This window comes from Sciurus vulgaris (genome assembly GCF_902686455.1).
Source record: "Sciurus vulgaris genome assembly, chromosome: 2".
NCBI lineage: Eukaryota > Metazoa > Chordata > Mammalia > Rodentia > Sciuridae > Sciurus > Sciurus vulgaris.
Genome location: NC_136462.1, coordinates 189,486,346 through 189,628,981, shown reverse-complemented (window position 1 = coordinate 189,628,981; position 142,636 = coordinate 189,486,346). Strand labels below are relative to the sequence as shown.

Below are 142,636 nucleotides of genomic sequence, written 5' to 3'. Positions count from 1 at the left end.
TGTTATCCGTTATAGGTACCTGTTGCCCGCAAGCTTCTATGGTTCAATGTTGGTAAGCCGAGCTGCTGTGTGTCAGCGTGCAAAACCACAACCTGTCAGTTCTTACACTGCTGACGTTCCCATTTTGCTCTACCACGTCCTGAATGGGATCAGTGCCCTTGAGGGCCTTCAGAGAGCAGGGGCTGTAAGAGTCACCTTGACCTTCCACCACGTGAGGACACAGTCAAAGGTGCCATCTATGTACCAGGAAGCAGGCCTTCACCAGACACAGTATCTGCAGGCACCCTGATCTATGACTTTCCAGTCTCCAGAACCGTAAGAAATGAAGTTCTGTTGTTTATAAGCCACGCTGCTTATGGTGTTTTGTTACAGCAGCCGAACACACTAAGACAAACAGCTGGGCACTCTCGACCACCCGCTGCAACATTTACTGACACTTCTTTGCTTCCTCCATCTCCAACGATTTAGTATTTACACACTTATTTGTCATTTTCTTGTTTCCTTCTCATAAATTCAGTAAATGTAAGCTCTGATTTCTTATTCTATTGCATGGGCAATGTCTACTGACCTGCCATTTTCTAAGATGTGGGCATGCACAGTATTACTTTTCTCTACATCATTTCCATCTGCTTCTATTCTCCAACTTTCATCAGTCTCATTATATATATTTTTAATTGTCATTTTTTAAAAATGTGGTGGAGATTTCAAAGCTTCCTTCCTAATTCTCCCTCCTTTTGGAAGAATGGAGGATTGTGCTTCCCCACCTTTTACAATTGAGTGTAGCCAGTGTCTAATTCTGGCCCAGGGGTTGGAGGGGAAGGGATCTTTGTGACCTCTGGGCTGTAGCATCTAATGGCTGGTGTGAGCCCCGCACACTCATGCAGTCCTGTACCTGTGAGCATCACGTATGGAGGCGCCTCTGTCAGCCTGGGTCCTGGAAGAGCAGAGCCCCCACCAATGTACATCAACATGCAGTAAGTGGGAGACATACATCTTTGTTGTCTGAAGACTCAGAGTTCGAGTTACTTATTACTGCAGCCGATTGCATCCTGATGGAGGAATTGCCCATTATAAGCCGTCTTACAACTACAACTAAGACTTTCATGTGTTGTCCTTACTTTAAATAAAATCAATAGATTATTTAAAAAGACACTATTCCTCTGTCCTGGGAACTCTGCAAATATCTTTATTTTACCCTCACCGTTCCTTTTTGTCTGGAAATAGAATTCTAGTTAAAAATCTCTTTCAGAGCTTTGTAAATAGTGCACTAATGGTGTCTGACTTTTGATGTTTTTTTTTTTTTAAGTTTATTTTTAGATGTTGATGGACCTTTATTTTATTCATTTATTTATATGCAGTGCTGAGAATCGCACCCAGTGCCTCACACGAGCTAGGTAAGTGCTCTATCACTGAGTCACAACCCCAGCCCTGACTTCTGATTTTTGATGAGAAACCTGATTCCTTTTTCTTCGTAAATAAATCTTTTTTAAATCTGTGGAAAAATGTGTTGCCTGATATCAAAGTCTCTTATTTTCTTTCTTATATTTTATCTGTTTTTTTTTTTCCCATGTTCTTTTGTTCTGTATTGGAAGGACTGTTTTGTTTTGTTTTTTTAAACTTTTCAACCATTTCTTCAAGTTTGCATTTTAACAGTATCATATGAATTTTAATGTCTATTCTATGTAAGAATAGCAGAGAGAGATGCATGAATCACAAGCGTACAAATGGGTGAATTATCACAAATGAACACACACAGATCACCACCCTGCAAGTGGAGAAGTCCACTCTTATCAGCAGCCGGTTACCCTGTGTTCCCTTCTGGTCACTTCCCTTCTCCCTGAGGTTACTCATCATTCTGTTTGGACACTGTCAATTAGTTCCACCTGCCTTCAAAACTTGGAATAAATGGAATCCTAGAGCCAGTCATGCCCTTAAGGTCCCAGTTTCTTCAGCTGACAATTGGGACTAAAAATGTAACGGAGCGTTCATGGCAGATTGTAGGTGCTCAGTACGTGTTTGTTAAATCTGTTCAGCTCCTAGGACCTTCAAATCACATTCATGTTTTTCTTACCTCAGGAGGATTTATGGCATAAAAATGGGCTCTATGATACTAAACCAGAGAACCTATAATTGTAGGAACTGATGTGGGGCAGACTGGAAGGTGGAGTCATGAAGTAGGAGAGGAACAAGCTCGTTGTCTTTGTTCAAGTGGCAGGAACAAAATTTCATAGTTTATGTGTCTTAAACCCTTTCTCCCAGTTCTGAAGGCTTGAAGCCTAAGATCAGGGGGCCAGGATGGTTGGGTTCCTGCTACCTTTTTCCTGTATCCTCACATAGTGAGGAGAGAAAGAGAATCTGTCTTATGTCTCTTCCTACAAGGGCACGGCCCCACCACGAGGGCTTCCCTCTCATAATTTAATTACTTCCAAGGGCCCCATCTCCTTTGACCATCACATTGGGACTTAGGGCTTCAGGTTGTGAATTTAGAGGGAGGCATACTTCAACCCCAGCACTGGACATTGGAAATTTTCTGTTGTTGGGTGCTGCATTTTGTATTCTTTTTTTTTTTTTTTTTTCCTGATATCTCAGTGTCTGATATTTATTTGTTTTTTTAAATTTATTTTTATGGTAAACAAATGGGATACATGTTGTTTCTGTTTGTACATGGAGTAAAGGCATACCATTTGCGTAATCATATATTTACATAGGGTAAAGTTGTTTGATTCCTTCTGTTATTTTTTTCCCTCCCCCGCACCCCTCCCACCTCTCTTTTCCCTCTATACAGTCCCTCCTTCCTCTATTCTTGTCCCCTCCCCCCCATTATGTGTCATCATTCGCTTATCAGCGAGTTCATTCGTCCTTTGGTTTTTTGAGATTGGCTTATCTCACTTAGCATGATTTTCTCCAGTTTCATCCATTTGCCTGCAAATGCCATAATTTTATTATTCTTTATGGCTGAGTAATATTCCATTGTATAAATATACCACAGTTTCTTTTGGATTTTGTATTCTTTTAAATAGTGTGGACTTGACTTGAGTACATGGTTGAGTTATTCGGGTCATTTGGACTTTCTTCAGGATTCCTCTTAAGTTTTTTAAAGGCAGGTTCAGAATAGCCTTTAATCTAGGTCTAATTAAACTTCGTTACTAAGGCCAGACCCCTTATGAGGACTCTCCTTGATGTCTACTCTATAAAGAAGGGTTTCTATTTTGACTTGCTGAAATCATAAACTTTTCTTGACCCTAAATGAGCTCTAGAAATTCTTTAGCCTATTCTTCTTTAGAAGTCTCCCTGCTGGCCTTGAGTAGTTAGTTTTCTCACATTGTGCAGATCATTACTCAGCCAAAGACTAAACAGGACCCCTTGGAGGTCTTTGAAGTTAAGAACTCTCAACTTCTCCAGGACTCCTCCCTCCTAGGCCTCCTAGGGCTCTGTTCAGGTTTCTCTTTCTTGAGCTACATCCTGATCATTGTCTCCATGTGGTAAGGGGTCATCTGAAGGCTTATATCGTTGTTTCCTTTCTCTTGAGGATCATGTGAGGCTTAATGACAGGGATAGGTTCTGAGAAGGGCATTATTTAGCATTTTTGTTGTGACAACATCATAGAATGAACTTACAAACTAAGATGGCTCCTATGTCACTAGGTGATATAATCTCATGGGACCACTGTTGTATAAATGGCCCAAATGGTTGTATAAATTGTCAACCGACATATTATACAGCATACGACTGCACATGAAAATCCTTATTTTGTATGATTTTACCTATTTTCCTAACTATCTAAAGAAGGTTAAATCCAGCCTCTATTACTCTCTCTCACGACTGGAAGAAAAAGTCTTTGCCCAACACTTTGGGAAACAAATTGTACATCTGGAAATTCCGAAAACCTGGAAACCACCATTATAGATGTAGCTTTCTTTAGAACAGCACCCAAAACAATTTCTAATGTGTGATCTGACCAGTTCAGATCAAAACTCTACATTTTATCCTCAAAACTGGAGTAAAGATGGGGCGGGGCAGGGAGGAGAGAGACAGAGGAGAAAGGAGACAGGAGGGATTTCACTCTTGCTGTGGTTAGAGTGGATGTGTCCCCTCAAAGTTCATGTTGGGACCTAGGACCTGACATGGCAGAATTAAGAGGCAGGCCCTTTACGAGGTGGATAGGCCCAGGTCACCTGAATGGGATTAATACTTTGAAAAAAGGGCCTGTGGAAACTAGCTGGGTCCTTTCTGCCCTTTCATTTCTTATGCTAAATGGGGACACAGCATTTACCCCTTTTTGCCACCTCACCATGAAAGGACTCAGCAAGAAGGTGCCATCTTAGAAGCAAAGAGCAGCCCTCACCAGACAACGTATCTGCCAGCACCTTGGACTCTCTACCTCTAGAAATGTGAGAAGATAAATTTCTATTCTTTATAAATTACCTGGTCTTAGGCATTTTGTTATAGCAGCAAAAATGAACTAAGACATTCCCCAACAAGAAATGCATCTGCCCTGACTTGGAGGTGGCATGCTATTGAAGGCACAGTTTCAGCAGCTGACTGCCTGGGTTTGAGTCCCACTGCCAATTACAAGCGCGCCTTGAACTGGCTACTTAACTACTCTGTACCTCGGTTTTCTCATTTTCAGACTGGGTTGGTGACCATATTCTCATCTACCTTGTAAGGTTGATTGTTAATGAAGGTAAAATAAATTAATGTTTGTAAAATACTAAGAATAATCAATGGTACATAGCAAGCACCATGTAAGTGTTTGCACGCATTTTTCTCATTAGAGAAGTAATGCACATTTACTGTAGATAGAGAAGTTCTCCAGGGTAGGGGGTGTGGTCTGCTAAGGCTGCCTGCTTGTTTTCCAAAACACCTTTCAGAATGGACTTCCTCAGTACAGTGTATTGACTCAAGCCCTGCTCAGTGTCCCGCAGGTGTGGGAGAAACAAAACTTGCAGATATGTTTGGGTCAGATCTACCAAAGACAACTTACATCTTGAGAATACCAACGCTGTGATGTCCCAGCATGACTGTGTTCAGAAATGCTCTCAGCCCAGCGAATAATTTGCACATTATTGGACCAAAAAAGAAAAAAAAAAATTTTTCTTTAACAAGCATATCTTGTAACTTAGTATAACTTAGTTAAACGGTTATGTCTTATACTTTAAACATGATATATAGATATATGTACACACAAAACCATGTAGTCTTGTAGTTATATCTCTCAGAAAGTCAAATGCCTTCTCATTACATGTTATTAAACACAGGGAAGGCATCAAAACTATAATAATCAGGAAAAAATTACACAATTTTTGTTTCTTATTTTTGAAAAGTTATGGTCAAATACACATAGATTTTACCATCTTTGCTGATTTTTTTTTTTTTTTTTTTTTTTTAGATTATTTATTTAGGTACTGGGGATTGAACCCAGGGATGCTTAATCACTGAGCCACATCCCCAGCCCTTTCTTACATTTTATTTAGAGACAGGTCTTGCTGAGTTGCCTAGGGCCTCACTAAGTTGCTGAGGCTGGCTTTGAACTCACGGTCCCCCTGCCTCAGCCTCCTGAGTTGCTGGGATTCCAGGCGTGTGCCACAGCACCTGGTGATCGTGCCTGTTTTTAAGTGCAAATTTCTAAGGTATTAAGTACATTCCAACCATCACCACCATCTGCTCAAGGACCTCTTTTCTTGCAAAACCGAAATTCTCTTCATATTAAATAATATCTGCCCCTGCCCCTCTTCCCCTTTGGCTATTCTGTGTACCTCACATACAGGGAACCATGAGGGCTTTGTCTGCCTGCGACTGGCTTAGTCCCCTTAGCCTGGTGTCCTCAAGGGTCGTTTCTGCTCCAGCACTGTTAGCGTTTCCTCCCTGTTCAGGGCTGCGTGGAGTCACCCCGTGTGTAGAGTTCCTTTGTTCATTCATTCATCCCTCCTTGGACACCTGGGTCGCTTCCACTCTGGGCTGTTGTGAATAATGCTGCTGGGAACCTGAGTACACAAATCTCTCTTCAAAACTGTTTTTAATTCCTTTGAGAAATAGACCCAGAAGTGGAATGGCTGGTTATCTGGTAATTCTATTTTTAATTTTTTGAGAAGTTGCCATTCTGTTTTCCACGGTGGCTGCATCATTTTACGTTTCCAACAATAGTGCCCAAGGGCTCCAACTTCTCCAGATTCTCTACCACACGTGTTATTTATTTATTTAGGTTTTTGTACTAGTCATCCTGATAAGTGTGAGCTGATATCTCATTGTGGTTTTGATTTGCATTTTCTTAATAACTGATCTCCTTTCCTAAATTAAAGAAATAGCTTACACATGGTAAAGTGCCATATCTTGTAAGGACAGATGAATGAAACTGTACATATGTGGGTCCCTGTGAAACTATTGCCAGATCAAGCTAAGGAATATTCCCAGTACCCCAAGAAACTTGCTCATGTCTCGTCCAAGTCAGTGACCCCCACAGGTAACCACTCTTCAGGGCCTATGTACTTTTAATCTCATCTGTGTCTTTTGCCCCATCAGACCAGTTCTCAAGAATACTCCTGTCGTATTGTCCTTTGACAGTCATGTCAGTGTTAACATTCTGCATAACCTTCTCTCCCTTATCTTGCTGAAGGTAATTTCAACACAGCATTCAAAATTCTCCAAGTACTGATGTCTTCCACATCACTGCCCCTCTCTGTGAGACTGCTTATCAAATTCAGTTGTGACTTACACTTCCGTAACCAAGATTTGTTTGATTCTACACAGGCTTAGAAGCTGATGTCTTCTCTCAGAGGTGGGATTACATTTACCAAGCTCCTGGGATGAAGGTGGAAAATCAGAATGTCAATGTATTCGATGATAACAAGAAATGTAATTGTTAAGTAGAGTGGAACAGTCTCATCAGCATGCCCGCACATGCTTTCCTGAAAGCACATCTGCGTGAGAAGTCAATTCTACCCCCAACGAGACTTGGTGAGTACTTGCTCATCCAACACTCTCAGCTAAGAGCCTATGAGTTGTCAAGCATTGTGCTGGATGCTCTGTGGAGAAGGGTGAATAGGAGAGATGGGACTCTACGCTTACACATCCTAAAGTACAGGGGGAAAATAGGCCTTGGACAGATAATCAGACTTCCAGGTTACAGAAAAAAAAAATCTAAACTGCACATCCTAGCCTCTGCTTTCTTTTTGCACTTACTAAAACAACATACAGGGATTCTTCAAAATGGCAGTTCACCAAGATGGGGGTCAGCAAACTATGGCCTACAGACTTGATTCAGTCCACTGCCCATTAACCTGCAGCTGATAAGCTAAGGATAGTCTTACATTCTTAACTGGTTGTAAAACAAATCAAAAGGAGAATATTTATGATATGAAAATTTCAATGCACATAAATAAAGTTTTATTGGAACACAGTCACATGTTCCAACTCATGTTCCTGAATTTTATGCTACAGTGACAGAATGCAGTGCAGATCATATAGCATGAAAAGTCCCCCAAAATTGACTCTGCCCCTTCTTGGAAAAAAAGTTGCCAATTCCTGCTCTAGAAAGTTCAACAGAACTTTCTGCAAAGATGGAAATACAGCAGGCAGCCTCTGTTGACGTGTGATCCTTGAGCACTAGAAATGTGTCTAGTGCAACTGAGGAGCCCAAAGCTTATTCTACCTAAATTTCAGTAGCCGCATGTGGCTAGAGGCTGCCATATTGATAGCACAGAAGTAGCAAGTGAGAGAAAGGGTGTCTGGATGGAGAGCCCCCCCCAAAAACAAAAGACAAGGCAGCACATGCCGTGGAGGGAGGAGGGAAGGCTTACAGGTGGAGGCTGAGAGGTCCTGCCAGCCTCTTGCTCTCAGGCGTCTTTCCCAGCCTTCATTCCAGAATGCTGGCCCTGGACAGTTCTTGAACAGATACTGAGACTTCTGGGGAGGGAGGGAGACTTCCCAGGGAGGATTGTCCTCGCCTAAAGAGTCCAGAGAATCTTTGGGAGAATTTGACCAGTTCAGAAGGAAGACCTAAAGATCCTGATACTGGGACTTCCTAATGCATAGGCATACCAACTCTTATGATCAATAAACCTTCCCCATATGCTCACAGCTTCCAAGAAGCATTAGTCTATATCCCATCCTTCAATATGAACAGATAAATAAGAATCATCATACATTTGGGGAAATCCTGGAGTAAGTGAGAGAAAACCCAAACAGATAAACAGACTTAGGCAAAGACCCATGGAAACACATATATACTAAGAAGTTCATGAAGCTGGGTGGGAAATACAGTTTTTATTTTCACAAAATTTATCTGAAATGTAGCATTTTCTTTGATCATGAACATAAGCAGCAGACCATATAGTAATTAAATATCTGCAATTTCATCACCAATAAAAATTCTTTGCTTTTGTGGAAGTTATTTAAAAATATCACATTTCTTTTGTGGAAGTTATTTCAAAATATCATTTATGCTCATCAGGACTTTGAAATTATGGTTCTTAACAAACATGCCGCTAAATTTTGTAATGTAGAAGCATATATGTTACCTTATGACAGATTTGTTTCTTAAATATTTTGACAAATGCATTTCAGTATATACAGGTTCCTCAACTTACAATGGGGTTCTATGCAATTGTAAGTTGAAATTATCATAAGTCAAAAATGCATTTGATGCAATAGCATATTGAACATCATAGCTTAGCAATGCAGTACACTATGGAAGGTCATATGGTTCCCCTTCTGATTGCCTGATTGCTTGGGAGCTGCAGCTTGCTGCTCTTGCCCAGCATAGAGAGAGAATATCATGTCACACAACAGTAACCTGGGAAAAGATTAAAATTCAAAGTATGGTTTTACCGAATGCTTATTGTTTTCACACCATCATAAACTAAAAAACCATATTTATGTAACTCGGGGAACATCTATGAATTTTTTTATAGCCCCATGGATAGAATTTTATTCATTTAAAAATATGACAGCCAGGCATGGTGCTGCATACCTACCATCCCAGTGACTTGGGAGGCGGAAGCAGGAGGAACACAAGTTTGAGGCCAGCCTCAGCAATTGAGCAAGACCCTAAATGACTCAGTAAGACTGTTTCAAAATAAAAAGGACTGGACATTAAGCTCAGTGGTAAAGTGCCTCTGGGTTCAATCCCTAGGACCAACTAATCAATCAATCAATAAAAAATATGCTAAGAGCTGGGGTGTGGCTCGGTGGTAGAGCACTTACTTAGCATGCACAAGCCCTGGGTTAGTCCCCAGCACCACATACACACAAAAGAAGTGCTCAAAAAGGAGTCCTTAGGCTCCACAAGACTGCAAAAGGGTCCATGACTCAAGAAAGGTCAAAAACATCCGTAATAGGGCTGGGGTTGTGGTTCAGTGATAGAGCGTTTGCCTAGCATGTGTGAGGCACTGGGTTCAATTTTCAGCACCACCTATAAATAAATGAATAAAATAAAAGTCTATCAACATCTAAAAAATTTTAAAAAGTCTGCAATAAAATTCTTTTTGGAGTTATAAATGGGTGGGGCATTCAGATAATAATAATAATCAAACACTATGTGCCAGATTTCAAACCTCCTAATTCTGAGAAGTAGCTATTATTTTGATAACTTTAATTAGGTTTTTGAAATGCTCGTTTTGTCATGTCAGTAGGATATTTGGAGAGAGAAAAGATAAACAGATGTACCTGATCAGCCCTCTTGACCTGAAAGTCCAACTTTCTTTTGCAGAAATGGTACATGCACATCAGAAACCAGCTAGAAAGAAGCAAAAAGAACAACAAAAATCACCCTCAAACCCATTACCTCTCTGGTTAACATCATTCTAGGCAGCACTCTCTCCGCCTACCTACATAAATAAACGTACACACATAAACTGAGATATGGATAAATAGATGTATAGGGGTATATAGATAATTTAAAAAGAAAACAGGATCAAATTACACTTTGTTATGATTTTTAAAACTTTGTCATTAAACAATACATTTTGTTTATCTTCTGTATCAAGAATAGAAATCAAGGGCAGTTGTTATTCTCACTGTACAAGTGAGGAAATGAAGAATCAGGTATTTAAAGCCTGTCTATGAACATACATGGTGAGAGAAGAAGAAATCTCTTGGTCATTCCAGAACTACTTACTCTTCAAGTTCATGGTCTCTGTGAGGGGCAACCCTGGAGTTTAGTTGAACCAGGCATCCTTCCTCCTCTCAGCGCTGCCTGCAAGCTTGTAGTCTTGAAGGCTTGGAGACTTCAGGGGATTCTAGCTCAAGTGCAGGCAGTCCTTATGTCTGGTTCCAGCAGAGATTTACAGCTAAAAAACCTTCCACTGAACTGTTACACTCAAAAGCAGGAACCTGGTACCTCCTGGATTCCTTGCTTTATTTCTGTTCTGATTCCTTTTTAAAGCAAATGGGAGCAACACGTTTATTCCTCCGATGAAGCTCAAATATAACAATTCCACACCTGTAATCCCAGTGACTCGAGAGACTGAGGCAGGAGGATCACAAGTTCAAAGCCAGTCTTAGCAATTTAGCAAGACCCTAAGTCACTTAGTGAGATCCTTTCTCAAAAAAAAAAAAAAAAGGGGGCGGGGCTGGGGATATATGTCTTGGTGGTAAGCACCCCAGGTTCAATCCTTGGACTCCAAACAAAAACAAACAAGTCACCACTAGGTGTCTCCATAGAACCCATCACAGAGATGGAGACCACTCACAGGAAGGTTGAACTTCATGGAGTTCAGCTCCCAGAAACTGGAGAAAGATGAGAGGATTCAAATGTAAGTCCAAGGAAGATGAACTCAGCGTGGTCAGAACCAAAGATCAATCAATCTGCTGTCTCCCAAAATCTGATTGGCTACAGCGGAATCACTTGAGGCTCTTGTTGAAAGCAGTAATGCCAAGGTTTCACTCCCAGAGAAGTGGGTGTCAACCTTTGCTGCACATGAAAGTCCCAGGGAAGGTTTTAAAAGTTCAATGACCCCAGTAACAAAATGGCAAGTAGACTTTTCAGGCTCCTCCTCCACAGGGAACATTGAAAAAACACGTAAAAACTGTCAGAACTCTGTAAAACCATCAAAGGTTTAGAGCAACCGAGTAGATGCTGAATCAAGAAAAAGCAACTTAAAAACAGCTCTGTGAAAGTGAAGGCTAAGGTAGAGTTGTAAGCAGCCTGGCCTAGTGTTGAAGGAGGACCCCAGCACAGTCAATCTGCAAAGACTGAGGGAGGTGTGTTTGATTTTCTCATTTTTCATGTTTTCAAGGAAATTTCTGTAAAAACACTAATTGAACATAAACTAAAGGAACAGAGGTTCAGTAACCACATTTGACAAGGAATACAGTCTTTCCAAAATAGTTTATAAGAGTCATTAATTAACAGAGGACTAGCTGGATATGGTGGTGCACACCTGTAATCCCAGTGGCTTGGAAGGCTGAGGCAGGAGGATCACAGGTTTGAAATCAACCTTAGCAATTTAGCTAGGCTATAAGTAACCTAGTGAGACCTTGTCTCAAACTAAAAAAATAAAAAGGACTGGGGATATGACTCAGTAGTTAAGCACCCCTGGGATCAATTCCTGGTACCAAAAAAAAAAAAAAAAAAAAAAAAAAAAAAAAAAAAATATATATATATATATATATATATATATATATATATATAAGTGCATTTCAGTCAAGGAACAAAATACATTGACAGAACCTGTCTCAGGGCTGGGGATATAGCTCAGTCGGTAGAGTGCTTGCCTGGCGCGTACAAGGCCCTGGGTTCGATCCCCAGCACCGCAAAAACAACAACAACAACAACAACAACAACCTGTCCCAGAGGAAACCCAGACATCGGATTTACTGGCCAAAGACTTTTGATCAATGATCTTAAATATGTTCAAAGAGCTAAAAGAAACCATGGACAGAGATCTAAAGGTAATGAGAAAAACAACATGTGGAAAACATAGAAATTCCAAAGCTGAGAGTTATAATAACTGAAATAAAAAATCTAATGTCGTGGGACTGGGGTTGTAGCTCAGTGGTAGAGTGCTTATCTAGCATATGTGAGGCACTGGGTTCAATTCTCAGCACTGTATATAAATAAATAAATACTTTTTTAAAAAAAATCTAACATCCAGTCTTTGTCCAAGTCTAATTACATTAAAATGTCTGGAGCAGGGATACCAGCATTGGTTTCTCCAAACTCTGTCAACATTGAAAACCTCTGTCCCAGAAGTTCTGTTTTAGTCTCCCAAAGCTGTGAGTCTACAAAAGTGGCACATTTTCATTATGTGAAGAACTCTAAAAATATGAACTTCTGGATTAGTCCCCAAGTCATTGAAATAAGAATCTTTAAGGGACTGTGCCTGCCCGCCCCCCACCACAGACAAAGTATTCCAAGGGGCCTGTTGGCCCACTGCAGACAGACCTCATGCGCCCATCCACCTCCCCTCTCCCCCACCGAGCTGACTTGGCATGCCCTCACTGGAGCTCCCCAGCTTCTGTGAAGGCTGGTGAAGGCATTTTGAATTATCCTGAGGGTGTGGCCACCATCATTGGAAAGGCAGCTCCCTTCCTGAGACACCTACAGGAGACTGGAGGCCCTTTGACAGGTAACTCTATTTACTCACTTACATCCTACACCCTTCCCCATCCTCTTCATAATACTATAAATACTATAAATAATACTATAAATAATAATCAACCTCATCCTGTTTATTACAATAATGTTAAAGTCTTTATAGGGGCTCTCTGGTTCAGGGCTGCATTTTCTTTGTATTAGGTGCTGCTAATATTGATCTCCCCTTCAAAGGAGAGGTACTGGAAAACTGCAAGGTCACAATAAGCCTGCAGGGGGAAAACTTCGGTACCTTGGATCTTCACTGCTAGAGGGGCATATACAGAAACAATATGAAAAAACAGGGGAAGAAAGTGTCCCTAACAAACCAAGATGCTATTTTGATAGAATCCAATGACAGCATGGCAGTAGAAATGACAGAAAAAGAGTTTAGAATCTGCATAATTAAGATGATCTGTGAAGCAGAAGATGAGATAAGAGAGCAAATGCAGGCAATGAATGATCATGCCAATAAATGAGCAAATACAGGAAGCAAAAGAACACTTCAATAAAGAGATAGAGGTTCTGAAAAAAACAGAAATACTTGAAAGAAACAATAAACCAAATTAATAACTCAATAGAAAGCATCACCAACAGAATAGATCTCATGGAAGACAGAATCTCAGATAATGAAGATAAAATATTTAATCTTGAAAATAAAGTAGAACAAACTGAGAAAATATTAAGAAATCATGAATGGAACCTCCAAGAATTGTGGGATATCATGAAAAGACCAAATTTAAGAATTATTGGGATTGAGGAAGGCACAGAGATACAAACCAAAGGAATGAACAAACTGTTCAATGAAATAATATCAGAAAATTTCCCAAACCTGAAAAATGAAATGGAAAATCAAATACAAGAGGCTTACAGAACACCAGGAGCACAAAATTACAACAGATCCACACCAAGGCACATTATAATGAAAATACCTCACATATAAAATAAAGATAGGATTTTAAAGGCTGCTAGAGAAAAGCATCAGATTACTTATAAGGGGAAACCAATACAGATATCAACAGATTTCTTAGTACAGGCTCTAAAAACCAGAAGGACCTGGAACAATATATTTCAAGCTCTGAAAGAACATGGATGCCAACCAGGAATCCTATACCCAGCAAAACTAACCTTCATATTGGATGATGAAATAAAATATTTCAATAATAAACAAAAGTTAAAAGAATCTACAAATAGAAAGCCTGCACTACAGAACATTCTCAGCAAAATATTTCATGAAGAGGAAGTGAAAAACAACAATACAAGTCAGGAAAGGGAGGAACTACCCTAAAGGAAAAGCCAATCAAAGGAGAAACCAAGTCAAGTTAAAAACCAAAAATAAGCCAAAATGACCAGAAATACAAATCATATCACAATAACAACCCTGAATGTTTAATGGTCTAAACTCAATAATTAAAAGACATAGACTGACAGATTGGATTTAAAAGGAAGACCTAACAATATGCTGTCTTTAAGAGATTCATCTCGTAGAAAAAGACATCCACAGACTAAAGGTGAATGGATGGGGAAAAACATACCATGCACATGGACTCAGTAAAAAAGCAGGGGTCTCCATACTCATATAAGTAAAATGGACTAAGTTAGTCAGAAGGGATAAAGAAGGACATTTCATACTGCTTAAGGGAAGTATAAATCACAAAGACATAATGATTTTAAATATTTATGTCCCCCAAAATGGAGCATCTATGCACATCAAACAAACCCTTCTCAATTCTAAGAATCAAATAGACCAAAACACAATAATAGTGGGGGACTTTAACACACCACTCTTACCACTGGATAGGTCCTCCAAACAAAAACTGAACAAAGAAACTATAGAACTAAATAATACAATCAATGATATAGCTTTAATGGACATTTACAGAGTATTTCATTCATCATCAAGTGAATATACTTTTTTCTCAGCAGCTCATGGATCCTTCTCCAAAATAGATCATATGCTATGCCACAAAGAAGCCATTAATAAACACAAAAAAATAGACATACTACCTTGTATCCTATCAGACCATAATGGAATGCAATTAAGAATCAATGATAAAATAACAAATGAAAACTACTCTTATACCTGGAGACTAAATAATATGCTATTGAATGATGCAATAATAACAGAAGACATCAGGGAAGAAATAAAAAAAATTCTTAAAGGTGAATGAGAACAACAACACAACATATCAAAATCTCTGGGACACTCTGAAAGCAGTACTAAAAGGAAAGTTCACTGCAGTGAGCACATACTTTAAAAAAATAAAAAGTCAACAACTAAATGACCTAACATTACATCTCAAAGCCCTAGAAAAAGAACAGGTCAACACCAAAAATAGTAGAAGATAGGAAATAATTGAAATCAGAGATGAAATAAATGAAATTGAAACAAGAGAAACAATTCAAAAAATTGACAAAACAAAAAGTTGGTTCTTTGAAAAAGTAAACAAAATTGATAAACCCTTAGCCACACTAACAAAGAGAAGGAGAGAGAAAACTCAAATTACTAGAATTCGTGATGAAAAAGGAAAGATCACGACAGACACCATTGAAATACATAACATAATTAGAAGCTACTTTGAAAATCTATACTCCAACAAAATAGAAAATATCAGACATTGACAAATTTTTAGAGACATATGATCCTCTCAAACTGAATCAGGAAGACGTACACAATTTAAACCGATCAATTTCAAGCACCAAAATAGAAGAAGCCATCAAAAGCATACCAACCAAGAAAAGTCCAGGACCAGATGGATTCTCAGCCAAATTCTACAAGACCTTTAAAGAAGAACTAATACCAATATTCCTCAAAGTATTCCAGGAAATAAAAAAGAAGGGAACCCTTCCAAACTCATTCTATGAGGCTAGTATCACTCTGATATCAAAACTAGACAAAGACTCATCAAGGAAAGTAAACTTTAGACCAATATCCCTGATGAACATAGATGCAAAGATCCTTAACAAAATACTGGCAAATCACATACAAAAATATATTAAAAAGATAGTGCACCATGATTAAGCCAGGTTTATCCCAGAGATGCAAGGTTGGTTCAACATCCAGAAATCAATAAATGTAATTCACACATCAATAGACTTAAAGTTTAAAATCATATGATTATTTCAATAGATGCTGAGAAAACATTTGATAAAATACAGCACCCCTTCATGCTTAAAATACTAGAAAAAGTAGGAATAGTTGGAACATACCTCAGCATTGTAAAGGCTATTTATGCTAAGCCCATGGCCAACATCATTCTTAATGGAGAAAAACTGAAAGCATTCCCTTTAAAAACTGGAACAAGGCAGGGATGTCCTCTTTCACCACTTCTATTCAACACTGTCCTTGAAACTCTAGCCAGAGCAATTAGGCAGACTAAAGAAATTAAAGGGATACGAATAGGAAAAGAGGAACTTAAGCTGTCACTATTTGCTGATGACATGATTCTATATTTAGAGGATCCAAAAAACTCCTCCAGAAAACTTCTAGACCTCATCAATGAATTCAGCAAAGTAGCAGGATATAAAATCAATATGCATAAATCTAATGCATTTCTATTCATAACTGATGAATTCTCTGAAAGAGAAATTAAGAAAACCACTCCATTCACAATAGCCTCAAAAAAATAAAATACTTGGGAATCAATCTAACAAAAGAGGTGAAAGACCTCTACAATGAAAACTACAGAACACTAAAGAAAGAAATTAAAGAAAACCTTAGAAGATGGAAAGATCTCCCATGTTCTTGGATAGGCAGAATTAACATTGTCAAAATGGCCATTCTGCCAAAGGTGCTGTACAGATTCAATGCAATTCCAATTAAAATCCCAGTGACATTCCTCATAGAAATAGAGAACTCAATCATGAACTTCATCTGGAAGAATAAGATACCCGGAATAGCCAAAACAATCCTGAGCAGGAAAAGTGAAGCAGGAGGTATCACAATACCAGACCTTAAACTATACAACAGAGCAATAGTAACAAAAATGGCATGGTATTGGCACCAAAATAGACAGGCAGATCAATGGTACAGAATAGAAGAAACAGAGACAAAACCACATAAATACAGTCACCTCATACTAGACTAAGGAGTCAAACACACAATGGAGAAAAGATAGCCTCTTCAACAAATGGTGCTGGGAAAACTGGAAATCCATATGCAGTAAAATGAAATTAAACCTCTATCTCTTGCCCTGCACAAAACTCAATTCAAAATGAATCAAGGATTTAGGAATTAGACCAGAGACCCTGCACCAAATAGAAGACAAAGTAGGCCCAAATCCTCATCATGCTGGCTTAGGATCAGACTTCCTTAACAAGACTCCCAAAGCACAAGAAATTAAAGCAAGAATCAATAAATGGGATGAACTCAAACTAAAAAGCTTTTTCTCAGCAAAGGATACAATCAATAATGTGAAAAGAGAGCCTACAGAGTGGGAGAAAATCTTTCCACATGTACTTCAGATAGAGTACTCATCTCCAAAATTTATAAAGAACTTACAAAACTTTACACCAAAAATACAAAGAACCCAATCTATAAATGGGCCAAGGAACTGGACAGACACTTTACAGAAGAAGACATACAGGCAATTAATAAATATATGAAAAATTTTTTAACATCTCTAGTAATTAGAGAAATGCAAAGTAAAACAACTCTAAGATTTCATCTTACTCCAATTAGAATGGCTATTATTGAGAATACAAATGATAATCGATGTTGGCGTGGATGTGGGGAAAAAGGCACACTCATACATTGCTGGTGGAGTTGCAAATTGGTGCAGCCACTCTGGAAAGCAGTGTGGAGATTCCTCAGAAAACTTGGAATGGACCCACCTTTTGACCAAGTTATAAGTCCTTTGGGTTTATACCCAAAGGACTTAAAATCAGCATACTACAGTAACACAGCCACATCAATGTTTATAGCAGCTCAATTCACAATACCTAGATTGAGGAACCAACCCAGATGCCCTTCAACAGATGAATGGATAAAGAAACTAGTATATATATATACAATGGAATATTATTCAGCCAAAAATAAGAATAATATTATGCCATTTGCAAATAAATGGATGGAATTGGAGAGTATCATGCTAAGTGAAATAAGCCAAACCCAAAAAAACCAAAGGTCAAATGTTTTCCGTGATAAGTGGACGATGATATATAATGAGGGTGGGGGGTGTGGGGAGTGAGAGAAGAATGGAGGAACTTTAGATTATGTAGAAGGAAATGGGGGGGGTATAAAAAATCGTGGAATGAGACAGACATCATTGTACTTGTATGATTACACAAATGGTATGAATCTACATTGTGTACAACCATAGAAATGAAATGATGTAACCCGTTTGTGTACAATGAACCAAAATGCAGTCTGCAAAAAATAAAAAAAATAATTAAAAAAAAGAATCTTTCAGGGTAAACACTGGGTATTGGCCTTTTGAACACATTTTCTTTATAATTCTGATAACTAGACAATTCCATGAACTCCAGAGAATTCCATATTGTCCAACTTCTCTGTCCGAAAGCCTTTTCTTCAATGAAGATATCAAGAGCCCCACTATCTAAAGCACACGTGTTAATAGCATTTGCTCTGAAGTCCCTTGATGAGGCTTAATTCACTGGATAATTCACTGACTCATTTCAGACTAACATTATTTATTGAGGGCCCTGGATACAGCAGTACCTGGAACAGACACAATCCCTGCCCTCAGGAAGCATTCCTTCTAGCACAGGAGCCGTTATATAATCACGACTGTTGGTAAGGAAATTAAAGTGAGGTAAGGGGCTGGAGAGGGAGGAGAGTGGGCAGGGGTGTCACCAGAGAGCTGCCATTTAAGAAGAGACAAGTGAGGGGTGAGCTTAGTGTTGAGGGATATATCTAGGAAGAGAGCTGTTGACTGAACAAAAATACCTGAAATCTTGGCTTACAGAAGGTAGTCTTACTCGTGCACCTTCCAGTTTCTTCCTTTTGCTTTGGATTTAACTCTCATCTGGGGCCAAATGACCTGGCTCCAGGGCTCTCGACCATCTGTGTGAATTTTGGGCTGGCCACATCATCCCTAAGAGTCATAGTGTCTTCACTGTCAATTGCACTTAATAGTCACCAGAATTGCTACCTGAAAGTAGGGTTGCCAACGGGGCACCTGGGATAGGGAAGTATAGTGCAGGGGTTAATGTCACCATTCAAAGTCTGTCTCTGCCATTTTCTTACCATAAAACTAAGCAAATTACTTAGCCTCTCTGGGCCTTTGGCTTATGTATTAGACACAAAAATGTCCACGTCCTACACCTGAACCTAGGACTGTGTTAGGTTACATGACCAAAGGGAATCAAGGTTGCAGAAGGGATTAAGACTGCTAGTCATGGGGCTGGGGTTGTGGCTCAGTGGTAGTGCACTTGCCTAGCATGTGTGAGGCACTGGGTTCGATTCTTAGCACCACATAAAAATGAATAAATAAAATAAAGGTAGTGTGTCCATCTACAACTTAAAAAAAAAAAAAAAAGACTGCTAGTCAGCTGACTTTAAAACAGGGAGATGATCCTGTGCTATCTAGCTGGGGTCCTTAATCATGGATCAGGGGGCAGAAGAGGAGGTTCAGAGGGAAATTTGGCTACAGAAGAATGGTCACAGTGACATGATGTGATGTCAGAAGAACAGGACCCATTGTTGCTGGGTTTGAAGGTGAAGGAGACTCTAGTCAAGGAATGCAAGTGGCCCGTGGAAAAGAACTTTGGCCCAAGGAGGCTGCATAGGACTTGTAACCTACAGAACTGTAAGATGGCAAATTTGTATAACATAAGCCATGATGTTGGTGGTAATTTGTTATTGCAGCAATAGGAAACTAGTACAATTTATCATCTGAAAATGAACAAAATGATAGTATCCGCCTCACTGGCTATTTGGGAGGGTTCTCTGAGTCCTCCTCAGAGTCAGGTCCACAATAAGTGCTATGGCAGATAAAATAATGGCCCAACAGAGACGTCCATACTGTAATCCCCAGAACCTGGGAGTAGGGAGTCCTTACTTGCCAAAAAGGACTTTGCAGATGTCGTTAAATTAAACATTTTTAGACAAATTATCCTGGTGGCTTGGATGTCATCAGAGGGTCCTTACAAGCAAGACCGGCAAGTAGGAGGCTAGAATCTGAGAAGGAGATGTGACAACAGAAGCCCAAGGAGAGGGGAGTTGAGGAAGGGAGGGGAAAGGGAGGGAGGCAGGCAGGGCTGGGGAGCGAGAGGTTCCTAACGGCTTCTTTTTCTTTTTCTGAGCTGGGAATAGAACCCAGGGCCTTGCAGAAGCTAGACAAATGCTCTTCCACCGAGCCGCGCTCCCAGCTGGACACACCGAGAGATTTGAAGATGCCACACTGCTGGTTTTGAAGAGAGAGGAAATGAACACCGTGCTCAATAAAAGTTAACTATTGCCATTCGGTGCAGCCTCCAGCATTGTCAGGACAGAGTGCTCAGGAAGTACTGAAGGCAGTAGCAGTAACGATGCCTGGAATTCGCCACAAGAGGCACACTATGATGCCATCTCTACTCTTTCGGCTTGCTTTTTGGCATCCCAAGCATCTAAAAGCATTTCGGTTACAATTTTTTTGTTTGTTTTTCTAAAATAAAATTCTAACCCAAGTGCTTCCTCCCACCATTCAGGTCTATGTCATACATTAGTGACAGCTGATAATTTTGTCATAGGAAGAAGCCATGGTGATAGGTAGTACACCCCAGAGTAGAAATCAGAAAGCCCAGACCCTGTCCTGGCACTGCCTCTGCTTGGCTGTGTGACTTGCATCACCTGCTTTCCTCCTCTGAACTTCATTTTCACCAACTCGAAAACAAAGGGATTAAACCATTAATAACTCCCATTCGTTGGACACCTTTGATGGGTGTTTGGATCTGGAATGCCCCCAGAGCTTCAAGTGTTAAAAATGCAGTTCCCAAAGCAGCAGTGTTCAGAGGTGGGGCTTTGGGGAAGGGATCGATCATGAGAACTCTGGTCTCTTCGGTGGATTAATCCACCCATTGGTTTGTGATGGAATGGGCTTTGGGAAAGTGGTGGGAACTGTAGAAGGCGGGGCTTAGTTGGAAGAAGTAGGTCACTGGGAGTGTGCCTCAGAAGGGTATGTCTTGTCCCTGGCCCCTCTTCTCTCTCTGCTTCCCGGTCACTTTGAGGAAGGTGGCTTTGTTCCACCGTGACAATCAACCTCACCTCAGGCCCAAGGTGATGGGGCCTAGAAATGGACTGAACCTTCAAAAATTGGGAACCAAAATAAATCTTTCATCTTTTGTTTTCCTCAGGTATTTTGTCACAGTCATGGAAGCTAATACAATGTACAAGGTATGCTTACGGTCTTGTTCAAGCCCTATGAAATCAACCCAAGGAATCGTTCTCATTTTCTAATTGAGAACACTGAGAGGCCCACAAGGGTTAAGTGACTTACTCAAGGCCACAGAGTTGGCAGAGCTGGGATTTAAAGCCAGGACCACTTGACTCCTTTATGATGTGCCCCTCCACCTTTACGACATTTCTCTGAGGACAATGACATGTTTAAAGGACATAGTTACACTTTTCTGGTGTTATTGTTTGAACATGAGGTGACCCCCGCAAAGCTCCTGTTTTAAAGCAGGAATATTCTGAGGTCGAATGATTCAATTACGACAGCAGTGACCCAATGGACACAATGGTTTGAATGGACTAACTGGGTGTAACTGTAGGCTGGTGTAACTGGGTGTAACTGGGGTGTGGCTGGAGGAGAGGGTCACTGGGAACCTGCCCTGGAAGGATTCACCTTCCCTGTGACCCTTACCTTTCTCCTCTTTCTCTCTGCTTCCTGGCAAGTGTGAACAGAGCAGCTTTCCTCCACCACGCCCTTCCGCCATGAGGCTCTGCCTCACCTTGGGCCCAGGGCAATGGAGTTGGCCCATGTGGACTAAATCTCTTAAACTGTGAGCCCAAATGAACTTTTCCTTCTCTAAGTTGTTCTTTTTTTAAAAAAAACTTTTTGGGCCTGGGGAGATAGCTCAGTCGGTAGAGTACTTGCTTTGTAAGCACAAGGCCCTGGGTTCGATCCCCAGCACCCCCAAAAAAACAAAACAAAAAAAAAACTTTTTTTAGTTGTAGGTGGACACAATACCTTTATTTTATTTATTCATTTTATGTGGTGCTGAGGATCGAACCCAGTTCCTCACATATGTGGGGCAAGCGCTCCACCCCTAAGCCACAACTCCAGCCCTCTAAATTGTTCTTGCCATGTGTTTTGGTCACAGATGAGAAGCTGACTGACTCATCCGGTTTTCTCTGGAGTTTACAGTAGGACACTGGAGGAGCTATGAATGGTCCTACAGCTACTGTCCACCCTCTAACTTACACATGAGCATTCTGGAAATGGTTCTTCCCTGAATTTTCCTAAGAAACTCTGACCCAGCTCCTCCTTCATTGAGGCTTTCCTCAATGAAGACCCATCCCCTTCACCTGTTGTGACAGACACCACAGTTGCTAAACCAATGTATACCTGCCTTCTTACTTAGTAATAGAATTCCAATTTTCTTTGAATGACAATGAACCCAGGTCAAAATACTCCTTGCACTCCCTTGTAGCTAGTGTGATCCTCTGACCCAGTTTTTTAAATTTTTTAATTTTTTAAATTTCTTTATTTTTTATTTTTATTTTTTTAATTTTAATTAAAAATCATAAATTTACATAGGGCAATGTTGTTTGATTTATTGTTATTTTTTCCCTTCCCCCCCTCCCCTCCCACCCCTCTTTTCTCTCTATACAGTCCTTTCTTCCTCCATTCTTACCACCCTCCTTATCCCTAACCCCAAACCTAACCCTAACCCTAACGCTAACCTTTCCTACCCTGTTGATTGCTTGTACATCTTCTGTGAAGTGTCTGTTCATTTCCTTAGCCCATTTGTTGATTGGATTATTTGTATTCTTGGTGTAGAGTTTTTTGAGTTCTTTATAGATTCGGGATATTAGCGCTCTATCTGAAGTATGAGTGGCAAAGATATTCTCCCACTCTGTAGGCTCTCTCTTCACATTACTGATAGTTTCCTTTGCTGAGAGAAAGCTTTTTAGTTTGAATCTATCCCAGTTGTTGATTCTTGCTTTTATTTCTTGTGCTATGGGAGTCCTGTTAAGGAAGTCTGATCCTGGGTCGACATGTTGAAGATTTGGACCTACTTTTTCTTCTATAAGATATAGGTTCTCTGGTCTGATTCCGAGGTCCTTGATCCATTGTGAGTTGAGTTTTGTGCAGGGTGAGAGACAGGGGTTTAATTTCATTCTGTTGCATATGGTTTTCCAGTTTTGCCAGCACCATTTGTTGAAGAGGCTATCTTTTCTCCATTGCATATTTTTGGCCCCTTTGTCTAGTATGAGAAAATTGTATTTATTTGGGTTTGTGTCCGTGTCCTCTATTCTGTACCATTGATCTACCTGTCTCTTTTGGTGCCAATACCATGCCGTTTTTGTTACTATTGCTTTGTAATAGAGTTGAAGATCTGGTATTGCGATACCCTCTGCTTCGCTCTTTCTACTGAGGATTGCTTTAGCTATTCTGAGTTTCTTATTCTTCCAGATGAATTTCATAATTGCTTGCTCTATTTCTGTAAGGTACATCATTGGGATTTTAATTGGAATTGCATTGAATCTATATAGCACTTTTGGTAGTATGGCCATTTTGACGATATTAATTCTTCCTATCCATGAACATGGGAGATCTTTCCATCTTCTAAGATTTTCTTTAATTTCTTTCTTTAGTGTTCTGTAGTTCTCATTGTAGAGGTCTTTCACCTCTTTTGTGAGATTGATTCCCAAGTATTTTATTTATTTATTTTTTTGATGCTATTGTGAATGGGGTAGTTTTCCTAATTTCTCTTTCTGAAGATTCATCACTTACGTATAAAAATGCATTGGATTTATGAGCATTGATCTTGTAACCTGCTACTTTACTGAATTCACTTATGAGTTCTAAGAGTTTTCTGGTGGAATTTCCAGGTTCCTCTAAATATATAATCATGTCATCAGCGAACAGGGATAGTTTGAGTTCCTCTTTTCCAATTCGTATCCCTTTAATTTCTTTGGTTTGTCTAATTGCTCTGGCTAGGGTCTCAAGAACAATGTTGAATAGAAGTGGTGAAAGAGGGCATCCCTGCCTTGTTCCAGTTTTTAGGGGGAATGCTTTCAGTTTTTCACCATTTAGAATGATATTGGCCATGGGCTTAGCGTAGATGGCCTTCACAATGTTAAGGAATGATCCTACGACCCCAATTTTTTCTAGTGTTTTGAGCATGAAGGGATGCTATATTTTATCAAATGCTTTTTCTGCATCTATTGAAATAATCATGTGATTCTTAACTTTTAGTCTGTTGATATGATGAATGACATTTATTGATTTCTGGATGTTGAACCAACCTTGCATCCCTGGGATAAAACCCACTTGATTGTGGTGCACTATCTTTTTAATATATTTTTGTATGCAATTTGCTAAAATTTTGTTGAGAATTTTTGCGTCGATGTTCATTAAGGATATTGGTCTGAAATTTTCTTTCCTTGATGTATCTCTGTCTGCTTTAGGTATCAGGGTGATATTGGCTTCATAGAATGAGTTTGGGAGGGTTCCCTCCTCTTCTATTTTATGGAATACTTTGAGAAGTATTGGAATGAGCTCTTCTTTAAAGGTTTTGTAGAACTTGGCTGAGAACCCATCTGGTCCCGGACTTTTCTTTGTTGGTAGGCTTTTGATGACCTCTTCTATTTCATTGCTTGAAATTGATTTATTTAAGTTGTGTATGCCCTCCTCGTTAAGTTTAGGTAATTCATATGTCTCTAGAAACTTGTTGATGTCTTCGAGGTTTTCTGTTTTGTTGGAGTATAGATTTTCAAAATAGCTTCTAATTATGTTTTGTATTTCACTCGTGTCTGTTGTAATATTTCCTTGTTCATTCCGAATTTTAGTAAATTGAGTTTTCTCCCTCTTTCTCTTTGTTAGCGTGGCTAAGGGTTTATCAATTTTGTTTATTTTTTCAAAGAACCAACTATTTATTTTGTCAATTTTTTGTATTGTTTCTTTTGTTTCAATTTCGTTGATTTCGGCTCTGATTTTAACTATTTCCTGTCTTCTACTACTTTTGGTGTTGGTCTGCTCTTCTTTTTCTAGGGCTTTGAGCTGTAATGTTAAGTCGTTTATTTGTTGATTTCTACTTCTTTTGTTGAATGTGCCCCATGAAATAAATCTTCCTCTAAGTACTGCTTTCATAGTGTCCCAGAGATTTTGATATGATGTGTCTTTGTTCTCATTTACTTCTGAGAATTTTTTAATTTCCCTCCTGATGTCTTCCGTTATCGTATAATAGTGTATTATTTAATCTCCAAGTATTGGAGAAGTTTCTGTTTTTTATTCTGTCATTTATTTCTAATTTCAGTCCATTATGATCTGATAGAGTACAAGGTAGTATCTCTATCTTCTTGTATTTGCTAACAGTAGCTTTGTGGCATAAAACATGGTCTATTTTAGAGAAGGATCCATGTGCTGCTGAGAAGAAAATGTATTCGTTCTTTGTTGGATGGTATATTCTATATAAGTCGGTTAAGTCTAAATTGTTGATTGTGTTATTGAGATCTATGGTTTCTTTATTCAATTTTTGTTTAGACAATCTATCCAGCGGTGAGAGAGGTGTGTTAAAATCACCTAGTATTATTGTGTTGTGGTCTATTTTATTTCTGGAATTGAGAAGGATTTGTTTGACGTACATGGATGAGCCACTGTTTGGGGCATAGATATTTATGATTGTTATGTCTTGGTGATTTATGCTTCCCTTAAGCAGTATGTAATGTCCTTCTTTATCCCTTCTGACTAGTTTTGGCTTGAAGTCCACATTATCTGAAATGAGGATGGATACTCCAGCTTTTTGCTGTGTCTGTGTGCATGGTATGTTTTTTCCCATCCTTTCACCTTTAGTCTATGGGTATCTCTTTCTATGAGATGGGTCTCTTGCAGGCAGCATATTGTTGGATTTTTCTTTTTAATCCAATCTGCCAGTCTATGTCTTTTGATTGATGAGTTCAGGCCATTAACATTCACGGTTATTATTGTGATATGATTTGTATTCTTAGTCATTGGACTCATTTTTGTTTTTTGACATGATTTGGTTTCTCCTTTATTTGACTATTCCTTTAGGCTAGTTCCTCCCGTTGCTGATTTACATCGTTGTTTTTCATCTCTTCCTCATGGAATATTTTGCTGAGAATGTTCTGTAATGCTGGCTTTCTTTTTGTAAATTCCTTTAGCTTTTGTTTATCATGGAAGGATCTTATCTCATCGTCAAATCTGAAAGTAAATTTTGCTGGGTATAAAATTCTTGGTTGGCATCCATTTTCTTTCAGGGCTTGGTAAATGTTGTTCCAGGCCCTTCTAGCTTTTAGGGTCTGGATTGAAAAATCTGCTGATATTCTTATTGGTTTCCCCCTGAATGTAATCTGATTCTTTTCTCTCGTGGTCTTTAAAATTCTGTCTTTATTTTGAATGTTAGGTATTTTCATAATAATGTGCCTTGGTGTAGGTCTGTTGTAATTTTGCATATTTGGAGTCCTATATGCCTCTTGTACTTGGTTTTCCATTTCATTCTTCAGGTTTGAGAAATTTTCTGATATTATTTCATTGAATAGATTGTTCATTCCTTTGGTTTGTTTCTCTAAGCCTTCCTCAATCCCAATAATTCTTAAATTTGGCCTCTTCATGATATCCCATAATTCTTGTAGATTCTGTTCATGATTTCTTACCATCTTTTCTGTTTGGTCAACCTTTTTTTCAAGATTAAATATTTTGTCCTCAATATCTGAGGTTCTGTCTTCCAGGTGATCTATCGTATTGGTTATGCTTTCTATGGAGTTTTTAACTTGGTTTATTGTTTCCTTCATTTCAAGGATTTCTGTTTGGTTTTTTTTCAGTATCTCTAATTCTTTATTGAAATGTTCTTTTGCTTCCCTTATTTGCTCTTTTAACTGTTGATTGGTGCGTTCATTTAATGCCTGCATTTGTTCTTTCATCTCCTCATTTGCTTCCCTGATTGTTTTAATTATGTACATTCTGAACTCCCTTTCGGACATTTCAAATTCTGCTGTGCTGTCTTTGGGTTTTATTGATATAGTATCTAGGTTTATTTCGGACATTTTCTTCCCTTGTTTTCTCATATTGGTCAGATGTCAGTGAGACTCTGTGATAGTGTAGATTTCCTCTATTGGCTTATAGTGTCCCTGTAGATTTCCAGTGTATCACCTACCAGCCTTCAGTAGCCTGAAGTCTTGGATTAACTTGATAATGTAGTGCTTCCGAAAAACGCTGCCCCTAGCCCGCTACTGGTTCCAGGGAGAGAGACCTGGAGAGGTCTCTTGCTGCCCAGCCCTGGTCCCAGAGGCTGATTGCAGGTCGGAGGTCTCCACTGGCTTGGAGACTTGTGGCTGGCTCTGTGTAGACAGGCTTTCACTGGGCAGTTTGCCCCGAGATGCTAGCCTAGAGAGGCGCTTCCCGCCAGAGGGGCTGGGCTGCTTGGGGAAGTCCCTGGCGCCCTGTGCTGGTCACTGAAGCAACCTGGGGGCAGGCTGGAGCTGGCCGGGGCAAGCCAGAGCTGGCCGCGCTGCTTCTGTGCAGAAAGGCTCTCACTGGGGGGTCTGCTCCGCGAGGCTGGAGATTCTGTCCCTGTGGGAGTAGCTCACCGCCAGAGTGCACAGAGCTGCCTGGGGGAGACACTATCTGCCCTGTCCTACTCTAATAAGCCGCTCGAATCCGGGCCTGCCGCCCAGCTGAGCTTCACTGGGTGGGGGAGACTCACCCTGTGGTTCTATTTTAGTCCAAGTCTCTCAATGCCTCCCCTTCTTGAATCCTGGGTTCTGGAGCGACTGGAGATGCAGTCACCCTCTAGTCCGCCATCTTGGATCGCCCCATGGAAAAAGCCTGCAGCTGGAGGGGGACAAAGCTGCCTGGAGAGGTCTCTGGCTGCCCAGCCCTGGTCCCAGAAGCTGCTTGCGTGTCAGAGGTCTCCGCTGGCTTGGGGACTTGTGGCTGGCTCTGCATCGAGAGGCTCTCACTGGGCGGTCTGCCCCGAGAAGCTAGCCTAGAGAGGCGCTTCCTGCCGGAGGGGGCTGGGCTGCTTGGGGAAGTCCCTGGTGCCCTGTGTTGGTCTCTGAAGCAACCTGCGGGCAGGCCGGAGCTGGCAGCAGGGCGGGCTGGAGCTGGCTGCGCTGTTTCTGTGCAGAAAGGCTCTCACTGGGGGGCCTGCTCTGCGAGGCTGGAGGATCTGTCCCTGTGGGAGGAGCCCACCGCCAGAGTGTACAGAGCTGCCTGGGGGAGACTCTATCTGCCCTGTCCTACTCTAATAAGCCACTCAAATCCGGGCCTGCCACCCAGCTGAGCTTCACTGGGTGGGGGAGACTCACCCCGTGGTTCTATTTTAGTCGAGTCTCTCAATGCCTCCCCTTCTTGAATCCTGGGTTCTGGAGCAACTGGAGATGCAGTCACCCTCTAGTCCGCCATCTTGGATCGCCCCCCCTGACCCAGTTTTGATCAATGAGATATAAGTAGAAATTTGGATGGGGGCTCCCTGGGAATCTCTTGTCTTCTTCATACAAAAGAGCAGGGGAACTCAAAAGACACATGGCTTTTTCACTTTGCCTTTGCCATCATTCCTCCCTGGAATGTGAGATTTCTGGAAGTAGGGCAGCCATCTTCTGACTATGAGGAAAGAACCCTTTGCTAAAGATAGCAGAGTGGGAACATGCAAGGAGCTTCTGTCCTTAGGGAATTCTTTGAGTCTCTTTACTAACCTGGACTGCCTACCTCTGAGCATCTTCCAGAGGTGATAAAAACAAAACTTTATGAAGTCAGAATTCCGTTTCATACAACTAAGTATAATCTGAACTGATAAGTTCTCCAAGAAAGGTCTATTTCCTGTCCTATAGCCCTGATATGCTGCATTAATAAGCACATGCCATGAACTGAAAATAGACCTCGGGGGAGGAGACATTGGCTGTGGTGATGATATTGAACTTTCTGAGCCATCACCTGTCCTGTCTGTTCTCTGGACAAAAGTGTGGTTAATTACCAACGTCTTCAGTCAGAGCACAATGGCCTAATGCACATATTCTCAGGAAAGCACAAACACAGCTCAGACTCCGCCACTGCTTTTGCTGAGAGAGCAGCATCTGCATGTCTGGCAGAAGTGGGGATTGTCTCTAGGAAGGCCGGGGTCTGAGAAGGGGCTAGAAACCAGCGATGTTGGCAAAGCCCAGCTCACGTAGACAAGATCTCCTTCCCCTGGTTTCCCGTGACATGGGTTAGCAGATGACAAAATTTGCTTGGAGTTCAAGTTGGGGCTCAGAGAGTGTCAGCCCAGCTCCTTGGTTGGACTCTGCAGAACTGGAAGGAAAAAATTCTTTGCTGGAAGAATACAGGGTAGCTCACAGAATCATAGGAACGTTTGAAAAAACCGACATGGAGCTTTAGTTGCAGGAGGTCTGGGTAGCAGACACCAGCCCTGGAACCACCAAGCGTGGTCATGAGCTCGGTCCTCAGCTGAAGGAAGGCAGGGGTGCCTGGAAAGAGTCCTTCCACATGGGACTGCGAAGAGATTTGCTGGAAGCAACCAAGGACCTTAGTGCCAAAAAAAAAAAAGGCAAGATGATGTTGTATAGTAAAAGCAAAAGGGAGAAAGACACCACGTAGTATAGAACTACCCAGGGCTTGTGTTTGGGGTCAGGCTGACCTCAGTTACTGTCTTAGCTCTGTCCCCTGCTATCTGCCTTTGATCAAGTTGGTGAACTTCATTAGGCCTCAGTGTCCTCAACTGTGTATGATGAGAACGAGCCATGAACGTAAACTCTAGGAGGGCAGGGATTTGGTCTTTTCCCTCCATTCGTATGTCCCCAGCACCTCGATTAGTGCATGGAAGTCACCGATGCTCAGTATCTACTGAATGAATGAATGCGTGCACCTCATGTGAGTCCCAGAGAGCCTGGGGTGGTGGTGAGCATGCTCCGGCCTGAGCCTCAGCCTGGGGAGGGAGGAGGAGGAGACCTGGGTAGACACCAAGGGAGAGAAGCAGCTGCTCATGCTACTGGCCTGACGCACCCTCTGACGGGCTCACCCGCGTGCACAAGCCACCAGACCCTCACTCTTAGGAGCAGGCCCTGTAGCTGGGAGCAGCAACCCCATGTGGTGTGTGGGATGGAGCCACTCCAGCCACCCCCAGGACTTCCTGGCACAACGCCGGTGTATTAAACTCTGCTCACAGGTGTGACGTGTGAAGTCTGAAGTCACCACACCCCTCCACTTCACAGAGAACCATGACATATAGTGGAGAATAAAGTACAGCCCCTGGGGAATGTGTGCATTGTTTTAAAAAGAAATACACACAGCGTGACATCACTGCGGAATGAGTGTACTTCGACTCAGTCATGTTTTCATCCACTGTTCTTGACAAGAGGAAATTCTAAATCATTTCAATCCCCAAGGCCATTGTAGAAATACAAAGCATAACAGAAAGAGACAATCCTTGACAAAGTGAGGATTTGGGTATTCGTGATCTTTATTGGATTCATCATCACCCTTATTGGCACCGCCCCCACCATGCCACCCATTGCCTGCACTGCCACCTCCGCCTGCCCAACTGAGCTTCCGGTGGCCAGCAGCAGTACCTTCACCATGTCTAGCATCTCCGTTCCTATCACCGTCACCACTCAAGTGATCTCTAGTACGTTGACACCAGAGAACAAATCATGCTGAGTCCCAGCCAGGTGCCCTTTCCCAGGCTGGACCCTCATGCCCCAGCCGTTGATGGCTCACAGATCACAGCTACTCCCTTCAACCAACAGGAAATGCCTGAGAAGTTACCCCTGCACTCTAAGCGGAGTGTACAAATGCCCAGTCTCCTCGCTCATGCTGGCGTAACTCTGGGGTGGTAGTATTCATGCTCCAGCACCCTCTGTGGGATTGCGACTGAGGCTCAACTTTAACTGAACCCATGTTTTTTCCCAATATTTTTAGTTGTAGATGGACACAATACCTTCATTTTACTTATTTATTTTTATGTAGTGCAGAGGATAGAACCCAGTGCCTCTCATGTGCACTGAGCCACAACTGCAGCCCCTGAACCCATATTTTGATTTCTCTCCAGTCCTATTCTGCTTCCCTCACCCCCTAACAGGTTTCCCCTGAGAAGTCTCTCAATAAATTGCTGTAAGAATCCTACCTCAGTCTCTACTTCCAGAGGACCCAACTCAGACATGCCCCACCACTCATCCCTGTGCTAGTGGGCTGCTGTGGAATGCTTCCCTGCCCTTCTCCCCTTCTAGGAGGAATTTTGCCTGGATAAATGGCGTGATGTAGTTGGCCAGTTCTAGCTCATGAGAGTCAATTGAGCATGTTTTTCCCCCAACTCGGGTTTCAGTGCCTTCACACCGATTGCTTGAGATCAGCCGTGCTGGGAGCATGTACACCGTGGAAACTGGCAAAACAAAACAAAACAAAAAGAGTCTTGTTTATATATTTTATTCTGGGGATCTGGTTGTTAAATATTTACCAGCATGCCACAGGGCACAAGCCATACCATTCTAATCCTTTGATTGCCACTAAAGTGACTGACACAGACTCCTTCCTTTGTAGAGACTTATCCAGGGATTGCTAGTGGCATATGAATTATTTGGCCTGGTGAGAACAAAGAATGGTTCAGGTCTGTAGCTGTCTCATGAAATTGAGAAGTCAATAAATTTTGTAGCCATTTGGCCAGGAAAGTTGAATAATAATAATCAGAGCTATCATATATTGAATGCTAAGCTAAATTCATGCCTTGCTAAGCACTTTGCATACATTATCTTGTCCTAATTCTTATGATACCTTTTGCAGTAATATTATCATCCCCCTTTATCAGATTGAACAACCGCAAGAGAGAAAGTCCTTGCCACACAGCTTGTTGGTGCAGAAAATGGGATTCAAACCCTGGTCTTTCTGACTCCTGAACTTATGTTCAGAACCCTTCATGAAAGAGGCCAAGGAGTCTAGACGGGCACAACCCACAGGTATGGTGACTTTATGGGGGAACTAGGATAAGTGCAAAGTATACAGGATACATTGGTTTTAAGTTATGGGAACCAACTTGAACTAGCTTCAATAGAAAAGCCTTTTTTGGCTCATACCCATCTCTAAGGGGCAAAACAGGAGCCAGGCTTAGGGCTGACTGGAAGAAGGAATCCCCAACCAAGCAGTTGTCTCTCTTTCCCCATTCTTTTGCCCTCTTCCCACTCTTTTATTTTTCCCCCCTTTATTTCTCCCTGCATACCAGCATCCTCCCAAGACAGGGCCAGGGAAAGTTATCCTAGCTACCTGCACTCTTGGCCCATTTCGTTGGAGAAGGTAGTGGCTTAAGTCATCCAGAGGATAGTGGGGTCCTGACCTTGGGATTCATGCCAGGTGACTCTCTGAACCACAAGGAGACAGAGAAACTATAAAGGACATTTAAAAAGTTGTTGCTAGAGGACAGATGCCCACACTCATGATCTCTGCCCAGGATTGGGATTCCTGCCCCTGCTCACAGTCCTCCAAGCACAAGGTTGAAGTGGAAGGGAAACAGCGTAGGTTTAACCCAGAACTCTAGAGTCACACAGTTCCCTTCCTGAGCCTACTCAGTACATGACCCGGGAGACGTCTGATGAGCAGCAGGCCCTTGGCTTCGGGTACATAACTTCACGTCTCTGAGTCTCAGTTTCCCCATACAATGGAGAGATGATCATCTCAGCTGGCCAGCAGAACTGTGAAGAGCGAGTAAACAGATGAAGCACCTAGAATATGGAGGGTCCTTCATCCATGATCGTTCCAATCCCACTTGCTTTCCCAGCAGAACCGGTTCTTCTTGGTTACACTATTTCTGACTAGGCTGGTGGGGGAGCCTCCACTCTAACCCAGGGCTACAGGATAAAAGGAAATATATTGTATTAAAAATATCTGATGAGGCCCTAATTCTTTGCTCTGCAAGCGGTTACATAAATCTCAAAGTCATCTCCATCTTTCTCTGCCACCCTGGCTAGCCTCCAGACCAATTAAACATTGATATTGCCGCTATACTTATCTTCTCATCCCCTTTCCAGCCAAGCCCTGGACATTAATTCTCTCTTTCAAATAAAAAATTTAGCTCTCACATTTGTGGACTTCTTTAGTTTATGAAACGCGTCCAGATCCACTCTTCTCAGACACTCATTATGAGGAATTAAGCCACATGGAAAAGTACAAAACCAAAGGGATCAAGGTCAGGATCACCAGTGAGATGTCAAGTAGGTGTCATTTGCCCTCCAATATAACGGGACAAGATATGCCCGTCACCTCTGTGGTAGGATTCTCCCCCCCAAACATATAACCTCGGTTAAATCATGGGAAAATCATCAGACATGTCCAACTTACAGACATCCTACAAAATGACCACTACTCTTCGAAAGGATCAAAGCTGAGAAAGACAAGATCAGACTGAGAAGCTGTCACCAGTCAGAGGAGACTAAGGAGACATGACATCTATATGCAAAGAGATATCCTGGTGTGGAAACCAGAGCAGGAAAAGAACATGGGCAGAAAGACTGGAAAATCTGCACGAAATCTGTAGCATGGTTAGTAATATTACACCAATTACCAAGTTCATCTAAAACTTCTTACAAATGTGCCATGATTATGTAAGATGTTATCATGAGAGGAAGGTAGATAGAGGGTAAGTGGAAACTTCTGGTCCTATCTTGGCGAATTTTTAAAAATCTATAATCATTTCTAAATGCAAATCTTAAAAGCAAAACAAAAAAACCTCAACATCATTCTGAACATCTTTCAATGCATGTATATAGATAGGTCATTAGAAAGAATTTTATTTTAAAATGTTTCATATGAGGATATTCTTTTTTTTCCCCAAGAATTTTTAAATTTGTTCTTTTTAGTTATACATGACAGTAGAATGTATTTTGGCATATTATATACACATGGTCATAGTAGGATATTCTTCTTAAGTTTTGAAGGATATTTTTAGGGGGATCTGATGACATGAAAGCAAGGAAAGAATGTGTGAACTTTATGTACATTGCTATTTCTCCATTGAAAGAGATGTTAACTCCTTAAAGATCCCTCTGGAAAACATTAAAAGAGTACAGTCGCCATTATTTTAACCAATTATTTCAATTTGAGATGGTACCTACCTGCAATGAAACCCTGGTGCTCTTACACGTCTGTCATTTCTTCTGCGCAAACTTTCATTTTTATATTGGTTCCATTATTATTTTTGCACTGTTGGGTGAACCAGTGAACGATTGCTTTGAGCCATGAGTTATAGAAAACCTGAACAGCCACTGATTTAAATAAACAATTAATGAAGAGGTAGGCAGTCACTACCACTGCTACAGTGTCTCAGGAAATCAGGGTTAGGATCTCTGCTGTTCTCTGGTTGGGGGGCGTTGTTCTCATGATTTCAAAGCAGCTGCAGCAGCTCTGGTCATCACATTCTTGTTCCTTTCAGAAAGAAGAAAATGATTACATCAGAAAGGGAGTTTTTCACAAATTCCTTGTCGGTATTTCACTGGCCACAACTGTTATGTGTTACTTCAGCTGCAGCAGAGGCTAAGAAATCTGGGATTTTTATTGTTCCTATTAGACATAGTTGATGGCTTCAATAAAATTGTTATGCTTAATAAGAAGATGGAAAGAACTGCTAATTCTCAGTTATTTTTGCCTATTTTATATTTAAATGTAGTTTATATTTACCAGAAACCTCATGCACCAAAGTTTTTTCCTTAATACTGAAATTTTTTATTTCTATCTACCTCTTAGTCAGCAAAACTTTAGTGTCATGAGTAAGTTGAGGCTAGGATCCAAGGAATCACCCCCAGTAATTTGCCTTTTACCTCCCTTATTCCTCCACTGTCCTAGATCACGCCCTAAATGGACAGAAAGTGTCAAAGTGGCCCAAGCCCAGCTGTCTTACCCAAGCAGAAACTGTCCCTTTAAAAGGGAGAGGAGGCAGAGATGGCACACCGCCTTGAAAAGGCTCTTGATTGACAGCCAACATGCTCCCTGGAGGCCTGATGTCATCACCAGTGAGCAACAAGGCATCCAACTGGCAGCTGAACAATGAGTTGTCACTGTGACCAGAACATTTCTGTGCATCACTTGCCCAGCAGGATTTTAAAGTCGGAGGAATCTGTCTGAAGGGCATCGTTTCTAGTCCATCGAAGACTCCTTAGGGCCTGGCACTCAGCTTTGCCTTCCAAGGGGTGCTGGGCCTGGGCGAGTTCTCTCCTCTGTTCTATCCTTGGACCAAGGAGTCCTGCCTGCAGAAGCAAGCTCAGGTGGGCACCCGGTGCTGGAGACTGAACGGGTCTGCCCAGCTCCAGGGCTCGGGCACTGTACTTTTAACCTGGTTCTCATGTGCACATCCCCCTCCCCCATGCACTTGGCACTATTTTTTCTAATTATACAGGTGATACAAGCTCTTTGTTAAAAAAAAAAAAAGGAAACTACAGAAAAGGGTAAAAAAATGAGAATCATACAGTACTTAGCAACACTCGCTGCTGACATTTTCGTTCTTTTCCTCCAGGATTTTTCTATGCATCTATTCAATTCTTTCAGTGACATATAAATTATATAAACCTGTATAAAGCACACACATTTTAACTATACAACTGGATCAATTTTTACGTGTGAATACATCCACATGACAATAAGCCAGCTCAAGATTCAGGGCTTTGCAAGCACCTGGCGGGCTTCCCGATGGACAGACCCTCCTCCCCCAACATTGGCCACCAGACTGGCATCCCTGTTTTGGCACTTGATGAAAATGGCATTTATGCACTTTTAAAATTAAAATGGGACATAAGTGTTTCACATGGCTTTTTCACTGAATATGTCATGAATATTTCCCCAAGTCCTTATTCTTTCAAAACTCTGTGTGTGTGCAAATCAAAACTACACTAAGATTTCATTTCTCTTCAGTTAGAATGGCAGTGATCAAGACACAAACAACAATAAATACTGATGAGGTTGTGGGGAGAAAGGAACACTTGTCTGTTGTTGATAGGACTGTAGACTAGTGCAACCACTCTGGAGAGAGGTATGGAGATTCCTCGAAAAACTAGGGACGGAACCACCACATGACCCAGCTATCCCACTCCTTGGTATTTTCTCAAAAGATTTAAAATCAGCATACTATAGTGATACCTCAATGTTTGTAGTAGTACAATTCACAATAGCTAAATTAGGGAATCAGCCAAGATGCCCATCAATAGATGAATGGATTAAGAAATTGTGGCATATGTACACAACAGAGTCCTACTCAACCATGAAAAACGATGATATTATGGCATTTGTGGGTAAATGAATGGAAATGGAGACTATCATGTTAAGTGATAGAAACTCAAAGGTAGAATGTTTTTTCATATGTAAGCTAGAGTAAAATAAAGGAAAGGGGAGGAAAGGGTAGGAAGACATACAGATAAAGGGAAAGTCGGTAGTGGTAGACAGAGGAGATCAAGAGGCAGAGTGGAGGGATGGGTGAGGGGAGGCAGTGCAGAATGGGTTCTTAAAAGATCGTGTTCTGTGCATGCATAAATATACCTCAGGGACTTCACCCTTATGCATAGGTAGAAAGAACCAATTGAATGCAAATAAATAGATGAGCGAAAGTAAGTCTAGTAGAGTAGAGGCAGGAGAACGGGAGTTGGGGGACTGGAGGGAAAAGGGGGATGGAAGAGGGGGCACCATGAAGTCAAATTGAATTCCATGCATGTAGGAGTTTGTCGGGATGAGCCCAACTACTATGCACGACTATAAAGCTCTAAAACAACAACAACAAAACTCTATGTGTGCGTGTGTGCACATGCGCATGGGCTAGGGCCTCACACATGCTAGGCAAGCTCCCTATCATTTAACATATTTCTGAAGTTTTGTTACGTTAAACAATAACATGTAGACTCTGCTCCCCACCACACCAGGGTGGGGATCAAACCCAGGGCCTCATGCACAACCGGCAAATGCTACCACTAAGCCACATCCCCAGCCCCTAACTGGGGATAACAAGCTGGTTCCTTGCATGCAGATTTCAGTTAGAGTTTTGAAGTTAAGGAGACCAGAGTTTGGGCCCCAGCCTGTCACTTACCAACTTGGACTTAGCAACTTACAACACCTCCTTGAGTCTCCATTTCCCCACCTAGAAAAGAAGCCGATAACTGTCATCCCTTGGTAGCTGAGTTTAGGGCAAAACGTGTTAACAGCAAAGTGCTCAGAGTACCGCCTGGCACGGAATGAACACCCAGTAAATGTTAAGCTGCTATTATTCATCTTTGTGTTCACTTCTAATTATTTCCTTAGGAAAAATTCCTAGATGTAGGATTGCTGGATGGGAAAGAGTGCTTGTCCTCGGGGTTTTTTAAAATTTTATTTTCAATAAAATCTGCCAAATTGCCCTCCAGAGAATCTGTGCCAATTCACAGAACTACCAGCTGCTCTTGGAAGTGTCCTTTTACCTCTCCCTCAACAGTGAGCATCCAAAAGAGAAGAAAGGAGGGAGGGAGGAAGGAAGGAAGGAGGGAAGTCGGGAAAAGGAAAGGGAGGGATGGAGAAAAAGGAGACGAGAGGAGAGGAGAAGGCACAGCAATGTTGCCCATCAGACGGGTGGGGGAGTCTTACTGCCGTTCTGCTTTCTGGTGAGGTTGGACATTTTCTTTTTTCATGTTGTCCGTTTGTTTTTCTTCTTGTGGAAATCTGTCTGGTCAGGACTTCTCCGTGTTTTCCTGTTGGGTCATGGGCTGGTGTTTCAATAACTGGACTATTATCTAGTTCAATAAACCCGTTTCATCCTGCAAGGGTCACATTTCCTGTCACAGGGCTTTGATGCTGGCCCCTATTCCCAAATTCCGACCTTGGTGGTGCGCTGAGATCCGGTAGCTCTAGGTTTGAGCTTCTGCTTCATTCTTTTTTTTTTTTTTTTTTTTTCAGTTGTAGATGGACACAATACCTTTATTTATTTTTATGTGGTGCTGAGTATCAAACCCAGTGCTTCACAGTGCTAGGCAAGCGCTCTACCACTAAGCTACAACCCCAGCCCGGCTTCTGCTTCACGCTTGCCAGCCCGATCTGACTATCCCTTTTCCCCATACCTTGCCTGCCTGAGGTGTATGTAGGAGCCCAGTACAACTAATAAATTTGTGTCTTTCTTTTCTATGGGTGGTGGTACTTGGGATTGAACCCAGGGTGCTCTACCACTGAGCTACATCCCAGTTCTTTTTTATTTTGAGGTAGGGTCTTGTTAAGTTGCTGAGGCTGGCCTCGAATTTGTGATCCTTCTGCTTCAGCCTCCAGGGTTTCTGGAATTTCAGGCCTGCACCACCTTGCCTGGCATGAATGTCTTCTTTTGTCTTTAAATAAATGTTTGTTCAAGAGTTGTTTAGAAGAAGGGCTGGGTGATGCTTGAAGGAACAAATGAGAAGGAAGATCTCTTGCAACACCTATCAAAAGCAATTCAGCTCCAGCTCCAAACTTGCAAAATTGCCTAAATGAAACCAAAGTCCTATAGTTAAATGCACCAGTCTTCTTAGAAGGCAGTTTAACATCATCTCCCATTCTCTCAACGAATGCATACAGTGACATACTTAAGAAGATATTCTTAAGAAGAATTCAGGGCAACATGACTTTCTGCATCTCATTTTATTCCAGAAGTTGTTGTAGGGTCCCAGAGATGCTTTGGCATGTGCTGTAGATTGACACTCTTGGCAACTGCCCACGTGACCGCTGCCTTCCTGGGTCTTCCTTGCTTGTAAAGGGAGGGGCCCTCTTTTATGGAAGAGGTGATCCAGAGGGTCACCAGAGGATTGTGAGAGGAATTATATCAAAAACTTTGCTGTCCTGCAGGAGGATACCATTCCTTCCAACTGGAGAATGAAAGGTTTGGGTAAAGGAAAAAAATATAATATGTTCATAGATGGTATGGCATTGTGATGGCGTCAACTCATAAATTCTCACCCAGTATTAGGGCATGATGAATTGGATAAGTTGGTTCTAAATTTTGCCCTGAAGAATAAAGTTCTAAGACAGCAGTTCTGAAAAATAAGAGCAAAGGTGAGGATATCACGACTACACATTAGGATGTAATTTTTCCAAAGTATGCTATTAGTGGAATGGAAGAGATGAGCCCAGAAGCAGAACATGGCTATTTGGTATGTGATAGACGTGGTAACAGGAACCAGAAGGGAAAATGGATGATTTTAACAGCGTTGGGGAAAGTGACTTACTATGTGGAAAAATGGTTTAAGAAGATATAAAAGTTTAAAGGCAAATATTTGTGATATGGGATTAGGAAAATCCCTAATAAGATGCAAAAGTCCGAACCATAAGGAAAATGACTGATGGTTTTCTGTTCAACAAATGACACCACAAAGTCAATAAATAGTTAACAGAGTGGGGAAAGATTCACAGTATCTTTTTAACAATCACAGGATTAAGATCTAAATTATATAAGAAACTTGGCAATAAAATATCAAGAAAAAAGTCTGACCACTCAATAATGAAAGAGGCAAAGTTAGTCTCTGAAAAACTCAAATAATAAATAAACATATGAAGAAAAATTCAACTTATTGGTAATCAAAAAAGAAAAATTAAAGCAACAATGGCATCGTGCTTATTACTCAAACTGGGAAAAGAAAAAAAGATGAAATCAAGTGCCAGTCAGGACTTAGGGAAATGAGAACATAATGTCAGAAATGAGTGTATTCACTCTGAAAAGTGATTTCAAAGTACTGAGTGAAACTAGATATATTTTAATCCATAGTTTTTCCAATTATGGAACATGGTTTATTAATGCATTGTAAAATCAATTTAGTGATTTGTGATTAACATTTGAAAAATGAAGTTGAATTAAATGGAATAAAAACACATCTTCGTGTAATAAGAATATGGGTTATTTCATGAACATTTTGTTTTATGTATGTGTGCAAAGGGAGCCTTACCAGATAGTCTAAAATGTATTTCTTTTCTTTTCCTTCCTTTCTTTCTTTCTTTCTTTCTTTCTTTCTTTCTTTCTTTCTTTCTTTCTTTCTTTCTTTCTTTCTTTCTTTCTTTCTTTCCCTCATACTAGGGATTAAACAAAGGGGCTTTTAACCACTGAACCACATCTCCAGCCCTTTTTATTTTTTAGGGCCTCACTAAGTTGCTTAGGTCCTCACTAAGTTGCTAAGACTGGCCTTGAACTTAAAATCCTCCTGCCACAGCCTTCCAAGCTGTTGGGACTACAGGCATGTGCCTGTGTAAAATGTATTTCTTAATGTAGGTCACAGTAAAAAAGAAATTGAAAACTGCTGCTGACCTTACTACCTAGCAATCCCACTTCTGCAAGGAAACTCTAGCAAAGTTAAAGATAAAGATATGAAGATGTTCATCAAGGCATTTTTTAAAAAATATTTTTTAGATGTCAAGGGACCTTTATTTTATTCATTTATTTATATGTGGTGCTGAAAATCGTACTAGGCAAGTGCTCTACCACTGAACCTCAACACCAGTCCCATTAGCAGAGCATTTTTTTTTTTTTTTTTTCACAGTGCTGGGGATTGAACTCAGGGCCTTGTGCTTGCAAGGCAAGCACTATACCAACTGAGCTATCTCCTCAGCCCAGCAGAGCATTTTTATAGTAGCAAAATGACAACATTAAATTACATCAGTCTGAAAATGAACTTTGAAAATGGAGACAAAAATTAAATTGTAGTTAAAATGAATAGAGTTACATAAATTAAAACAGTTCTCAAAAACAGTATTGATTGAATAATAAGGGACAACAGAATAAAATATATAGCATGATAGCAGTTTACATTTTTTTTTTTCCAGTACTGAGAGTTGAACCCAGGGTTGCTCCACTACTGAGCCAAATCCCCAGTCCTATTTCTTATTTTGAGACAGGGTCTCACTGAATTGCTCAGACTGGCCTTGAACTTGTGATCCTCCTGCCTCAGACTCCTGAGTTGCTGGGATTACGTGTATGCACCACTGAGCCCATCTTACATGGACTTTTTAAAATGTCCAACACACAAAAAATCATATTATTGTTTGTGGATACCCACATATATAAGTAGAGGTTTTCAGGGTAGATTGTCTAAGTTCACAGATTTGATAGATCGGAGTGGATGTCTGTTGGTGGTGGGGAACAGGAGATGGGAAATTCTGAGATTACCAATAGCAAAGAAAAAAAAATCACAAAGAAAATAGCTGGCTTTAGAGAATGGGGCTGAGGTGTAATGACATTTGCTCCTGGAGAGTGACAGCTGGTTCACGTTGTTAGGGGAAGTTTATTGTCCCTTATTAAGAGCCTTGAAAACAGGCATCCTTTGACACCACAGTTGCTCTGCTAGCGAAGCCATCGTGGATACATTCAGCAATCTAGTTGTTAAGGGAATATTTCTTTAAATGTTAAAAATGTGAGAGCCAAAAACTGGAAATAATCTCTATGTCCAGTAACAGAGATTAGTTAAATAATACAGAATCTTATTCAATAATTTAAAATGGTTACAAGGAGTTATATTCACTGCTGTGGGAAAATGTTTATGATGGACAGCTAAGTGGAAAGAAAATACCCGCACAGGTCCTGAAACCACTCATAGCATAAAACCATTAAAAAAGCACTTATATGATATATGGTCAAAGAGGACAAAAAAAAAAAAAAAAAAAGAGAGAGAACACAATCAAGTTAAAAAGTGACTTTCCGGAGGGGGGGAGGGGGTGATGCAATCCGTTCTTTGTTTTCTTCAGCATGGCCACTGCTTCATCAAAGCATGCAAGGTGAGAAGACCATTGAGCATGTTGGAATGTGGACGTCACCATCTCACGCAGAATTGAATCATAGATGTGATAGTCTAATTTGCCATATTTTTTGGTTGGGAGCAAGTGGTGGGTGCTGCCCACACTTAGGTGGAGGGGATTCCACAAGGGTGCAGACACGGAGAGGTAGGGATCATCTGAGTGGGCAACCCAGGGATCAGCAAGCCAGGAGCCCAGCGGTCTTAGGCTACAGTGTGGGACGGGGACTGCTGGGGGAAGGATGACCAGCTGACCCAGTTCGTCCAGGACTGTCCCAATTATGTCATTGAAAATATATCCTGGGAAACCCTGGGAAACAAGAACAGTAAGTTATGCTGCCTTGTGGGATGCAAGATGACTTTGGTAATAAGACACTAAATAGCATGATGGGGAAAGTCTTCATTTGGTGCAAGTAGGTCTGGTCGCTTCGCTAAGGCTATCAGTCAGATGCAAGCCTGCTGGCCTCTGTGTTACTCTGCATTGACTTATTGTTTCGTGGTGCTCATTTAGGTGGTTATCTTCTGTTCGTGCCAAGTGATGTTGCTATTTATTTATGATAGTGATGTAAAATGTTCATTTCAAATGTATCTAAACAAGAGCAAGCCAATTTAGGGAAGAGTAACGAAACAGTAACCCTTATGGCATATGGAATTGTGGGAGTCAAGGACTGGACCACGACCTCCCTACTTTCCTCCATCCCCTCCCTGATGTCATGTATTGCCGCCTCCCTCGTCCCTCTCTGCCCGCTGAACTGGCCTCCTTTCCATTTTCCCAGCACACCAGGCTGGCTCCCCTCTTGGAGCCCTAGCGCCTGCCACTCCGTCTGCCTGGAACACTCTTTCTCCAGGTGTCTGCATGAATCATCCCTTTCAGGTCTTCACTTAAATGTCACCTCCTCATGGTGCCTTCCCTGGCCATACTGTGTAACATTATGATCCCCTCTGCAGATCCTCCCCTCCTCCCCATCTGCATTACGTAATTTCTCAACGGCACTGACCCTATCTAAAATGCCGTTGTTTTTACATATTTCTCTATTATCTAGAATGTCAGTTTCCTGAGGGCAGAGATTTCTGTCTGTTTGCGCATTGTTTTCTGCAGTCACCAGGTGCTCAATAAAAACTTCCTACTCTCCAGGTGAGGGGGTGTCCTGAGAGTCACCCTGTTAGAGGCACGTGGTGGGGGAGGTGCTACCACTGCTCACTCCCCCTGCGCCAGCTTCCCCACCGCTGGTCCAGGGCCTGCATTATGCTTCTTCTTCCTGTCTGTCCCTGAATCAGAAACAAAGACACCTGCCATTGAAACTTATACTTGGTGGTGACTTGGAGAAGCTCTGGCTGAGTTGGGAGTTATTTGGTTTTAAGCAACAAAATAAGGAGATGGATTTATTGTAGGGATGCAAGAGAATGTCAAAGAAGTCATCGGCAGGAAATGTAGTCATATGGATATTTCCTTTAGGATGCTTTGATGACCCCTAAACATAAAGCAAAAAACCCAAAATCACAAGGTATCAAACAGTAATGAAATCATAAGCTAACAAAGGCACTAAGCCTCTAAGTAGGGCACAACCAAGGTTGGTTAATGCAGTGGCTTAGTGACATCACATAAGGATTCTGGTTCTCTTTTGACTTGCCCTGCCAACCAGTGCTTTGACTGTGTCATTCAGCTGCCCTCTTTATTGCCATGGAAAAGGAAATGTTTCTCTGTGTCAATGGTGAGGGAACCTTTCCAAGTTACCCCTTGTCCCCATACACTTTACTCACACGACATCAGCCAAACCGAGTCACATGCATAAAACAAATGCTGCCCAAGGGATTGATGTCTAATGCAGGGTGAATGAAAACCAAGGGCAGGAAGACAGACTTGGGCAAGAAACCCACCACCTGTACTTCTGATGACCTTGTGAAGGACAGAACTGGGATCTGAAATCTCACGCACCATGGTTGCCTCCTTCCACGTTTCCAGCTTCCTGTTCCCTGTTGCTCTCTGTCTAGTTGTTCATGCTCCTGCTTTTCCTGGCCATTGGGTGAGACAAAGCTCCTTTAGCCCTCGCATAATTCCTCCTCCAGTTCAAGTACCCAGTAGTGAACATACCAGCCGGGGTAGGCTTACTGCTGTGAAGACCATGGCTCTCAATCACAACTGAAGACAATAAAGTTTCACTTCCTGCTTATATCACGGTTTAATTTGTGCGTGTGTGTGTGCGTGTGTGCATGCATGTGGACACACAGGTTCTGCTCTGTGTAGTCATTTTAAGCTTCACAATCAACTTCTATTTTGTGGTTCTGGTGTCCTCAAGGTCTTGGGGTCTTCTCCATGCAGCTGAGAGGTGGTAAAAAAGGTCCTTATGTGAGCACATGAATATGGATCTCAAGGGGAACAGTCACAGAAGTGGCAGAAGCAACCAAATCAAATGACACTCCATAAGCTCTATAAGCTGTCAGAGCTGGGGTGCCTTCAGCAATCATCCTTCCCCACCCCCTTTTACATGTGGGGAAGCTGAGGAAGAGAATAGCTTCCCCAGGGTCATGCCACAAGCTCAGGGGCTTCCCTGGGCTTCTTGACCCCAATCATTCTTTCTTTTGACTTGCCCTGCCAACCAGTGCTTTGACTGTGTCATTCAGCTGCCCTCTTTATTGCCATGGAAAAGGAAATGTTTCTCCCCATGTCTTTCTTTTCGTTTGGGTGCCCTAAGGGCCAGGTTTAGAAGTCAGAGTCACCTTGTGGGATGAGGGATGCAGTAGGAAAAAGTTCTGGCTGCTGAAAAGAACGGTCCAGCTTCACCCAGTTAGGAGGGGAACTGCTGGCCTGGGCAATGGCAGGTGGACATCTTTGGCTGCCGAGCCTGCTTGTACATTTCCAGGAGATGGGACAGCAAAGTGGGTTCTCTTCCTGAGGGTGGGCCCCGGGGTGGGTGTCTGCTGCACCCGCATCAGTCTGTCACCAACTCTTATGACTCTGAACTTAATCCGTGCTGCTGAGGTCACAGATCACAAGAACTTAGGGTGTACCCTGGCCCAAGTACTGCATTTTATTTACCAATCATTAATGCTGACCTCTCTTTATATAAAGAATGTGCTTAAGATTATTTAATTCAAAACAGCACATGCTCATGATTAAAATTAAAAAATCCTAGAGAAGGGCATGAAGCCAAACATAGACTCCCACCCAAAAGTTTTCAGTCTTATTTCCATGAGGAAATCACCATTAATAGCTGCTATGTGTCACTTCTGAAATTTGTGTGCCTATTCAAAGATATGTATTTAAATACATATATAAATATCTTTTGGGGACACGAATGGGATCATACTATACACGCTATTCAACATTGCTTTTTATTTAGTCATCTATCTTGGACATCAACATATCTGGATCTACTTTTAATCTTTCTAATGACTATAGAATTTCCCAGGGTGGATACATTACAGTTTGTTTGATGGACATTTAGCTTGTTTACAATCTCTTTCTATTATAATTTTATAAAAAAAAATCCTTGTATATACTATCTTTGTGCATGTGTGCAAATATATCTTAGAATGTAGAACAAATTCCTGGAAGTGGAATTGTGTTAACTACTGAATTGTTGAGTTACATGGTTTGTGGGTTTGAATATTTTGAAAGATACTAACAAATTAATCTCCAAAGTTTCCATCGATAAGTCTATAATTCCCACAGCAATGTGTGACTCTATGTCCCCACTCCCTTCTCCCATACAGTTGGTTTTCAAGCAGTTTCTTCTTAGACTAACAGGTTGAAAAGAATGCCCCACTTTTGTTTTAGCTGACATTCCATTAATTGTGAGAAGTGCTACAAGGCTTTTTACTACTTATAAGTCACTTGTACTTCTTTTTCCTTTGAATTGCCTATTAATGTCCTTTCTCATTTTCTATAGTAATTGGGCCTTTTATATTGTTTTGTAAGAACTTTTTATATATTAAAGAATTTATCTATTTTAACCTTTGAAAAACCTTACTGTAGAATGTTGTAGAATGTTTTACTATCTGATGGGGTCATTGTCTCTCATTGTTCTTCCATAGTTTCTCCAACCCCACATTTTCCTGACCATTTTATGCTTATTTTTTCCTTATGAGTCATAAAATCAGCTCACTGAGTACAAAAGTTTCTTTCCCAAATTTTCCCATTATTCCTAAAACTCTTTTGTATCCATTATCCCATTTAACCTTAAAACCACTGAATGAGGTCTGGGGGCTTATTGTCCAAACAGGGAAACTGATCCGAAGGCAATGTGGCTTAAGCATGGCCTAAGGTGAGGCAGGAGGTTCCTGGCCTTTTCCTCCACTCGGTGAGTGTGTGTGGATGAGCGTGTGTGTGCATGTGAGTGTGTGCACTTGCGTGTATGAGTGTGAGTGTGCGTGTGTGCATGTTGGTGGAGGATGACCTGAGAGGAGTGACAATTCTTGTCCCAGGGCTGCTGCAGGTGGAGTCATGCTCCAGGGCAGACAAAACCAGGTCTGTAGGATAGCTTGCTTCCTTCCCTCTGCCTTCCTGCCTGCTCCTTTTAGCTTCTGCTTCTTTTGTCTCTTTGTAGGTCTCTATTATGGTGTCCCAAGTCTCTTCTCTAATCTCTGTCTCTACTCATTGTCTCCTCTTTTCTCTTTTTCTTTTTCATTTTAGATTAACCATAAACCCCTTCACCAAATAGTGATATACCCCTTTTGGAGATGTGAAGAGGGTGTACCCTGCCCTGGGCTCCCCAGTGGGTGCTTTCCAGGTGGAGAACAGAGCCTGGAAACGATGGGAGGGGGTAGCAGGAGGCAGAGGACTGAGTCCTGCAGTGCTAACAGGTCTGCTTTGCCTGAGCCTCTAAGTGACCCAGCATAGGTCCTTGCCATTGAGAGTGTTTGGAGTGTCCCCTGGCCCACTACATAACTGTGAATGACTCTGCAGGTTCATCTAGACTCTCCATAGGAAGTAGGGAAAGGGCGTTTTACCCACTTGCTATGTTCAGAGATGGCATACTTATCCAAGGTCATGTAAAAGGCAGTGGCAAAGGCACTTACCAGCCTCACCAGCTTCTAGCTCAGGGGTGGAGCTTAGAGAATTGCTGAGAATTTGCTGAAATAGACTGAACACCATGATAGTCAGACATCATGATGGTTAAGACAGGGAGTGCTTACTATGTGCTATGCAACCTATGCAACTTGTTGTTTAATTTGCATTATGTCACTCATATGCCCACCCACATCTCCAGCCTATCATGCTGCTACCTTTAATATCCCTATTTTATAGAGGAGAAAACTGAGACAGAGAAATTTGGTAATTTGCCTAAGAGAAAAATCTACATTGCAACTAAATGTCAGTGTGATTGAGATGAATGGGTGGATGGATGAAAGAATAAGTGAATGGTTAGGCAAGTAGTTAGGGGATTTATTTATTTTTCCTAGTAATGGGGATTGCCCCTGGGAGGTTCTCTACCACGGAGCTACATCCCCATCCCTGTTTATTTTTTGAGACAGGGTCTCATTAATTCGCTCAGACTGGCCTTGAACTTGTGATCCTCCTGCCTCAGCCTCCTGAGTTGCTGAGATTACAGGTGTGTGCCACCGCCCCTGGCTGGTACTTTTAGTTTATAAAAGATCTTAATATCTCTATCCTTATTATCTCTAAGTTATGTATTAGCCATTTGAAAGCATAAATTAATCTAAGAAAACACAAGAGTTCCCCTTTCAGCTCCCAGTCTGCAAGGCAAGATCACACATAGCAACATTCATGCCCAACAAAGGATTCACTCATCTCAACCAGACACACAAACACACAAATGTGGACAAGAACAGAAATCTTACACTATACACAAGCACAGTCCACACAACCCAGTTAAACCCACACGGACACCAATACCCTTTTGGAGACAAGGCAGGTGTAGAGAAGGACATGCCGTCAGTAGAAGACATAAGCACAGATATGCTCAAGCAGATGCAGAACCACACTAAGATCAGGACACGTGGGCCCAGTGCACAGACACTATTCTGTCTCGTCTGCCTGTCTTTCTCTCTCCTACATCCCAGTGCATTCAGATATCAGGATGCGTGTTGCATTTAAAGCCAGATGGGACATGCTTAACACAACACACACCTTGAAAGACATGTTCAGAGACAAGGTCATTGCCATGCAGCAAGAACAAAGATAAGTAGAAATGCCCCCCTATTCAGAGACATGCACGTGTAAGTAGAGATGTCACACACACTCACAGGAAAGCCACCCCTGGGTCTTGCTAATTATGCAAATGCTAGGGGCCACTTCCCTCAGGTTCCAGCTGTGAGGAGAGGTGCATGAAGAGGAGGGTTCCATCCACCTGTGCTGTTTTCTCTGGATGCTCAGAAATTCAGTTGTTTTTGTCCCTCATCCTGTTTGGTCGGCTCCTATTCCTGCTCCAGTGATCTCTGCAACTTCCTCATGCTAAGCCATCCCCTCAGTCCTGGGCTTTTGTTTCCTCCCACCCACATCTTGACCACAGCCTTCATGCTGCCTCAGAGTCTGTGGTCCCCCAACCTCCTCCACGTCACCTTCCCTTCAGGGCATTCTTTCCCAGTCATCTTTCTCTGCTGAGGAAGCAGAACAACAGTCAATGGCTTTTTGGTTCAAATCAGAACTTAACTGAAGAGAAGCAGGGGAGGGTCACCTTCTGAATTCATTTAACCCATTCCCCTCTCCCCAGAGCAGCCCCAGGATAATTTCAAAATGCAAATGTGAAGGCAGTGACTTTATTTTCCTTACTGATATATCTTCAGGGCCAGAACAGGACCAGACAGTACTAGGCTCAAAGCAGGGAACATTTCCATCTTAAGCATCCCGACCCCGGGGAGCCCTCCTGATCTCCAAGGCTGAGTGAGAGTCCCCGCCCACTCGCAGGCACATACAGGCACTATAAAGAACATAAGATACTCTGGATATCTTTTAAGGCATTTATTACAATTGTAACTAAAATCATTATAGTGAAAGTACTAGATAATGTCATTAAGTAATTATTGGTATAATTATTTGTTTAATGTTGCCAAACTGTAAACTATGAAGGCAGAAGCCAGGTCTGTTCTCTCATCCCTGTATTCCGAGGGTTGGGTACAGACTGCTTGCAGTGGGCGCTTGGAACTTTTACTCAATGAATGTACCTAGTAAGTATCTACTAGATGCCAGGTACTCTCCATACATTTAATCATCACCATGACTTTCTAAAGTGAGTGTTCATTATCCTTATTTTTTGACGAGAACCCTGAAGAGACTTACTTAAGGTCACACAGCCTAAGTAAGAACAGGCACTTAAATTCATCAGGCAGTACTTCTTCAGCTCCAGGCGACCTCTCTGACCCTTTGTCATCCTCCATCTCATGGGATTATAAAGCTCAAACCGGGGATTTGTCTCTGGTTTCTCATCTCTTCCTTCTCCTGGATCCACATTTGCCATTTCCCCCATCTGCAATCTGAAGCAGCCCCCACTGCCAAGCTTGTTCTGAGAACGAATTATTCACAGCAGGTGCAAATGCTGACCACTTAAACTTCCCATGGGAAACTACATATTTATAAGGCATCAAAGACTTATGCTTCCAGGCCCAAACTCCCGGTGGAATTTTAGACATGCACTAACCAAGAGAGAAGAAATCACACCAGGCAGTCTGCTGCCGAGACTGTTGGCCCAAGGCCTGCTTAGCTTTCTCAGGCTGGCTTTCCTCCTTTGCACAGCTAACCTCATGCAGTCACTCTTGCCAGGTGAGTAGGTGACTTGGAACGTAGTAGGAAGAGCATGGGCCCAGGTAAGGAGACCTGTGTTCTGGCAACAGCTCTCCCTGTGTACTCTATGGCTCAAGACAGTCCCTTGCACTTGGGGATCTCAGTTTCCCTCTCTCCGGGTTGAGGGGGCTGGATGATATTTCAGATTCCTTCTAGCTCTGAGAGGTGAGCTATGGGGTCCTTTCGTAGTAATGGCTCCCACCTGCAGAGCACTTCCTGTGTTGGGCACTGTTCTAAGAGCTTCACATTTATGGACTTCTTGATGGTGACACCCACAGTGTAAGACTTTGTCCCTGTTGTACAATTGAAGAAACCAAGGCCCAGAGAGATTAATTCACTTGCTCAAAGCCACTATTCTATTGTAGTGTAAGATGTGAGCCCCAAACTTCGCAGCGTTACATGACAACCATTTATTCCGTGGTCAGTAGTTTGGGGAGGGCTCTGCTGGGCAGTTCTAACTCTGTGGATCTCATGTGTTGCCAGCAGGTGTCAGCAGGGGCTACATCAAGGTTTGCCTGGCTGGGCACCCAGGATGGCTTTCTTTCATGCCTGCTCCTTGAGAATCTCACTGCTGGCTTTCTGGACAGTCCTCTTGGGTCCCTGAGTCTCCTGGCTTCTTCCTTGGCCTTCCCATTGCCCTTACGTCTCCTCCCACATGCTGCTCTCCCTCTGCTCTGGTCTTAGGAGGCCAAGCAGAGTTGCAGAAAGGACACACTTTGGAATTAGGCTCCAATCTCCTGTCCGCTCCCTGTGATATTGAGTAAGTGAATTTCCCTCTGTGAGCCTCAACTCTTCGTCTGTAAAGTGTGGGAGAGGGGTGTAAGGATACCTCCTTCAAAGCCAGTGTGAGTTTCTTCATCTAATCCACAGCTAGTTATAGAGCACCACCTTTTAACCAGGCCTTCTCCTATGTTCTGGGCCTGGGGAGAGAAAGAGAGATAATAACAAACAAGAAAAATATGTATATATACACACATACAAATGTGTATGTGGGCATGTGTGCACATACATCCCCTCCCCTCCCCATACATGGGATGTGTCCCATGGGGAGAGAGTGAAGCAAGGAATGGAGGATTTGGCATTTCAGGGAGGGGTGTCTGCTACTTTACAAAGGGTGACAAGCAAAGACTTTACCAGGAAAGTGGCGTTTGAACATTAGAGTGAGCCCTATGGTTTTCTGCAAGGGAGAGTGTTTGAGGCAGAGGGAACAGAGGTCTGGAGCCCAGTGAGCCAGAGGACATGTTGGAGATGAGAATGGAGAGGTAGCGGAGGCAATGAAGTTAGGACTGGGGAGAACGTGGAACTTGGACTTTGACCTCGAGTGAGAGGGAAGCCGTGGGAAGGTTTTTGGTAGACAAGTGGTCAGTTTCTGGATACACTTTGGGTGTAGAATTGTCAGGAACTGTCGATGGTTGTTGTGTGCTATATGAGGGAAGTTGAGGATTTATGGTCTGAATAACTGGAAAAAAGAGTTCTGCAGAGCACTCTTAACCAACGCACACTGCTGCTTGCTCTCAAGGCCTAAGTCTGGTCCTTGAGAAGGGTCAAGGGCTCAGGACACCCCTTGTGCCAAGCACCGAGCTAGGCACTTTACAGAATGTGTGGCAGAATTGTTAAGAATGATCCAGTGATCCTTGCCCTTATATAATCCCCTCCTGTTTAAGCGTGGGTAGAAACTGTGACTGGGATAAGATATCACTACGACGATTATGTTTCATGATACATCAAAGGCGATTATCCAGATAGACCTAATCTAATCACACAGCCCTTTACGAGCAAGCATGTTGTCAGGCTAGAGAACAGATGGAAGCTAGAAGAGATTCAAAGGATGTGAAGAGTTTGATACCTATGGTAGCCTTGAAGATGGTTGGGATCATGTACAAGGGCCAGAGATCCACTTCCAGGAGCTGAGATCGACTCCTGGCCAACACCCCACAGGGATCAGGGACCTCAGTCCTGTAACCACAAGGAATCAAATCCTGCCAACATCCTGAATGATCTTGGAAGCAGATTTTTCTCCAGAGCTTGCAGATAAGAGCCCAGCCTGACCAATATCTTGTAGGAACCTAAATGGAGAAGCAGCTGAAGCTGCCCAGGCTTCTAGAGGTCTACAGAATTGAGAGCGAATAAATGGCTGTTGTTTTTCAAGATGGGAGGGGGCAGTTGGGCAGGTGAGCCTATGGGGCCTGGCTGAGTGGGTGGGGAGCAGAGGGTCCTGGGTCAGGCCAGGGAGTGCAGTGTGGGGTTCCCACTGTGCTTTGCTCCGTCCTGGGGCTCTAAGTGTCTGAGCTGTGGGTGTGAGTGTGAGGACTGTACTCACTGCGGGTGCATACGTGGGAGAGTGTGTGAGTGTGAGCCTGCTCAGAGTCCTGGGAGTCTGAGGGTGTCTGAGCATCAGAATGTATCTGTTACTGGGAGTGACTGAGACTGTGTGGTTGTCTCCGTGTGTGCATGTGCCAATCCTCGGGTGTCTGTCCAAGTGTTTGACAGCGGTGAGGTGGTCAAAGGGGGAGGGGCAACGAGTGTGTGCAGGAGTCTGGCGCTGTGTGTTCGTCCAACTGTAATATGTCTGTGTGCTTGAATTCTAGGGTGTTGTGAGGCAGTGTGGGTGGACAAGAGTGTGTATGCCTGGCCCACCTTTCACGGTTTTTGTGGGATCTGAGACTCTCCCTTGTGTGGGATGCTGGGTGCCAGGGTGTCCTGCCTGTCGCTCCTAGTGTGTCTGCAGGTCCTTGCGTGCCAGTCTGAGGGTGCCTGTGTGGGTCTCTGTGCAAGTCTGTGTGTGTCCATAGATTTGTCTGTCCAGACGTCTATGAATGAGTCTGGGTGTGTCTGTCCAGACATCTGCCCCTGAGTCTCAAGGCATCTGTGCTGCCTTCTTGCAGAATCAATGTGTCGCTGTGGGTGTGCGAGTGCTTCTGAGGGTCTCCGTGCGAAAGTCCGAGTGCCGGGGGCCTGTGCCGGTCTCTGAGTGTGGTCCTTCCGAAGGCGTGTCTGTCACTGGGTGAAGGCCTGTCTGGGTCAGTGACTGGACACCTGAATCTGGGCGGCTCTGAGGGCCGAGAGTGGGGGTTGGGGCGGGCAGGAGGTTCGCCACAGGACCCAGGCGCAGCCTGTCTCACCGCGCGCCTGGCTCCCGGCGCGCACACCTGCGCTGGCTGCGGGGCAGGAGCCGGGCGCAGCCCTCACCCTCCGGCTCCCACGCCCCGCCGGCGGCGCCCCCTCCCCCGGGCGGCGCCGATTGGCTGCGGCGCGCCGCTCCGAGCCCGCCCCGCGCGGCCGGCGGGGGGCGCCGCGGGCCAGAGCGCGCTGCGCCGCCACCGCCGCCGCCACCGCCACCGCCGCCGCCACCGCCACCGCCGCCAGGAGCACAGCGCGCCTCCGGCTCCGCGCGCCGCCAGCGCCCGGCCCGCCTGTCGCCCGCCTGCCCGCCGGCCCCGCCGCGCCCGCCAGCCCCGCCGCGGAGCCCCGGGCCGGCCCCGGGCCGCCGCCACCACGCCGCGCGCCGTACTCCGCGTCAAGAATGGGGCGGCCAAGCTGCCCAAGCCGCCCGCCGCCGCCGCCGCCGCCGCGGCCGAGGCGCCCGGCGCCGGCGCGGGCATGGAGCGCTCGCAGAGCCGCCTCAGCCTGTCCGCCTCCTTCGAGGCGCTCGCCATCTACTTCCCGTGCATGAACTCCTTCGACGACGAAGACGCGGGTAAGCGCGCGGCCCGCCCCCGACACCCGGGTGTCCCGGGATCCAGATCCAGAGGCCCCCTCCTGGATCCGGTGCCCCCTTAGAGGTGGCCTCCGTCTTTTCTCCTCCCCAGCCCCTCTCGGGGAGGCGTCCCCAGGGTCTCCTTCCCTTTCCGCGGGACTACAGGGCTCTGGGATGGCCTCTCTTCTAGACTCCCCCCAGGGGCTCCTAGATCATCACCTCTCTCGCAGGTGGGCCCTCGGGTCGCCTGGACCCAATTCTCCCTACTCACCTGCGCCTACCAGATGCCCCCTGTCTTGTTTCTGGATCTGACCTGCCACCATCCCTGTCTCTAGAATGTGCCCACTCTTCAAACCCGGGGGCTTCGGCCGCTTCACCTTTGGAGCTCCGGCGCGCCCCCCGCCATTGGAGGTGGCGCACAGACCGTGCCTCTCCATCTTTGTCTTGGCTGCACCCAAAGGCTCCCAGCCCAAGACCCCGGCCTGGCGCCCAAGGCCTAGAGCGCCCCCATTTGCCTCTTCTCCCCTTCCCCCACAGTCTGGGACTGGGGACTCCTGATTCTTATCTGACTGGGGCAGGTGCCGGAAACCTGCCAGGTGATGGCCTTTCCTCCTCTTTCTTCCGCGTCTTCCCCGAGGGAGGTGTAAGGCGGCGCCAACTCTACACTTGCGCTCCCGCTAGTGTGTGCCCCTGACCTCACGTGCTCTTGTCCCTGGAGTGGCCCTTTTGGGTGGGATGAACCAGGCCACCATCCTAAGGCCTGGAACCTCCTGCTCCTAGGCCTGTGCGCACCCTTTGCCAAAGCCCCAGGGGCGGGAGGCTCCCGGAAACCCGCTTTTGGGGGCCCGGAGACCAGGGAGAGGGAACCTGAGAGCTCCAGATTTGGTTTTGGGGTGAGGAAGTGAATCCAACAACAGGTGGGGTAGCTAGAAGGCTTGGGCGAGAGTTCCCCAAAGAGTGCTAGCCTGAAAGTCAGAATCAGGTTTCAGTCTTTATTCTTATGAGCCATGACCTTGGGCAAGACATGACCCGACCCCCACTCCAGCCTCCGTTTTTCTCATTTGTGAAAATGGGGTTGACAAGGCCTCAGACACAGGTTTTGTATGGTGTGAGGGTGGAGTTAAAAGTATTTTGTGAGCTGAAAATCTGAGAGTATTTGAATTCAGCGAGGGGACAAAAGGAGAGGAGAGTATGTGTTGGGGAGGAGCCAGAAGGTTTCATTTAGACTTTTGAGACTGATGAAAATATGGACTCTCTCTCCCCAAAATGCATATGTGCACCATCTACAAAATTTCGCCTAGTTCTAGGGAGTTCAGGGGTCCAGGTTTCTACTCCCTACCTGCTGGGACCCCTGTCTGGTGAACCCTTCTGTCTGGGTTCTGCCAAGGAATGGAGTGGTGGGTGATGGGTACTCACCTCTAGGAAGCAGGTGGGGAAAAGGAAAGTTCTCCAAAATGCGTGGGCTGGTGATGCATGGGGCAGACCCCTGATAGACCTGTTTTGCTGTTGACCTTTAGGTGGGAGTTGGGGTAAGATTGCTACTGCAGAGCCATTTTATGGGATCCCCATTTTACAGAGCAAATAATTGTGGCCCAGAGGTTTAACTGTCCCCTTGAAATAGCTGAGGGGTCTTCCTAATGCAGTGGTCTCCAGTAGAGCAAAATTGGAGTGAGGAGATCAGGTTAGCTGGGGGGTATGGAGAAGGTGACAATTGCAGAGAAAAAGCTGGGACAGGAACCCCCTCTAGCCCAGGTGAGCTGGCTCCCAACTCTTGGCTGATGGCCAGACACTCCTGAAGTTCAGCAGGCCACTTAGGTCTCAGGAACCCGGTTGGGCAGGAGCCTGGATTTGCGGGAGCTCTGGAGGCAGGCACAGTTTGTTTTTCTCCAGAGTCATACTCCATGTCATGGGTCAGACACCCTGGCTGCAGGTGGTTTGCTCTAGGTTTCACTTCATGTAATATTAGTGATATTTTTAAAGGTTCACCTTATATTGTTTTCAAGTGGGTTTCTCTAAGTTCTTAAGTGTTGCACTTGGAAGCGATGTAGAAATCATCTTGTCCACTCCCTTCTATACTCCAGGTGGGCGGGTGTGGGTGTGTATTTGTGTACATGTGAGTGTGTATGTGCATGCTTTTGTGTGTGGGGGTGTGTGTATGTGTGTGTGTGTATAAAACCCTGGTGTGTGTGTGTGTGTGTATGCTTTTGTGTGTTTATAACCCAAGGTCAACCAATGTAGCAGGTACAAATCTGAGACTAAAATCACTTCTCTGTTCTCGTTTCAGAAGACTAATAATCCTTTTTTTGAAAGAGGATGGTTTTAAAAAGCTAGATCTCACTGTGTAGAAGATGGTGCCCAGGTGAGGAGGCCTCAGGGAGTAGCTGTTGGCTGTGAGTTCATTGTAGGCATTTTGAGCTCACTGTCTGCTCATCTTGAGGTTTGCCTGGCGTTTGGGAGGGGGAGGGAGAAAGTCAACTTTTATTTCCGGAAGAATAATGAGTGTCTGGTAAAAGTCGGAAGTAGGGAATGTTGTCTTGGTGCTTAATTTTTCTTGCTGTTCTCAGTCATTAATTTCCTTCTAAAAGAAGCCTTTTGGATACATCCTTTAGAACAGTACTAGGCTGAACTAATTTCTAACAGCAGTTGGGAGTCTCTGGGCTCCTGGACGGAGCTGGCTTGGGCAGAAGGCTGTCAGGTGCAGGCTTGGCTTCACCTGTCTCTGCCCCCTCCTGCTGCCCTCTTACTGCCTGGTCTGTCTCTGATGGCTGTGTCTCAGGAGTGTGTCCCTGACAGGCCTCTGCTCATCTGGGAGACTTCCCTTTGTTGCTCCTTCCGACTCATATCGAATGCTCCTTTCCCATCCTCCAAATCAAGTCATAGCATCTTTGGGGCTCATATGCCTCTCTTCCGCTAGTTTCATGAGGAATGGCTAAGAAGGAGACTTTTCCCCCCTCCTTTCCATTAGCCTTAAATGGGGCAGAGCATATTCCTGCGTTGGACACTGGGGTGGGCAAAAGAAGCTGCCCACTTTTTCCCCCACTTTTCTAGCTACCATGTGGCCCAGGACACTGGTCACTGCAGGTTCCTAGATTCCTGTCAATGGGCATCTTCTGTGTTCTGAGTGCTTTTCTTAGAATGTTTTCTTTGCCCCTTTTCCCAAGGATGCTGGGGCTTTAGAGAGGCAGGCACCAGGGCATTTTTGTGCCTGTGTATTTGTTGCTCAGCCTTGTTGACACTGAGTTTGTGATTGGACAAGTTTGGAATGGGGAGGAGTTGGACATGAGACCCAGTTTTGTCATCTGTATGAGGACATAAATAATAGCAGGAACCCTCATAGGGTCTGTGTTTCTCATAGTACTCCCATAAAATTTAATATCCTATTAACATTCCCATTTTCAGATGAGAAAACTGAGGCACAGACTTAGTAACTCATTCAAGGTCACTCAGCCAGGAAATGAGGGAGTTACTATTTGAACTTGGGCACTTTGACTCAAGCATCTGTGCTTTTAATTAACATACTGCTTGCTGTTCAAAGAACAGAACCTGGCACTAGGTAGATTGCAATACATGTTCCCTTTGCTCTATCTTAATGCCAGGTGAGAATTGTTTCTGAGCATGACTATAAAGAAGAATTTGTGGGTTTGGGCAGGTAAAATTTTGATCCTCAAAATGTTAGTATTAATAATATTACTAGGCAAATTTTATTGCCTTTATTATTATTAAGGTAGAGCTAGACCCTCCTTCTTGGAAGCAGTTTAAAAATGGAGACTTGGGGGTCTTGTGTGTCAAACAAGAGGGTAGGAAGGATTCTGGCTGCCCATTTCCGAGCGTTCTCTGACCACTTCATTTGCACCACATCTACAGGTCGGGCCCTGCCACTCTGTCCTGGGGCATAGCTGGGAGCAGGGTTGGATCTCTTTTCTAGGAGATGCCAAGGAAGTTGTAGCACTGGGGTCTGAAATTGGCCATGGTGTTCCTGAGCCTGACCAAGTGGTTGCAGCGTCTGGTTCTCCCCCGCCCGCCCAGGAGAAGGGCGGAGAAGTTGGAGCAGCCAGCTCTGATTTGCCCAGAGGATGGATGCTTCGATCCAGTGCAGGGAGGAAGTTGCCATGGCAACACCAGCCGGCTACCAGTCCCTCTCCTAACGGTTTGGGCCACATCTCTGGGCTGAAAACCCTTCATGGCACCTCCCTCTTCCGTTCAGACCAAATCTGATGCAGTGGGGGGGGGGGGGCATGGTGGGTGGGACCCACAAATTAGTACCACAGCCTCCCTCCCCCCTGTTTGGACAGAGGAGAAATGGAGGAGGTTGTCTGAGTTACTTCTGGGTTGTGGAGCGGAGGTACTCATATCCTGCCAGACAGATCCTGGCAGGGGCAATCAGAGTTGTCCCTGTCCCCACCCCCAGGCACCTGGAGTGAACACTCTGGACCACCCCCACCCCCATTCACACTGTTTTGTAGAGTTTGCTTTCTCAGACCAAGTGCTAACTTTTGTCCTTGAAATTTGACCTGTGCTTTTTCTGGGAAGCAAAATGTCCTGTTGTCCCTCCCCTTCCTCTGAAGATGTGGGAACAGAGGGAGCCCTTCAGCTCTGTAGGGGGGCTGGGCCGGGTGGGTGAGGGGGTCCTTCGTGATGAGGGCCACCTGAAGGCTTGAGGTTGAGGCTTTAAAGCCTCCACTCCTACCCTTTCCTTGGGGCAGGCCACTTCTGCTCCACCCCCACCAATGCCCCCCTCCCATTTGCCACCTGGTGTGCAGTCTCCTTTATGTTTTGGGAGCTGGGCGGAACTCTTCTAGATTTGGATAACTGAAGCATGGTAGAGAATCAAGTCTGAGGGTGGGGTGACAGTGTGGACCCATACCACTTTACTTTAATCAAATTTTCTGACAGAAGTATCTCAGGAAAATTAGGGGCGTGAGGATTCACCCCTCTGCATGGCACCGATCCTTGGATCCTTGGCCTGTGGTCTGCTCTGCGCCTTTGGTGCTCTTCCCTGCAGTCCCCTCCCTTGGGCGCTCCCCCTTCCCTGTCCTGGAGCTCCTAGACTCCTGGCTCCAGCTTCCTGGGCTTGCAGTTGCCAGGGGCCCACCTGGCTGGGTTTGGTGGGAAGCTGGGAGGAAGGCCCCTCCTCCTTGTCTCCCTTTGGGGAAGAGGCTCTGCCTCTGGGCCTGGGGGTGGGTGGAGAAGGAGGCAGAGCCAGTTCCAACTGCAGGCTGAGTGGGGGGCGGGCGAAGTGCGGAGGAGAGGCGGAATGGAAGGAAGCCTCGCCCTGAGCTGCCCTTCTCCCATGTCTTGGGGCCTTTCTTCTACCCTAACAGCCCTCACTTCCGGGTGTCTTTTGGAAACTGTTGGAAAGGTGCCACTTCTGGAGAGTGTGCTGAGAATAGTGTGCCATCTCCCAGAGTGACCCGTGCCCCCAGGTCCCCCGGTCAGCCTGTGTTTCTGTAGTGGAATGACAGCTGAGCTTGAATCTGACTCCACACCTGCCCTGTGACCTCAAGCAAATCTCAACCTTCCCAGCGCTCTTGGTCCGAGCATCTCAGGGTGGTAGAAATAAAATGACCGAGGGCCTTGCTCAGCCGTGCTCTGTGCTTTGCATGACCTCAGTTAATCTGATAGCAACCCAAAAGGTAGCTACTGCTGCAAATGTGCCCATTTTGCAGATGAGGAAAGTCAAGCAGCTGGAGCAGTGTGCACAGCCCAGCTGTGTTTGGCTGGCGGCCACTTTCTGCCTATGCTGGGCAAGGGCTCTGCGGTCGTCAGGGGCTCTACTGTCACAATAACAAGTGACAAAGGCCAGGGTGCAGGGTCCTGTTCAGGTTCACATGTGTCCTGCAGGGTCCACTGCCTCACACTGTAGTTCTCTCCAGCCCCTTGGAGTGCCTTCCTGGCTCCCGGATGATCCCATCACAGTCGGCCAGCAGCTGCTGCGACGGCCTGGCTTCTTGAAGGATCATCCAGTTGTCTGCCCTGGCCCTGGGGGCCCAGCTATCACCTGCCTCTCCAGACCGATGTAGGCCAGTGCTGGATTATATTTAACGCTGTGCTATTTCCACTTGACAGCTCCGGAGCGCTATCCCCCCTTCTTCTTCCTCCCCCCTCCCCTTCTGATTCACTCGGAAACTGACGAGGCTGATGTCAGCGCCTTATTCTTAGCCCCCGTAATTGTAACTGCATTTAGCAGTGCGCACTTCATTAACAGTTTCTGCGGTGGGGGAGTGAAGGGACTGCGTGGCTGGGCAGGGACACGGGTGGAGGTGGGAAGAGGGCACCTGCTGCCGGACCCTGGCCAGCTGCCTGCTTTGGATAGGCCAACTGGGTAGGTTCCAGGTCTAGCTTTCCAAGACTCGCAGTCCTGGAAGGACCCTTGGAGAGCATCTTGTCCGTTCTCTTTAGTAGGCAAGGAGGGAAACTGATGCTCCAAGAGGCAGAGTGGCTAGCAAAGGTCACATGTCAAGGGTCCAGGGTTCTGACCTCTGAGTCCAGATTTTCTTGTCTGGTATTTATTCATTCAACCAATATTTAATTAACTGCTCAGTGCCAAACAATCTGCTGGGCACTGGAGATTTATCAGGGAACAATGCAGATGTGGTTTCTGCTCTCATGGAATTATGGGATGAGGGAGACAGACGATAATCAGGCGATTAATTAAAAATAAATAATTTTAGATTGCGTTAAGTGGAATGAAAATAAAACAGTGATAGGGGAGGAGAGAGCATTAAGTAAGGTAGTCAGGAAAGGCAACCTTTGAGTTGAAGCATAAATGATAGAGCCAGCAACGGGAATAGGAGGGGAAGAGTGTTCCAGGCAGAGGGAGCAGTTGTGCAAAGGCCCTGAGGTCAGTGTGAATGTGAACTTTAAGAAACAGCAAACTTTTTTGGTTAGAGGGAGTAGGTGAGGGGAGGGGAGGTCAGGGACATGAGCACGGTGGGCATGGGGGGGGTGGAGATCATCACAGCCTGTAGACAATGGTGAGGAAACTGAGGTTCAGAGATGGGAAAGGAAAGGACTTCAACTGGGTAAAGTCAGAGAGAGGCCAAGAACTTCTGCCCCCCGAGTCCCTGACTCTGCTGTTCCTCAGGCACAGATGGCTGTGCCTTTAAATGCACAGTGTGGCTTCCTTTTGCCTTGTGGCTGGAAGGTGCTGTGGAGTCAGGGCAGGGCCCTTTCTCTCCCCACTGCCTGTTGCCTCCACTCTTCGAATCTCACCTGACCCAGCTGTGCAGCTTCCTGGGCTGGTGCTGCTGAGGGGGACTCTGGGGGCTCCCATGGTGAGGCAGGAAGAACTGGCTTTGGACTCCTAGAGGCCTGATTTTCCTGCTACTTCTGCCACTTCTGACTTGCGTGATGCCGGGCGAGTTGCTTTCCCTCCCTGGGGTTCAGTGTCCTCTGCAAACTGGGCCATAATAATAGTAGACACTTCAAAAGGTGATCGTGAGGACCAAACGACAAGATGCACAGACATACCCCACCCAGAGCTGGACTTGAGGGCTTGGGTGTCCTAGGGGCTGGGGGCCAGCGAGGCAGTGTGTTCAGTGCCTGGCATGCAGGGGCCTTTGGTCAGCAGTGGCTGCGTTTGTCATCGCTGTGGTCAGTTTGAATAGGGCAGAGCTGGGCTACTCAGTCTCTAGTGAGTCCCAGAATCCCCAAGAGGGCTTGTTTGCACAGTCTGCTGGACCCCAGCCTAGAGTTTCGGTCTGGGGTGGACTCGTTTCTGACAGGTTCCCAGGTCATGCTATCCTGAGGCTGCTGGTCCAGGGGTCCCACCTTAACGACCAGTGGGTTAGCGGGAATGCCTGGAGAAAAACGAGGTTCACTTCAGTGCTCCTTCCGGTGTCTGGGATGCTGGGCTCCAAGTTCAGTCCCCAGTGGAGTCTTCATGTCCTTCTGATCCTTTATGGTCTCTGATCCAGATGAGCCTCAGCTGCTACCTGCCTTATATGGGCCTTACCCGGAGGACCCTGTGAATCCTTCGGGACGCTGTTTGAACCAGTAATAATGAGCCAATGCGAATAACCGTCAGGCCGTGCTGCTGGGCTCAGGCAGCCCCGGGACTATGCAGGATCCAGGCTAGCACCTTTTACCAGAAGGAGAGGGTGTGGCCCCTCTCCTGCACTGGGAAAGGTAGGCAGCCTGGTGCGCTAAAACCAGGAGGTTCGTTTCAGGACAAGCCTTTCCTGGGAAGAAGTAAGTCAAAGGAATGATGGAGGTAGAGGGCACAGTGCTGGGAGATGCCACCAAGGGAGTTTACCCAGCCAGTGTGTTAAAACTGTTTCTAAGGAAGGTTGCTGGTCACTTTCTAGGGAAGGTCGGGATTTAGCAGGGAGTTGGCCCTGTGGTGTGATGGATTTCTCACCCAGCCAAGTACAGTTCTGGATCAGAAGACAAAGACAAGTAACATAGTTTCCAGGTGGGACCTCGACTAAACTGATGTTCTCTGAGAGGGGTGGCTTGGGATAAAAAGCATGGATTCTGGGGACATGAAGACCCAAGTTTGTGTCTCTGCCGCTTGCTGGCTGTGTCTCCTGGCTATGTATGGGACTGATCTGGGCCTCAGCCATGTCCTTTGCCAAATGCAGCAAGAGTTCTGAGCCACTTGTGAGGATCTGAGAATATGCCTGTGCAGCACCCAGAAGGCACCCCAGAAGCGGAAGCTGCTGCCTTTCCTGTTATTGCAGACTTCCTGAGAGAGGTGGTGCATACACCTGCCTGGAGGCAGGGCGGGAGAGTGGGACAGTGTGTCTGCTGTGCGCCCTTGGAGCCTGCGCGGCTGCATTTAGGGTCAAGAAAGGAGATTTATGTTCAGCTGCTCGATCTTAGTGTCTCTTCTGACTGCTTTTGCATCTCTGACCTCAGTAACCCTCTCTGCAGAGTGAGAGTCCAGTGGGCTTGGTTTAGATACAACCAGAGTCTCCCAGAGAGGAAGGATGCTTGTCCAAACCCACCTTCATCTCCTTTCATCCATAGGATCATTTTTCATCCCCAAGGGCCTTTTCTGCCAGAATTTCTCTCTAGATGATCTTTGGTGACTAGTCAATGAATAATTTCTACAATAAGCATTTTGGGAATTCAGTACAGCATTTTGCAGGCAGGTGCTGGGGTTGAACGCTGAGGTGCTTTACCACTGAGCTACATCCCTGGCTTTCTTTACCCTTTTTTTTTTTTTTTTTTTTAAGACAGGGTCTCACTCAGTTGCTTAGGACCTTGCTAAGTTGCTGAGGCTGCCCTCAAATTTGCAGTCCTCCTGCCTCAGCCTCCCAAGCCACTAGAATTATCAGAGAGGGCTCTCCATTTGCCCACCACCTCAGAGCAGGCCTTTGGCAAAGCCAGAAACAGCACTAATGTTTCTGGACTCCAGGCTCAGAGCCTTCCCCAAGCCCAGATGCCCCAGGTAGCCACGATGGACTCTGCTGGTACTTGAGGTATCAAGGGTGCTCCTTACATCTCCAGCACTTGGTGTCCCTGGTAGATGCCACTGGAGTTGTCCTGGGAGTGGTGGGAGGATATTTCACTATTTGGGGCCTGTAATGGAAATTAATTAGTTCCTTAGCAAATGTCTTGGGAAACATCTTTCATCTGCCTGGGCTCAATACCAAGCCTGGACCAGGTGCCTCTGGAGCCCACTCCAGCCGGGGCCCAGCCACCCCCCAACCATATGGCCTCAGGAAGCTGCCACTTCTGCCCAGCTTCCGTTGGTCATGTTGAGTTGGGGCAGAGGGACCCGGAACTGGGCAGCCTGGTCTGGAGGGGACTTGGTGGGTGCCTCTAACAAGGCGGAATGTGACACAGCTAATTCTCTGAACTTATTCTCTGGACTCCTGGCAGTCATTTTAGACTGAAAGGAATACAGAGGATGGGACACTCTCCTCTCCTACCTCTACCGTCTTGACCTGAGCCATGGGGTTTTGTGCAATGATAGACTGTGGAGCCGGTCACAATGATGCATGTGTGTAATCCCAGCAACTCAGGAGGCTGAGGCAGGAGGATTGCAAGTTTGAGACCAGCCTTAGCAACTTAGCAAGATCCTGTCTAAAATAAAATGGGCTGGGTTATGTTTTGGTGTTAGAGTGTTTGCCTAACATGCATGAGGCCCTGGGTTTGATACCCACTCCAAAATACAGATTGATGGTGGAAATGCTCTTAGGTTAGACCTGTGAGTGGCAGGGACACAGGATGGGAAAGGGGAAGTAGCAGCCACATGGACATTCTGTTATAGTCCAGCCCCAGCCTGCTCGCTGGGCTGCTTTCAGGGAGGGTGGCATCTCAGCATTGACCAGCCTTCTGTGCTCCACTTGGGAGTCTGTGTTCAGCACTGGGAGTCTGAGGCAGGAGGATCTCAAGTTCAAAGTCACCCTCAGCAATTTAGTGAGACTCTAAGCTTAGCTAGACCCTGTCTCAAAATAAAACAAAGAGGGCTGGGGATGTGGCTCAGTGTTTAAGTGCCCCTGGGTTCAAGACCTGGTACAAAAAAAAAGGGGGGGGGTGTCTGTCCTGACTTCTGCTTCACCCTAGCAAATGTGGAGCCCTCTGTCTGACAGGCATTTTTAGCTATGATCTCATTGATCCTCATGGAACACTGGCTGTATCTGGAGAGGTGGGCAGGAGTTCCACTGGCTGCCCGAGGCTGTGTGACAGCTTGAGGATAGTTGATGTGTCATGCCATGAGCCCTGGATTTGTCATAAGAAAACCTGGATTTGAGATTCCATTTCTGCCAGTTATCTGGTTGGGTAACCCTGGGCAAGTCATTGTCCTCTTTGGACCTTGATTTCCTCATTGAATGAATAAGTGCTGTCATAAGGGACGAGGAACTTGCAGAGGTGTTGAAGATTCTGTGTACAGCAAGACCGTGGCAAGCCTTAGCTTAGGGGGTGGGTGGGGGAGGCCTTTGCTGAGGAGGCAGATGACTGTACAAGGCATAGGGACACTTACCCTGCTGTCCTTATTTGAGTTCCCCCAGAAGCAGACCCTGGAACAAGGATTCAGGTAAAAGTATTAGGTCTAACCACTAGAAGCTGCCATTTTTATAAGTGAAAGCAGTTGAGTAGAAATTTTATATGGTTTTTAGTCTACAAGGTGATCAATGAAACCCCGGAAAGAGAGTGGACACGCCAGGCAGGGGAAGAGGCCAGAATCAGCATTATCCTGCAGGTTCCCTCCGAGTGAGGACAGCTGGAGATGATGCTTCAGGAGACTGTAGAACAGGGCTCTACGCACTTCTGTGAAGGGCCAGACCGCAGATATTTCTGTCTCTGCAGACCATACGGTCCCCGTTGCAACTGCTCAATCTCATAGTCCTAGTGAGAAAGCAGCTACAGACAGTATGTAAATGAAAGGGTGAGGCCATGTCCTAATAAAACTTTATTTACAAGAGCAGGCAGCAAGATGGATTTGGCATGCGGGCCATAGTTTGCGGACACCTGCCATGAACTCGGCTGTCCCACCCAGGATGGAGGGCACTGGGGACTTTATACACCAGCTTCCATCTGATTGGTGGAGGGCTGCTGGGGTGGAATCGCAGGGTGGCTGTTGCCCTTCCAGCCTGAATAGGGGCAACCTAAGAGTGTTGGCAAGAGGAGGCTGGGCCAGGAGGCGGGATAAGGAAGGGGAACCACAGCATGACTCTCTTCAGCTCAGAAGCGTGGCTTGTTTGGCTCAGGAGAGTATTGGTGGGAAGCGGGCAGGACGAACAGGGAAACCAAGGCCTGGACAGGGCCGGATGATTTAACGTCACATTTCCAGGCTTTACAAGTATTTGTTACTTCCAGGAAAAGCCCAGCTTCTCCATCGTTAATGGTCTTATTTGAGTGTTCTACCTTTGTGTCTCTGCTTGGTCCATTCCCTCCCCTGCCAGGGGCCCAGGCCACCTCCTCCAGGAAGCACACCATTCTTCTCTCGGGCATTCCCATAGTGCTTTGCTGTTCCTTTTCTCCAGCATCTGCACAATGTGGCTTCTGTCACTTTTCTCTTGCCACACTGTGAGCCCCCCAGGTGAGGGATGGTGGGATCTTGTCCTCATCCCACCGAGGGGCCAAGCTGGATTCCTGATGTCTGCCTCTCTTCCTTCCTGCTCTGTCTCTTCCTTTCTTCCTCCAGCAGGTGCTGATAACCAGGTCCTGTCCTGGGGACCTAAGGCAAGCCCTGTCTTTGCCTTCATGGAATTCGCAGCCTCCATAGGAGCAACAATGTTATTCCATCACTCCTATGACAGGTGCAGGAACTGGCCGAGGCCTCAGCAGGAGAACTGACCTGTGGCGGGGGGTCTTGACAGCAGAGTGGGATTCCAGATGGGGGAGACTGTGGCTGGGGGCCATGCTGCTACCAGCACAGATTGGGAGTCTGGGGGGCGAGGCCGAAGTCAGGATTCTCCCAGACCGTGTGGCTCTCTTCCCCCAGCCTCTGTCTACATCTCTCACACGTACGGATCGACATGTTAACTATAATTGCTTCTGTGTATAAGAATCATCAGTAACTCTTTGCTTTCTAGTTTATTTTCTGTGTTTTCTGCAGTGAGACCATCATGGTAAGAGTGGAGGCCTCAGTGGGACCACACTCCTGCTGGTGGTGGGTAACTATGTTTTTTGCCGCTCAGGGTGATTCTGTTTCTCTCTGTAAAGGAGGGATAATGGTAATTAGCCCTATTCACACGGTACTATTCTCCCATGTTCTGATGCTTCGCCTCTGTTAACTCATTCGAGCCCCACAACTCTCCCAGGTAGATACTATCACTATTCCTATTTTATAGATGGGGAAAACTAAGACACAGAGAGGCTAAGTAAGTTGCCTGAAATCACACAGTAGGGGTCAGAGCCAATATTCCAATCTGCCTGTTTGGCTCTGGAGTCTGAGCTTAATCACGGGTCCCTGCTGCCCACCTCACAGGGTTCGGATGAGAGGACATCTCTGCAGCCCTTAGCCTGATGCCTGGCACATAGTGCTCAATAAATATTAGCTCTTGTTATTGTCAGCAGCTGTGCCAAGGCCCTGAGGTGGGAAAGGGACATGGCCTTTTGAAAAAATCCAGGGAAAGGAGCATATGATTAAAGTCAAGGATCTTGCACTGGAGCAGGATAATCGGAGACCCTGTTAGGTTTTTAGCAGGGAAGAGAAAGACTCAGATTTGGGATTTGCAAGTCTTTAAAGACCTCTGTGTTTGTAGCAGGGAAGGAAAGAGCCCAGAAGCCCAGGACAGCTCCTCTTGGACACAGCAGCTCTTCTCAGATCTGATGGTAGCAGCCTGGGGTCCTCAGATCAGGGTGTGGATGGTCTGGCTTCCAGGCTGGCTGAATGGGCCAGAGCACCAGAGACAAGTCAGGACTGTGTCACCAGGCTGGTCTGGTGATGGGAGGCTGGGAAGTGCCGGCTGGAAGGCAGGAACAAATTACTCTCCTGGAGATGAGGCCGGGCCAGTTCCTGCCGTGTTACATTATTAAATTTGTAATCTTCATTCTAATACTTTCCAGCAGTGAATAAGAACCAAATTTAAAATGCCGGCTTTACATTTCTGGAATGGAGCTCTTTGTCAAGAACTCCTGAAACCCATAATTTCTCTCCAGAGGTGAATGTCTCAGTCTTAAAAAAAAAAAAAAAAAAAAAAAAAATTAAAATAAAAAAATAAAGGAAAGCCACTCTTCAGTTAAGGTTCGGGGTTGGAGGGTTTGACCCTGACTGTATGACTCTAGCCCTGGCAGAGGCTTAGCGTGGCCCCTGTGCTGCAGATGCCCAGGGCTGCCCCGGAAGAAAGCGTGAGAAGCTTCATGGCTACCTCACCCTCAAGCAGTAGGTAAATCTGTAGAAATTGGGCCACATGGTCTGAAAGAATTGACTTGTGTCAGGCTCTTATGAACTTTCTCATGGCCTGGCTGGTGGATGGTGGAGCTGGCTGTTGGCAGAACCCTGTGCCACCTTGGTCCTGCCTCTCCACCGGGGCAGGAGGGGCCTGATTCAGGTCACTAGCATCCCCAGGCTGCTCTCTGGCCCTCCAGCCAGATCCCTTCTTGCATGGTGGGGCAGGAGACAGTGAGGACCCTGAGTGGGGAAGGGACATGCTTCCCCTGCTAGGCCATGGTCCAGGTATGGTGGCCCTGGCATTCCCTGCCCAGATGGCTTTGAGCCAGCTTCCGGGGTCTGTTCAGACCTTCTCTGAACCCCATCGACTGCTGGTGTCGTGGTGGATGATCTGAGGGTGGAGGTGAGAATAGCACATAAGTGCAGAGCAGCCCCCTTGATGTGGGGTCAGGGGCGAGGAGGAGGAGGGTGGGCAGTGCCTGAGAGCTGCTCTCTCCCCACTCCATGTTCAGCTACGGACTCTGATGATTCTAAGTAGGAGCCAGTCCTGGCCTTCAAGGTCATTATGAAGGCATATTTCTCAGAATAGAATAGAACATATTTTATTCAATAGCCCTGATTTGTAACTTTTAAATATTTAGAATAAGCGTGAGAAGCTCATTTAAACTCTTGCCTGGGGCCCCAGCATATGAAGGGAGGGCCTTTGCATCACCCTTTGAACAGAGAGCCAGCGAACCCAGGGATGGCCTTTCCCCTCACGACCTATGACCTGGTCCCAGATAGAAGTCGCCTTCATGCACGTCAGAGGAAGGTACCTCTTCCCCTCCCTGAGCTTGAAGAGCATCACCATGTGTGGGACGATGAGCTGGGACTCTCCGCCTTCCCAGAGGCAGCAGGGTGACAGCTTGGCCAGGGGAAGGCTGTGTTTCTGCCTGGTTCCCACCCTTAACTGGGCACCTTTGTTTGGGGTGCACCCTGCCTGCGAGTTCACAGCACCCCTCAGACCTGAACCAGCAGGAGCCATGGTGAGACCCGAAGGGACGGTGCCGACTCTGGACTCTTGAGCTGATCATGACGCATTTGGCCTGTTTAATACTCATCCTCATTGTGCTAGAGATGTCTGTTGTGTTTCATTTGTGCCAAGTGCTCTGAGCTCCTCACAGGGTTAAGCAGTTGTGATGTCAGACTCGGGGGAGCACACCGTCGTACCCATTGTACAGGTGAAGAAACAGGACAGGTTTGTCTCCGGCCTGGGGCCGCACATAGTGTGGCACTTGAGTCTGTAAGCCCAGCCACGGCTCTGCACTGCCCCTCGTCAATTTTAGACGCATCCTTTATGCAGTCAGCAGGTGTTTTCCGGCCTTCTCCAGTGTGTTGGGTCCTGAAGGTGTGGGGCCCAGTAGGACCAGGCCCCCCTCAGCCCAGGAGCAAAGCCAAACAGAGCAAGTAACTGGGGGACCCATTCAGGAGGAAGTGACAAGTACCACCAAGGTGCTCAGGGCACTGGGGGTTCCCATGAGGTCAAGGGGAGCTTATTTATGTCTTCTGGGGGCAAAGTAGGTGCATGAGGAAGTGGGGCCCGGAAAGGGGTGGGCGGGCCGGGGAAGCCCCAGTGCTGTTCAGGACCGGCTCCTTCTTGAAGACCAGAGTTACATCATCATCTTTAGGCCCGTAGGCCTCTGCCAAGAGGAGTGGGACCTAATATCCACCCTCATCATGTCTTCAAAGTCAGAAAACTGAGGTGCGAGGGGAAGAGCAGGGCGTTCACGCATTTTCAGGCCGGTTCATTTGGACTGGGCCTCTGGGCCTCCAGCCCGTGAGCCTGCCACTTCCTGTGGCCTTTACACGCAGGAGTGGCAGAGTCGCCATTTATCATTTTAACTTTTGAAAACAATATTGCGCTTCTGCCAGTTACAAGCGCTTGTTCTGTTCCACCAGCTGCACACGTACGTGCGTGCTCGGGATGCTGAGGCAGCCTGCGAGTTACCTCGCGTGGTCCTCAGGGCAGACATCTGGGAAGGGTCCTGTTGCTCATTCCATTGTCCAGGTGAGGAAATGCGATAACTCCCCAGGCGACCCAGCCAGCAAATGGCAGTGCTGGTTTCCTGGGGTCTCACACCCTGAGTCTGTGCTACGTGTAGCCATGGCGGAAATTTGGGAAGACTACGGAGAAAGCACACGAAAGCAAACAACTCCAATTCTGGAGTCCAAAAGCGAAATGTTAACCACTGGGCTGCTTCTCCCCAGGAGTGTGCGTGCGCACGTGAGCGCATAGGAACACATGTTTAAACCAAACCAGGGCCGCACTGTGATGCTATTTTGTAAACTGACGCTACCATTAAAAATCACCTTAAAAAGACCTTCACAGGCTGGTCTCCACAGGGACACTGAGATTTCGAGGATCAGGTCTGGAACTGCATGTGATCCATCCGTGGTCCATAGACTTGGCCAGGCAGACCCAGGGACAGCACGAGGCCACTGCTCCTCATGGCCTTGGTTCATTTTGTCCCTGTTTTTCCACCCCTCTTCTTGTGAAATAAATAAATAAATGAGTGAATAAAATTTAAAACTGACAGACCTCCCCAGGATTTTATTCCGTGCCTGGCCCTGCATTTCAATGCAAGAAGCAGAAGGCTTGTGAGCTATAAATAGCCCGAGCCTCTTCTGCACGGTGGCGGAGCGTTTGTAGGTTCTGTCTCCTCCCAACCTGGTGACCTGGATTACTTCCTTTCTGCAGTGGCTGCTTTCCTCACGGCCTCCTCTGTCCATCCTAAACAGAGTAAAGCAGGTAGTTACTGAGCACCTACCCTGGGCCAGGCCCCATCTCGCAGAGTACCATGGTGGGGGCGGGTGGACATGGACATGGGTGTCCACAGGTGAGGATCTTTCCTGGTGTGGAAGCACACGGAGGGGTTCCCAGCTCTGCAGATGGGCAAGACTTCTGGGAGGAGCTCTGAGGAAGGGAAGGAGGAGGAAGGAGCCCAGGGAGGAGGTGGCCTGGGAGGTGTCATGCTTACACAGGGCCTGACTGGAGCCAGCCTTGCTGCTGTTAAGCAGATGGCATGTTACCTGAGTGCATGTCCAGGGTTCCGTCGGTGGCTCCCGAGACTTCTGGGATCCAGCGTCTCTGGCGAGGAGGTGATTCTCCACCTGCTCTCTACAGGCTTTTCTCTTTTTTTTTTTGGTTGTTGATGGGCCTTTATTTTACTCATTTATTTATGTGGTGCTGAGGATGGAACCCAGGGCCTCACACATGCTAGGCAAGCGCTCCACCCTGAGCCACAACCCCAGCCCTGCGCAGGCTTTTCTGACTCGAACTCAGATCCTGAGCCCTTCCCAGATCACTTCATTAAAAATCTCCAGTGGAGCCTGGAAATCTGTTTCTTCACATGCTCCCAGCTGATGCTGATGAGCAGCCACACTTGGGATTCAGTGTGCCGATCCAGTCTCCATCCGGGGACCACACCTTAGTCCCCATTCCTGTCTCCCTCCTGAATGGGAGCTGTCTCCCTTGGATAGAGGAGGAGACTCACAGCCTCTTGAAAGTGGGGGTCATTCTTCCATCATCAGGCAGCGGGGCTGCAGAAAGTCCCTTCCCCTGTGCCAGAGTCACCTTCAGTGTTAGTCCTAGCACAGTGATGATGTCAGTGACCAATATTCGTACTCATCCCTGTTGGCCACAGAGTATTTAATCTGGGAGGCAAAAAATACACATTTTAAATTCAGACAGAACCTGAGTTTAAGCCTCTACTCTCCCTCCCTCTGTCTCTGTCTTTTTATCCCACCCTATTTGTTCTTAAACAAATGGCCTAACCTCTCTGTGTCGCATGCTGTCGATGGAGATGGTGATGGTACTTAACCTCTGAGGTCGTTGGAAGGATTCAGTGACACGTGAGAGGGGCCCAGTGCAGGAGGAAGGCACTCATTTCTCAGTGATTTATGGCTGTTCATCCTCTTGCTCTTCTGTGAGACGTCTGCCTGGTAAATTCAACATTCAAGAGGTTTTTATTGAGAACTGAATACACGCCCAGCCTCACTCCAGATGATGGGCCTGAGGTGATGACAAAGTCCTCACTTAGTGACAGTGTCGTCAGGGTTTTTAGGATTCTTTGATCTTTACAATGCTGACAGGGAAGGTAGTGAAATTTCGCTGGTAAGAAGATAAAGGTCAGGAAATCGGGGGGGTTCTGATGCTCACTAAACTGGCAGATGGGAAGGGGATTTAGTGCTTCCACCCGGCACTCTTCCTTGCTTCCATCTTTAGCAGACTTGCAACAATGTGTGTGAGGGAGGAGGTGGGAAGGGCGGGAGGAGCAGACCCTTTTGCCTGGAGATGGGGCTCCCTCAGCCTCAGCCTCCATGGTTCCCTCTAAACTGCCAGGCAGTTCAGTGACAACCGTCTGGGCCACCAGAGAAATCTAGTCATGAAGCCTTGGGACAGAAAGGTGTCACCAGGGAGCACGGGTGACCTGGTGCTTCAGCCGGCTCTCCAGGGCTGGGTTGCAGACCTAGTGCAGTCTGAGCCTCATGTCTGCCCTGCCAGCTGCAGATGCAGCCAAAACCTAGTCCACTGTCCGCATCCCCACTCCACCCGAGTCATGGCCTGTGCCCAGGTCGAGGCCCACTGGAATGGCGGGGTCCAAGGCTGGCCCTGGCTAACTGCGAATGCCCCCTGCTTGTGGCCTCCTTTCCAGCTAAGGAAACCGAGGGATTTTGGACCACTGTGCTCTCTCCCGGGGAGTGGGCTGTGTGGCCTTCTCTGTTGTCACTGGATGAAAGGCCCTGTCCCCTGGTAAAGCAACCTCAGACATCAGCAAGGAAATGAGGACGTTACCTTAGCTAGACTCCCTGTGGTCAGACACCCGCGTGGGTCATTGCTGGACAGGGGGGTCTCAGGCCAGTGCAGTGGCTCCACATCTTCTGTCCTGTGCAAGATGTAGACTTAGGCTGCTCTCCTGTGGGCCCTTCTCTGAGCTCTGTCTCTCAGGATCTCGTCTTCCTTTGTGCTCCACTTCATTTTTTGGCTGAATCTAATTCTAGTAGCCCCTGAAGGTGGAGATCTAAGATTGGAGTCATGAGACCCCGTTCTAGACCAGCGCCATCGAGTAGAAATGTCTGCAGTGAGGGGAACATTCCACATTTATGGTCCAAAACAGTGGCCTCTGCCATGGGTGGCCGTTCAGCTCTTGAAATGTCGCTAGTGCTACTGGGCGCCAGATTCTGTAAGTTTGATTAACGTCAGTGGCCACATGTGGCTAGTGACCATGTTATTGGGCAACATGTGTATTTTTTTCACCCTGGGGAATACCAAATTTTATTTTCTGGGGAAAACCAGCTCTCAATAAATTTTTGAGGGGGGCAGGCATGTCAGAGTTTAAGAACTCTGAAACTGGTACCCACTGTGCATGTGGGGTGGGACTGGGTGACTCAGGAAGGCAGCAGACTCCGACCTCAGATTGCCAGTGTCCCAGCTCTGCCACCCCCTGGCTGCATAAACCAGGTAGAACTGTAGCCTTCCCGTCTGTGAAATGGGGATGCGGTAGGACTGATCGCCTGAGCCATGGGGATTTAGTGCACGATTCATGTGAATCATGCCGTGTGGCACCTGTGCCCAGTGAGTGCTGTCTGCTCTTGTCATCGTTGCCACCGTCATTACCAGTGTCACCATCCTCATAACTGTGGTTCCAGCCACTGTGTGGCAGCCTGGTGCCAGGGCTGAGTGTCTCCCGGAGTCTGCCCGCTGGGCCTCCAACCTCCTCTGGACTGCCTCCCCTCTGCTCAGCCGCTCCGGCCTCCTTATTGCTCATTGAACAAACCAGACATAAAGCGTGCGGGGCCTTTGGGTTCCTTTCCCGTGTTGGGAACACGTTCCCCGAACTGCCACGGGCTCCTTCACGTACTCACCTCGTGGCGAGGTCTCCCTGGCCACCCTGTGCCGGGAAGGTCCTCCGTAGGTTCTAACGATAGAACCTACTGTCCCTGTTCTTGCTCGTGGGAAAGGGTGACCGTGGAAGGGTCCCTTCCAAGCTCTTCCCACCCTTGGAGCTACTGGCTGGGCTGCCATGCTGTCTGCTCTCTGCCACGCAGGAAAGGAAGGGCTCAGGGGACAGGGGCTCACCTGTTTGCTCAGTGCTGTGTCCTCAGCACCAGGACAAGGGCCACACATACATGTGGACCCCTTGCATGAAGGAGCAAACACAGGAGGCATCGGGGTAGGACCTGCAGGAGAGTCTGGAGGTGCCAAGGAGGGGCGGCTGGCCCTGCGGGGAAGCGTGGGACAGAGTCATGGGGAGTCACACCTGAGGTGAGGACACTCCTGTGCCTTGGCAGCTCGCCTTGCCGCCCACCTGGCCAACCACGAGCAACTTGGGACTGATGGGAGACCGTTGCTTCCCCTCCCTCCGGGGGCTGGGTGGCCCTTCTCTATTTCAGCTTCTGCCTGAGCCTCTGTCCTTGAAGTTAAAAATAGCCAAGGATGGGAGTGCAAGGACACGCTGTCCTCTGCCACCAAGCAAGGATGCTGTTACCTCTTCTCAGAGGGGCTTCAGGGCCCAGACTTGAGAATGCAGCAGCTTCAGAAATTAGCCCTTCCCGCCCCCTTGAGGACAAGTGCAGTCCTCCCTTTCCTCAATCTGGCCTGACTCTGAAGGAGCTGAGGATGTCACAGCTGGAAGGCTTTCTGGGGTAGGCAGACATCTGGCAGGAAGCCCCATCATTCTTCAGGCCTGGGACCTTGGCAGGCATCACCAATCAATCAAGGCACCCAGTCCTGGGACCATGGCAGGCGTCACCAATCAATCATGACACCCTTTTCTGCCAAGTCGACACAGTCTAAGAATTCTTAACACGGGATATTTCAGGCAACAGCTACCAGAGTTGGCAAAAAAAGAGAGAGAGAAGCTATTTATCTTCTCCAATCTAGACCATCCCTTCATGGTGGGGAAACTGAAGCTCAGCATCTTATGTCACTGTGGAAGTCAGTAATGGAGCTGGGACCAGACCCAGGGGTTCTGAGTTCCCACTGTGGCTCCCTCCCCTCATTGCATCCTCTTTTCCACCAGAACTAAGGTTCGTGTGTGTGTGTGTGTGTGTGTGTGTGTGTGTGTGTGTGTGTGTGTGAATGGCTTTTAACCCATGGACCACAAGCCGCAAGTTTTCTGCAACATATTGTGTGTATGTGCCAGCAGGTTCTTTTCTAAGGAGAGAGAAAGCTTTCATCAGCTCTCTAGAGGCTCCTTGCATGGCCAAGAAAGATGAAGAAATCAGCGAAAAGAGTGAGTCTTGCTGCTCAGTACGTGGGCCACACTGCAGCCTTGGCCTCCCCTGTAAGCCTTTGGAGAGGCAGACTCTCAGGCCACACCCAGACCTAAAGAATCAGAATCTGCATTTCGGCAGATTCCTGGTGGGGAGGTGCATTTGCACCTGAATGTTTGAGAGGCACAGACTGGAACTCACCCAGCCTCCATTTCTGTATGGCCAGGCACCCTCACCAGTCTACAGCAAGGTAGGGTGGGCCCTGCCTTCATTTGGGAGAGTGCAAAGAAACAGGCTCCGTAGCCAAGATGGGGCCCGGCTGCTCTGCAGCTGTGTGGAAGCCAGGTCAGAGCAGGTACTTGTTTAAACTGAAGATAAAAGATGGTGCTTCCTATCCAAGGAGTAGGAGACCCCAGGGTGGATCAGGCAGGTATGTGGAATTTTACCCTTGGGAAGTCTTGGTTGGCACTGGTGAGCTGTTGTTCTGCAGTGTAGTTGGGAGAGGGTCTGGTTTGGGGATGTGGAAGAAATTGACAGGGAACGTGCTGCTTAAGGCCAGCGCTCTGTGCTGAGGGCAGCCCCTCTGTGGGGATTTGCTCTGGTGAGTGCTGCAGCCAAGGGCTCTTAACGGTCCCCTCTTCTTCTCCAGGTCCGTCAGGCTCTGGAGGAAGCTGGCCCTGTGTCGGTTGGAGAAGCTGGTGGTGGGGAGCCAGGGGCACAGAAAGACAGAAGGCTTGGCCTGGTGGGGCTGGGAGAAGTACCTTCCTTCTTCCCCAGCCCACGCCGCCCCATCCCATTTCCTGTGTGCCTCAGGCTTCATTGTGGGCCTCTGTCTGGTCTGCAGCCTCCCTGCCTCTCCCCTGCAGAAGCCTTCCCCACCCCCACAGTACTTGCTCCCTGACCCTCAGGGTCTGTGTAGTGTTGGAGACCCATAGGGGGTTATGAACTGAGATTGGTGTATTTACATAATATAAAAGCTTTATGCAGACACGCCTCATGTATCCTATACCTATTTGAAGGGTACAGTTCAGTGAGCTTTCGTGTGTTCCAAGTTGGGCAGTCACCATCTTAATCAATGGCAGAACATTTTTGTCACCCCGTAAAGCAGCCCTGTAACCATTAGCAATCACTTTCTGTTCTCCCTCACTTACAACCCTGGAAATCACCAGTCTGCTTTCTATTGGAATAGATTTGCCTGTGATGGATATTTCATATAAATAGAGTTACAGAAGTTTTTAGCAGTTAGCTTCTTTCACTTGGTGTAATGCTGCCAAGGTCCGTCTCTACTGTAACATGCACTACCTCATTCCTTTTTATGGCCGAATAATATTCCACGGTATGTGTACACCACGTACGTGTGTGCATTCACCTGTCAGTGGACATTCGGGCTGTTTCCACCTTTTGACTGTTGTGCCTACTGCTGTCATGAACACTTGTGTTCAGCTCTGATGGTCTCATTTGGCATTCTGCCTCTGCCTCTGCCACATACTTCCTGTGGACTCCTTGGCAATCTGTGTCAGCTCTTAGAGCCTCAGTTTTCTGAGAGTTTGTGGGCATTGGAGACCCTATCGTCTGTCTCTGAGTATTGTTGGTAATAGTAGCTATACTTTACTGAGTGCCCTTATCTTGTGACAGGCACTGGACAGATGTTGTCATTGAATTCAGCCCCACAAGGGACAGGGTTTATTTCATAGTTAGGGTGTATCTGTGCTAAAATGGGCTAACATGCTGCCTTATAATAAGAAATCATTTGGTGACTGGAAGAGTTTTCTTTCCAACTTCCCCACCTCCCTATACCTTTGGCATATTAGGGGCCATACTTCTTTTTAAACATGGTTTTAGAAATTTGAAAAATATATAGAGAGCAGTGTAGTGGCTTCATCATTCCTATTTCCTCTCCACCATGGAAATAGCATGTCCCAGGTAAGACTCACTTCTTCACCCTGGATGCCAGAAGAATTCATGGGGCACAGCCACGGCTAACTTATAAGGCATGCTTAATATGAGCAAGAAATAAACCTTTGTCCTGTAAACCCCTGAAATTTGGGGTCACTTGTTACCACAGCATAACTTAGTGAGACCTGACTAATACATTTAGTCCTTATGAATGTGGCGGGTTATGCTCTTTCTAAGTTATAAGGAAACTGAGGCTCACATATGTTCAGGAACTTTCTTTAGCTTGCTCAGAAAGTGACAGGGTGATGCTTCAAGTCCCAAACCCGGTTACTTAGGCATTAGAGCCTGTGCTCTTAAGAAGACGGAAGTTCGTGGGCTGTGTTTGGTGACGGGTGAGTAATCCGGTGTAGATGGCACACCTGGTGTGTGCATGACATCAGACTCATAGTATAGGTTTGGGGCAAATCCTGGAAGTCTTGAGTGCTGTGTGCATCCGAAGCCTTTCCATGCCAGATGGGGCTGTACATTGTATCTTTTGCCCACAACTCAGCTTCATCCAGAGCATGTACAGTTGGTCCCAAATCCTGGTAGGAATGGTTCCTGGGGGAAAGCAGCCATTTGTGATGTCCTCCTTCCAGTGATAGCCTAGAAGGTCTTCTCTAGAAGGTCTTCCCAAGTTGGCTGGAGCAGAGTGGCGACTTGCCCTGGCACCCCTGCTGAGCACAGGCCCTCCCCTAGCCCAGGCACATTTACTTTAACATTCAGAACTTCTTCCCACCCTTCACTTCATTTGTGGTTGACGTTTTTTGCCTTCTCTCTGCACATTTTCCATTTGTCAACATAACCTTCACTTGTACTAGAAGGTAGCACTTGCATGTGAAAGATTATTCTATTTGCAATTAAGTGTAATTCAGCATTGAAACAATGCTGCTTACAGCCCGGAGCCTGCTCTACCTGCAGCGCTGGATTAATTATCACTCTCTGCAGCCCCCATAATATTCCGCGTCTATCTCCACCCTCAAACTCTACTACTTTGTAATTATAACACCTTGGATTATAATTGCCCCTTTACTTGTCTGCCTCTTCTGGTAGACTGAGAGTTTCAGCAAAGTCTGGGTTTAAATCACTTGTGTTATGAGACTCCAGCACAGGCTGTGGCACTGAATAGGTAATTAGTAAAGAGATTGTGGAATGAATGAAAATTACTTACCTGTCTCATCTCCCCTTCCCCCTCCACTACCTGTTAGCTCCTAAAGGACGAAGACGGTCTTATTTGAATTCTCAGCACCAAGAAAAGCATGGTGTAAGAAATGAGCTCAGTCAGTGCACATTTTTATTGGTTCCTTCCAGGGCAAAACCCTTTAGAGTTGCAGAGCATATTTGGACACATCCCCCCCGCGAACCCTCTCAAAACCACCCCTCTGCTTCTTGAGTGTTCCAAGTCCTCATCACGCTGCCTCTGCCTCTGTGGCTTCCACCCATTTTCTCTCTCTGACATTGTGACCTCTCCCTCTTCTTCTCTAGATGGTCTTGGGAAGGGGTCTGAGGCTTTCATCTTCCCCCAGCCTAAGAGGCAAAGCTTACTCAGGTCTGCATGGAACCAAGATCGTGTGCCACCTGGCCCTCCGCCATCTAGGCAGGCACAGCCACCCCTGACTGTTAGCTCTCTGTTGTGAAATGGAGACGATACACTTTCACTGGTGGTTAAGGATTGAGTGAAGGAACGAACGTGAACACCTCTCCTAGGCTCTGGTCCAGCTTTGTACGTGGAGTCTGTGTCTTTATGTGGAAGGTTGATTGGTTGAGAGTGGAATTTCAGGCATCCACAAGCTGGTGGGAAGGAATTGTGTTTTAAAAGCATGTGAGATTGGCTTATCTCACTTAGCATGATATTCTCCAATTTCATCAAAATAGGAAAAAAAAATATATATAAATCTAAGGTAGTTTTCTTACCAATAGTAACAGCTCACTTAATAGCTTTTTAAAAATTGAAAAAATATGATAATATTCTTCTATATTACTTGTGCAATAATAGACATTTGAAATAAATATTTCATAAATAATTCAGTATTACCAAGACCCAAGAATAAGCATTCACTCACATATACAATAAATAAAATTATTGTAATTCAAAAAAAATAAAAATAAAAAAAGCACATGAGATGGGGATATGCCTCCTTGTTCAAAGAGCCAGGCCCAGGCGCCACCCCTGGTCAGCACCACGGACGGTTTCTGTGGCCTCTGGCTATTTGGCTATTGCCCTTAATGGTGTCTGAGAGGCCTTCAGTAGCAAGTGACAACTTCTGAGGTACCATTGGTTGTCATTCACATCTTAATTTGGGAGGTGTTGAAACTGCATTGATGAGACAATGACAGTGTATTAGCGGTGACGTTGGTGAGCCCTTGACCTTTAGCCCTTAAATGGGTTAACCCTAATAGCCAGCATTTATTAAATGCCACCTGTGTTCCAGGCCCTTTTCACTCCTTCCTCTGCTGTTTGGGATGCTGTCTGCTCTCTGTGCCTTCGCTTAACAAACGCTACATTTGGACAATAATGTGAGCCAGGTAGACTGTACACCAACAGTCTCTCCATCATCCTTCTTCCCAAAATACTTCCAGTCCTGAGACACATTTCTTTAGACCATTGCTTCCGGAGGGAGGATAACCCACTGTGCTGACTGTACCAGTCAGCTTTGGCCTCTTTAAAATCATTGAAATGTGAGACCACTGACCCAGCATCTTCGGTCCTAGGTTTTGCCCAGAAGACGTGTGCACATGCAGACACAAACAAGAATGTTTTTGCCAAAGCTGTTTGCAGTGTCTCCATATGGAAACCACCCAAATGCTCATCAACAATAGAGTAGATGAAATTTTTTTGGATATATTCATACAATGGACTAAAATGAAGCCAGGAGAATGAATGAGCTACATTGAAACAGTCCGTGTGAATGAACCTCACAAACCCCAGGCTGCAGGAAATGGACCTGACACAGGAATTCAGACCAGATGGTTCTGTGTGCTAAAAGCAAGACACAAGGCAGCCAGGTCTGTGTTCTTAGAAGTCAGGACAGTGCTACTCTTGGAGGGAGAGAAGCTGGAAGAGGGCACAGGGGCTTCTGGGCTGTTGGTAGTGCTGTTTGCTGACCTGGGGCTGGTTTCATAGATGAGCGCCCTGTGTGGTGTTCATGGAGCTGTGTGCTAGGCAGTCGTATGGTTTTCTGTGTGTATTCTGTAATTCAGTGGTTGTTTTAAAAATATCTTTCTCTGGAATAGAAGAGAATGCTGAGACTTTTGTGTGCAAGATGATGGATAAGAACTTTGGGGGGTGGCTGGTCTCATGGACTATTTGGAGCTATTCAGTGTAAATAGAATGTGGAGCACACTGGGGGAAAGGGAGGAGGGAGAAGATCCATGAGGCTGGACTTGTGAATTGGGACCAGGTCAGAAAGGCAGTGTGTTAAAGCCTTTGCAAGCAGTGGGGCACCATCAGAAGCTCTTAATCAAAGAGATGACGTGCTCAGGATGGAGGTTTAGAATCTCACGCAGGCCATGGGGAGGAGAGTTGGCAGAAATGAACACCTTCATGGTGGGGATGCCAGTTAGCACAGAAGAGGAAACCAAGACAGAGAGCTGCAGCTGCCCAAGACGGCACAGCTCACGGAGTGACTGGGGTGGGTTTGCAGCCATGATCCAGGCCTCTGGTTCTAGGGCTCTGCTGCCTCCTGAAGATGTTCCAGAAATGCTGGTGAAGGGCTGTTGACTGTGAAAGGAATGGAGAGGTTGGCGGGCAGGGGACCTGAATTCTTACACCAGTGTGGTCATCAACACACGCCTCTTGTCCTCTGCACAGTGAAGGTGTTGCCCTGGGTGACTCCTGAGTTCCCTCCAAATGGAATCTTCTCTCATTTTTAACAGAAGGTAGACACTGATAGCTCTAGGGAGAAAATGAGAAGATAGGGCTCTCAGGGTTTGGGCTTTCTCTGCCCGTCTTTGGAGGGCAGAGGTGACATTGGGACTCTGGAGGTGCAGTCAGAGGTGACATTGGGACTTTGGAGGCCTGAGTGCTCGTAGATGACCTCAGCCCTCTGAATTTCAAGACCTGGGCAAGGGGGCATGGGAGGCTGAAGTCACTGGAAATAATAGGGCCAGGGAGATGTTGACCATGGGAAAAAGAGGAAGTGAGGCTGGGGCTTTGGAGTGTCTATCATCCTGGATTCGAAGAACCCAGTCACCTGAGCCGTTGTATCTGGGGTGTGTCGCAGGCTGCTGCATGGACCTGCATGCAGTTGACCTCGTGGAGATGGGATCACACGCTGATCACGGACATGGATAGGCTTTTAGGGCTTGGCAGCCTGGAGTGGGTCACGGTACCTCTCAGCTTCAGTCTCCTCCTCTGGGAAACAAAACTGGCAATTCTCATCTTCAGTGAAGCGTAGAAGTGCGGAGAGGCTGTTTGTCCTCCTCTTCCTCTCCTGCCACCACCGCCTTTGTGGGGCCTCTAGTGGGTAAGAATATAGCTCTGTTTCCACACAGACCTGGGTTTCAGACCTGGCTGTCTTGTCTGATGTAACTCTGGACACGTTGCTAAGCTGCTCTGAGCCTGTTTCCTTGTTAAGATAAGGACACTTGCCTGTCAGAGTTACAGCGAGCTTAAATTACTTATCTAATAGTGCTTGGTGCAGGGTAAATGCTAAAAATAATGGTATCAGCTCTCATAATTTATCATTATCATCGTTTTATTATCCCGCTCCCCATGAACACTTGCTTTTGGGAGAAGGTACATTAAACACATTTATATTCAGGTATAATAAACAACTGAGCAAGATTTACTTGTTTTCTTTACCAGGAATTTGTGTTCTTCTCCAGGACACAGCCTAGAGCTAGTTCAGTGAAGCTCACTTTTAGCAGGACAGGCAGCATGGTGCTGTCCTTGGTGCTGAATGGGGAGGCATGTCACTGGACCCGGCAGGGTTGAGGGCACTGCGTTCCAAGGTGAGGTGGACCAATTACCCCCAACAGAGGTGAGCTGAGTGTCCCTGGGACCAAGGAGTTAGATCAGGGAAGTCTTTTTTTTGGCGGGTATACTGGGGATTGAACTCAGGGGCACTCAACCACTGAGCCACACCCCCAGCCCTATTTTTTATTTTATATAGAGACAGGGTCTCACTGAGTTGCTTAGCACCTCGCTTTTGCTGAGTCTGGCTTTGAACTTGTGATCCTCTTGCCTGAGCCTCCCAAGCTGCTGAGATTACAGGTGTGCACCACCGCGCCTGGCAGATCAGGAAAGTCTTTATGGAAGAGATGGTATTTGAACTCTGGCAGAGCTCAGTGGGATTAGTGGCTCATTAAAAGCATGGCTTTGGAGTCAGAAGACCTGGGGTTGAAATCCAGCTCTGATCTGAGTAGCTGTGTGTGTCCTTGACCTTCTTGATCCTCATTTCTTTCTCTGTAAAGTGAGGTTGTAACCATCTCATGGTTGGTTGTGACGTAAGTAAAATGATGCCTGTGTTAAACCCTTGGCCCAGTGTCTGGCACAGAGGCAAATAATTTTGGAAATAGCCACCTTTGTTGCTTTGTTGAGTGCTTTGTGTGTCCCACACAGCCCACCTAGGAAGTTCCGAGGACAAACCTTGTTACATTATTACATCACCTGATATATTCGATCCTCATCATAGCCCTAGGAGTTGTGGAGTGCCTGATGAATTATAGGGTTTCTTTATTTATTTATTTTTGTACCAGGGATTGAACCCAGGAATGCTTAACCACTGGGCCACATCCCCAGTCTTTTCTTGTATGTTATTTTGAGACAGGGTCCTGCTGAGTTGCTTAGGGCCTCGCTAAATTGCTGAAGCTGGCTTTGAACTTGTGATCCTCCTGCCTCAGCCTCCCGAGCCACTGGGATTACAGGTGTCCACCACCGCGCCTGGCTGTAGGGTTTATTTAAAGCTAAACTCTGGAGGATGGTTAGAATTTTGATAGGGGAGATGAGAAAGGCAAGGAAAGGAGAGAAAACAGGATGAAGCAGTTATTGGGGATGGATGTGGAGCAGTGAGGGACTTGCCAGATTGGGGTCTAGAGACCGAAGGAGACCAGGAGCAAATGGGGAAGGACTGACAGTGCAGTCTTGGATGCCTTGGGGCAATGATTGAACTTCCTCTGGCAGGTGACAAGGTGTCATTCTGAGGTTTTCAAATAAGATCCTGGCCCAATTGAAACAGTAATTTATTTGTGAATTTGTTTGTATTTTACTTTCATTTTACATTATGGAATTAATACATTAAACTATAAAAATATTCACGTAACATAGAAGCATACAAAAGAGGAATAAATTCTCCTTCCCAGTGTGCTGGTTGGAGTGTAAACCAGCACGGCTCTTTGGCAGCGTCACCGAGAGCCGAACAGATGCCTCCCTCTGACCCAACAGTTCCTCTCCCAGGTAGATTTCCAGGAGACACAGGTAAGGAGGTTCCCCAAAAGGTGTGCACAGAGACACCCGTAGCAGCAGTATACCTCATCATCCTGCACCGGAGGGGAAAAAAGCAAAAGCCCATCAGCCGCACAGTGGGGTGGGTAGACCGAGGTCTGTTCCTGCAGGGGAAGGCCACACAGCTGTGATGGCGAGCACCTGTGACCCAAGCAGCGGGAACGCACCTCATGTGGGACATGAACCAGAAGAAACCAGGCCAATAAAAAGAAGGCCACACTCTTTATATAGCGTTCAAAACCAGGCATTGGAGAGTGGCGTCAGAGATGAGCAGAGTGACTACCCTCGGAACAAGCTGGTGGTGGAAGGTGGGGTGCAGGGGTCCTTGGGACCCGAGAAATGCTCTGCTTCTGCCTCTTGGTGCGGGCAGCATGCTCGGTGTGTGCAGATTCGTAAGCACTACACTTAAGCGTTGGGCACGCCTCTGTCTACTCAGATCTTCAGAGAGTCACAAAAAGTGACCTCCACAGATCTCCTCTAATGGCCTCCCTCAGTTACTCACCGTGAGTGGTTCTGGGTTCTGTTCACATACTCCCGGATTTTTCTGGGCATGAGATAAAGCTTGCTCTCGCTCTCTCTACACACACACACACACACACACACACACACACACACACACAGCTATCTATAGCTTTACAAAAATGGCATCATGTTTCACATACTGCCCTGCAGCCTGCTTTTTTAACTTGCCAGGATGCTGGGGGAGCCGTTCCTTGTCCCTGTGGATGTAGCTGGTGCTCTTCGGCCGTTACACAGCATTTCACTGTGATCACCACAGTGTTGTTTAGTGAACTGGTCCCAGGTCAATGGGCGGCTGGTTCCAGCATTTCCTAGGGGAGGCGGTCCGGTGGGGAGCCCCTCCGCGTACAGCTTCGTGTACCTTCACGGCTGTGGAACGAACTAGTGAGGCTGCAGTGTCTTGGTCCACTCTCTTGGAGGCTTGTGGCTGGGGGGGAAGCAGGGAGGCCGGGGAGGAGGCCGCCGGGACGGGTTCTAGCTTGAGGCAGGGGCTGCGAGGCTGTGAGGGTGGAAGGGGCGGGTGTGAGGTCTGAGAGCATCGCTGGCAAAGGCTTCGTGAGGCCTGGCGTCTGATGAGAGAGGAAGGAGCCGCGGTGCCCCTGGGAGGTTGAGCTGGCTGGCGGGAAGCCAGAGGCTGACTGGGGGACGTGGGGCTGGGTGTGGGCCAGGTGGACTCCAAGGAGCCCGTTCCTCGTCCAGGTAGCCGCGTCCAGAATGCAGGCTACCGCTCTGGTGGGTTCATGGCGACGGACAGCCCGGGGCATAGGGTTGGTTTTGCAAAGGGCAGTCGCACGGTTGCTGAGGGGAATGAAAGCACCAGGGGCTCTCAAGGGAGAGCCCAGGACACCTGGCCAGCGCCTGAGGCGCGGGGATGGGTGGGCGGGGAGGTGGGGGTGCCCTTCTCAGAGGCACTGTCAGGGCTGTCAAAGGGGGAGGGGTCCGAAGTGACTCTGGGTCAGAGGATGAAGTCAGCGTGGCCTGAGTTGGCCCCCTCCCCGCCGGCCCTGACGGGCGCTGTCGTTACATCTTGCACTTGGTCGTCCAAGCTCTTGGCACACTTGTGACTAATCGGCAGGATCATCTGCTTATCGCTGCCTCACCTCTGAACAGTGAGCTCTCGGGGCAGGAACCGAGCCTGTGGCTCCATCTTCTAGCCCCACCAACACGAGGCAGCCTCACTCCCAGAGTTTACAGGACCTAGACCCCAAGCCCCTACGCGGGCATGTGGTGACAACAGTGTGTGACACACCCTCTTGCTTGTCCCTTAGCCATCATCCTTCCGTGGAGGGGGAGTGGGTTCTGTTACCACCCTGGGGCCCGTCTGTGCCAGGAGTTTTGAACTTCGACTCCTGGGGGTGCCAGCCTGTGCTAGTTGACATTTCCCCTGGACAGACAGACCCTGTGACAAGATTCCTGTGCAGGTGGTGAGTGAGGGACCCGGGCAGGACAAGAAAGGAGAAGGTGGCCAGGGTGTGTCTGAGACAGGGCTGACCCCAGTCCCTGAGGCAGCCTGTTGGTGGAAGGTGGTGGCGGGAGACATGGAGCCTTGACTGGGCTGGAGGAGGAAGGAGAGAGCAGAGACGGAGCCCAGAGGGGAGCAGGCGAGGAGGAGGAGGTCGAGTTGAGGCTGGGCAGTGAGGGGGAGGACAGACTGGGTCAGCCTCACCAGGCAGAGGGGACCCTTCCTCTCAGGAGGGAGGCCTGAGGCTGTGAGTTATGGAAGTGGGAAGAGCAAAACAGAACCCACCTTTCAGCCACGAGGGAGCAGCACCTGTGTCTGCGTGGGGAGGTTACAGGACAGGGGGTTGGGGAAGCATTAGGACCGACACTCTGGGTCCGCAAAAGAGGACCCACAGAGGTTGCCAAGGTTAGGTGAGTGCTTTTGGTGTGATTGGTACAGAGGGGTCACCAGGTGGGGAGAGTGGCATGAGGGCGTCAGCGGGACAGCCGGCCAGCATGTACTTGGGGAGTGTCAGAAAGTTCCTCTCTCTGCAGTGGCTCTGGCCCCTTCCTGTTTAGCACTGCTCTGTGCCAGGTACTGTGGCAAACGCCCCTCCTCAGCCTCCTCCCGGGCTGTGCTGGCTGACGCCCTGGTCACTGCCTGGGCCAGCTGATGGCAAACCCAGGCTCCCTGCCCGCTGAGCCAGGGCTGCGGTGGGGCTCTGGAGACTGCTGTGAATGGCCGCCGGGCCCCAGGACGCCGCAGAAGTGAGATGCACTCCAGCCTCCTCCTCAGCCCTGCGGGGATGGGGAGCCAGCGTTCCTCTGCTGGGCGCCACCCTCTTCCGGAGAGCTGTCAGCCCTCGTGGGCGGAGATGGTGGAGGGGGGCTCCGCCCAGGGCTCAGCGGGAGGTCAGAAGCCCTCCTGCCCGAGGTGCCCAGTGGGGGTGTTTGCGCACATGTGGACGGCACTCTGTGCCTGCAAGTCTGTTTCTGAGAGAGAGAGAGTGTGTGTGTGTGTGTCTGTACCTGCTGTACAGAGGAACACAGAACAGTAATGGGGGTGGGGGCGGCTGCAGATGCAGTTTGGGGAAGAACCAATGGCGATGGAGGGGAACAGACAGCACCCACCTCCCCCCACGTGTTCAGAAACACCCAGGTGACACACAAATGCCAAGTGGCAGTCTCTCTGTGTGCTTCTTCAGTGGGTGGGTATAGACTTCTAATGCATGTGCCTCTGTGTGTGTGTGTGTGGCACACACTGGTACACATGTGCACATTTAGCCTCAGCCACAGAATGATAGGCAGACGGTCTTGCAGAGACACACGGGTGCACACACTCAGACGTGCATTCACACTGTCTTTGCATGCGTAGTCCTCCGTGTGTGTGTGCGCGCGCACTGCTTGTGTCTTTCCGAGGACTCAGCATGTGTGTATCTGAACAACGTGAACACGTGCAGGAATCAGGAGCGTGTGACACCCCTCTGGGAAACCAACAGCTTTGCCAGCTCTGTGTGTGTGTGTGTGTGTGTGTGTGTGCGCGCGCGCACGCGCGCATGCACACACGCGTGCCTCTCAGCACTGGAGTGGGGGGAGGCCAGGAGGAGGCCGATGGGAGGTGTGCTGGTGCAGGCCACAATCCCCATGGGGCAGACAGGACAATACAGCATCTCATGAACCAGCAGGCCAGCAGGTGTGGGGTGGGGCCCTCTCTGGTCACTCTCCACCTTGCTGACTATAGGGTCATGACAAGTCCCTGACCTCTCTGTACTCTCATCCTTGGCACTCAAGTGGAGACAAGGGTAGCATCTGCCGATGGATGGCCATGAGGGCCAAGAGTGCCCCAGGGTGGGTGTTGGTTCGTTTAGCGGTTACTAACTGAGCGCCTTCAACGGGCCACGCCCTGTTCTTGGCAGAGGCTTCTAACAGTGAGCATGGTTCCATGTCCTCATGGGGCTTCTTTCTTCACAGAGGACACTGGCCAACAGCTGTCCTAGGGGGAACCAAGGCAGGCTTAGGACGGAGAATGGCAGGCAGTGGCCAGGGCTGCTGTTTTGGCGTGGTCAGTGGTGGTCAGGAAAGGCCTTTGATAAGATGAAGTTTGATCATAGGATGGAGGTGAAGAGTGAGCTGCTGGGGAGAGGCGGTGTTAGGACCAAATTCAAAGTCTTTATCCTCATGATAACCCGTTGCTCTCCCATTCTCCAGGTGAGGAAGTGGAGGCACAGAGAGGCTGAATATTTGCCTGAAGTCTAACAGCCAGTAAGAAAGACACTCAGAATTTGATCCCATGCCATTTAGTTTCAGAGCCAGTGGTTTCAGTCCTCAGTTGGGGGTGACTTTGGCCCCACAAGGGGATAATCTGGAGACATTTTTGGTTGCCCCTTCTGGACTGAGGTGCCACTAGCATGCACTAGGGAGAGACCAGGAAAACTTCTAGAAATTCCATAGTGCACAGAACAGCACCCACAGCAAAGCAGCATGCCACCCACAACACCAGTCGTGCTGGCATTGAGAAACCCTGGCCTGAACTGCACAGAGCACCGGAAAGAGTGAGACACACAGTAAGTGCTTAATAAATAGTAGCTGGAGAGGAGGAACCAATGTGGAGAAATGAGTTCCAGAGGGAGAAAAGAGTTCCAGAGGGAGAAAATAGACGGTAATGAATTCTCCAGAACGAAGTTCAGGTAGCCATGCGTGCTAGGAGGTGTGCCCCAGGGAAGGCGGTGCAGGTGTGGCAGGGGTGCGAGGAGGAGGGTGGACTGGGCTTGAGGGCTGACGCAGGGCTGTCACCAGCTGCTGACACACTGACCAGATGACTGTCTCTCTCTCTCTCCCACCTTGGCCTCTCTGCCCGGAAGGAGACAGCCGGAGGCTGAAGGGGGCCATCCAGCGGAGCACAGAGACAGGCCTGGCTGTGGAGATGCCCAGCCGGACCCTGCGTCAGGCCAGCCACGAGTCTATTGAGGACAGCATGAACAGCTACGGCTCGGAGGGCAAGTGAGTATGGGGCCCGTGCCTGTCACAGTCACCTGGCTCGCCGTCTTCTTGGTGGGGGAAGGGGGCACTGAGCAGTCCCCCAAGAGTCCAGGGTCAGCCCAGGGTGGGACGTTGGCTCTGGGCTCCGGGAAGTGCCCGTCTTCAGAAGGGAGACAGCCAGGCCACGCAGCTCCCGGGGCGAGCCTAGGCTCTGGCCGGCACTTGAGTCTCAGCTCCACTGCCCCGCAGTGGCAGGCCATTGGGGAGGTCACATCCTGAGCAACAGCCCTGCAGTGGCAGGACCTTGGGGAGGTCACATCCTGAGCAACAGCCTCCTTGTAGGTAGAGTGGGGATGGTAGCACCAGCCACGGGGGGTGTTGTGAGTCAAACAGTCATGATCCAGGGAATCCTGGGTTAGCACCTACAAAGAGCACAGGACAGCGCTTGGGGAATACCTGCGGTGTATCAGTGCTGCTAAATGAGGAAGGGAGCAGAGAGGGGTTTACTACCCTCCTTATTATTTCCTCTTTTCTTTTTTATTTTTCTTTTTAAATTTGTTTTTAATCCCTCTTTTCTTAATCCCAGTTGGATTTTAAACCTGTCAACTATGGCTTTACAAAGGCATCTCATGCACACCAAATCATAAGACCTGGTCTCGCCTGGCATCTGGGCAGTGTTGCCCTCTTGGGCTGCACATTGGAATTGCTAGGGAACTTGTCACAAATGCAGATGGCAGGGTCCTGCTTCTAAGCCACTGAATTAGAGAGTCTGGGAAGGGAGCCCAGGAACTCCATCTTTAAAAGCTCTCTTGAAGAATTCATCTTGACTAGGAGTTTCTCATCTTTATGGACTCCTTAGAGAATCTGAGGAAACCTTTGGACCTGATTTCCCCCCAGTAAACACACACATGTACACACTCACACAGTCACACAAACATACTCTTCTAGTGGCAGAGGGGTCTCAGGTTCCCTGAAAGTCAACCCATGGGTATCTGGCAAAGACTAAAGCACTCAGAGAGGTCCAGGGTTTGCCCTGGGTCACACAGCATGCTAATATAGGTCTGGAACACAGAGGTCCTGACTCCCAGGGGGGCTTATTCCACAATGGCACATTGCTTTAGAGTCATCTGAGTCAGGGAGGGGGCCTGAGGTGTCATGACCCTTACAGTGTACTCAAAGGGACTGAGGCTTGGAAAAGTTAAGATCTGTACTGTCCTGTATAAATTTCATTAGACACATGGCTATTTAAATGTAAGTTAATTAAAATTAGGTAAGATAAGTTATTCTGTTCCCCGTGTTGCACTAGTGCTCAAGAGCAAAACATGGCTCATACAACTGCACCGGATGGTGCAGAAGATGGAATGTTTCCATCATCACAGAAAGTTCTGTTGGACTGGGCTGGCCAAGCGGCTTGTCCCATTGCAAACACCTGCCAGCGCGGGGTCGGGTGGACAGCTGGCCTCCACCTTTTACTGCCCTTAGCTCTGGCTATGCCTCTTAGCTCGGGTGTCCTGGGGGACAACAGCCTCGCTCCCTCCCTGGCCCCTCCCAACACGGGGCATCTCGGGCCTTGTGAATGGGCCTGCCTTGGCAGATGCGGCTGTTCCACCCACCTCTGAGCGAGGCTTTCCGGTGGGCAGGAAGAGGAGGAGGACAGGCGGAAGGAGGAGGAGGAGGAAGCAGCTGGTGTTGTATTTACCTGCGAAACCTGGCAGGGCTTCTGGGAACAGGGGGTCTCTGCTGACTGACCTGTCTCAGGCGTCCAGGCGGCTCTGGCCTCAGTCCTGGATCTGCTACAGACCCTCCACATGGCCTTGGGCACACCGTGGGCTTCTCAAAGCTTCAGGGAGACTGAGAAACATCTTGTTGGCCTCACGGGCAGATCAGGAGGACCGGTGGACTGGGGCAGGGTGGCATTATGGGTCACAGCAGGTGAGGAGAAGCCGCCTTCCCACTGTCCAGGAGAGGAAGGGAAGGCTCAGGGGGCCACATGACTCACCCCCAGGGAGCATTGTAGGAAGGGGTCCTAAGGAAGTGATGGCTGTCCATGACAGGGCCCTGGAAGGTGGCTCTTGGTGACATTTGCTGAAATGTTCTTGAAGGCACCAGTGAGTCTAATGACATCACAGGTTCAAAGCCACACTGTCCCTTCTATGTCACAGGTTCAAAGCCAGGACTTGGCAGTCAGACAGCCCTGGCTTGTGACTTGTTTCTGCTTCTTAGTAATCATGTGGCTTTGGGAAGGTCCTTTATCTCTCTGATCCCAGTTTCTCCATTTGAAGAAAGGGGCAGTGATGTCCACTACTGGAGGAGTAGGATCAAGCGAACTAACACACGGGAAACACCTAGAACACCAGCCATCATGTGGCGCGCACTGTCAGTATTGCTTGTTGTTAAATTAAGCCACTGTTGGGTGTTTTGCTGCTTGGGGTCAATTACAATCTGACAAATACCATGGGCCACCCCAAATACAGATGTCTCTGAAGTGCTTAGCACAGAGTAAGCACTGGGAGATGCTGGCTGTGGGGATTGGTCATTAAAAGGTTTGGGGGTGTGGTTTCGTTCCAGCTAAGTAGGATCAGGGCGTTGGAGGAAGCTGGATCCAGCAGTGGCGACAGTCTTGCCTCCTAAGAGGGACTGAGTCTTGGTGGAGGCCAACCAAGGGCTACCACCTTTCCTAACACCTGCACAAGGAAGGGACATGGAAGGGACAGGCTGGCTGACATTGAGCTGCGGTCAACCCTCTCCTTGTTCTGCAGGTATTAGGGGCACTGATTGGATCCAGATGCCAGTCTCTGAAACAGGAAGGGGTGTGACCACCCTGCCCTCTCCCCACCTCCTGGGCTTCTGCCAGCCCAGCTGAGGCTTGTGGGGAGGCAGCCTCCCATGAGCAGCCCCAGCAGGCTGCCGCTCCGTGTGGCCGGGTCTGCCTGACCTGCTGGCCCCCTGGGTGTGTGTGTGCCTGCAAGGTGGCACAGGACGCTCACATGTGGATTTGCAGCAAATTCAATTAAGTACCTGCTGTGTGCCAGGCAACTGGGCTGGGCCCTGCAGAGACCCTGCCTTGCACGGATTTCCTTCATAGGGTGCTGACCAAGCAGCTGGCAGTGTGGTGAGAGCTGCCAAGACCAGGTATGGAAAACCTGACCAGGTCTCAGGGGTGGGATCTCCATCAGTAAGGATGCTGTGGGCTCCAGTGGACAGTGGCTTCTGCCCTTGCTCATCAAGGTGTCCTCTGTAGTTCAGCAGCGTCTCATGTCCTGGGAGCTTGTTAGAAATGCAGAATCACAAGCTCCACCCAGGCCCACTGGGTCATAATTGGAAATATAACAAGATTCCCCTGTGGTTTGTATGGCATTGAGGTGACACCCTGGCTTCATTGTATTAGCGGCCCCAGGTAGCACTTGAAGAGAACACCACGTGCAGGCGCCATGCCGATAGTCACATGTAGTGACAGGTGGTGGGACTGTCAATCCCTGTCTTTCAGTTGAGGACATGGAAAAGGGTGACTGGCCCAGGGTCATACAGTTAGTGATCAAGCCAGGATTCAAAGCCAGACATTTGCCTGCAACAGTCACACTCAACTCTTGCATTTAACAATGGCCTCTGAAGATTTCTGAAGTAGATGCTTCCTGGGTGGTTTGGTGACTTGATGATGCATCAAGGACCTAAAGCCCCTCCATCTTCCCTTCTGCAAACCTCTGTGTATTAGGCCACTGTGGCTTATCCCCAGGGTCTGGGGAAAGGCTGTCTCTTCCTGAGCTGCTTTCTGCCTCATCAAAAATTGCAGTTCTGTATATGAAGGATGGAAGGACAACCAAGCAACCGAGCTCCTACACTGCAGACAGGCCCATGTTGCCCACACGAGGGGCAGGGGTAGGGCTCAAGCCCCTGAGAACAGCACCTCCCTGTGCGCACACATGCTTGCCCCAGCCTGAGATTCCTCAGTGACTGACTGCCTTAGTTTAAGGGTTTTCCCAGAATGAGACCCAAGACCTGGATTGAGTGCAAGTTCATCCACTTAGGAAGTGGTTCTGGAAAATCGTGGTAGTGGATCATGTGAGAGAGACAGGACTGGGGAGGCATGCAGTAAATTATGCTGTAAGAAGCCAGCTGCCACCCAGTGCAGTGGTGGATGCCTGTAATCCCAGTGACTCAGGAGACTGAGGCAGGAGGATGGCAAGTTCAAGGCCAGCCTTAGCAACTTAGCAAGACCCTGTCTCAAAATAAAAAATAAAAAAGGTCTGGGATGTAGCTCAGTGGTAGAGCACCCCTGGGTTCAATTCCCACTGCCACAGAAAAGAGAGGCAGCAGAAGCTAGTCAGCCTCCGCTGCACGCAGTCCGTGCTTAGTCCTGGCGGGAAGTCCAGCAGCTGGGGAGCTATCCTCCGGAGGTATTTGTACTCCAGCTCTTACCAGTTACTTACTGGTGTCTGCTCGTCTTAGGTGTCTTGCCTTTCTTATAGAGGAATGGGCTAGGACCAGAGTTCTTTAGAGGACAGAGAAACTTAAGCCAAGGAATGTTACTGCTACAATTAGAAGTTGTGAACACTAAATAGTTTTGTTTTGTTTTGTTTTTGGTGAGGGGCAGTGAACCAACAGAGTCACCATACTGCCTGAGTGCAGCGAGTCCACCTCTCCCAGCTGCCCAACCAGAAACCTGGGCTTCTCTCTGAGGGCTCCCTCTCTCTTACTCTTATTTAATCCACAATTGGCAGACCCATTTTACTCTCAATTATCTCTCGAATCCCTCCATTTCTCCCCATCTGCATCCATGAGTGGCCCTAATCGAGGCTACTTGTCACTCTTGCGTAGTCTCCTTTTTGGTCTGGATTCCTACTTTGTCCCCTAGACCTTATTTTCTCTGGCCTCTCTAGTCCTCTTCCAGCCCCCAATCTTGTGCTCCCATCCACCCTCCGAACCCTCTATATTTCCCTCTGTCACCCCAAGTTTCTGCGGCCATTGCTTCCCTGCCTAGCACTCCTTTTTCTGCCTGTACTCCCGCTTCACCCTCTGACTCATTCCGCCTCCAGATCTCAGCTAAGAACTGGCACACAAGCTTCATCTCATGTGCCAACTCCAGCTAATTGATAGTGGCTCCCTGGAGTGCTGTGTTAAGAAGGATTCTGGAGCCAAGTCCGGGCCTGGCAGGTGCTGAAGTCGATTAGCAATGTCTGTCCTGGGTGTGGGCTGGAGAAGGGAACAGCACAGGTCTGCCATTCCTCTGGCTGCATCAGCAGCATCCATAGCCCCTGGGACCTGCCCCCCAACCACAGCACCTTCCACCCTCTACTATAATGTCCCCTGTGTGTCCATCTCACTGGACACCAAGTTCTGTGCCTGCCCAGCTGGCTCACATGCTCTGCAGTTTAGGTGAACGGATGTGAACAAGCGGAAGCACACACACATTCCGTTCCTTCCCACCCTCCCCAGCCTTCCTCACCACACAAAAGCCAGGGCCACAGCGTTCTCCCTGTCTACTGGAAGCTCTTAGAACTGACTCCCAGCGCCCCACCTGCCCCTTCCTGCTGCCCATCATTGTCCTGAAGTGTCTGGGTTATCAGCAGCCAGGCCTCTGGGTGTCTGGGTCACTGTGCCCACAGCCCAAGAAAGCAGCATGTGAGCCAGTGACAGGGCCATTATATCCAGCTCAGGGTCACGTGCCTCCCATGCGGTTTCCCTGGTCATCATGGGCCCAGGGGGCCAGCAGATGGTCCCCCTCCCCTTCCCCACCTCTGCTGTAGCAGAGTCATTGTGCCTAAAGGACAAAGTGGGACTGATGTGACTGTGGCCAGGAGATGGGGGTTGTCCCTCTGTTCTGTAAGCCCTGGGATTTGTTGAGCATTCGATTGTGCTGGACTCCTCCTGAGGAGTTAGTCTCACTACTTCAGCAGCACCCAGAACTGTCCTGCAGTCGTTTGTTCCTGTTCTCCTGAAAAGGGAGCCGAGACCTAGAGAGGAAGCACGCGTCTCCGTGAAAACCCAGGCCTGCTGACCCCAGTACTTGGGCTGCAGACCCCGTGCTCTGCTCTGGGCCAGGCCGAGGGCCCCTGAGGGCAGGTGGAGGTGGCAGTCAGCCCTTCAAATCCAAGGGCCCCGCATCCATGGGTTCCACCAACCTCTGGAAAATATCAGGAAAAAAATGGTGTTTGTACCGAACCCGTGAACACTTTCTTGTGGTCATTCCCTAAACTATGCAGTGAAACACTGTGTGCATAGAATTGACATTGATTAGGTGTTATAAATATCTAGAGGTGATTTTAAATGTGCAGAGGATGTGCATAGGTTGTTGGCAAATTCTCCACCATTTTATATAAGGGACATAAGCGTACGTGGGTTTGAGTATCTGTGGGAAGACCTGAAACCAACTCCCTGGGGAGGCTAAGGATCGACTGTATACCCTAATGGTCACAGGGCTCTGGGGTTCAAATCCCAGGTTCAAATCCTAGCAGGCTGATCTTGACTTACTTACTAATAGTTCTGTGCTTTGGATTACCCTTCTGTGAAATGGGCATTGATTATAAATGCCTAGATTTCATAGAGTTAAGAGAATCAAATGAGTTAGCATGAATAACTTAGTACGATCAGTAGTTGGCTCATGACAAGTTTTTGATAAATAAAAAATAAATCCCTGGCTTCATGCCCACAAGCCACACTCTCATGTGGGTAGGGCCAGTATGGAAATGTCTTGAATGCCTGAAAAGCCAGTCAGGATTGTGAGATGCGGTGTGTCCTGGCACGCGGTCAATTCTGCTACAAGCGCTTGTTTTGAAAACGAGAATTTATTCCAACACGATGGCAGTATTAGGGAACAATCTGAGCGTAACAGGGATTTCGCATTTGCTCGGTCAGGCGCAGTTTCATCCATGAGAAAGGCCAGGTGAATGCAGAAACTGTCCCCACCCAGGCACGCACAAAACCCCAGTTAGCTCATGTCCCCTCCGTTCACCGAGCGTCGTCAGCCACTCCTGGTGGGACAGCTTTCCACCTGGTTTCAGATGACCCTCACTTACAACTGCACAATAACTTGCTGCCTGCAGTTTTCGAACAAGCTAACTTCCACATCCATGAGCAAACCAAGTTTTCAAGGAAAAGTGCCATATTTATTGTATTTTTATGCATTTCTTAAGCATTTACCATTTAACATGTGTAAAACTGTTATCCTGCTACCGTGTTTACTAGGTTCCTGTCCTCCTTTTTATTTTATTTTATTTTTTGATGTGACACTGACCCCATTTTCTCCATAAGCTGTGCTCTTCGTTGTAGGATTTTGTACTCCACAGTAATTTTTAAAACTGCATATTTTGATTTACAGCAGAATTGATGTAGGCACGGCAAGGTGGTTGGACGGATGGACATGGGGGGTGGGGGTGCATAAATGGGCAGGAAGCACATGAACTCCCAGGAGCTTTCAGAAGTGCACAGCCAGTAATCACGGCGAGAGTTTGGCAACCCTATCATTCCTGATGCTGTTAAGACTGGTGATCCATCTGGAAAAGAGACTGGAGTTGAACCCCAGAAAACCCAATTACTGCTTTTAACATCAAGAGCACAGAAAATCCAGGGGCCAAACCAAGCTCAAAGGCTAATAATAAAGAAACGAGTTTTAGCTCCACAAACAGAACTAAAAGAATTTGAAATGCAGGAAATCTCATTTCACCATTAACTCAAAATAAAAGTCTAGTAGAACACGGGTGTAATCCTGTTTCAGGGCTCTGCCTCTGCCCCATGGCACCATCACTGCAGGAACCCGTGCTGCTGCCTGCCCCACACCTCCAGGTGGCCTGGGCTGGGCTCCAGACATCCACATGCTGCGCTGCCTAACCGGCCTGGAGCTACTAATGCCAGGAGAGCACCAAGGAGACGGAAGAGGGGGCTCTCACAGGCCAAGCCAGGGCATCTTACTCCTGGCTTCATTGGCAGATGCTCTGTGCCAAGTCTGACTTATCTCACCAATTCTTCCCAGCCATTCAGCCAGGCAATTACTATTAATTCCCATTTTATTGATAAGGAAACTGCATCTAAGAGAGGTTAAAAACTTGCCCACACAGGTCCTGCTGGTGCATCCCTGTAATCCCAGTGACTCAAGAGGCTGAGGCAGGAAGATTGCAAGTTCAAGATCAGCCTTAACAACTTAGCAAGACCCTGACTCAGAATAAAAAGTGCTAGGGCTGCAACTCAGTGGTAGAGTGCTCCTCAATTCAATATCCAGTACCTAAAAAAAAAAGCCCCAGATTGCACAGCCCTAGGATCCATGGTCTATATTATGCCAAAGTCCAATCTTAATCACTAGCCTTTATTCTGCCTGGTTGAGACCAGCTGTAGGGTTCGGTAATGAACATTTATTAAGCTCCTGTTGCATACGAGGACTGGTCTAAGTAATAGAATGATATGGCAGTTCATGATTCAGCCAGCTCTTTCTTGGGCCTCTGCTAATGAACTCTGTAAGAAGGCAATTTCGAAACATTTACCACGGATACAGCAGAGGCACCAACCTCCTAAATGGCTGGCTGTCCACTGTCCACAGGGTAGTGTGATCTGGTTGACAGATAAGAAGAGTGAAGTGCAGTCAATAGCACCTTGTCAGAGGTCACATCACAAGAACCAGGTCTGACTTGGTAGCCTTTGCCTTTTTTCCTGCTCCAGGGAAGACCCAAGGTGAAAAAGGGGTCTCCAGAGCCACTAGCCCTCGGGCCAGCAGGAACTGGCCACACTGTCCTCCTCCTCCAGCCCGTGGAGGATGTGATTGCTCAGGGTTTCCAGGGCATCAGCCTGGTTCCCTGGCAGCCAGCGAGGCACCCTGGGATGGGAACTCAGGCAGCCGCCCAGATATTAGAAACAATTACCACTAATTACCAGGCCTGCCAGTTCCCCATAGTCAGCTTACGCCCCACCAGGAGCTGAGGAGCAGGCAACGATGGTGCTGGAGGAAACTTTCAATTTCGGGCTGCAGAAGGCCTCTCTGCCTGAGAGGCTGGGCTCCTTCTGTGCCTTGGAACCCACGTGGCCTGGCCATTGCTCCAGCTTTTGGCATCCACACCCTCCTTACAAAACAGAGCCAGTACCCCTCAGAGGGCTAAGAGGGTGAAGGGGAGAGTCCCAGGGCCACGGAGGAAAGGCCTTGTCCCAGCTGAGACTCTACTGTTAGCCTCAGTGATGTTAATTAAGGGTCTTTGGTTTTACAAGAGTTTTGAATACATATTCCCATCCCCAGGTGTTTGAGTGAATTTATTTTTTCCACGCTTTATTAATTAAAAATAGAGTGTTGTAAAATTAAGATAGTTGCTGCAGACGCCCAGCTACCTGGGTTCCAGAACTGCTCAGCTTCTGTCTTGGTTTGGTTTCTTCCAGAAGCCCACCCAGACTCAAAGAGTAAGGAAATGAACACTTTGGGGGGTGTTCCCTGCAGTCCCCAGTGTGGGGAGCAGCATGAGGAAGAGGATGGGAGGAGAGGGAGCCAGTACAGGACGGGTATTCAGCCTTGGACCACCGTGGGCAGCTGGAGTGCAGGGAGACCCTGCTGGGAGGCCCAGGAGGCCCTGTTGGACGGACCCAGTTATCCCCGCTGCAGACCACACTCCCAGTTTGTCAGTGGTTGGGAGCTGTTACAGTTCCTGTTCTTAGGAGCTTCCAGCCTGCCCTGTGCACAGCCTGTGCCCTGCGTGACAGCCTGCAGCCAGCAGAGCTGAGAGAGGGCAGGAGGGCGGGCAGGTTCCTAACCTCTCATCTATGTAATGAGCCCAGGAATAGTACCAGCCTCCGGGTCCTACGGCAGAAATGAGTTCAATGGCAGGAGCCCGGAGGTCGTGGGTGACACGGTAAGCCCAGGAGTTGGCTATTTTGACTCTCAGTATGGAGTCTCCATGTTTCCGGTGTTTGCTGGAAACTCAGTCTGACTTGGTCCAGGATTTCCCTGAGGGTTATGCTTATGTGGAAGTTTATGTAGAAAGAATCTGTGTAAATTGCTAAAATGGGCCAAGGGATAATGTTCAAAGTACAACTGGCTCTTTGTACCCAGAGATTCTGCATCTGTAGATCCAACCAACCTCAGATCAATAACATTTGAAAAGAAAATTCCAAAAAGTTCCCAGAGTCAAAACTTGGACTGGCCGCAGGCCAAGCACCATGCTGAAATCACACAAAGGGCGTGTGGGACCCCTGCTGCGACCCCCTGCTCAGAGCTGACCCCTCTCAGGCTCTTACAGCTTCCCCTGCCTTGGGTCTTGGTTGCTTGCAACCATACTGAACAGGTACAGAGGTTCTTCCCTCTTGTCATTGTTCCCTAAATAATGTAAGGTGTAACAACCCTTTAGACCACATTTCCATTGCCTTAGGTGTTATGCATAATTGAGAGGTGATCGAATTAGAATATATGGGAGGGTATGTGTAGATTAGGTGCAGATACTGCACCATTTAAATCTGGGACTGGAGCACTGGTGGGTTTGGGTCTCTAGGGTTCTGGAACCCATCTCCATGGATACCAGGGACAGCTCGGGCAGCGAGCACAGACCCTGATCACACCGTTCAGTGTGGCAGCCAGCTTCCCGCGCGCTTGAGTTCTCTTGTCCCCTTTCTTCTCTCCCGTGGCATTCCGCCTTCTGACATTCTGACATGCTGTATAACTTGGGGATATTTTTTGTTATCTGTTCTCACTAAGCATTCAAGGGCAGGAATCACTGACTTGTTCCCTGATATTTTCTATATGTAGAACAGTGCCTGGGAGATAATATGTGCTCAGTAAACGCTTGTTGAATGAGTGAATGGAGTGGACACTGGCTGTAGTGCCTGGTGAGCTGTAGAATTATCTGTGCTGGTTAGCTCGGTCAGGCCAGCTGCGATCACTGTGCTGCTGGGCACAGTGGAGGCAGAGTGGAGATCTCACTCCACCCTGGAGTGAGACACCACCCATCATTCCAGGCATCTTGACTGTGACCCCTCAGCGCTCTCTCCTCCTGCCTGATTTCCTTCCTCTCTGGTTGGTTTGGGGCAGGACAGCCTAGTTTGGTACCTGTTCTTCTAAGTGTGTTTCTTAGATGTGGAACTGAAAAGCCAAGAACCCAAGTCTCTTGGCCTCGCAGCCTAAGGGTGCCCTCTTCTGAGGCAGTGGACATCAGACACCCTGCTGCTGCCTCTGTGTGACCGTGAGAAGCACTCAGGCTAGAATGTCCAGTTACTGTCCTGCATTGACCCGCTGGCTACTGACTCAAAACCAGAACCTGTGGCCACGCTGGGGTGTTCACACTGTTGAGTGAAGACCCAGGCCGCTGCGATGGGTGCTGGTAGAGCCAAGGGGCTCTTTGCAGGGGGACAGGCAAGCCCGTGGCTCAGTTCTCATGAAGCTCCAGTCCTATGTCCGAGGCCCAGATATGGTGGGAAAAGAGAGCTCTCACTCTCAAATTCATACCAGGCTTCCAAGCCGGATTCTTGATGACTGAATTAGGCCACAGGCCTAATTCTCTGAGCCAGCTGGCCAAGGGGAAGGAGTGGCCTGATTGGCCAGGCTGAGTTGCAGGCTCAGTCACCACAGTCACATGCCATGGAGAAGGAATCCCCAGAGGAACTTGAGGTCGGATTACTGAAGGAAGGGAAAGTGGGTTTTGGCAGCCAGGCAGCAGCAACAACAGTGCACCTTGGGGTCTGAGCCGCTGTCGAGACATCCAGACTTTGATGTGTGAAGCAGTCCTCTGGGGCTCCTGTTAAACTGCAGATTCTGATTCAGCAGACGGAGGGGTAGAGTCAGGTGCAGTGTGATTAATTAGCTCCAGTGCATGCTGATGCTGCTGGTCTCTGGGCCACACTTGGAGAGTCCAGGCCCCAAAGAACATGAGCGGGGCCCTTAAACTCTCTCTCATGATTGTCACCGCCGCCCGAGAGGTAAGGAGCGGCATATCCATTCCATGGAGGCTTAGCAAGGAGAAGCCGAGCGATGGATGTGGTCAAAGATCCACGTGAAGGTGCTGGGGATGTGGCTCAGTTGGTAGAGTGCTTGCCTCACCAGCACAAGGCCCTGGGTTCAATCCCCAGCACCACATGGATCCACATGGAAAGAGGAACATTCTGGGGCTGCCCACCTAAGCTGCCAGAGTCCTGTTGGCCCATGGGAACATATGTGTTGTCTCATGTTTTCTCCTTGCAGCCTTAACTACGGGGGAGTTTGTCTGGCTTCGGACGCCCAGTTCAGTGACTTCCTGGGCAGCATGGGGCCAGCGCAGTTCGTGGGCCGCCAGACTCTGGCCACCACTCCCATGGGTAAGTCCCCCGAGGCCTGCTCCGTGTGGGTGGGGGTGGAGAGTTCCACCACTGGCCCTGTGTCTCTCCTTCCCTCTGCCTGTCCACTGCCTGCTTTGAGCACCGACCTGCAGCCTGGACCACACTGCCAAGCCCTGGGCATGGAGGTTGGCTCTGGTCTTATTTGGGCTGGAGCCGGGGAAGGGGCTTTCACCCTAAGCAGAGAGGAGGCTCTGGGTCCTTGCTGAGTTTCCAGTTCATCTTCCAGTCTCGTCTCCTGGGGCCTCCTACAGGTGACGTGGAGATAGGCTTACAGGAGCGGAATGGTCAGCTGGAAGTGGACATCATCCAGGCTCGGGGACTGACAGCTAAACCAGGCTCCAAGACACTGCCAGGTGTGAGGCCACCCCCTCCCTGCAGGGCATGGGTGGAGGTTGGAGAGGGTATCCTGGAGGTCGGAGGGTCTAGAAGAGAGAGACTGGGGCCCAATTATGCGGTCTGCTCTGTTCAGCGCTGGTGGCTTATATGGAACTGGTGGTTTAGCGTTTGTCTGGGGACCCAGTTGAGATTGTTGGTCAACCTTGTCCATCTGGCCACTGGACTGAGCTCCTGGAAGGCAGGGACATGTTTCCTGTCTCAGCTATACTGTGACTGTGTCCCTGAGTATACATAGCGTGCGTAACCAGAGCTTGTGGAGTGAGTGGGTCAGCGAACGAATGTAAAGGTGGGGTGGGCAGGTCGTGGGCAGAGAAGACAGGAGAGTACAGAGCAGGGGAGGGCGAGGCCCGAGGAGAGGGGGCTGCCCAGCTCTGGCTGCACCCACTACCCATCATATACCCACTTGCTCCTGGTCTCCTCCCAGACCCCCTGGGGGCAATAGGGGGGCACTGCCCTCTGTTTTGTTCCCTTTGCCCGCCCACCATGTGAGGGGCCAGCCTGGAACTTCTCCCACTGGTCTCTGTCCCCAGCGGCCTACATCAAGGCCTACCTGCTAGAGAACGGAGTCTGCATTGCTAAGAAGAAGACCAAAGTCGCTCGCAAGTCGCTGGACCCGCTATACAATCAGGTGCTGCTGTTTCCTGAGAGTCCCCAGGGCAAAGTTCTGCAGGTGAGGTCGCTGATGCGTGTGCGTGTGCATGCGTGCGTGTGTGTGGTACCTGAGTCAGGGCAGTGAGCCTCTGGAGGCCCCACCTGGAAGGAACTGAGCACCGGGGCTGGTCTGTGCCCCCAGCTGACCATGCCATTGTGGAAGCAGCCTTCTGAGTCTTGAGGGCCACAGAGGGTTTGGCCCCATGCTGGTGGTTACTGAAACTGGAGCTGAGGAGCGCCCATCATGAGACAGGCAGGGCATGTTGGATGCCCACGGGACCCTGTGCCCATACTCTCTGTGCCACCTGGGAACCCCTGTCTGCACCTCATTTCTTGCATCCAGCTCAGGCAGGCAAAGCACCAGAGGCCAGACAGCAGGACTCTGGCAAAACCAAAGCCCGGGTCCCATGTAGGGCAGTTTTCCACCAGGTAGGTTGAGACCCGTTAGTGAGTTGTGAAGTCAGTTTAAGCAGGTCTCAACAAACAAGCTTTTAAAAAATGGAAGGGGGTAAGAAAGAAAACCTTTGTCGCACTTTCTTCAACTCTGTGTGCAGTAGGCACACTGGATGGTGGGCAGTGTCTTCCTTGCCTTATGTCACTGTGGGAAATGTCTGGAAAGCACTCCTACCCCAGGGGTGTTCAAATAGCACTGGCAGCAGCCCAAAGACCATCTCAGGACCCCCCGGCCTGCTGGACAAAGGTCTGTGTGTTCTGGTGCTCAGCGCAGGTCCCTTATGGGGCATGGAGGGAGTGGAGAAGCAGGAAGCCGAGATGGGTCCTTGCTGCTGGACACCCTGATGAACGTCACGGTGGGACAGACTTACCAGGAGTGGATGTGTCCGAAGGACCCCTGTCAGATCAGATTGGGGCCCACCCTCACTTTAAGTCAATGCCCCTTCTATCCTAGTTCGGTCACATTTTTGGTGCCAGAGCTCAGAGCTTCGCGTGTAAGTTGTCTGGGGGACACGGTCCATAGCACCAGTGAAAACTGAATCCATCCTCACCCCGGAAGTGGGCTCCCGATCAGCTCTCTGAGGAGCAGTGAAGGCTTCATGGAGCAAACTCAGGAAAAGGATTTTGCTTCTGAGCCTCAGTTTAGACAACTGTGAAACTGGACCCTTTTGTGCAGGGTTGTGGGGACGGTGGAGCCCAAGACCTGTTCAGACACTTGGAAGACCATACAGCCAGCCTTCATTTGAACGTGGCCCTGTGTGCGGGCCCCAGGTTCTTGTTCGGAGTTGCCTGGGCAAGCTTCAGACCCCCGTGTCTCTCGCCCTGCAGGTGATCGTGTGGGGGAACTACGGGCGGATGGAGCGGAAGCAGTTCATGGGTGTGGCCCGCGTGCTGCTGGAGGAGCTGGACTTGACCACCCTGGCCGTGGGCTGGTACAAGCTCTTCCCCACCTCCTCCATGGTGGACCCAGCCACAGGCCCTCTGCTCCGGCAGGCCTCCCAGTTGTCCCTTGAGAGCACCGTGGGGCCCTGCGGCGAGCGATCTTAGTGCCGAGGACGGGGAGGGGCTCCCCGAGATGGCCTGGAGACCACCCAGCCCTGACCTGGGACCCCAGGCCCAGGGGCATATTGAACAGAGGAGGATGGGGTTCTCCCCCACAGTGGGGAAGCTGAATGGGGAGACCTGCCCCCCTCGGGCCCCTCCTCACCCTTTCTTTGCCTCCTTCCCCGAGACCTTCCCTCCCCCAGCGGGTTGGCTGCACTTTTGACTTGGCTGGCCTTGACCTGGTGGACGTGGCTGCAGTTGGAAGAAGACTGAGGGGGCAGAGCAAACCCCCCACCTGCCCAAACACTGTCCCACCTCTTCCCCTTTTGCCTCCTCGGAAGCTCGCTGCCCAGAGCCAAGTCTAGAACCCAGCCGGCCATCTCCATGGTGCCAATTACCAGCAAGTGTCTTTCCTGCGGCACTGGATTCAGGCAGTTACCCCTGCCCCAGAGCCGACCGGGCAGCTCTGCAAGGATCCGGAGCCAGCTCCTGGGGCCGAGCCCCCGCTTGAAGAGGAGCTCGGGCCTCCCTCTGCCTGCCCGTGGAAGGAGCTTTGCCGCAGCTGTCCGAGTCCATCTGTCCATCCCCTCCTGCCTGCCCCTCTTCTGGTGGCTCTAGGACTGGAGGTCCAGAGGGACGGAAGGAGCGCTCCGTGGCACTGCCACAGGCTAGTCTGGGAACTGTTGGTGGACTGGAAGAACACTGTCACCTGTGTTTTGGTAGAAGTGCTGTGGGACCCTGAGTTTCCAGAACCTCCTGCCCAGGGAGACCACCATCTCAGCATTTGGGGGATGCTGGATCGGAGGGGTTGGGGGAAGCTGGGATTGGGACCAGCGGTGTCAAGGCAAGGGTTTTCCAATAGGAGACCCCTTCTGGTTAGATGGATTGAAGGTCATCTTATTTGCCCCTCTGCCTCCAGGTTAGAGGTCTGGGGTGGCATTAGAGCCCCCCTGTTTTAGTCTTTTTAAGTCAACCATCCTGTACTGAAGGCAGAGCCCCTTGGTTACCTTGATCATCTTGGCTCAAGGGAAGGTGGTGGGAAGGAGTGGGGAGCTGCCAGGCTGAGAATCAGGAGCCTGGGCGGCTGCCTTCCCTGCTGAGCCCGGGAGCCCTTTCGCATGCCAGGGAGGCCGTGGGAGCCCGCAGGCTGGCTCCTCTTTATAGAAGCACATTTCCACCACCTCCCCAGGAGGCCCGGGCAGCCTGCCGCTCCTCTTCACTGAGTCCCTGCTGGGTAGGGCGTAGTCCAGGTTAGCTGGGTAGACTTAGCGTTCACACCCTGGGGCCTGTTTTTAGCTCTTTACAGAGTCCCAGGTAGTCTTTACAGAGTCCCAGGCCTGGGGTGGAGAGGAGACCCAAGGACATTCCGGGAGAGGCGTAGCCTCGCTGGCCGGGGCCTGCCGGGTAGCCTGGTTGCCCAGAGGCCAGCTCCTCCTCCTCCTCCCCTCCCTTCCTTTTCCTGTAGGGTTGTAGCTGAGCTGCCCACTATACTCAACGTTCCGATTTATTATCCTTGGTACTGATTTTCTTTATAAGGCACTCCTGAGGGCGACCGAGCCTTGCAGAGAGGGCCTGGCTCCATTAGAGGGTGTCATTTTTCACTGAGGACACCCAAGCCGTTTGGTTCCAGCAGGGATTGCTTGCACTTGGAACTCTGTCCCTCAGCCTGGTTAGGCCCGGGGTGTCCTGTAAACTTCTGGTTGCGTTCCATCACCTCCATGGAACTTCTTAGCTGCGCTGCAAGGAGAACAGGGGCCCCTCCTGTTGAGGAGGCCTTTGGAGGGTCTCGGGATCTGCAGGGCCGACTCCCGAGGCTGGGGCTGGCGGGAGCAGCTGGGATGGGCCCCCATCTAAGGCCCACCATCAGCCCTCCCCCATTTTTTTTTAAACAGTGTGATTTCTCTGCTGTTCATTTATTATTCACCATTTGAAATATTTTGAGCCAGGAGAGGAGAGGGGCTTCTCTCCAGCCATCGTTGCTGTGGTTGTTCAGGGGCCACGCTTCAAAGATGGGACAGAGCCTGGCTGTCCCATGCAGAGGGGGAGGGGGCTCATGTTGACTTGTTCCCCCACCCCCAGCCCTCCCTTGGGTGTCTGCGGAGCCTTGGGGGGGAGAGAGAGAGAGAGAAGAGCGCGCTCCAAAAGCAATAATACCCCCTGGGGTGGTCAGCGAGGCCCCCCAATGATTTTCTTGTTCGTTCTGTGAAATCTCACTCACCTCCCGGAGGGTGGGGTGGGGGCTAGGGCCCTGTTTCTTTGTATCATCATTGTGAGCACGTGCCCCACTAGGAGGGGCTGTGACCATCAGGTGTGGGAACCACCGTCCTCACCAAAGGAGGCGGGTTGGGGAGGGGAAGTGACTATTTCCATCATTAGCTCTGGGTGACCTTCAAGCCCAGCCGGGCGTCAGTCCGCTGTCTGATCCTTTGCCAGCTCAGACTCCACCCACCATTTGAATAGGAGCAGAGAAGGTGGAGTTGAGCGCCTTTCTGGGGCTGGGGTCTCTAGGGGACAATTCTTTTCTCCATCTCTGGGCAGAGGTCACATGCAGGGCTGCCATGGAGGACATCATTGCCACCGTCCTTCTCCAGAATGCCTTCTCATACTAAGGGAAGGGCTTTTGGGACCTTTAGTCCATTTCCATTTTTTAGATGAGGAGACCAAGCCTGGCACGGGAGGAGCCACCCTGGGGTCACCTGGCACTCAGTGGCACCCGGAGACTTGGCTTCTTCCTCCCAACTGCCTGAGCTGGAGCCAGGCCAGGATGAAGGGGCTCCCACATGCCACACTCCCTTTCCTTCTCCTCAGAGCCTAATGGTCCCCCAAATGGGGGCAGGACAAATTGTGATTCACACAAGAGGTTAGGCAGCTGAAGCCCAGAGGCAAGAACGACGTGCCCAAGGCCCCTCAGCAAGTCAGCCGCTAGGGCGGGACCAGGCCTCCTTCATGCTTCCGTCCCGCACTGGGGGAGCGTTGGTGCAGGGCCTGCTGGGCCCGCAATTCCAGCCTCGGCCTGGCTCACACCCCTGCTTTTCTCTGTCTACTGGGCCAGCATCTTTTCGGGTTTGGGTTTGGGGGAGAGGGTTGCCAAGAGACAGGCCTCCTGGGAGCTGCCAGCTGACTCAGGGCCTGCAGGATTTGATCAGGCTTGGCTGTGTGGGCGAGGCCCTGTCCGGGGCCATAACCTCTCTAGGACTGGCTGGAGGGAGAGTTAGAAACACCAGCTTCTGCCGGGGCACAGGTGTTGGGCAGAGGCAGCCGCCATTGGGGGACTTGCCTGTTCTTCAGCTTCCTCAAGCCCTCCGCACTCGCAGGTTCACAGGGCCCTTGATCCCCCAGAAGAGCCCTGAGTAGTTGGTGGAGGACCTGTGTTGTGGGCCCCATTTTCAAGAGGGTGAGGCAGAGGGGAGGAAATTGCTTGCTGAAGGTCCCACTGTGAGGGAGTGGCTGAGACCTGACCAGCGCCCAAGCCTCCCGCACTTCCAGACTCTTCTACCCCAGGAGGTCAGGCACATAGTTCAGGGGTGGCTATGCACTTCACCTGATTCACGCCAGTTCCTTAACCAGGAGCTCCGGTGTGCGTCAGAGCTGAGAAACCCCCGAGCCCCACTCCCCTGGCACAGCTGTTGCATCAGGCAAGGTCACCTGCATTTATTTATTGAGCAGCAGCGCTGTGCTGGACCAAGGCAACGGAGCCTCCTCCTCCCCCTGTACCAGCTCCCTCTGCCCTCGGGGGGGGGGGGGGTGGCCCATGTCTGTCGAGCAGCATCTCAGAGGATGAAAGTGTTTGCACCCAGGAGCTCAACAGAGGATCCCCAGAGCTGGGCTGATTGATGCCCATTTCAGCCAGAGCGTCTGTGAGGGCCGAGTGGAGCCTGGAACTGGGGCACGGGCATCACCTCTGAGCCCTTTCACGCTACAACTGCCTCCTACAGGGGGTGGTGGGACAACAGGACCCTGGGTCCTCAGGCTGGGGCCTCTCCCACCTGCCTTTCCCTTATGCCCTCTCCAGGAGCAGGAGCCACCCAGACCTTTGGGGAGGGAGGGTTTCTGGGGCCCCTGGGTTGGAGTGGGTCACATTGCATTGTGTTCATGACCATGTAGCTCATGTTAACATTAAAGTTTTTGGCTTTTCTAACTGGGCTTGCTCTTGGTTTGTATTGAGATGGTTCTTTATGGAGGGATAAAGGGATGTTGGTGTTCTAAGGGGCTTGATGCTGTGGGATGCTGGCATGTGCCACCAGAGTCTTTGTTAATCCCCTGGTGGGGCAGAGACCTGTCCCAGGAAGCTCCACTGGAGCTGCACAGGAGGGAGCAGGATTCTGAGTGCATCCAGTCTTACTGATGTGGAAACTGAGAACCAAGGAAGGAATGAGATTCCCAAAGTCACAATGCTGGTGATTGACCAGAATAAAGTTCATCCCACAGGACTGGGCTGCCTCCAGGTGGTCCTAGTGACACAGGGGCTGTTGCCAAGATCTTCATCTGGAAGTGGTGCTGGCTAGGGACAAAGTATCAACTTCATGGGGTGGGGCGATCATTCACGCATGAGCAATTCCACTGTACATGCTGGATGAAGAGAAAGAAGTCATTTAAATTGTGCAAAAAATGACCCCTAGGGGGTTCCTTCCATGCATCTGTTCCCCATGCTCCTAGCTTGAGCACCTGGCTTCCAGGATAGGCTTCCCATGCTGAAAGTTGTATGTTTTCCTGCATTCCCCAGCAACAGGCAACAACACCTCTTCATAACACACGTTGCCATGTCCCCGCTCCGAAGGGTCAGCTGGTAATGGGGTCCTGTGCAAGGCCTCTCCTAGGTGCTAATGTGGCCTCGCCTTCCTGAGGCAATTTGGACTAGGATTTGCACCTACAGAGTGACTACAGACTAGCTTGTGCTTATGAGGCAGCATGAAGATATTTTTGGAGGGGCGGGAAGGGATGAACCTCAAGAAGGTAATGAGGGACCGCTTGTGGCAAAAGACCACCTCAAGGCCCTCGCTCCTCTCCAAGCCCTGGGGGCAGGTGCTCTGGTAGGCGAAGCCAGATGCTCCCAACCAGGTTTGACCCCTGCCTGGGCAGGGCTGTCAGATGGACTTCCGCTGGGCCCGGGGCCTGTCTGCCCTGCTGCTGCGCACGGCCACAGGGCTCGATGGGGGCGAGAAGCCCAGATTGTCGCGGGCGCACCTCTCCAGCTGCCGGATGCTGCGGGAGAGCCAGGTGGAGCCCCCGGGGCCGGCGGCTTGGCCCGGCCGGGTGCGGTCGCGGCTCTCGGGCGCCCCCCGGCGGAGCGGGCCGGCACGGCGGGCAGCGCGCTGGGGCGCATCCGCGCTGCCTGCGAGGAAGCGCAGGACCACGAGGTTGAGAAAGGCGCCGATGACGGTGAGCCCCAGCAGGATGTAGAGGAAGCTGAAGGCTACGTAAGGCGGCTTCCTCTGCAGCGCCTCGTCGCTCTGCAGCGCCACAAAGTCCCCGAAGCCGATGGTGGTGAGGGTGATGAAGCAGTAGTAGTAGGCGTGGAAGAAGGACCAGCCCTCGAAGTGCGCGAAGGTGGCGGCCCCGAGCGCCAGGGTAGCGGCGCACACCAGCAGCCCGGCCACCACCATGTTCTCGGTGGACACGTGCGGCCGTCGCAGGCCCAGGGAGCGCTTGACCCCCAGCAGGAGGCACCGCACCAGCGCGTTCAGCCGCTCACCCAGGCTCTGGAAGGTGACCAGCGTCAGGGGGATGCCCAGGAGCGCGTAGAACATGCAGAAGACTTTGCCCGAGTCCGTGCCTGGAGCCGCATGGCCATACCCTGCGCGGGGAGAGCGGAGGGAGGGTGGTGAGTGCCCGCTGCGTCTACCATAGCCTGCTCCTGGGTGTCCCCTCCAACCCAGAGCCCGCGGAGCATCTTCAGACGCCGGACTTAAGTGGACCATTCCCCGGCTTTAAGACCTTGAGTGGTTATTCATAATCTCCCCAGACTAAACAACCCGATGTCCCTCCCATAGGGAACAGAACCTGTGGTACATCCCAACAATAAAGTCTTTGTGGCGGTGAAAGGAACAACCTGCTGTTACTGGGGCAACAAAAGGCTAGGTGCCACATCGTTCCACTGAAATGACATTCTGGAATTGGCACAGCTATGGGGACAGTGAACAGATCTGTGGTTACCAGTGGCTGAAGCTGGAGGAGGGGTTAATTAAGTGCAGAACTGCATGAAGCAGTTGCAGGCTGAGGGAAATGTGCTGATTTCCTAATTTCCCACTTCTGAGAAATGCTGTTTTACTACGGGTAAGTGTGCCTTGAAACCACACCAAACCAGGCAAAGGCTTCTATGGCTGCTAGTGTTCACCAGGTAAAGGCCCAGCCTCCCATGGCATCCAGCTCCTTCCTGATCTGGCGACTCTACCTCTCTCCTGCCTCACCCGTGGTCTGGCAGCCCACTCTCTGGCTCCGCCATTGCTTCCCCTCCAGCAGGACCCACCTCCACGTGCTGCTTCTCATGGTTTCTCCCTGCCTGGACGGCCTCTTCTCTCCACCAGCCCACTCCTCCCTTTCCCGATCCCACCTCTGCCTCTGCCATTGACCATCCCTCACTAAACACTCCTTGACCAGATCCTGTTTGGATCTTGTGTAGGGTTTCTTCACTGGGCCCCTCATTCTTGTAGGGGATCTGGACATGGGAGGACTTGAGTCTTGGATCAGGATGCCCTTGATGCCAAATGAGTGGGTGTGTCACTCTTTCCAGAGAGAGAAGCAATAGTTTTCAAGGGTCCATCAACCGGGAGAAGTAAGGTTCATCTCTCCAATAGAATATGCCTCTTCCAATAGATCAGCCCCTCCTGCCAAAGTGTAAAACACACACACCTTCTGATCTGTGTGGTTTTACAGTTAGGAAGTTAGCCCTCACACATGTGCAAAACGACATATGCCCTGGGTTGTCATATAGCGTTGTCAGTCAGAGCAAAAATAACAACCTAAGTGCCCATCAGTAGGGGCCTGGCTGCATACATCATGGTGCGCTCCAAACAATGGAGTGCCGCACAGTAGTATTTCTCAGCCCAGAGTGGTTTTTCCCTTGAAGGGACATTTGGCGATATCTAGAGACATTTTTGTCATGACTGGGGTCAGGGGTGGGGTGTCTGTGTGTTGCTGACTCTCCAGGGTAGAGGCCACAGGTACTAACATCTTGCAATGCACAGGACCCCCCCACAACAGAACTACCCAGGCCAAGATGTCAGTAGTTCACAGACTGAGAAACCCTGCTATCTGCAATGAAAAAGATGACACAACTCTTTAGGGACTGTCATTAAGACATCACCAAAATATATTAAGTGAAAAAGCCAAGAGACAAAATTGTGTATGATAGAATGTCTCTATGACAGTGTTGTTTAAAGGAATATCGGCAGAGAATATAGATTGAAGAATACGCAAGAAAGTGGTGACTCTGTTCCAGAGGGAGAAAGTGATGGGTTAAGGGACAGGGCAGCAGGGAGCTTTCCTTTTCATTCTACGCCTTTTCGTACCCTGTGCAGTGCGCGCTGTGGGCGTGTAGACCATTCACACCATCAGCACAACATACACATATATCTAAAGAACCACGGCTGCCTTCTGCTGTGTTACTGCATGGCCCTCACAATTTGGCTCTGTCCCTTTAAGGGGGATTCTGTCCATCATCAGACTTGAGCTCCTTGAGGGCAGGAACCATGGCTGTCACTTCTCTATGTCCCCCATGACCAGTGCCCGGCTCAAAGACAAGACTGTGGTATGTGCTCCATGAATTTATTGACTGAAATCTAGTATTAAGGGGAGACAGCAGGGCCTCTTTAGGAATAAAAGACCAGGAAATGCTGTTTCCCCCTGCTCCGGGCTATGCCAGACTTGGGCAGAGAATGAAACAAATCATGATAAACATACTGGTACTCTACATGGCTTATCTTCTTTAGCTTTCCTGGTGACCATATGAGATGACATTACTATCCCCATTTTACAGATAAGGAAACCAGGCTCAGAGGAAGGAACTGTCCAAAGGTCCCAGGACCTGAGCTGTAAGTCACTATCCCCAGGGCTTCTTAATGCCTTTCTTCTATCCAAACAGAGCTCAGGTTCCTGGGCTCTGGTGCCTGGCTCTCTGCAAGGCTGGCTTAAGCAGACCAGACCAGCGAACAGGTGTTGGCGCCCCCACGTGGTCAAAAAAGGCAAACTCCTATTTCCACTCAGTTACTCTTTCCCAGGACTCCACATGCATGTTAGAGGGATACAGGCAGGAGGGATGCCAAACCCATCTGGGGAAGCCTCCGAAGAATGTAGGGAAAATCAGAAGAGGTGGGTGGGGTGACATCCACAATGACACATGGACAGGAAAGGTCTCAGGCTGAACCCAGATAAGCAGTAGTGCCCATGTAGACAGGAGGGGACTAAGGGGCTGAATGGGAGCTGGGCTCATAGTTGACAAGTAATGAATTATTATTACTAATGAACAGTGCCTCCTTAGCCTCAGGCACGTGCCAAGTATTTTACACACTTGACCTCACTTAAACCAGACAGCCACCCAGTGAGTGAGGTAGGACAATTGCATTTTGCCTGTGACGAAACCCGGGCTCAGAGAGGTACAATCAATTGCCCGAGTAGGTGGGTGTCAGTGGAAAGGAACACAAAACTCCACGTAATTGTACAAGTTGTGCTCTGAACTGCATGGCTAAGCCCACATCTCCCATTTGCTTGCAAGAGCAGTACAGAGAAACTCTCTCCAAGGCTGGGGCCTCCAAGACTACTGCTCCCAGCCCAAGGAGGTGCCTGCATATCCTGAGCTGAGCCTGCGGAGTGGCCGGCACCAAACTTGAAGCCTTGCAGCACCTGCTTCTCTCCTTTGCCATTTCCCCAGGCTTAGGCTCAGTAGGTACCAGTCAGACAGTAGTCATGGCAACAGCTGGTGGCCCAGATGCTTCAAAGAACTGCTCCGATCCCTTAGGGTGAGATCCAAAGTTTGTGGTAATTAGTCACCCTTTAACAAATATTTATTGAGCATCTATTATGTGCTACGCACTGGGCCATACAGCAGTGACTAAGACAGAGGAGGTCTCTGTTTTCATGGAGTAACAGAATAATTATTAGAATGCAGGACACCCCCCCCCCTTTTTTTTTTCCTGGTGGTGCTTTCTGTGTCAGGCCCTGTGCTAAAACTTTCTGCTTCTATTATCTCCTTGATAACAATCTCCCCATAAAACCGGAGTAGGGCTAATCAATAAAAATGTGGCTCGGAGATCTTAAGCAACTCGTCTAAGGTCACACGGCTGGTGTGATGCAACGGGCAAGGAAGCAACTCTGGACAATTGGTCCCCCAGCCCTGGGCGCAGCCTCTCAACAAACGCTGACGCCTCAGGTCCTGCCTTGGTGGACTGACAGCTCTCCTCGGCAGGAGGCAAGAGAGGCTCGGCGAGCCTAAAGGACCCGTCCAAAGTCACTCTGCTGGACGGAGGTGGCAAGAAAACCCAGAGGCGCCGGGGGCTGGGACCGAGCGCCCAGGCGCGGAGGGGTGGTGCCCGGCGGCTCACCGATGGTGGTGATGACGGTGATGGCGAAGTAGAAGGAGCCGGCGAACCTCCACTGGCGGCCGGCGCGGTGCGGCTCGGCCTGCCGCGCCAGGCGCTCCAGCTCGCGGTAGTCCTCGGCGGAGAAGCCGTACTTCCTCCGGAACTCGCCGCGCTTCTGGGCCAGCAGCCGCCGGCGGCCGCTCTCCGCCTCGGACTCGAGCGCGTCGAAGACGGCGGCGCCCGCCAGCAGGTAGCACAGGACGCAGAGCAGGAGCGCCGCGGTGCGCACGCTGGCCGTCCACATGGCGCCCGCCCCGCGCCCCGACGACCGCCGCGCGGGGTCCAGACGACAGCAGGGGCGGGGAGCGCCCGCCCTCCAGCCGCGCTCCCGCCCGCCGCGTCGCCTCCTGCACCTGCCCGCGCCGGGCGTCTGAAAACCCGACCGCCCAGCAGAGGCCCAGCCCAGGTCTGCAGAAGTCTCCGCCGCTAACTCACACCGCGATCTTGGGCAAGCCATCCACGCCTGCTTTCCTCCCGCCAGTCCACCTTCCGGCAGGTATTTACCTCGCACCTACTGGTGCAAACAAAATTTCCCGTGGAAATAAAGCTGTAAGCAGGGTTGGCTAACAAACCGACACCACGATCACTTAGACTGTGTGATGAAGAGGAAAGCAGTGCCTGGGGGACATGTTCCTGGGTCAGGAATGTCCCCCAGGTGTGACTGCAGGGAGAATCCAGGAAGCCAGTGCAAGTTTCTGCTTCAAAACAGAAGGGGGCGGGCTTGGCAGCCAAGAGCAGCAGGGAAGCCCGTGTGGCTGGAACCAAGAGAATTGGGGTGCAGGTTGGGGTGGGAGACAGAAGGGAGACAGGAAATGTCAACAGGGTCTTATGTGGGTCTGTTCTTCAGTAGGACGGAAATCCACGGAAAGGCTGCAAGAAGCAGCACGTACACACAATGATCTGATCCACATTTAAAAAAAAGAGCATTGGGCTGCCTTGCGGAAGGGGGCCGGTGGCAGAGTGAGGCTGCTGGGGAGGTCGTGTACTCCAAATGGGTTCTTAAGGCAGCCTGGCTTTGCACACTGCATTGGAAATGCAGAGAATTGGATGGATCTGGAATACCTTAAGCAAGTAGAGCGAGGCTCACAGCCAGCCACATTGCCCGCTCTTCCTGGTGTCTGGGAGTGTCCACATGACCAAGCTGCAGACAGTAGACAATGGACTATGGGCAGAAGGGATGCATGCCACTCCCAAGTGTGGCCCCTCAAGATCTGTCCCCACAGTACTCCCCTCTTTCCCCACCTGCAGGCTGAATGCAGAACACTAAAGAGACATCACAAGGTCATCTACCATCAGGAACATCCATTTTGAACCTCTGCTCCATTGTATGAGCCCCTGAGATTTGGGGCTGTTACTCTGATACCTGGAGCAATAGGACTTGCTGATGAGTTACACAGAGGGGAAACCAGAGGACTCAAGGTGGCCGCTGGTCTTTGGCCTGAGCAACCCAGTGTTAGAGGCGCTTTCCACTGACCCCACTCCTCTAGGATCCCACTCCAGTCCCCCAGTACGAAGTGACACTGTTTTCAGAGTCCTGGTGAACCTGCCTGGGGACTCCAGGCAGAGCACTGGGCAGCCTCCCCTGCAGCCATCGGAAGCTCCCAGCCTCCCCAGGTCTCTGCTTGCAGTCTTAGTATGCACCACCTGTCCCCAAGCTGGCTTCAGCCTCTCCCCGCAACTCTTGGCCTTGTTTGCTGCAGCCACCTAATTTTACCAGGTGGTGGTGGAGAAGAGATGAAGAATTCTGTTTCCAGAAGTAGGGTCAAGGCTAAGGCTGGGGAGCCCCCTCTGAACTGGACATCTTCATAGACATCACCATGGAACCCTCACTTTAGGGTCCAGGAAACACAGGTGCTGGGTAGAATTTCCAAGTGCTCACTGCCAGGTCATAGCTGAGGCAGGACTTGAACTTGGGGCTGTCTCCTGAGGTCACGACACTAGTCTGGACTGATGCTGCTGGCATCTCCCTCCCTGCCCCCTCAGCTCTGTGGACCTTGTTGTCCTCACCTGGAGAGGGGCTAGGGAGCCTGGGCCACCACACTCCCCCTCCTCTGCAAGGGTCCTGTGACACACAGCTAGAGGTGCTCTGTCTAATGCACCTGCTGTGCGTGGGTATTATTAGGGCCAAGGGAGGAACTGTCTGCCTTCCAGGCAGGTGACTCTGCCCTATGCTTGGCATTTTTGGTTCAGCAGCTCTATTTTAAGGCAGAGGAGGTTAGAGTTTGTGTATGTGTGTTTCTCAGCTTGGGAAATTGTCAGCTGAACAGCCACCAAAAACAGCAACGCCAGCCCCCACCTTCAGGTCTCTTGCTTCTGCCTTCTTCCTGGCTTTGGGGATCAGGGGACCAAGTGATTTTCCTCTGTCATGTCATGCTAGTGTCACAACCGTGACCCCTCAGGAAGGCCTTGGAGTTTCTTCTTCCAGAGCTCCAAGGTTGTCAGTTTTGAGAACAACAAAAAAGTAATTCCAGTCCCCAGGTGAGCCCCAGGCACCCTTCAGTCACTTCATATCTGAGTCTAGCACCTTCTGAAAGCTTTGTGAGTCAGCCAGACCTTGCCATTCCCATGTCAGGGAGAGGAAGTGGAGGCCCAGAATGAGCGATGGACACATCTAAGGCTACCCACGATGGGGCAGTGGTTAAGAAGGGTGAGCGAGGCCTACATTCCATCTTGGTCAAGTGAATGTACCTCTCTGAACCTTGGTTTCGTATCCTGGGACCCTGGGAATGGCTGCCTAACAGAATTCCTGTGGGCATTGAACAGAAATGTGTGAACATGCACCAGCATGGAGTAGCACTGGTTCATGTCAGCAGCCCTCCACCCAACTCATTCTTCTTTCCCCTTTCCAAACTACTTATTCTGCAGGCTGACTGAGATCTTAAGAGATTGACTTTTATACTTAAACTATAGTTCAGTGATTTTCCAGAAGACCAGAGATTCTGGCCATTTTCCCTGACAAGATCGCTTTCTTCTTAGAATGGATTATTCTAACCTCAGGGGACATCAGGTACTAGCTACTTGGAGATGGCAGCTATGGCCTTTCTGCAGCCTGGTTATTATTTAGGCATCTGGACTGCAAGAACTCAAAAGCTGATTCTTACTAATTAAAGAATTTTGTTGGTAGGATTTTAGGGTCTCCCAGAATGTTCTGGGCACTGGAAGATAAAACCTATGGTTTGGAGACCTGGAGAGATGGAACCTTAAGTATTGCCAAGGAAATATCAGTGTGTTTCCAGTCTAGAGCAACACTGTTCCCAGGAAGATGAGCGTGTGTTTTGAGGGGCAAATGACAAGTGTGTGAACATGCCCCCATCCCTGACTGCTTGAGTCCTAATGCCATGTTCATGATCATTACTTGAGGCCATTGTGAGACATCTCATCAGCCTCCTGAGGACCAATGTCTTTGGCTTAATGGAGATAGTAAGACCTCTACTAATAATTAACAAACTATTACTTTACCAATAGTTACTAATTTAAAAATTGAAGAGAGAAGAGTCTCTCTCTCTCAGACAGAGGTCTGCTAGACCATTTTTCTCTACTTTCATGTGTATTTGAGAATTTTCACAGTAAATTTTTTTAAAAGGTCCTTTTTTTCTGTCCATCCTACACCCCCCCCCCCTTTTTTTTTTCTGCTGTTTTTCTGGTCTGAGCCAGACTGGTCCTGGGAGGATGAAAGTGAATTCTGTAATCCGCAGCACCCCTCCACTTAATCCTCATGGCAATGCTGCAGTCCCACCCTACAGAGGAGGAAACCTGGGCTCAGAAGGTTGCAGTAATTTGCTCACAGTCTTGTGACCTAGGAGCAGGGAGCCCAGGAGGGGTGGCTGTCTGCTGGGCTCTTGCTCCCAACAGCAGCCTTCCTCTGCCAGCAAGGAGCTGGGCTTGGAGCTAACTCAGGTGGCCCTTGCTGCCATACAGTAACTGGAGCTCAGCCACTGTGCACAGGAGCCTGTCCTTCCCCCTGCCCAGGCCAGCCCCTCCTGTCCCCAGCAACTTCATGTATTGGAATCAAGAGGTAGCAGAAACAGAGGAAACAGGGCTCTCAATGTGAAGCAAAGACCTCAGAGTCTGAGGCCAGAAAAACTAAAAGCAGAGTAGCACAGAGTCTTGCTGTCCCCTACCTTAGCCTCTGGCCGTATGTGGCCATTTACAGTTAAGTTCATTAAAATTATGCTGTGCTTAAAAACTCTGTTCTTTTATTGCACTCAATGTGCATCAGATTTGGCTACTACATTGGACAGGACGATACAGGACACCTACCTCATCATGGAGTTCCACTGCACTGTGCTGGCATGGCGTAGAGGGAAAGCTTGCAGGCTGTGCCACCAGACTGGCTGGTTTTCAATGTGAGCTTCACCCTGCTGTTATCCTGGGCCTCAGTTTATTCACCTAGAAGATGGGGATAATAATCTGAGAAACCCATGTATCTGGCTCAATTGGGGCCAGTGGTTAATCAAGGAAGCAGGGAATTCTTTTAAATGATGTCACCTTGAATATTTTATTCATTCAAAAACATAAACATACACTCACTTTCTAATCTAATCTTAGGTCTGCTATTGCACATTGTTCTCTTTAAATAAATTACATCCAGAATCTGTCTTCTGATTTCTTTTCTTTTTTTTTTTTTGGCGGTGCTGGGGATTAAACCCAGGGCCTTGTGCTTGCAACTGAGCTATCTCCCCAGCCCTGTCTTCTGATTTCTAATTTTGGTTTATTTAAAGTAAAGCGAGGACCTGGAGACACTTGTGTAGCAACTTAATGGCGAAATCCCCCTAGATTCTTATGTTTTGTGTGTTTTTTAAACAGCTCTTTTGTGGTTGTTTCTTCCACACCTAATTTAACAGTATTTCTTTGTAGCAACTTATCCTTATAGAGTGTTCATAAAAATAAATCTCTTCCTTTTGCACTTGTATTTCACCGGCTTAAGGGATATTGAATTCAATGATCTCACAAAAACAAGTGCAGCTGGTGCAAACTGGTTTGGGAACAAACCCAGCAGGCTCTTGGCAAGCATGCCACTCTGTGGCAGACACCCAAAGGGGACAAGTGGCCTGCTAGCCTTTAGCATTCAGGAGGCCTGTGGCAGGAGCGTTGCAACCAGACAGAGCACTGGTTAGTCTGGCGAGCAGGTTAACCAGGTTGGTAAGGAGCATCTTTGTCATGCTAACTCTGGAAGAGATTCTGTAATGTGGGAGTGGCCCTGGAAGACACTTGCCCAGCCAAACACCCCAATGCCAAGTCTCTCTCACATCCACGTACGGCAGTGGCACCAGCCTGCACTGACCGAACGGAGCAAGAACGGGAGTGTCCGTTCAGGCAGGGTCTTTAGGAAGCAGGTGAGCGTCTCCGTCCCTGTCTGCAGTGTAGACGCAGCGGCCCCTGAACCCTGGGGAATGGTGGAGTCACACAGGTAAGTCACCTGATGATCCTGTGAAGGAAGGTGCTGTCCAACCAGACATGCCTGCCTTGTTTGTTACAGCAGCTAGAATTAGTCTATTTAATACACTTACTGTGTAGGGCTGTTGTGGAGATTAACTTAGATGACAATGTATAGCAGACTCTTAAATGGGACTCTTCTTTTTAATTTTTAATTAATTAATTAATTAATTTATTATTTATTTTTAGGTGCTAGGGATTGAACCCAGGGCCTTGTGCTTACAAGGCAAGCACTCTACCGACTGAGCTATCTCCCCAGCCCCTAATTTTTAAATTGTTTTCATACACATATATAGGGTAATACTGTCTGTCTCATTCTGCCGTCCTTCCCATCCTCACTGCCCCACACTCCCCTCACTCCCCTCTGCTAATCCCAAATCCCTTCAATCTCTCCTACCTCCCTCCGACCACTATGGATCAATGGAATTCCTATCTCTCAGATTTCCAGCTAAAGCCACAGGATGGACACCGGGTGCTAAATACTATACTTCAGGAAGCCACAAGACTCAGTGGGGGGACTTTCTTAGGAAGCTTACACTGGCTTTCCTTGCCCTAGCCCAGCCCCCTCAGCCTACACAAGCAAAGGACTAGGAACAGAGAGGTGAAAGGCAAGTTTCTGGAGCCGAACAACCTGGGTTTGAATCCTGTACCCACAACTTACTAGCCGTGTGACCTTGGGAAAGTTGCCTCACTTCTCTTGACTTCAGTATGTCATCATTCTTAATGGCCTCTACCTCTACCTTGCCTTACAAGGTGCACATAGGTTACTTAACTGTTTATTAAATTAAATTGCATCAAGATGAAAGGTCAAGTGAGCAATTTAGGGGAAGTGTTAAATATAATATAACTGGACATTCAAACTGGACAGAGAGGCGTGAAAGAGAGATGTGACTGAATGTGTTGGAAGAAAATGACTGAAGAAACCGAATTCATTTATGTATGTCCTTCACCAATTTGGATTATTCAATACACCATTTACAAACAGGAAATATTTAGATCAGTGTGGGCACATTGGAACCTCAATACCTGTTAACTTTTCTTATTAGTCAAGCTTGTGCCAGGTCAGGAATCAAGTCCTAAGTTCTAAGTGATAATAAGAATGGAATGTTTCTGTGGTGATAGAGAGCAATGATTCTCATACTTTGGGGTTTTCTTAAAACAACCAAGCTTCATAAAATATTTACCAACCTAAGCAACACTGCCAGCTCCATTTGCAACATAAGAACAGTGAGGAAAAAATCTACAAGTACTCTTTACAATCCCCCCCATTTCATAGAAGAACAGATTTCATAACACCTCATGTTGGGAGGGACATAATCTGAGACAGAGTAAAGAATTGTTCTTCAGATGGGATTCATTAACCTGATGGGATTTCACTGTGTTGCCCTTGTTTTTAGTACTAATGCACTGGCCAGTGTTTGTAGACTCCAGGTATAAACTGCCATAAAGTTTAGAAGCATTTGGAGTTATTATCCCCTTTAATCTTTTTTATGGTTTGGATCTGGACTGTTCCCCAAAAGCTCATGTGCTGAAAGCATGGTCCCCAATGTAGCAAGGTTCAGAGGCAGGTTTTTAGGCAAGGACTACATCATGAGGGTCCTGACCCCATCAGTGGATTAATCCATTGGGAGCTGGATGGACTCCTGGAGGTGGGAACTAATTGGAGGAAGATGGCTACTGGGTACGTACCTTGAAAGAACTTATCTTCTCTCTGGCCTCTCTCCATTGCTTTCTCCTTTCTCTCTCTGCCCCTTCCCCTGCTGCCATGAGCTGAGAAGTTTTCCTCTGCCACACCCTTCCGCCATGATGTTTTGCCTTATTATAGGCTAAGAGAGATGGAGTACGCTGATGGCGGACTGAATCCTCTGAAACCGTGAGCCAAAATAAATCTCTCCTCCTCTAAGCTGATCTTTTCAGGCTTTGTGGTCACAGCAATGAAACGTTGGCAACACAATCCTTGTGACAATCCTACAAGACTGGAACTGTGTTAGTCTACACAGGCTTCTATAACAAAAATACCTTACTGGTATTTTTACTTACTGGGTAATTCATGGCCAACAGAAATTTATTACTCACAGTTCTGAAGACTGAGAAGTCCACAGTGAAGTCACCAGTGGATTCAGTGTCTGATAAGGACCTGTTCCTCATGAATGGCACCTTCTATGTGCCCTTATGTGACAGAAGGCTCCCTCAGGCCTCTTTACAAGAGCACTAAATCCCATTCACGAGGGCACCACCCAGATCACCTCTCAAAGACTCCACCTCTTCATAACATCACCTCAGGGTTGTTCCAACATGCGTTCTGGGGAGCGAGCACACACATTCAGGTCACAGCAGGGATCATAGAGAATACTGAAGTTCAGGGTCACACAGCTGGGACTTGGGCCTACTCTCAGAGTCTCCATGTTCTTGAAAACAAAATTAGTCTTTTTCCCTCAATTGAACATGTGTTAGAGGATCTGTTCCGAGTAGTCACTCAGGAACCCGGCTCTTTTTTGTGGCCCTGCCATGCCCAAAGCTGAGATTCCTCCCCTGAGGACAACAGACCTCAATACTTTCTGTGGATGGAATTCAGAGATTCGTGAACCTGAAAGGGAAAATGAGGGCATCTTCACTTCCACTATCTCTGACATTTAACAGTTCCCTCAATTATGAATGTAGACAACAAAGTAGTATTAGCGGTACCCATTTGTTGCCAATAGAAATCACAGATCTTTTCATATCACGTTGAAGTGGTTGCAGATATCTCAAAAATACTGTTTCTACTATCACCACTTTGAAACCATGGTAATCAGAGTAGACTTTGCTGTATATGTGTTAATAATGAAGCACTGTGTCACACATTTTAAAAGGTGGTTATCACATTCGTTCTGAGTTGGGGAAGGGACTCAAGAGAACTTGGCCATCTGTAGGGGCCATGCTGGAATCCCAAACTGATCATCGAGAACAAGGGGTGAGGCAGAATGGACACCACGTTGGGTTTTAATCAGAGCAGGTATGGAGCAGGTATCAAGAGAAGGAGAGAGGGAGAATGGGACTCAAATGGGTATTTCTCAGAGACAGAGGGATGCAAAGGATTAAAGGGACATGGGGGTCAGTTCTTGTAGTGAGCAAGGACTGAAAGTCAAAGTCAGTTCCCTGTGTTTGACTCTTTGGGGGCTCCAGGTGGGAGAGAAGCTGCCAAGAGGCTCATGTTAAGATGAAGAGACAGTCTGAGATGAAAGACATCACTATGAACACCAGCGACCAGGGCTGGAGGCATGAGAGTGACATGCGTAAGTTCAGACCAGTGTGATCGGAACACTTAGACCAGGTCTGCCAGCCAACCTCATGGGGATCTGGAGACCGAGCCCTGCTCCTAGGTCTCCCTGATGTCATAATTGATTGCAGCAAGAGAGTAAGAAGGTGAATTCTCAAGAATCAACCATAACATGACCCCAGGGCCAGGAGTGTACCTCAGATCTGAGGCCACATTGTAGTCATGGGGATGCAGGCTGACTTCCTGTTAGCTCATGGAACATGGGACCATGGGTAACCTCTCCTTCCAAGGTAGATGGTGGTGAGCCCACACCATCCATTGTGGCTGGAGCATAGAAGAATCTGGAAGACACAGCAGGCCTGAGAGTCCTGGAAGGATTCTGGACCCAACCCAGAGGGCAACTCTGGACCTTGGAGAGGTTTAAGCAGAATGACATAGTCATGACCGTGCTTGAGAAAGACCTTCCTGGCTGATGGGAGGACGAACTGAATGTTGCAGAGGGCTTGGGGAGCCATCCAGAGATGCCTGGCTTGGGAGACAGAAAGCAGCTGCATCCAGCACAAATAGGAAAAAACTTCTAGGCTCACCTCTGGTTGCCTCGTTCCGAGGCCTTGGACAAGTCCCTTCCCTTGACCAGATGGGGCTGCACCTCTGGAAATAGCCACAGTGGGGCCCCTGCCTCAGAGGCCTCCTGGCCTTCAACTGTTCATGCATGCAAATGCCACTAGGGGGCAATAGCACATTTCTATTCCCCTTTTCCAAAAATGCATTTGAAGCCACTCTTAATATTAAATATTACACAGATTTTAACCAGGTAGGAGGTTTGTTTAAAACACAGACTTCCAGATCCTACCCCAAAGCTTATGTAGGGATGGGATGGAGCATAAGGTATTTACATTTTTAACAAGTTCCCAGGCAATGACTGATAAAAACCAGGCTGGGGGTCCCCCAGCACTTTGAGAACTGCCGGAATTGGAGCCAAGTGAACTCAGGTCCACGCAGTCATGGCCACGGGGAAATCCTGCAGACCAGGAAGCCGCGCCAGTTTTTCAACTTTCCTAAGTCTCATTATATCCCTTTTTGAGAAGAAAACTAGATTTATTCTATTGTAAATGACAAATTTTAATTGTACATATTGACAGGGTACAAAGCAGTGTTATGGTATATGCATACAACCTGGAATGATTAAATTCAGCTAATTAACACACCAGTCACCTCAAATACTTATCATATTCTGTGGTGAGAACATTTGAAATTTACTCTTAGCAATTAGGATTATTAGTCACCATGCTATACAATAAAATCCCCCAAAATTCATTCCTCCTATCTAACTGAAACTTTGGACCCTTGGACCGATATCCTCCTGCTCCCCGCAACCCTGAAGCCTCCGGTAATCACTCCGTTCCACTCTCTGCTTCTATTCCACATATAATCAAGATCATGTGGTATTTGTCTTTTAGTACCTGACTTATTTCACGTAGCATAATGTCCTCTAGGTTCATCCGTAGTGGTTAAAATGACAGAATTTCCTTCTTTTTAAAGGCTGAATTGTATACCGCTATGTATAGATACCACATTTTTCTATCCATTCATCCTCTGGTGGACACATAGGTCTATTTGGTATCTTGGCTATTGTGATGAGTGCTGCGGTGAACGTGGGAATTCGGATCTCTCTCCAACATGCTGATTTCAAATCCTTTGGGTATCGACCCACAAGCACGATTGGAGATCACATGGTATTTTTATTTTTAGTTTTTGGAAGAACTTCCACGCTGGTTTCTCTGATGGCTGTACTAATTTACGTTTCCACCAACAGTGTAGAAGCATTCCCTTTTTTCCATGTCCTCATCTGCTGTATTAACCAGTTTTGTGTTAGCATGACCAAAAGACCTGACAAGAACAACTCGGAGGAGGAAAAGTTTATTTTGACTCATGGTTTCAGAGGTTCAGTCTATGGTTGGCAGATTCCATAGCTGTGGGGCCAAGGTGAGGCAGAACATTATGTTGGAAGGGCATGGCAGAGGAAAGCAACTCACCACCTGGAAGCCGGGAAACAGAGTGAGAGAGGGAGAGAGAGGTGGGGGTGCACCCTGCTCACCAAGGACAAAACATAAACCCAAAGGCACACCCCATTGACCTCCCTCCTCCAGCCACACCCTACCTGCCTACAGTTACCGCCCAGTGAATCCATATCTGTAAACACTGATCAGGGCTATATCTTTCATAACGTAATCATTTTCCCTCTGAAAATTCTTGCATTGTCTCACACATGAGCTTTTGGGGGACACTTTCATATCTAAACCAAAACACCGTTAACTTTTGTCTTTTTGATAGTAGTCATTTTGAGAGGTACAAGGTGGTATCTTGTGCTTTTGATTTACGTTTCCCAGTGATCAGTGATGTTGAACATCTTTTCATATACCTGTTGGCCATTTGAATGTCTTCTTTTGAAAATGTCTGCCCAGGTCCTTAGTTGGCTTATTTGTTTTCCTGCCATTGAGCTGTTTGTGTTCTGTACCTATTTTAGATATTATCCCTTTATCAGAGGCATGATTTGCAAATATTTTCTCCCAAGCAAGACAGATTATGTCATTCATGCAATGGCTAAACCTGGGTTTGCACCAGGCACTGCAAATGATGGGATCCATCATTGAACAGAGCAGACAAAAGAAGTTCAAGTGTTTATGGAGTCAGCCTGCAAACAATGAATGTGATAAGTGAGAAAATGATGCTGTGTGCTAAAAGGTGCTGCGTTGGGTACAGACTATAAGGAGGAAGGGTGGAAGCCGAGAGAGAACTGGCTGCTGCGTTCATCTGGGCAGAGATGAGGTAGCCCAGGCAGGCAGTTTCTGAGGCCTGCTCCCTGCAGAAGGGGCAACAAGAAGTCATGCACACAGACACCCAAAGGGACCATTTATGATTTCCAAGAGGAAGCCAGCTCAGCCAGGCTGACGATTTGCACCCCTCTGCACAAGGACTCAGATTCTCATTGCCAGATGTGAGCTCTTTGTCTGTCTTGATTTCCACCTATTTCCAGCCACACTGCCTTGGTGAGAGCTGCTCTTTGAAGTCAGAACATGTAGGACACTCCCTCCCATCTGCCTCCTAAAGTGGTTCATCTCTGCTCTTGCTGGTTTCTGTCCATGGCCCATGATGCTCCCAAACCCCCAGCAGAAAGCCCGAGAATGTGTTTATCATCTTCTTTCCTCTGCCCCTTGCATCCTCCCTTCAGACAAAGTTTTGCAACTCGAATCAAGTCCAGCTGCTTCTGCACAGGCTCCTCCTTTTCTAGTCCCGAGGCAACTCCCGCAGGCCTTCCTACCCCCCCCCCCCCCATTTGCCGTGTTCCGTGTGGCTGGCAGCTCAGAGCTGGGGCTCTGGAACAGGACTCTCCGAGTTTGAGTCCTGTTGAGTTCAAAGTTGATTCTGTCAACTTTGAATGGTGTGAAATGGGACTCTTGCCTTAATTTCTGTACCTCAGTTTCCCCATCTGTGAAAAGAATATAATCATACTTACTTCAAAGGATTATTATGAGGGTCAAGTTGAGTCATTACAAAAAGATGCTGAGGTCTGATGTTAGAACTCAATAAATATTAGCTCTTATGTTTTTTATTTCTGCAAAAGTCTTTTTGAGCACCTATTATATGTATATTCCTCCATTATATTGGGGGATAATCTGACCCAGTGGGGGGAACATAGGACCCAATTGAGCAATCGCAATTGGACAAATGTCCAATAGGAGTGTTTACAAAGGGCCACCGAAGACACTGCTAGACACAAACTAATAGCTCCAAACTGGAAAGTACCCAAATGTCCATCATGAGTAGAAAGGATAAATGAAATGAGCTGTATTCTTGCAGTAGACCATCGCGCAGGCATGGGAGGGATGAGGGACTGTTAATTGAACAATACAGATGAGACTCGCAAACACGGCGAATGAACAGACACCAGCGCAGGAAAGAACATACTGTGTGGTCATTCAAACCAAGTTCAAGAACGGGTGCGGCCACTCTGCGGTTGGATGGAGGATGTCAGGAGGTGGTGTCCTGGCGGGGTGATGAGAGGGAGCTGGCAGCGGGAGGTAGAGGAGCATGGTCCTGTCCCCCCTGCATGTCACTGCACAGACAGAACCTGGACGAACGGAACCCTTGTGGTCCGTAGACCTTTATACTTCATTTAAAAATACCAGAAAGAAGGAAAAGGAAGGGAAGGGAAGGAGGACAAGAAGGTGGAAGGACGGAGGGAGGGAGGGAGGGGGGCCAAGCAGGCCTTGGTTGGCTGCTCTGCCTTCCCAGCCAGGATGGAGAGTGAGGTTCTGCTACACCCGCCTCGGTTTCTCCACAGCAGAATGAGGGTGACCACCACGTGACAGCCACCACCCGCATTCGGTGAGACGGTGTGTGGAACCAGCAGCGGGCGCTCACTGAGGGCTGGTGCCGGAAGCTGCTCCCGGCTAGCGTGTAGCACTCTGGCGCTGACCTGTTGGGCAGGTCCTGGGCCGGCCTGCAGGGCCTGGCTGGGTGCCCACTGTTCCCAGGGGTGTAGTTAGGATAGGGAGGGCGCTGGGTGTCCTGGCAGGCAGGGGTGTCTGCTAAGGCTGTCGCTGCCCTTCCTATAGAGAAACTCCATCTCCATTATTGCACTCAACGAGGAGGAGGAGGGTGTGCTCAGGGTCCCTGGGACAGACTGTCAGGCACTGTGCCCACAGCACCGGGGGCAGGGATGCTCAGCCCCCACACAGCCCCCATGCGGCACTAAGGAAATGAGTGCAGTTTTCCTGGGGACAGCCAGGCCAGGCCCAGGACCTCTGGCTCCGAAAGCTTCAGAAAGGGCGAGGGTCAGCCTGGTTTGCAGGTATGGCCTTTGCCCCCAAACCACTTCCCCTCAACAGAGGGCTCCCGTCCCTGCCCTCACGTCACTGTCTGACTTGGGAAGAACGCAGAGGCCCCACTCCTCCTCTCCTGCCCGGTTTGGGGTCTCTGGGAGGCACAGGCCTAGCTGCCCTTCACCTCCTGTGGCTGGGCCAGCTTCCGGCTGGGCTCTCTCTCTGCCCCTCCACCACTGGGCTGTGTGAATTCCTCCTCTTGATCTCCAGGTATTTGACCTTTCCAGTGGGTAACGAATTCCCTACATTAAATCTCCCCCCCCTTTTTTATTATGCTGAGTGAAAGAAGACAGTCATTAAAGAGTACCTTCTATGGTTCTATTTATGTGAAATTTAAGAACAGGCAAAACTTACCTATGGTGCTAGATATGGGAACAGTGGCTGCCTACCCTGGAGGCTGGGATGCCGGGAAGGGGCCGGGGGAGCTTCCTGGATGATGGGATGTCTCCTGCCTGGATGGAGGTGTTGGTCACGTGGGTGCTCACGTATGTAAGGCTCCTTTCAAGCAGGAGCCAAAGACTTGTGCTTTTAACCGGATGTGAATTATCCATCAATAAAAGCAGTTTAACAAGAAATGTTAGAATATGGAGTGTTCCGCTTCCTAGTTGGATCCTGATGGAAACACCATTTTTATTTTTAAACAAACACAGGTAGACCATGGAGAAGCATGTAAAATGCATTTTTTTTTTTTTTTTTTAACAAGAAAACATGAGATGCCAAACAGAATTTCATACTTGGGTTAGTTTATTTCAGGCTGTTCCCATCCCAGGGAGGAATCCTTCATTCTCCCCTCTTTTCTCTGCACTGAGGGGCACTGGCCTATGCAAAGTGCTGAGCTTGGTGCCTTGCACATTGTGGGTGCTCAAAAAGGTGGGTTCTTACTAATACATAGTGGGTTTCTGGCTTTCTTCAGGACGGTGTGATGTGGCCTTCCCATGCGCAAAGATGTCAGCGCTGAATCCTCCGGGAGTGGGAGGGTGTTCTCCCAGCCCCCCCGGCCCCACCACCCCGGGTTCAGGCACAGCTCTGTAGTCAGGGATGGTTTTGCAAAGCTCCAGGAAAGGAGGCGGGAATTTCAGAACTGTGGACCTCTTCACCCTTCCCCCAGCCGGCCCGCACCTGAGGCCCAAGTGGGACGGAGAGAATGGTGGGCCCATCCCTTGCCCAGGGGAAGCTGGAGAAAAAGCCAGCCAGCAGTCGGCTGGTGAGGCTGCGGCCGGCCAGCAATGGCCCAGAGTCACCGGGAAGCCGTGGCCTGCCTTGGGGTGGTGAGAGGAAGGGGCCCAACCTCCGGGCCCAGCTGGACCAGGCTGCTTGTGAATGTTCCCGTCCTCCTGGCCCAGGATGGTGGACCCAAGTGGGACTCATGCGGGCCAAAGGCATGGGCAGGGGCATCTGCCGTCGGTCGTCCGCTGGGGACCGTGTCCTTCACATGTGCTTTCCCAGCGGCTCTAGAAGGCACCGTGCCGCGGGCGGCGGCTCCCAGCAGGCAGGCAGGGCCGCAGCAGGCACAGGCGGCGCTGGGTCTCCAGCTGGCAGAAGCGGTTCTGGTTGGACACTCGGGTGGCCACTCCCAGCCCGCAGGTGGTGGAGCAGGGGCCCCAGGCTGTGCTCCATTCTGGGCAGGGGATGCCAGGGGGCGCAGGAGCGAGGAGGCCAGAAAACTGGGGTCCTGGGGAAAGAAAGCAGAGTGAGCACCACAGGTCTGGCTCACAGCCTGGTCACCGCTGCTGGTCACTGCCACCCTGGTCACGGTGCTCGACTTCTCTGGACCTCCGTTTCTGTTCGCGTAAATATCCTAACTGTCGATTGCGGGGATTTAATAAAATAACGGATGGGAAGTCTTGGTCCAGGGGTACTTGGAAACACCCCGCAAACCTTGGTCATTAAGCGACTAGGGAGGGTCCCCAGTAAATGGCCAGGTTCTCCTCTGATAAATGGCATCTCACAGGCAGGAAGTGCCACCTGTATGAGGTGGTTCCATGAGCTGGTGACAAAGATGTTACAGATTCCAACATTCTTGTGTCTGGAACAGGATGTGGGCTCACCACAGTTGGCTTTCCTCCCCTCCCCCAGGTCTCCCTCTCTGTTATGTTTTGGTGTCCTTCCTTCTAGTCCTGAGAACCAGTAGTTCTCAAGTAGGGGTGCTTTTGCTCCCGTCTGTGGCATCTGGCAATGTCTGGAGACATGTTTGATTGTCATATTGGTGTTGGGGTTGGCATCTAGTGGGTAGAGGCCAGGGAGGCTGCTCAATGCCACACTATGTACAGGATGCCACCCCCCACCCCCCTCACACCACCCCCGCTAAGAATTACTCAGGCCAAAGGTCACTAGTGCCTAGGAAAAGAAACTGCCTTCTACACACGCGTGCAGTCATGCATCGCCATCCTCGCGTCCCTGTGGGGCATGACCCAGGACCCCCAGTGGATACCAAACTCCAAGGATGCTCAAGTCCTTCGTATGAAATGGCTTAGTGTGTACGTAAAACTAATCTCTAGATTACTCATAATACCCAAGACAATGTGAACCCTATGAGAATAGCTGTTATATTGTTTAGGGAATAACAATAAGAAAAAATTAACATGTTCGATTAAAAAGATAGTCACCGTGATCAAGTGAGGCTCATCCCAGGGATGCAAGGTTGGTTCAACATAAGGAAATCAATAAACATAATTCATCACATCAATAGACTAAAAGACAAAAATCACATGATTATCTCATAGATGCAGAAAAAGCATTTGACAAAATACAGCATCCATTCATATTCAAAACACTAGAAAAACTAGGGATAGTAGGAACATACCTCAACACTGTAAAAGTCAAAATGCTTTCAGTTGAAAACATTCCCTCTAAAAACTGGAACAAGACAAGGATGCCCTCTTTCACCTCTTTTTTCTATTCAACATAGTTCTGGAAACGCTAGCCAGAGCAATTAGACAGAAGAAAGAAATTAAAAGGATATGAATAGGAAAAGAAGAACTCAAACTATCACTATTTGCTGACAACATGATTCTATATTTAGAAGACCCAAAAACTCCACCAGAAAACTTCTAGAACTCTTAAATGAATTCAGCAAAGTAGCAGGATATTAAATTAACACCCATAAATCAATTCCGCTTCTATACACCAATGAGGAGTCAACCGAAAGAGAAATTAGAAAAACTACCCCCATTCAAAATAGCCTCAAAGAAAATAAAATATTTGGGAATCAATCTGACAAAAAGAGTTGAAAGACCTTTACAATGAAAACTACAGAACTCTAAAGAAAGAAACTGAAGACCCTAGAAAATGGGAAGATTTCCTATGTTCTTGGATAGGCAGGATTAATATTGCTGAAATGTCCACGATGCCAAAGCACTACGCAGATTCAATGCAATTAGAAAAACGGTCATGAAATTCATTTGGAAAAATAAGAGGCCCAAGATAGCCAAAGCAATCCTTAGCAAGAAAAGAGAAGCAGGAGGCATCACAATACCAGATCTATACTACTATAATAACAAAACAGCATGATATTGGCACCAAAACAGACATGAAGACCAAGGGTACAGAAGAGAAGACACAGAGACAAACCCACATAAATACCGTTACCTCATACTAGACAAAGGTGCCATAAACATACATTGGAGAAAAGATAGCCTCTTCAACAAATGGTGCTGAGAAAACTGGAAATCCATGTGTAACAAAATGAAATTAGACCTCTATCTCTTACCCTGCACAAAACTCAACTCAAAGTGGATCAAGGACCTGGGGATTAGACCAGAGACCCTGTGCCAACTAGAAGAAAAAGCAAACCCAATTGTTCATCATGTCGGCTTAGGAACCGAATTCCTCAACAAGACTTTTTAAATGCAAGAAGTAAAATCAAGAATCAAAAAATGGGATGGTATCAAACTAAAAAGCTTCTTCAGAGCAAAACAAATCAAGAATGTGAAGAGAGAGCCTACAGAATAGTAGAAAATCTTTGCCACCTGCACCTCAGATAGAGCATTAATCTCCAGGATATACAAAGAACTCAAAAAACTTAACACCAAAAAAAACAAAAAACAAAAAACAAAAACAAATAATCAATAAATGGGCAAAAGCACTGAACAGACACTTCATAGAAGAAATACAGTTGGTCAACAGATATATAAAAAACTCATCAACATCACTAGCAATTAAAGAAATGCAAATTAAAACTGCACTGAGATTTCAGCTCACTCCAGTCAAAATGGAAATTATCAAGAATACGAGTAACAATAAATGTTGGCGAGGGTGTGGGGAAAAAGGTACACTCGTACATTGCTAGTGGGACTGCAAATTGGTGCAACCTCTCTGGAAAGCAGTAAAGAGATTCCTCAGAAAACTTGGAATGGAACCACCATTTGACCCAGTTATCCCACTCTTTGGTTTATACCCCAAAGACTTAAAATCAGCATACTACAGTGACTCAGCCACATCAATGTTTATAGCCACTCAATTCACAATAGCTAAGCTATGGAACCAACATAGGTGCCCTCCAACAGATGAGTGGACAAAGAAAATGTGAAATATATATACAATGGAATAGTACTCAGTCATAAAGAATGAAATTATGGCATTTGCTGGTAAACGGATAGAACTGGAGACTATCATGTTAAGTGGAGTAAGTCAATTCCCTTGAAAAACAAAGACCAAATATTCTCTCTGGTATGGGGATGCTGACTCCCATTAGGCAGGGGTGGAACGTGTGGAGAGATGTTCACCTGATTGGACGGGGTGGAGTTGGGGGAAGGGAGAAGGGATGGGAATGGGAAAAACGGTAGAATGAATCGGACATAACTTTCCTGTGTTCGTGTGTGACTACACAACCCGTGCAACTCCATATCAGGCACAACCACGAGAACGGGAGGTTATACTCCATGTACGTATGATCTGTCAAAAACACTCTACTGTCATGTGTAACTAAAGAGACCAAATGAAAAAATTCAAAAAAATTTTAAAAAGTCTACAGGTTCAGTGCAGACCCAACTCAGAAGAAATACTTTGAATCCACAGTTGGTTGACTCCATGGAGGTGGAACTCGCAAACGCAGAGGGACACCGCGAAGGTGTACGCAGCCCTGCATACGCACACACCCACACGCTATGGCAGAGGTCAGACTGGAGAAACGGGTTCCTATCCTGCTTAGGTGGCTTGAACCCACGTGGCATTTCACCCCAGGATCACGTCAGCCACTGTTCTTAGCGCTGAGCCTGCTCATATTCCTGTGGTCCCCGTGACTCCGCGAGGCAGCTGCCCTCGTTACCCCCATTTCACAGATGCAGAAACTGAGGCTGGGAAGTTAAGCAACGTCCTCTGAGCTGCACAGTGAGGAGGTGGTACAGCTGGGTTTAGAGCCAGTACAGACTCCACGCTCTGAGCATGCCACGCTGTCTGCCGTCGACCTCTGCGTGGAACCCAGTGCCTCGTGCCTGCTGGGCAAGGGCTCCACCTCTGAGCTCCACCCCTGGCCCAAGACCCACAATTTTTAAAAAGCAACACAACACCAACAAAATCTCTAAACTTGCAGAGTTTGCAGGAGGAGTCTGTCTTTTCTCCGTCTCTGCCCAGTCCTAGCCCCTGGCCAGTCATCCACCTTGCCTGCTGCAGTTTTGAGTGCCTTCTGCTAAGTCCAGGTAACGGCGCATCCACGAGACTGTAGCCATGTGTGTGCTGCCTATGTCCCGTCACAAGAGCGCGTCTGTGTCTTACCGTACCTTCCTCTCTGTGCCCGCGGGAATTTGGCCCGGGGTCCCATCCCTCCCTCCCCACCCTACTCTGCCCCTGACTTTGACTGTCGGTTATTTGCTATTAAGTGCTGCACTCCCAGGGCTGCTTCTGGCTTGGCCAGGCGCATGATGGCCGCTGACTCTCCCCTGCGCCTTCTGCACTGCTCCGCACCGCCTGGTTTCTGACGCACCCCTGTGTCCTGCACCCGGCCCCCACCCCAGCCGTGGCCTCCCTGGCCAGCCTGCACTCACCTCGGGCCTGGGGGGGCTGGACCGCCTGCCCCGCCGCCTGGTCACACACCCACTCGGGGCAGCACTTGCCGGGGACCTCCACCCTTCTGGGGTGCGGGCAGTCCCAGCTGGGCAGCTGGACGTCCTCACTGCACAGCGGCAGGCAGGTGAAGCCGCCGTCCTCGCAGCGGCAGAGGACCCTGCAGTGTGGCTGGAAGGTCTCCCCGTCCTGGAACCGGCGGCCGTCCACCTCGCAGCTCCCGTCGTCCTCTCCCCCTGCAGAGGGAGTTGAGACCGAGCCCCTGCAGAGCTGCCAGGACCCGCTGGGGAAGCCGCGTCCACACGCCCAGGGCTCCACCGGCCTCCCCGCAGCCTGCTCGTCCCTGCAGCAGGACAGCGGGCATTCTGGATCTCTGCACAGGTCTGGAGCTCAGTGTTGCCCTTTCTTAGCTGTGAACCAAGTGATTTCACTTCTCCTTGCCTCAGTTTACCCATCTGCAAAATGGAGGCTCATTGTACTCATGTCACAAGGTGGCGCAGACTAAATGAAATGATGTGTGGAGTGAATCCAACAAAAGAGACCTGCAGCGGGTGCTGGCTACTCTGCTATTATCAGGAGTAGATGCAGAGTATAGGTCAATGATATTTAGCTATGTTATGCGCTCAGGAACGTCATATGACAGTCTCATCACTGTCACATCAGGGCTTAACTTGCTGACTGTGTGACTCTGGGTGACTTGCTTAACTTCTCTGAGTAACCTGAATAGTTGCAATGATCAGAACGGTAATTTGTACCTTCAGGCCACCTGGGATAATCGTACATACACAATGAAAGGCTTAGAGTAGGTGCTTAGGAAACAGAATAATACCCTTGAGACATGGGCTTTATCACCACTTCCTCCACCTATCAAACTCCTCGAGGGCTGGGGTGAGAGTGTTCCTCCTGGTGCCCCCCAGGGCTGGCCAAGGGCCTGGCTGGGACATAAGACCCTGGAGAAATGCCCTTTGAAACTCCTGGCCCAAAGCTCAGCACGCAACACACTCTGACAAGACAGCTCCAGCTCCTCGCAGTTCCAGAGAGTTGCTGGGCCCGCTTGCTGTGCGTGTGCCACGCTCTCCTAGGCGGGAACGAGAACATTTTGCCTCAGTGATAGACAAGCAGAAAAGTCACCTGGAAAGGTGTGCGTCAGCTGTGCCGGGCAAAGGAACAGGTGTGTGGGAGGGCAGCTTCCCAGGGACCTGGGTGACAATCCAGCGGGTCTGGGGCAAGGTCTCATTGGCAAAGAGGCCTCCCAGGTCTTGTGAGAGAAATTTCAAATAGACCCTCCAATATGGAGGGTTTGGAACCCAGGAGACTTGGATTCAAGCTGGGGACCCAGGGCCAAGTTACTTCACCTCTCTGGGCCTTGGCACTGGCTGCAGGGCCACTGGCAGGTGAAGTGGGCTAGAAAGCATTCAGTACTGGCCTGGGGCACAGAGGTGCTCCATGGGGAGCCGATTCTGCTTAATCCTTCCGGGAAGGACAAGACCCGGGCTAGCTTCCTTTCCCAGCTCAACCAGGCCGCAGCTCTTTGGCTCCAAGTCCCTTTGGCCTGGACCATGTGGCTGCTGGTTCCCTAGAAACCACAGGGGCAGCTGCACTTTAATACCCCTGCTGGCCTGGCCACGCCTGGATCTCCAGCCTGACGCCTGCTGCCACTGCCCAGGGGCCTCTGGGCCCCTGGGATGACCTGTAAACACAGGGCCGTTTAGGAAAACCAGCTGGGGTGGTAATTTTAGCTCGGTTTCTCCATGCCTCCCTGGTGGTCAGCTAGGAGATGGGGGTGGGCAGCCATCCCTCGGCAGCCACTCCCTACATCAGGGACTGTGTGTATCTGTTTGTGCTCCCGAATGTCACCAGGCACCTCCCAACTTAGCACACTTGGAATTCCCCGGCCCAGCCACACACCTCCAGCTGCCAAAACCCTCCTCCTCCTCCCAGCCCTCCCCAATGTCCCCTTCTCCAGGAACCTCCCCCAAAGGATGCCTTCCACCCAGTCCCCCAGCCTCTCCCAGGCACAGACCACCGTCCTGCCATCTGGGGACTTCCGTGCCCTTCTTCTGCTCTGGGAGTCTGTTTCCGGAACAGGAACAACAGGGTTTTGTTTTACCTTCAGTCACTTGCAAACTGTGGTCTAGGCAGGTGACAAACCCGTTCCCTCATCTGCAAAATAGGGATAACAGGGCTGGGGCTGGGGCTCAGTGTTGGAGCACTTGCCTGGCATGTGTGAGGCACTGGGCTCGATTCTCAGCACCACATATAAGTAAATGAATAAAATAAAGGTCCATCAACAACTAAAAATATATACATAAAGTAGGGATAACAAAATCTACCTCCATGTTCAGGCTAAGGTGAAATTGTGTCCATAGAGGCTCTGATGCATCCATGGGGGCCACAGCTTCCAGCCTCTAAATTGGGTGCAAATCATAAAACATACATGAGCAGCCACCATGTTGCCAAACCAGGGCTGGGAACGGCAGGAAGGACCAGAGACCAAGTAAATCCTGGCCTGCAGGTGTTTGAAGTCTGAATCAAGAGGGGTGAGAAAAGCCCCTAAATGAAGTTATTGACAGTACCCATCGTGTGCTGTTGAGCAGAAGAGTGATGGAGCCTAAGATCATGGAACCAGCTCCCTGAGTTCAAATCCCAGTTGTCCATTATGAGCTGTGTGACCTTGGGCAAGTTGATCAACCTCTCTGTGCCTCTTTTTCCCATCTATAAAATAGGAGCTTTATTAGTACCTTCTTCAAAAGGCTGTTGTAAGATTAAATGAGTTGATATTTGTGAAGCCTGGCACATGGTCAGGGTTAGGCAAGTTCAATAAACTCTGCCTGTGTCATGGAGAATCTAAATAATAGCTGTGGAAGCTAAGTGTCACTTTTCAGTTTTTCTTTAGACACATTTTTATTAGTGATCATCTGTGATTTTAACAAATCATCCCGTTCTCATTCTTTATTCCCTCTATCAAATGAAACATTTAACAAGGATTAACTATTGCTAAATTTCTATCTATAAATTTTGTTATTTTTTAGCAAGACTTTTCCGACAGATGGATTCATTGACAATTGACTCATTGAGATTCATGAGTCTCTCTCTCTCTCTCTCTCTCTCTCTTTCTCTCCTATTTTTACAAAAGGGTGAGATGCACTTGGGTGAAAGAGGCAAATGTTTCTCCAAGGTTTATTATTTTTAAAAACCTCTCACCTCTTTCTATTTCTCTGAAGCAGCGGTTCTGGACAGGGGATAATCATGCCCTGGGGACATTTGGTATCCTCTGAACCCAGACCGTCACCACTTGAGGGGGCAGGGAGAGTCGCCATGGCATCTACAGGTGGGGCTCAGGGAGGCTGCTAATGTCCCACCATGAACAGGACGGCTCCCTGCAGCAGGAACGGCCCAGCCCCGCATGTCGTCAGGGGAAGGCGGCAAACTCTGCCCTGCAGTGCTAGAGGGCGCAAGGCCTTGCCTCTGCCCAAGGTCACTGCGGAAGGGCACACCCAGGGCTGTGACCTAGGAGGACGGGAGGCAGCATTGCTTAGACCTATTTGAAAGGTCCCAAGCTGTGTGACATGAAGCCTGTCAGCTAGCATCTCTGGGCCTCGGTTTCCTCGTTTATAAGGTGGGTCTGAAGGGACTTCCTGTCTAGGGTCACTGGAGGATGGCGCCTTGCGCGGTAAGTGCTTCACCTGCCTGACACTGCCCTGCATGAGGGGCTGCTTTTATTTTCCCCGTGTCACTAGGACTCAGAAGGGGACAGTGGCTTCTGGACTAAGGGCCTGGGAGGGTTTCCTGTGGGGAGGTGGGCTCTGGGTGGGCAGCTGAAGACTAAAGGGCTCTTCGGGTGGCCAAGCCAGGTCCAGCGGGGAGGTAGGAAGGGGGCCCCGGGGCGGCGGTTCCGCTGGTTGGAAGGTGCCCCTGCCGCAGGCCGAGGGAGGCGGGCAGGAGGGCTGCTCTCCCACTCAGGCCCGCGGCCTCCACCTCCCGCCCCCAGTCCCGCAAACCTGCTTACAGAGGCATGTGGCCCCGCGGCCGCCAGGCCCCGCCCCGAGCTGGCAGACCAGGCCCCGGCTGGAGTCGCAGACGTGGAGGTGGTCGCAGGGCTCCCCCAGCCGCCGAGCGCAGACCCGGCAGCAGCCGCAGCCGTCCAGCACCAAGGGCACGCCCAGCGGGCATCGGGGTGGCGGCCAGGGGCAGGCGCAAGCTGTCGGGCAGAGCTGGGCACACACCTAAAGAGACAGAAAACCTGCTCAGCCGTGAACTTCCCAGGTGCGCGATACTGGCCACCTCTCTGCTGGACTGATCCGTAGGCCTGACCCTGAACCCCGGCCATCTCCAGGCACTCCCTAAGAGGCAGTGTGGTATTGGTCATGAGCAAGAACTCAACCGAGTTTCAGTCCTAGCTCTGCCCGCCTTAGCTGAGTGACCTTGGGAAAGTTACTCAAGCTCTCTGTGTCTGGGTTTCCTCGGCTGTGAAATGAGGGCAATCATAATATCTAACTCAGAGGCTTGTTGTGAGGAATACGTGAAATGATGAGTCAAACCTTTAATGCATAGTAGGTGCTCAATGCATTTAGCTGTGATCATTTCTTAATTATAATAAAAGGCTTTGCCCCTGCCCTCTATGAGCATATAGGAAAGCATAAACAACACCCCAAGGATTAAAACTGCAGAGTGCAAGGTACATTCTCAGCACGTGGCTACTTATCTTGAAGACTGATTAAATCAAAAAGTGCCATGGGTGCTTTTGGTCTTTGAAAGAATCCAAATGTTTCCCAATCCTGAATGCACATCAAATCAGCCAAGAAACTAGGCAACATACAGATTCCCGAGACCCCTCTGGGTCTTAACAAATCCAAAGTCCCAGAGGCAGGACCCTGGAATCTGTATATTTGTCAAGTTGTCCAGTGCTTCTACAGCTCAAGTAGGTTTTCAGCCCCTCTGCCCGGATCTAACCCCCACCCCACTATGAACGAATGGGAAAGCCGAGCTTCAGAACGGGGCAGGGACTCTCCAAAAGCCAGAGTGTCTGCCGCAGAGCTGGGATCAGTCCCAACTCAGCTTCGCCCATGTGGATACAAGAACCCCTTTTGGTAGTCTTTTCCTGTGACAGGGAAAACCCCCAGCCAGACACCCACCCGCACCCCCCAGTGGAAGGCTCAAGATTTCAGCCCAAGTGACCTGACTGCCATTAGCCAGATGCTAAGAGCTCCCTGCATGTCCATTTGAAGGCAGAGACCAAGAGGTAGGCATGACTCAAGATGTCCCCTGCAGTCCCTTCTGTGGGGACCAATCCTCAGCAGGCTTTGGAGGGGCTAAAGGACTTTATGGAGAGAAGGGAAGATTTGCAGTTTGGGATGAAGAAACTAATGATGTCACATCTCCCTTGTGACTCAAAGCAGGCAATGACTTGCTTACTCTATTCCCTACCCCGACCCACCCCTAGGACCCCAGGTCCTGCCAACAGGCTCTCAGTTGCCTGCAGCTCCCACCCTGACCACCAGGGGCCACACCATGCTGGCTGACCAGCCTCTGGTTTGGGTGGCAGAGGAGGCCACCACCTGACTCCCACCTATGACAGCATTCCCTGCAGAATTTCAGATTCTAGAGAAGGAGCCCAGCTTTGCCCCTCCACGAGTGGTCTAGAGCAGCAGCACCACCTGCCCTGGAAGCTCGTCTGAACCTTCTTTACCATTCGAATCTGTGTTGATGGATTCAGAGGTGATACCTACTGAACTGAACTGAGAAGAAAAAGGCTGACTTTGGAGTTCTCCTCCAAACTAGAGGTCCAGCTTCCTTGGTTGTGGATGGTGGGGACACTGATCAGAATTAGCTCTTGGGTCCCCTCATGGAAAACAAGGGCACCAGGAGACAGGCTTTCTGCTAGCTCCTGGGGCCTCTGTGGGCTCCTTCTACCCCGCAAGCTCTGTGGGCTTCTGCGCGCTGCAGGTCCTGAGACCTGGGGGAACCTGCTAATGACATCAGTGACTGCGTACCACACATGCCACCTGTGAGGGCTTTAATGTGTCGTCTGATCTGACCCTCCCACGTGAACTGCCATCAGCATGTCCATTTTAAGGGTTAGGAAATGGAAGGCCAAAGTAGTGGAGACAGATCCAAATCCAGGCTCACGGAATCCCAGACCCAAGCTCTTAGTGGCTATACCCACCTCTTGACCTCTAGGGACGCAGATGCCAGCTTAGCTTCTGCCTCAGTCTATCCAGTTGTTCGAGAAGGACAAGTCAGGGAGGGTGTTTTGGCATAGCCGAGGGAGGACGTGCCCTAGCTGGCACCCTCAGACCTGCGCCCTTCCCGGCTGCTCTGGCACTATATTCCAGTTGCCCCATCACTTGGTGGTTGGCCCAGAGTCTGCTGTGTCTGCTGGAGGGTGTTGGGTCACGTGGCCTAGCTGCTTTGTGACCTGGAGGTGGGACTTGGTCTCCTCCTCCAGCAGCTGAATGGAGCCTGCCTCTCCTGAGTGATTAAGTGAGGTCACGGTCAGCTCCTCAGCAGGACCTGCTTGTTCCCACGTCTCTCTGCCTCCTGCCCATATTCCCAGCCTGGAGCCCAGGAGCCCACAGCCTGCCTGGAACACTTGGAGTTCTGTCTCTGTGGATGCTTGTGGCTTCACAGGTTGGCCATGACCAAGTCCCCAGATCTCTGTGAAGGAAGCTGAGTGGTTTCCTGGGACAGGGAAGAAGCCTGCGTACAGCGGAAGCCAGGGGTTTACCTTGGTCTTCATAATCCTGGGCCCCTCTCCCTCCCAGAACTACCCAAGCCACGTGCCCTGGTATCATGTCCCCATTCCCGTGGGGAGAGCAAGCAGCAAGGCTAGGATACTAAAAGGTCCGTCCCTGGAGAGACGGCTTAGGGCCTTGGAGCAGAAGCCACTACCACCCTGTGTGCCTCCAATGAGCACAAAAATACAGCAAGATCTTGGCTCATTGGGGATCAACCTCCCTGGCTCTGGAGCTCGGCATTTGCTGAGAGCAAGACCCCACTTGGCGGCTGTGGCCTTGGCCAGGTTGGGGTGGGAGGCACAGGCTGGGGCCCTGTACCCCGCACCCCTTACCCCTTCTCCACTCTCATGTTTCTTTGCTCTGTGCCTCTGGGCCAGTCGTGTCTCCTCTCTGAGCCTCATTTGATTAAAACGGGGGCTATAATCCCCCATGGGATTGTCGTGCACTTCAGGTGATGTGCACATCAGCACGGTGGATGTCCCACGCGCCCTTTGAAAATGTCATACACAGCACCAAGGGAGGAGGTGGCTTCACTCCACGGAGGGGTCCCCTAGGCCTCTGCACTCAGGGTAGCAGTCACTCCCTGCCTGAGGGCCCCACAGCGTCCTCCCGGTGTGGACTTTCTAATCAGTCAGACACCAGCATCCATCCCAGCCCTGGCCCAGACGTAGGCAAAGCTCCTCCTGTCTAGAATGTTCTGTCTTTGCAGAGGCTCTGTGGGAACTGGTAACAATCCCTGGAGGTGGCTCCTGAACACTCGTGGGGTTCCAGGGCCTGTGCTCAGTGTTTGAGGGGAGTTGTCACCAGTGGTCTCCACAAAGGCCTCGTGAGCATCATCCCAGTCAACAGAGGCAGAAGCTGAGGCTCAGACGGGAAAAGGGACCTGCCTGAGGTCGCATGGCAGAGCCAGTCAGAGGCCTCATCCGGGGCCAGGGAGGGAAGCTGGGCTTGGGCACAGAGACCAGACTGTGCCCAAAGTGGGGCCCTGCAGAGCTCAGCTGTGCATTTACACCCCACCCCCCACACGGAGGAAGTCGGGGCGCATCTCAGGGCCCAGGTCCTCTTACCTTTGAGAGGAGGCAGAGGAGGGAGAAGGTCAGGAGCTGGGTCTGTGCAGTGCCTCTCATGTCCCTGGCTGCCCCGCGGAGCCAGCTTTGAGCCTGGGAGGCAGGACCTGTGAGTCTTTATGATCCGGCGGCTGTGAGGTCACTCCGAGGCACACACACTTGCACACACACACACGCTCACGCAGGCCTCTTTGTTCCTTGCTCCTCTCCCTATCCTCACGGTCCCAGTGACGAGCCCATTTACCTGAGCAGGAGACTGTGGGAACCACCAAGGGGGCGACTGCCTCTGTGTGTGTGTGTGTGTGTGTGTGTGTGTGTGTGTGTGTGTGTCTGTGTGTGTGTGTGTGTGTCTAGAGCCAGTGCCAGCAACAAGAGCCTGTGACAGGCTGGCAGGGGCCTCTCTAGCTCCTTCCAGCATAAGCCGCTGCCATAGCTGCTACACCCTGCTCCGGAACCCCTGCCCCACCCCAGGGGGCCGTAGATAGCAGAAGTGTCCAGCAAACACCCCCTTTGCAGATCTGACCCGAGGCCTCCTAAGCCCTGTGGCCGAGACTCTGGGCAGCCTCAGCACCGCCTGCGGTTTCTGGCAGGGAGATTGGCAGCCACCCAGAGGTGGGTGTGACCCAGAGCAGAACTTCCTTGGCGGCCTGTCTGTTCTTGGTAACAGGGGGGCCGCCCCAGGCCTGCTTCCCAGACTCTGGAAGGTGGCCTGCCTGTGGTGGGCCAGCCTGAGCAGGCTGGGCCTACTATATGCCAGCACTTGCTGACCCCGGCTGCAGGACCTGTTCAAACCAAAGCCATTTTGTTTGGTCTGGCTCCTTGAAGCCTCCCACTATGGCTGGAGACAGCATTGACCTGGGGCATGGCCCAGAGGGGTAACAGTGGGGAAACTGCAGGGTTCCTGGGAATACTGAGGGGCTCCCTCCATCAGACCAAGAGTGAGGGGCAGACTTCAGAGACCCAGACAGGGAAGGGTTAAGGAGGGCAGAAAGTTCCAAACACACATCCAGGTGTCTAGAGGTGGCATGGCACACTAGCAGTGTCTCTTCTGGGAGCCGAAGGTGCCTGGTAGGACTGGGTCTTCCTGTGCAATGGGGCGTCTGTGGCGACCAACGCATACCACTAAGATTGTGGGGACATCTACAACGTTTCAGCCACTGGGGTTCAGGGATGAAAAGACATGGGCTTGGTCATAATTGGTAAATAATTAAGGTGATATCAAGGGGTGACTGGGGAAGACCATGGTCCACATATCTCCACCAGTACACCAAATCTCAGAGCAATGGTGCCAGACAGCAGAAGGTTCTAGAATGAGCAGTGGATGTGCAAGAAAAGTGACTTGTTGTAGGGGTGAGATGGGTCTTCAGTGTGGAGGAGGCTTGCTCCTGTCTGTAGTTCCTGGGGGAAGGAGGCAATGGACACGGAGGTTGAAGGTGAGGACCTTGGATTTGACCTTGGCTGGTGGGAGGCAGTGAAGGTAGGTACAGAGAAAGAGGAATGAGGGGAGGATTTGAGGGGTTTGTTTTTGTTTTGCTTTTGAAATAGCATTTCTTACACCCAAATGGATTGTTTTGTTTCCATCTCCCTCCTTCACACAACCACATGATCTCCAGTGACATTCATGAAACGAAACAAATACATTTCGCCTTCCAAACTGAAAGATTCCAAACTGTTAGGAAGTTTCTCTCTCCATGAAGGTGTGACCCTCAGTCCAGGTGCCCTGGAGAAACTCTAAAGCCCATTTTATGAAAGGATGAGAATTAAAATGTGTAATTTGACGCTTACATCTGTATCATTAAAATTCAGCAGTTACTGCAATAATTGTTTAGAACCTAAGTCCATAAATGGTACTTTCAGGATCGAGTACTCTGTTGCTGACATTATGTAGTTTGCTGGCACAGATGTTGAAAGACAGACTGACTTCCTCTCAACTTCATCTTCTCTCTCAATTCTCTACCCAGCCCCTCAGTGATCCCAGGAAGACCACTCCCACCTTCCTGTCCTTGCTGGACAATTAACAATGAAAGGGATCATGTATTGAGCATCCAGCAAGAGCCAGACCTTGTACTAAATACTATTTATAAAAACTGATGTTTCTAATCCTCTGAATCCACACCTCCGTAAAAAAGGAGATGTTCAGAGAGGTTAAATAACTTACTTAAGGCCACACAGCCAGAAAATGGTCAAGTTTTCAGCACGGGTCCTTAGGACTCCTAAAGTTTCATTTTTTTGTCACTTATTTTTGCTGCTGCCCACTGAGCCCTCTGTGATGTACGTTTGTTACATGGAGGGCTAACACGTGTATAGAAAGTGCTTAACAAAAAGAAGTAGACGTCGGGAGTCAGCTGGTTTCTTCCCCCGTGCTTCACATACTCACTATACTGATCACCAGATTTAATTTTTAAAATTTGAGCAATCTCATTCTCAATATCAGCCAACACACTGCCTATGGATGCAGCGCACCTTTCTCTCATCGGCCCCTGCAGAGACCTGTGCTCAGAAGAGGAGAGTTGGAAGCCACGCTTCTCAGGAAAGGCTGCAGGAAAGGTGTCTACGTACCCGGCATCTCAAAAAGTAGAAATCAGCAACGGCCACAAAAAGTGCTACGTGCACTAGTGTGGAGTGTACAGTGTAAGGACTCTTCGCATACGTGTGTACATGATCACATGTACCTACCCGTGCAACCACCACCCCACCAAGCCACATTGCCAGAAGGTTCCTCATGCTCCTTCCAAAACTATGCTCTCTGCCCCCAGGTGCCCACTACTCTGTCCTCTATCGCCACTGATTGGTTTTCACCGAGAGGCCCTGTGCTAAGCTACTTCTGTCTCCGAGGCACGAGGAGCAGTTAGGAGGTGTGTCACTGCCACATCACCTCCTCCAAGCACCCTCTGCTGGCAGGCGTGACAGCCAGCAGTGCAGCGTCCACCTGTGCAAGAGGCAGCCAAGAGGAGCCCCAGCTTCGGCCTGCTTGGAGGGCCCTCTGGGTCAGACCAAGGGTTTTGTTGGAACATTTTCTCTCTGATAACCAAGGACGGGGGAATGTGGACACCAGGGGCATTGGGGCCTGGCCAGGTCAGGAAGCACATGGCTGGTGTCAAGGGTGAGATATTGGGAGGGATCAACCTGTGCACAGCTCAAAGGACAGGCTGCGTCAGGAATGCACTCCATTGACTGGTTACAAGTGGCTCAGGTCTCCAAGTTGCCGCATTTGGCACCAGAGGGATGTGAGAGTTCAGGGGACTCATGAATTTTGGGGTTGCTACTACAGCCTCCACCTCCAAAATAATACCTCAGAACAAGTGTGGCTGCCCTTTGCTTAACCAAAAGGCAACACAGGCTCCTAAGCCCAAAGGTCCTGGGTTCAAATCCTAGCTCTCCCTGGACGAGGTAATATTACTCCTAGGACTAAGTAATAAGGTGCCTAGATGCAAAATCTAAGGGGACTGTCAATGTCAAGTGTCCACCTTGCACCTGTGCTACCCTGAGCTTGGGCGTCTCCTTATGTGTGAAGTGCTCAGGACGCAGAATGAGTTTGTGGTTAGAACCAAGTCAAGCTGGGCACTGTGGCGCATACCTATGATCCCAGTGGCTCAGGAGTCCGAAGCAGGAGGATCAAGAGTTCAAAACCAGCCTCAGC

At 48.6% G+C, this 142,636-nt stretch overlaps 3 protein-coding genes across 7 annotated transcripts; 1 reads left to right on the top strand and 2 right to left on the bottom strand.

Moving 5' to 3' along the window:
- Positions 1-52,520: 52,520 nt before the first annotated feature.
- Positions 52,521-106,179, top strand: RIMS4 (regulating synaptic membrane exocytosis 4). Its single transcript, XM_079129642.1, has 6 exons — positions 52,521-52,861; positions 87,105-87,243; positions 99,359-99,471; positions 99,744-99,845; positions 100,419-100,558; positions 101,821-106,179. The coding sequence occupies exons 1-6, from the start codon at positions 52,765-52,767 to the stop codon at positions 102,037-102,039; spliced, it is 810 nt and encodes a 269-aa protein (XP_078985768.1). The 5' UTR covers positions 52,521-52,764; the 3' UTR covers positions 102,040-106,179.
- Positions 106,180-106,322: 143 nt separating this feature from the next.
- Positions 106,323-111,889, bottom strand: KCNK15 (potassium two pore domain channel subfamily K member 15). Its single transcript, XM_079129641.1, has 2 exons — positions 111,573-111,889; positions 106,323-107,830 (listed from the first exon to the last, which is right to left on the bottom strand). Exons 1-2 carry the CDS (start codon positions 111,853-111,855, stop codon positions 107,121-107,123), a joined length of 993 nt encoding a protein of 330 aa, XP_078985767.1. The 5' UTR covers positions 111,856-111,889; the 3' UTR covers positions 106,323-107,120.
- Positions 111,890-125,913: 14,024 nt separating this feature from the next.
- On the bottom strand, positions 125,914-139,414 carry CCN5 (cellular communication network factor 5; the record flags this gene model as incomplete). Of its 5 annotated transcripts, XM_079129636.1 has the most annotated exons (6): positions 125,914-126,864; positions 131,174-131,428; positions 133,526-133,600; positions 135,194-135,418; positions 138,997-139,089; positions 139,241-139,414. In XM_079129636.1, 6 exons carry the CDS (start codon positions 139,412-139,414, stop codon positions 126,430-126,432), a joined length of 1,257 nt encoding a protein of 418 aa, XP_078985762.1. In that variant the 3' UTR covers positions 125,914-126,429. The 5 variants fall into 5 exon arrangements, with proteins under 5 accessions (XP_078985762.1, XP_078985763.1, XP_078985764.1 ...); XM_079129637.1 differs by lacking the exon at positions 133,526-133,600; XM_079129638.1 differs by having other exon boundaries at positions 138,997-139,358.
- Positions 139,415-142,636: the final 3,222 nt, after the last annotated feature.

Bases quoted from the DNA above. Each gene is read 5' to 3' on its own strand.
- RIMS4 (XM_079129642.1), top strand. From the start codon at position 52,765: ATGGAGCGCTCGCAGAGCCGCCTCAGCCTGTCCGCCTCCTTCGAGGCG. The intron at 99,846-100,418 runs GTGTGAGGCCAC...CTCTGTCCCCAG, and splicing joins AGGCTCCAAGACACTGCCAG to CGGCCTACATCAAGGCCTAC. The intron at 100,559-101,820 runs GTGAGGTCGCTG...CTCGCCCTGCAG, and splicing joins CCCAGGGCAAAGTTCTGCAG to GTGATCGTGTGGGGGAACTA.
- KCNK15 (XM_079129641.1), bottom strand. From the start codon at position 111,855: ATGTGGACGGCCAGCGTGCGCACCGCGGCGCTCCTGCTCTGCGTCCTG. The intron at 107,831-111,572 runs GTGAGCCGCCGG...CTCCCCGCGCAG, and splicing joins CACCGTCATCACCACCATCG to GGTATGGCCATGCGGCTCCA.